Below are 144,179 nucleotides of genomic sequence, written 5' to 3' on the forward strand. Positions count from 1 at the left end.
TAGAAGACACGTCTCAGGGCATATTCATAAGAGGTTTCCAGAGAGGTTTAAGTAAAGAAGAAAGACCCACCCTGAATGTGGGCAGCATTATTCCATAGAATGGGGTCTTGGACTGAATTAAAGGGGAGAAATAAGCAAGCCAGCCAGGAACTAGCATTACCCTTTCCCGGCTTGCTCCTTGACACCACAGACCAAGCTCCTCTGAGACATGACAGCAGTAAGACTCTCCTTCCTTAAGTCAGATATTTGTGTCAGATGTTTGGTCTCACCAGCCAAGGTGTGAGCTGTGCTCTTACCACTGCCCTTTGGTTGCTGGTCTTTTGTTTTCACTATTGAGGTGTTACTTTATTTTCTTCTAGTGTTTCTGTGGGATTGTCTTTAAGTTCACCTTGGCTACTGAGAACATCTCCATCTTGGTGGTGGTGGTGGTGGTTTTCACTCCTCATATTCCTACTTGATTCTGCAGTTTCCACTTCCCTGCTGAAATAAATCTAAGCTTAAATATTGCTGCTTTTCCATTAAAGGTTTAACATTTTAGTGACTTTTTACATGTTAGAAAAAATAGCCTTTTTTTTCTTCAAAAATTCAGATAAAGGTAAATAATTTTCATTCTGGAAAGTGAATACCCATCTCCTTCTGCTGTATCTTTAATATTTTATCATATTTTACTTAATATCGAAGTTAAATAATGTGTGTGTGTGTGTATATACATGTACTACAGTGCATATATTAAGGTTAGAAGACAACGTACAGTAGTTAGCACTCTCCTCACACCACATGGAGATCAAACTCTAGTCATCGATCTTGGTAGCAAGCACCTTTACCCTCAGACCATGTCTCCAGCCCTTCTGATGGGTTGTTAATAGAGGTGTTCTGTTCACTAGGCCAGGAGGCGAGCTGAGTGGGAGGCTTAACACACCGCTGTCTTCACCCCACAATGTAACACGGTTTCTGCACTGTATCACCTTTATTTAGGTGAGTACTACTGCAGGGTTTTTGCCAGGGCTTCTCTATCAGCATCTCATAAGGAAGACACTATGTGTTTCCTCTCCCAGCTTATGGCTTTTCCACTATGTATTCTAAAATAGGGCAAGATGGGGGAGATGTTATCACACCACTAGGAATCTGTCAAGTCTCTTTGGTCTTCCTTGTGGGCTCCTGGGGGAAGGGGCAGTGGTTATAGTTTAATTTCAGATGTATAAGAAAATGTAGAGTACATTGAGAGACCTATGGCTCCAGTTGCATATGTAGCTGAAGATGTCAGTGTCTGGCATCAATGTGAGAAGAGGCCTTTGGTCCAGGGAGGGCATGTTTTCCCAATGTAGGGAATTGCCAAGGCATTGAGGTGGTGAGGGTGATTAGGAGTGCACCTTCGTGAAGACAAGTGGAAGGGGAGGGAGGATAGGAGCAGGGTGGGGGAAGAGGATAACATTTCAAATGTAAACACAGAGAGTGTCTAATAAAAAATGTAGAGTATGGTGGTCTATTCCCTTTGAGGGAAATTGCCTTTGAGAATTTCTCAACTGCTTGCTGCCTTACTTGAGAGCCAGTTTTCCTCTAGAGCACTGAACTTCCCAAGTACAGCATCTTGTGACCTGCACAGACAGGTGATTTGCACTTCCCATTGCTTTTCTCTCATCTAACTGCTTCATGGTAAGTTAAACAACAATGGGGAAAAAAGAATGAATGAATGAGTGGGTGGGTGGGTGACAGAGGGATGAGAAACATCTGTGTACAATCTTCCTTCCATGCTCTTGGTCCAATTTTTCAAAGATCCTTTTTTGGCATATGTATAGTTAGGTTATGATAGAATGGATAGATGGATGGATAGATGATAGATAAATGATATACAGATAGATAGAGATAGAGAGAGAGAGAAAAAGAGAGATAGATAGATAGATAGATAGATAGATAGATAGATAGATAGATAGGTAGGTAGGTAGGTAGGTAGATAGATAGATAGATAGATAGATAGATAGATAGATAGATAGATAGATAGATAATGGATAAATAGATGGTAGTAGATAGACAGATAGACATAGGTGATAGTAGATAGACATACATACATACTATATAGAATGATGGTTTGAATACGTATAACTCTATAGATTCATGTGTTTGAATGTTTAGGCCATGAGGAGTGGCACTATTAGGAGGTGTGGCCTTGTTGGAGTGGGTGTGACGTATTGGAGGAAGTGTGTCACTGTGGGGCAGGCTTTGAGGTCTCCTATGCTCAAGCTCTGCCTAGTGTGGAATCCAGTCTCCTTTCAGCTGCTTTCAGATCAAGATGGTGAGTTCTGGGCTCCTCTAGCACCCTGTCTGTCTGCAGGCTGTCATGCTTCCCATCGTGATGATAATGGACTTAACCACTGGAAAGTATAAGCCAGCTCCAAATCAAATGTTTTCTTTTTTAAGAGTTGCCTTGGTCTTCACAGCAAGGAGACCTAAACCAAGACAGACAGACAGACATGATACAGACAATGTGGTCATAGAGGAGAGATGCAATAGTGGAACAGGTGGAAGAGAAGTGATGTGACAATGGAAGCAGGGGTCACAGGAGATTTGAAGATCAACTTGAAATCAAAGAGGCCACCAGCCACGGAACAAAGGTGACTCCTAAATGTTGGAAAGGTGAGAAGTTGCCTCTTCTATAGTTTCCTGAAGTCCTGCTAGCTCCACATTTTGGGACTTCTGATCTCTGTAGCTAAGCAACATAACACATTTGAGTTGTTTCGAGCCTCCATTTTCAGAAAGTTTGTCCCAACAACGGTAGGAGTCAGGACCCCTCCCTTCCATTCTAATGCTGTTCATTCTCTCCAAGCTCCTGCTCAGCACATTTGGATTTCTTACTTGTTATGTAAGTCCAGCTGTCCCCTCAGACTATTTTTACACACACACACACACACACACATACATACACACACACACACACATGCACATACATGCATATAAACCCATGCACAGACACAGACACACATACACTCATATATACCCATGCATGCACGTATATATGCATAGGCACACTCTCATGCGCACACACACACACACACACACACACACCCCAATACCCCAGAAATTGTGTTGCGTGCATTTCCAATCTTTCCCTCGGTGTCTTAATTTGGACAGTGGTATCTTCCTTCCCTCAGCCGTCTTTGCTGTTTCCTTTCCCCAGCTTCTGCTCTGGTTTTATGGATACGGTATCCCTGCCAATGTCTCTGAGATGATCATTTCAGCTCACTGACCCATTTCCTCCAGGAGCAGCGTTTGCTCTAGTTGACCCTTCCATCTTTGGCTACCCGTTCTCACACAGAAGGAAGCAGAGTCATGCTCCAGGTGCTGGCTGGGCTCCCTGCTGCCTCCGGCTCTGTTTACTCAGCAGGCCGCTCCTCTTCCTGGGAAGGGTGGCATAAATGTCCTTGTGGATGAGTCACAGTAACCAGCAGCCTTCACTAGAGGGTGCCAGGGCATCTCTTCCCACACAGGGCCAGGCTGGCAAGGGCTTATCTTGTGGGACACCCAGCCTCCCCATTTCGCTCCATTTCTTAGCCAGACCCCTTCCTCATTTGGAGTCATGAGAACAGATTTCACACTCTGGACACCATGCCAACAAGAACATTATCCCTGGCTATTCTGGAAGCTAGGAAGCTTAACAGCAAGGGGGAAATAGACGTGATGTCTGCAGAAGGTACTCCTCCTGGCACAGACGACCTCTGTTTGCTGTGTCCTCACATGCTGGGAAGCAGTGGATGCTCCATGGCTTGTCTTTCAGAAAGACACTAATCCCTTGATGAGGACTCCACCCTGAAGTAATCACCTACCACAGCCTCCTACACCACACCGCCTTCTGGGTGAGTTTTCATTGCAGATGTTCAGCCTGTGTTCATTGGCTCTGCTCTGGTACAGCCCCTAAACTGTCGGCTTCTTGGCTCATGCCTGGTGGGGCTGGTGTAGGAGACAAGCAGAGCCTCCTCATGTCTGCTCTCTCCCGTGTCCATACCCCTAAATGAAGTCTCTGGCTCACCAAGGTTCTCACCATTGCCCAGGGCTTCCGGTCCTTCCTGATGCTTTGCTGAGTTACCACCGCTTAGGGGTGTCCTGATAGTGTCCTGTTTTCTTTCTGGAAGCCCACGAAAGGCAGGGCCATAAGTACCCACCTGCACTCAACCCCTTCTCCTCTGCTTCTCCCGTGACTTGGCTTTGGGTTAGTTCTGTGAGTTGCTAAGAAGAGGGGGAAAAGGAGGGAATGTTCGCCCTTCCCTCTGCACACTAGAGCCGAGGCAGTTCCCTCTCGCAAACATTCATCCTGGTAATTGTCATGTCCTTGCTGACAGGTCAGCATTCAGGAGTTCCCTAACGAAGGCAAAACAATCCCACAAGTTAACTGACTTGTCTAAGCCCCGGCATCTTTACCTAACACCACCTACAACCACTGGCTAACTTTTGCATGAGAAATATTAGCTGTAGACTCATCAAGAGCAGCAAATTGATATTGTCTTTGTCTATAGGATAAAGAAGTCTGAGCGCTTATACTTTTAGTTATGAGCCTAGCCTTGAATGGCAAAGCCACCTCTAGTATAAAACAAGACAAAACAAAACAGAAAACCCTAACTCAATAGTAGATTACACAAACCACACATGTAAGAACACAAAAGCAAAAATGATGTCTACATGCCAGATGGTAGGTATGGAGGATACGTTGCACTGAAATTTTAGGCTCTGCTTATCAGGTCTGAGTCTTATGTGGTTTCTATTCCCAGCAATGCCTCACAGTCCAAGATGAGCTTCTGTAGCTCCAACGATCACATCTACACTTCGGCCAGCAGTGGAGCACTGTTTCATTACAGCCTTGGCTCCTAATGTATTGCTCCATGTTATCCAGTACTGAGTGCAAGATTCGACATGAGTTGGTTCAGTGCTGAAAAGAAAAACTGGGCGTGGCTGCACGAGCCTTTTGTTCTAACACTGTGGTAGAGACAGGAAGATCAGAGGTTCAGTGTCATCCTCCCAAGCTCTACTACCCAAAGAGTCAGCAGGTGGGTGGAGCCTCTCAGAGGACAGCCATGCTAGACCCCTGTCTGCAAGCATAACAGAGCATCATTAGTAGTGTCGGGGATTGGTGCCTGCCCTTGGTCATCATAGTTACATAAGACACTGCCAAACAAACCAGAAAAGGATGCTTAGATGGCTCATTGGGTAAAGGTGCTTGCCACCAAACCTAATTTCAATCTTTGAGTTCCACGTGGTAGAAGGAAACAGACTCCAAAAAGTTGCCCTCTGACCTTTATATGTGTTTTTGTGGCATGTAAATGTCCCTCCTCTCAAAAAGTTAATAAATAAGTATAATTCAAAACACATAATTTGTTTCTTTTAAAAGTTTGTTTTACGTGTATGAGTGGTTTGCCTGCATGTGCATACATATTCAGACATACATGCATACATACATGTGTGTATATATACACACACACAGAGTACATAGACATACCTGTGTGTGTGTGTGTGTGTGTGTGTGTGTGTGTGTGTGTGTGATACCGCCAAAAGCAATAAGCAGAGACTTGGATCCTCAGCAAGAGGTGCTTTTAACCCATGAGCCACCTCTCTAGCCCCTACAAATATTTTTTAAAGGAGGAAGACATTCCATCCATTTGCCTGTGAAATTCATGATGTCTTTGTTTTTAATAGCTGGATAGTATTCCATTGTGTAGTTGTACCATATTTTTTCTACCATTCTTCAGTTAAGGGGCTCTAGATTATTTCTAATTTTTAGCTATTATGAGTAAGGCTGCTATGAACATAATTGACCAAGTGTCTTTGTGGGATGTTGGAGCATATTTTGGGTATATGCCCAGGAGTGGTATAGCTGGGTCTTGAGGTAGAACTATTCCTAGTTTTCTGAGAAACCGCCAAATTGATTTCCAAAGTCCAGACCCATCCAATGGACAGGCACCAATCCCCGACACTACTAATGATGCTCTGTTATGCTTGCAGACAGCAGTCTAGCATGGCTGTCCTCTGAGAGACTCCACCCAGCAGTTGACTCAGACAGATAGAGGCACCCACAGCCAAACAGTGGATGGAGCACAGGGACTCTTATGAAAGAGAAGGGGAAGGACTGAGTGCCCCAAAGGGGATAGGAACTCCACAGGAAGACTGCAACAGAGTCCAACAGCCCTAGACTCTTGGAGCTCTTAGAGACTGAACCACCAACCAAAGAGCATACACAGGTTGGACCTAGGCCTCCCAGTGCAAAATGCTGCTTGGTCTTCATGCTGCTCCCAAACAACCGGAGTAGGGGGCTATCCCATAAACTGTTGCCTGTCTGTGAGATATGTTCTTCTATGTGGGCTGCCTTGTCGGGCCTCGGTAGAAGAGGATGTGCCAGAGTGGGAGATACTCAAGGGGATCCCACACATTCAAAGAAGGGGAGGGAGTGGGGGAAAAGATTGTTGGAGGGAGTGACTGGGAGAAGGGACACTGGGTGGGATGTAAAGTGACAAAATGAGGAAGAAGCAGGGTAGTGGTGCACACCTTTAATCCCAGCACCCAAGAGGCAGAGGCAGGCAGATTACTGAGTTTGAGGACAACCAGGGCTACACAGAGAAACCCTATCTCAAACAAACAAACAAAGGGTGGGAGAAGAGGAATCCCAGAACAATGAGGGGACATATATGGCTGCCCCCCACACATATACCCCAACCTGTTACCCTCCTCGCACAAGCACCAAAGCCTCTCCAATCTTCCAACGGCCCCCCAGGATCTGTCCTGAGCTTCAGTTGAGCCGGGCTGAAGTGATAGAGCCAGTGAAACTTCCTGAGGAAGAGAACAGTTCCTGAGGACCCGTGCTCACCCTCACCCCTGACTTCCCTTAGGATCAGCTCTCCCAGAGAAGCCAGAGACCAAGAGCAACAGAGCCAGAAGTTGGCAGACATAGCTCCAGGTTCACTCCTCTGCAGAGCCTCTCGCACTTAACAGGTAGAGGTCAGAGGTCGCGTCCACACATGCCACCCTCCCTCTAGGCAGACCACCTTCCCATGTGCAGACTATGAGCATTCTGCTAAGAGGTGGACCAGAGTCCCACCTCTGGAATTAGGCAGCTGCCATTCTCCGGTAGGCAACCCTGACACCAGCTGCCCGTGGGTGAAACCGCTTCTACCTGGAGCTGCTGGGACATCCTATTGAAAGCAGCTCCTAGCTGTGAGGAGGCTCAAAGGTGACCATGTGGAAGGCTAGGGCTCCACAGAGCAAGGGCATCCAGTTTGAGGACCTCATTGGCATGATGGGCAAGCCCTCTATCTTGGAACCTCCATTTTCTCCTCTGCAAAACAAGCACAGCATAGTCACTGTGTTCCTACAAGAAGCACCCAGCTCCACCAGGGGATCCCTGCCTCAGGGCAAACACCCCTCCCCCCAACTCTGTGGTAAGATTCTTTTTAGTCTGGATGCATCAACTGGCTTGAATGTTTCCTCGTCACCCAGCAGGGGGCAGCAGACAGACCCAGTGGACAATAGTGAAGGGAGCCAAACTCTGCGGGTCAGAAGAGGCGGGGTCTAATTGTCCTGGGGAGCTGGCATGTTATCTGCTGTGGACGGGTCACCTGATGGTGTCACTAAAAGGATGGCCATGTCACACTGCTCTGCAGGAGCTCGACAGGGGATCTAGGTCAGTCATTCATTCTCCCTGCCCTGCCACAGCAGATGAAGATGAGGTTTATCTTCAGTACCACCTACCATGGTGCTCTCTGACTAGAAAGCTCAGGAGTGAGCATCCCTAATCAGAAGACCCCAAATCCACAATGGGCTAAAAATCAAAGCTAGCGGGGGGGGGGGTGGTGGTGGTGTGCACAGTCGTATGATTCTTTACTGCAGAATTAGGTGAGACAGGAGGATAGAGTACCAGGCCAACTTGTCTAAAAAGGGGGAATGCTGGGAGATGAGTCTGTGGGTAGAATGTTTCCATTCATACATGAGGACCTGAGTTCAGATACCCAGGCTTCATCTGTAATCCTCAAGCTCTCAAGAAGCCCCTGGGCAAACTAGCTTGGTGCGCTGTATGGATACTGAACAACAGAGATCCCGCTTCAAATGATGTCTTCTGGCTTATATAACACACATGAACACACACAATAAATAAATAAATAAATAAATAAATAAATAAATAAATAAATAAGCAACAAAACCAACCAACGGTCTAAAGTCAGAGCTGTTTTGAATACCGCCACGATGTGGCAAGTGGAAAATTCTGCACCATAAAACCATCACCTACTCAAAATTATCTACAATATTGTCCCACAGAAGTAAGCTCCTGGTTAGACTTGAGTTTCATTATTTACGTGGAAATTCGGTAAAATCTGGGAGACAGGGGTGGGGGGGATCCCCAAGCACTTCTAGTCCTGAGTATTTCCGGTGTTGCTTGCACCTTTCAGACTTCCCCAGGTAAAATGTAGGCCTGAAACTGAAAGTGGGGCTTCTTCCCATTCCCCACCCCCACCCTGGCTGCCTGCACTCCCTGGATTCCGGAAGTCCTTGGAAGTAGCAAAGCCCAAGCAAGGGCTGAGCCTCGAGAAAGCTCCGCAGAGAGGAGGAGGAGGGGTTGAAAGGAGAGAGTAGGACCCATGCCTGGCAGGCGCTAAGATTCCGGGCTTTGGGTCCCCTCTTGGTCCTGAATATCTTGATTACTGTCTCAGTGATCCCCAGCCTGGAGATCTGATTCACCGCCACCTTAGGAAGCTCAGTGTAGACGGGGCACAGTCCCGGTTCCAAGGAGACTACTGAGGCGTGCCTGCATCCAGTCAAGGGGCTTGGGTGATCATAAGGCAGGGAGATGTGAAGCCTGCGTGATAGCTCAACCCCTCCTTGGGGTCCATTTGGACATAAAATCCCTGAGTTATAGAAACCTGCCTCCCAGTGGCCAGTGCCCCTGTGCCCCTCAGAACAGCATTCTGGTGCATCTACCCAGTGGGAGGCAGCTCTAACTCAGGGCACACCCAGTGCTGGAAGGCAGCAAAGGTTCCAGCGCCCCCGGACCTCTGGGAATGAAGGAAACAGGCCTGGGCCTGGAGCAGTGGGTGTCAAGGTATCACTGGGCCCCTGCGTGGGCCTGATGGCTGTGGGAATCTGAGGGGATTATGCGGTGGTTTGGCAACGCTGAAAGGCAGACTCCACGCCCAGTAATCCTTTAGAGCAGAGAAGCCTTGTTTGCAAGTGAGCTCAGTTCCGAAGGGGGTGGACACATACAGCCTAGCTAGGGCTTCCTAAAGTTGCACGTGTTCCTGATTCCCCTGGGGTGACTGGTGGTGTGCTCTAAAGGAAAACAGGGTGAGGACCTGCATCAGCAGGGCTGACTGCCCAGGCAAGGATGAGCTGCCGGTGCCACCTTCCAGGAAAAGCCACCTGGTGACACAACCAGCCCCCTTGGAGCGAATCAAAGGAGGCATATGGGTGGCATCCAGCTACGGGGCTTCCAGACCAGGACCGCCTAGGGCTTCCTGGATAGGAGAGCTGGAGATAGGCCCTCGGTTGTAGGCCACCACAACCTTAGCCCCCTGCTTAGACCCTCCAGGGCCAATGGTTTCTATTCTTACATCAGCACCCACTCTTTGCAGGCTTTGGATGTGGTGCTGGGGCTCCCAGGGTGTTTGGAGAGGTCTGGAAGCCACAAAGGCCCCAATGCCCTGGAACAAGGTACTGCAAATGAACATGGATGAACACTGAGGGACAGACCCACAGACAGTGCATCTCCTGGACACCCACCAGTCCCTTTCACAGTGGTGAAACCTAGAAGGGCAACAACTGGCTAGGTTTGGCTGCCTCTTCCACCATGCCTTCAAATAGCAGCATAGTCCGTATGGTCTGTTACATCCCTGCATAACCCCGTCCCTTGGTTTAGTGGGTTTGCCTGACGGGATGGCAGGCCCCTGAGGACTCTCGGGGCCATGGGCAGGTGGGAAAGTAGAGAGCGTGCAAAGCAGCAGCAATTACAGGCCCCACCCTGAGATGGGGTACTTTGTGGTGGGAACCTGTCCAGGCAAAGGGCCTTATCCGAGAGATCAGGCAAATTACTGGGTAGCCATCCGAGTGGAGCCTAGGCACAGACGTGTGCGTAACAGACACCTCATTAGGCTAATTATGGGCTCCTGGGCCCACTGGTACCATGTGGACAGAGATAAACTCAAGGAGAGCCAAGAGAACAGCACCAAGGTGTTCCTCTCCTCGGAAGGCTAGTTTGCCTGAAGCTGTGGCCTACCACAGAAAGATGGGAGAAATGAAGGGGATTGGACCTCATCACTTTAGAAGTCTACAGATCCCACACCTGCCTGGATGTTCTGCTTCCTTCTCCTCCGTCTGTAACCCTTGTCCAAATACATTTAGGATTGCTGGGGTGATGCTGGCCACTGGACACGGTCCATTAAAAAAATGGTGATAGGGCTGGAGAGAAGGCAGTTAAGAGCACTGATTGCCTCCAGAGAACACTGGTTGGATTTCCTAGAAAAGATGGCTCAAAACCACCTGTAACTCTCCAGCTCGGAAAAAGATCAGGTGCCCTTGGTGGGCAACAGGCATGCACGTGGTACACAGACACACATGCCGGCAAAACACCCAAACGCAGAAAATATTTTAATTTTAAAAATGAAAACGGTGGCAAAGCTGATCATGCATGCACAAGGATCAGCCTTGTATTGCCCATACACTAGCTCCTCTAGAGCTCTAAACAGATACAATGACTTCATAAACCAAAGAACAGTGGCTCACGATGTTCAGTGATTTGCTAGCAGCTGTGGGAGCTAGAATATCAAGACTTGGCCTAAACTAGACGCAGGCCTGGGAACCACCCACCACACTAGAGCTGGTGGGAGGTGGCCCCGGGAACAGCTCGCTCCTCCCTTGAGAGAAGATGACCCTTGCCTCCTTTAACGTGGCTGAGCCTCTCTGGTTGTACTAGGGAGCAGAAGGGTCGGGTTCCTCCACTTCTGAGATCCAGTATGGATCTCCTCCGAGCTCAGTCTAAGAGTCCCGGCACACCTCTATGGGCTGTCCCTAATTGCTTTCTTAGGCTTCATGCTCAGGACACTACCTGCCAGAACCAAAAGGCAAGACCACAGGGGCCATTTACCACACATGTGAAGACCGGAAGGGACCCCTGTGTCACGCTGCCCTCCAAATGAGGTCCGAGGTCTCCACCAGAAACCCCTCCATGGTACTTGCCTCCCCTTCCCTCCTGAAATTTCTAAATTGGGTTGCAGGGGCTGACTGACCTGGTAAATAGTTCCCTTCCTAGAACTCTACCCTCCCCTGGACAGCACTCTCCAGGACAGGGGCATCTGGACAGGACTATGGACCCAGCTCTACTTCCAGGAAGGCCAAAGGCAGAGCCAAGACAAAGAGCCTTGTCAGAGGCCCAAGGCACTCTGGGTACCTAACTAAACCAACAAACAAAAACCAGATCTGAGGGGATTTTTTGTTTTGTTTTGTTTTTTTTAAAGACGGGGAGACATGTCAAGGTCATGCCCATCCCAAACTGCACCCTACAGGCTCAACTGACCTGGCCCACTGCTCCTTTCTTCATGAAAGAAAGAGAAAAGGCGTGGAGTTGGTTTATAGCATTAAATGTCAGTAGCAGCACCTGGTGCAATGGGAAACACTCTAGCTCCTTCCTGAGTTTGTGGAATCAGAACTGTGTTCAGCAAGCTGCACAAAGGATGCCGCGTATGGAACCCCCTGGCTCCTGCCTCCTTGGGGATCTCCATCCCCAAGGCCTGGCCCCACCACTGATGCCTTCCTTGTTTTCCTCCTGAGCCCTGCAACCCAAGGGCTTCTCCCACCAAGAGCAACGACAAAGCTCCCCAGTAACTCTTTTGTCTGTACACGCCAGCTACCTTGAATGTCCTCTGTCTAATGTCCCCCTCCAGAGTGCAGAGACCTAGGTATGTGGGGTAAACAGGCTCAGAATTAGGCTGTGCCTCCATTCCTTATTTTTCAAAGGTAGCAGAAGCTGTAGATGAAGCAGAATGGGAGACCACCATGCCGGCCCACCAGACCCAAAATGCCAGGCAGAGTTGGGGAGGCTTCTACAGTGCAGATCCAGATCTGCTTTCCCCAGGCCTGGGAGCCATGACCCTCTTTCCAATTTCACCTGATACCTGTGTGTAGGACACTAGGCCAGCTCCCACCAACTAAGCATGCTTCAGTGGGAGCCAAGCCATTCAAGTGCAAACACTACATGAGCTGCCCACTTGCCTGGAAGTCCTTCACTCTCTGTGTGCAGTGTCCCCTTGTAGATTTCCCCTTTGCTTCTGAAAATCAGAGATCTTGGTCCTTCCCCTCTGCCCAGGGCCACCTATGTTGGTCTCCTGTATCTTTGTGCCTCTTTCATTGGAATAATGCCTGTTTTCTGTCCCTGGGTCCCTCTGAGGGCTAGTTTACTCTATTTCCGACACTATAACAAAACAACTGAAACTGGATAGATGATAAAGAGTTGAGGATTCTCCACTTTATGAGTCACAGAATTTATGGAATGTCTCTGTATTGAGGGAATGTATCGTGATGACTTACAGCCTGTAGTCCAATTAACCCAACAGTGTCAGCTGTGAGTGGGAATCTAGTAGTTGCTCAGTCCCAAGAAGCTAGTTCTTTCAGCTGGTCTTCTGTAGAAGTAGCTTCCAACAGAAGTGCTGGCAAGTAAGTGCAAGCAGGTGAAGAAGAGCTAATCTTCCTTCTTCCAAAGTCCTAGGCCTCCAACAGAAGGTGTGGCCCAGGTTAAAGGTGTGCACCATCACGCCTGGATCTGGGACTAGCTTTGTCCCAGGCTGACCTTGACCTCGGAGATCTTGTCTCAGTCTCCTTGGATCAAAGATGTGGACTACCTTGCCTGGGCCTAAGCTTTTCAGGGCCACTATGCCTCAAGATCTCCATGCCAAACTTGTGTCTTCCAACCTCAAGATCTAGATCACAGGTGAGCCCTCCAGTTCTGGATTGTTGTTCATTCCAGATAGAGTCAAGTTGACAACCAGATGGCTGTCATATCCACCCCTCAGCTCTCAAGGCTAGGAAGTACAGGAGCATGGCCTTGGCATCCGGTGAAAGGCTAGCTTGCTGCATCATAACACGGTAGAACATCCTGTTGAGAAAAGAGGGACTAGCTTGGTCCCTCTCTTTGTAAGGCCACTAATTGGGGCCCCACCCTCATGACTTCATCTAGCCCTCATTAGCCTCTCTTCCGGAGAGCCCACCTCCAAACAACACTGTCAGGAATTTTTCCACTAGATCTGTCCTGGAGACTGCCCTTTGGACCGTGGTGGCAAGGACCGATCCCACACTTACTGACCACACTTACGCACCTTCTTTACTAACTCTCTCAGCCATGACCATAGGTCTAGGCTGAGGTTTCATGAGTCCTGGCCCCAGCTCTCCTCCTGATAAGCAGCACTGGCCAGTAAGTTAGTGAGCGTAGGTATTCTCACTAGAAGCCAGTGCTTCCCACATGACCCATGTGTTCCGTGAGTGTGTCCTGACCACCTATGAGGGTAGCACAAAGCTTCCACATGGGAGGCACTAGTGTACACAGATGCAAGAGGCCACTCTCACCACAAGAAGATAAATGCATGGCAGAGAACTAGGCATTTAGGACACGGGCCTCTGAGTCCCAGCACTCGGGATTCAGGGGTAGGACAATGAGAAATTGAAGACCATCCTTACCGACATAGAGTTCCAGGCTACGCTGTGCTACAGGAGACCCTGTCTCAAAAGCAAAAGCCAAAAACTTTTTTTAAAAAGTGTGATAGTTAATGAATATTATCATCTTAACAGGATCTAGAACCAGCTTGGAGACAAGCAGCCTGTGAGGGACTGGCTTCATTAGGTTAGTTTCCGGGGGTATTTTTGAGGGAATGCTTGAGGTTTGAAGAGCCCCTCTGAATGTGGGAGGTATGGTTCCACGGTCTGCGGGCTTGGCCTGCATAAAAAGGAAAAAGGAAGCTGAGCACAGACATCACTTTCTGCATCCTGATTGCAGATGCACTGAGACCAGCCACTTCCTGCTCTATTTCCCCATGACCAAGGGGCCCAAAACTGGGGACAAAAGTGCATGCTTCCTTACATTGTTCATGTTGAGGGTTTGGTCCCAGGTGGTGAAAATTTTGGCTTCATTAAAAAAACGTTGTGTGTGTGTGTGTGTGTGTGTGTGTGTGTGTGTGTGTGTGTGTGTCTATACATATATATATTATATGGGTATATGTTTTTGTTTTAATCCTAGGTGTGGGGATATGGGGCTGCTTCACAGCAGGTAACTATGATTTGACTAATGCTTTAGGAGGGGCATGGTTTTGCCAGCTGCAGATAGTTTCTCTTGAGTGTGTGATGTCTGGAATTCAGGGGCTCCAAAAGAAGGGGCTGGTTGGCCAGGTGATGGTTGCTTGCTGTTGGTTGCTATAGTTCTGTGCAAAGAGATGAGAAGAAATTAGGTTTCCTGTTAGCAAAGTTCAAACTTGCCCCAAGGAACTTAACTAGTCTAATGATATTGCCACCCCCTTTCCCCTTTATCCATGTTTCTCTCCTGCCTAGTGTTAGGGGGCTGAAAGGGTGGAAGAAGAGAGTTGGAAGAAAAAAGAACTCACAAAGTAGTCAAAAGTCCAGTTAAGTCCTGGTGGCAAAAAAATCTAACTAGCTCAACTGGTTAAACAAACAGCCACAGAAAGCTGTTGGTTGTTAGTAAGGAAAGGAAGAAGCCCCAGGCTCACTTATGGGGTCAAAGGCCTCTGCTGAGCAGGGAAAAAAGGTGAAGAGCAGCCAGCAAGGGAGTGTTCTGAGGGAGAAAGCTGCTACCTAGTGCAGTCTCTACCACATGCCAGGAGGCTGGGTGGAGTAAGAAAAGAGACATGGGGACAAACCAGTCCCCAGAGGGCAGCAGGGTCTTGTACATGGGTGCTCAAAATGGCTGTGTAGGATGGGTGGCAGTCTGAGCTGTGGGAACAGGTTATGGGTGAGATTTACAAATGATCCCTTCAGCTGTGCTACAAACAGACTTAAGGCACAGCTAGAACAGCTGTGCTGACCTGTAATCCCAGCATTTGGAAGGTAGAGGCCAGCCAGGGCCGCCTGAACCTCTGTTTCAAAAGGCCCAAAACAAAAACAAAAAGGCTCCTTTGACCAAGTCAGCCTGGGGTCTCCCTAGCCCAAGACCCAGAGTCTCAACCCAAATTCCTGACACCCCATTCCAACATATTTATTCAGAGGGATCTGAGTGCACAATTCTGAGCTGACTATATTCGGCGTCAAAGAGTTTGTGAATATTTCAGTCATTAAAATTACAACCATAGCTATGAGTTTTCCACTTAGCACTGCTTTCATTGTGTTCCATAAGTTTGGGTGTGTTGTGTCTTCATTTTCCCTAAATTCTAAAAAGTCTTTAATTTCTTTATTTCTTCCTTGATCAAGTTATCATTGAGTAGAGCATTGTTCAGCTTCCATGTATATATGAGCTTTTTGTTGTTTTTGTTGTTATTAAAGACTAGCTTAGTCCATGGTGATCTGATAGGATTTATGGTATTATTTCAATCTTCTTGTATCTGTTGAGGCATGTTTTGTGACTGAGTATATCGTCAATTTTGGAGAAAGTACTGTGAGGTGTTGAGAAGATATCTTCTTTTGTTTTAGGATACCACTCCTGGGCATATACCCCAAAGATGCTCCAACATATAACAAGGACACATGCTCCACCATGTTCATAGCAGCCTTATATATAATAGCCAGAAGCTGGAAAGAACCCAGATAGCCTTCAACAGAGGAATGGATACAGAATTGTGGTACATTTACACAATGGAGTACTACTCAGCTATTAAAAACAATGACTTCATGAAATTCCTAGGCAAATGGATGGAACTAGAAGCTGTCATCCTGAGTGTACTGGCTGGTTTTGTGTCAATTTGACACAAGCTGGAGTTATCACAGAGAAAGGAGCCTCAGTTGAGGAAATGCCTCCATGAGATTCAGCTGTAAGGCATTTTCTTAACTACTGATCAAGGGGGGAGGGCCCAGCCCATTGTGGGTGGTGCCATCCCTGGGCTGGTAGACCTGGGTTCTATAAGAAAGCAAGCTGAGCAAGCCATGGGAGGCAAGCCAGTAAGTAACATCCCTCCATGGCCTCTGCATCAGCTCCTGCATCCTGACCTGCTTGGGTTCCAGTCCTGACTTCCTCTGGTGATAAACAGCAATGTGGAAGTGTAAGCTGAATAAACCCTTTCCTCCCCAATTTGCTTCTTGGTCATGATGTTTGTGCAGGAATAGAAACCCTAAGACACTGTGAGGTAACCCAGTCACAAAAGAGCATACTCACTGATAAGTGGATATTAGCCCCAAAAGCTCAGAATACCCAAGAAACAATCCACAGACCTTATGAAGCTCAAAAAGAAGGAAAGCCAGAATGTGGATGTCTCAGTTATTTTTGGAAGGAAGAACAAAACACTCACGAGAGGAAATACAGGGACAAATAGAGGATCAGGTATTAAAGAAAAAAAATCATTCAGAGACTGCCATACCTGGGGATCCATCTCATATGCAGCCACCAAACCCATACTCTATTGCTGATGCCAAGATGTGCTTACTGGCAGGAGCCTGATATGGATGCCTCCTCAGAGGCTCTGCCAGAGTCACACAGATACAGTTGAGGATGCTTGCAGCTAACCATCAGACTGAACACGGAAACCTCAATGAAGGAGCTAGAGAAGTAGCTGAAAGGGTTTGCAATCCCATGGGAAGAACAACAATATCAACCACCCAAACCCTCCAGAGCTCCCAGGGGCTAAAACACCAAACAATGAGTTCGAATGGAGAGACCCATGGCCCTAGGTGCATATGCAACAGAGGATAGCATTTTCTGGCATCAATGGGAGGAAAGGCCTTTGGTCCAGGGGCTCCTTGTCCCAGTGTAGGGAAATGTTAAGGTGCTAAGGTGGGAGAGGGTGGTTGGGAGAGGGAGCACCTTCGTGGAAGCAAGGGGAGAGAAGGTAGGAGTGGGGAAAAGGGGATAACATTTGAAATGTAAATACAGAAGATATCTAATAAAAAAAGAAAAAAGTTACAACCATAAAGGCTAAGTTCTTCCTTAAGCTTTTAAATTCAACCCACCAATGTTTTGCTTGAAAGAGCTGCCAATGCTAGGGGAAAGGAAGACGCGTGGCTTTGTTTGGTCCATCCATGTATTTGTTAATGAAATTAAATTAATTGAGCTATATTGTTGTATTTAATATTTAGTTGCTCTGGATGCCTCCGAGTAGTCTCAGTAACAAAAACAATATAAACCAACAGTATAAATAGTATTATAAAAATCTACATTAAGCCAGGAGGTGGTGACACACACCTTTAATCCAGAGTACTCTTGAGTGAAAGGCTGGCCTAGACTACAGTGTGAGTTCCCAGACAGCCAGGGCTACACAGAGAAATCCTGTCTCAAGAAACAAACAAAAACAAAACTAACGAAAATTTAAAAAAAAAAAAAAATGGTGACCCAAGTTCTCTGAGTTTTCACTTTATATGAATTCAGATTTTGAGTTTAAAACCTCAACTCAAAGTTGCTTAATTAATACTTCTTTAAAGTGTGGTTCCAAAGCTGGCCTTTGGCTCTACTGAGCCAGACTGTCTTAAGACATCCTTGTTATCTTTAGCATGGTTAAATGAGGCTCTTTGCTCATTGCTGAAGAAACATTCTAGGACTTTGACATTAATTTCTCAAGGAGTATGAGTTACATTCTCAGCTGACACAGTATGTAAAACCCTAGCATCCCCACCCAGCCTCTAGCCAGAGGCTGAGCCATCTCTCAATGGCTCTGTCATTCTTCCTACATGGCAGGAGAGGGGTTACAAGGCATCCTGTCAGTCCACTACAGAAGTTTGCTACTCTCCTCAGAAATCCCTTCACTCCTGGACCATTTCCCAACCTTCCTGTCATCTGAGACAGCAGATAACGGTTAAAGTTCTCTGGACTTGTTCCCTCCTGGGACACCTGTCTGCAGCTGCTTTACATTGTTACACTGAGTCCTGGTCATTTGTCCCTAACAGGCAGCATCTTCACGGGTCATCTGGGTATCTGAGGGCTCAAGAGTACCCAGGGCAGGGCTGGAGAGATGGCTCAGCTGTTCAGAGCACTGACTGCTCTTCTGGAGGTTCTGAGATCAATCCCCAGCAACCACATGGTGGCTCACAACCATCTGTGATGGAAATCCGACGCCCTCTCTTTGTGCGTCTGAAGAGAGCTACAGTGTACTTATGAAATAATCAAACAAACAAACAAATAAAAAGAATACTCAGGGCAGATGTACAGCAGCAAGGACAGGATGGCAAGATGCCCCACAGTCTCTGCAGGCTCTGTGGGTCCTGTTCACCAGTCCTGTTGGAGACACATTCTAGTCGGCCCTGGTGCTTTGAGAAGCACCCTGTATCCACTCCGACACGCCTGCATGTTGGGCTGCAAGGCCTGAACGGTGAACTTCGGTCTCTTCTGGGGCTTGGGGATCAGTGGAATGTTCTATATGCCCAGGCGGATGAGAGTGTGAGGAAGGACACCTATGCATGCTGTGCAGGAACTGTGGGGTAGAAGAGCTGAAACTAGAGAGACAGGAGATGGTTAGCTCCCAAGGCAGATGCCCAGGCCACAAGACAGGAGAGCTGGGAAGGTGGAAGCAGGTTCAACACCCCAGGAAATCTTAGACCTGAGAATAGGAGGCTTGGGACCAGCTCCCTGCTCAGCTCTACCTGTTCTGGAACATGTGACCATGACATTGAGAGGGCCATGGCAATCAGTCACATAGGGACAACACCTGAAGCCCTTCCCCATGCAAACAGAGCAACCCTAACATCTCAGACTAAACCACTGGGAAAAATTTCCCCCTGGGTCCCACCCTGTTTGCAAAGTCCCTATCCCCATGAGATAAAGTGAGTTGTTTCACCAACGATTGGCTGAGAGGGGCCGTTTTACTGTGGGGAAGAGTTTTCTCTCCCAAAGCATTCATTGCTGGACCTCAGATCCATCTAGCAGGCCAGGCCTTACACCGCCTGCCTGCACCCATGCCCACCACAGCTCACCCACTACTGCAGCTACTAGCATACGTACTGTGACAGTAGTGGGGGGATCTGTGGCCATCCACTCTGCATAGGATTCCCTTCGGACAGCTGTAACACCTTGGCTGTTCTGGCCAGCCCAAAGCCACTGCAGTGGAACCTTTAGTTCTGGGCCATAGACCATCAGGTTTCGTTGTCTCCCCCGAGTGGCTTGCTGGAGGCGTCTGGCACCCCAGTGGCTACGAAGACAGTCAGCCTGACAGGCCAGGTCTCAGGACAATTCATATTAACAGCTCTTAAATGCCAAAAAGGAAGGTGAGGGGAATCCCTGAACAATGACCCTGAGATTAGGATGCTGGCTCTACTGCAAAACCCACAGTGAGGATCGTTTTCTATCCATTAGGATGGCGCTTCAGAAGGATGGGCCGAAGAAAGTACTGGAAAGCGTGAGGAGGCAGGACATTGTTCATGGGTTGGGAACTGGTCAGGTAAACACTGTCTGGGAAGTCTTCAAACAGAGTTACAACATGATCCAGTAAGTCTATGCCCAAGTATGTACATAAGGAGAGAAGTGTGCCCACACAAACTAGTGCCAGGAATTTTTCTCACAAGTTCATTCCGAATAGCCCCAGCAGAAAACAACCCAATACTTACCAGTTATTCTGTAGATTTTTTTTAAGGTATGTCCACACAAACATGACCACTGGGCCATAAAGGGGGATGAGGCTCTGAAGTGCTACAGCTGGATGAGCCCCAGAAGTGTGTTTCTCAGGAGACGCCAGACATTCAAGGCTACATTCTAGGATTTCACTGTAATACTCAGAAAGGCAAATCCAGGGATATAGACAGGGTGCTAACTGAAGCATGCATGGTTTCTTTCTGAGTATGTTCTATAGTGATGCCTGTGTCTGTGAAAACGCCGAAATGGGCAGAGATACATACATAAGATGGTTTGATTATTATGATGTTCTTTTAGTTTGCTCTCTATTAATGTGACAGAACATTCTGGCCAAGAGTGTCTTGGGGAGGAAAGGGTTTATTTGGCTCACAGTTCCATCCATCTTTAAGGGAAGCCAAGAAGTCAAGCAGGGACTTGGGAGAAGGAATTCAAGCAGGGAAAGACCTTGACAAAACAGAACACTGCCTCCTGGTTTGCTCAGCTATCTTTATTGTATAGCTCAAGTGCACCTGAGTAGGGATAGCACCACCCATAGTGGGCTCTGCCTGCCTACATCAATTAACAGTTAAGAAAATGCCCCCCTCACATGCCTAAGATCAACCCGATGGAGGCCATTCTTCAATTGAGTTTCCCCCTTCCATTTGTGTCAAGCTAACAAAGGCTAACCAGCGTGGACACACTGATTATACCTCCACTCCTTCCCCTCACCTACACTCAGGGGCTTCTCCTTTTTATAAAACTAAGCAGGGGACTGAGACAACCAGAGATAGATACCTGGATGAATAATTTAGGGAAAGGAAGTGGGAATTGAAGCCAGGGCTTTCACACATGCCTCTGCACTATATAGCCCCAGCCCAATATAAATATAAATACATATATGTGTGTGTATATATATATACGTGTGTGTGTGTGTGTGTTGTTATATCAATAGTAAGCAGTAACTTCTAGCTATCATTTGGCATTTTATTTTTTTATAACTCAAAAACTGTATTTTATAGACATATACAATGTATTTTGATCATATCCTCCCCTACAACTCCTCCCACATCCACCAACCTCCCCTACAATTTTTTTTTAATCCACAGAGTTCAATTAGTACTGCCCCTATGTATGTGGGTGTGAGCAGTTCACTGGAATAGTGCTACAGTTCACATCACCAGAATAAGAAGAACTCTCCTTCTATAGTAGCCATAGTCTGCCCATAGCTCTCCAACTAGGGGTGAAGCCTTGAGTGCCTCCCAACACACACACACACACACACACACACACACACACACACACACACATTGGGGAATATTGCCTGGCTTGATCTTGAGACTCCATTCTTTTTCCTTTCCTTTAACTTAATATATCTTCTGGTGTGTCCTTCCCTGCTGTGTTTTTTATTGTTATCTGGGGTTTGAACCAGGGCCTTCATGTTTGGCAAAGTTCTACCACGGAGCTACCTACATCTCCACTCCTGTCACTCCTTCAACAATGCACAGTATTTCATGGTGGAAAAGTTAGCTAGCATTCCCCTGTACCCTAGACTGTGGTGAGGCAGGGTCTTGAGGACATGACACCTCTCAGACCAGAAAGAGTCCACTCTCTGCAGAGGTGGATCCAAGTCCTTCTTTCATTTCCTAGGCTGTTGATTTCTTATGCTTGGGTGTAGGAACCCAGAAAGGGCTTCCTTATAAATCCACCGGGGTCTTTTCTCCAGCTCCTATAGAACTAATTTCATTCTCCTTCTCTGTCATTTCCAAGGCTTGCTGCCTCTGCCCGCTAACCTAGGCCTGGTCATGGAAGTATCTAACCTCTATACAATCCTATCTAGGCCTAGAATGTTTTTCAGCCTCCAAGACTTGCTGTTGAATAAGCTCACCTTCTCTGGCTCTTTCTGAACTCTGGCTGGCTGGTCATCTAAGCTGTTCTGGCTCAAAATTCCTCTCCATGCCAACTGATTCAAACTGGCTTCTCTCAGCTTCTCCTGAATTCTCTGCTTGGCCCCATACTGACTTTGGCAAACTGTTCTCATCTTCTGGCTCCTTCTGAGTCTTTGGCTCATTCTGTCTTCACCTGTGTCTAGCTTGTTCTCTGTAAAACTGCCCTCCCTCCTCCTCTCTCTGCCTGCTCTCTTCAGTAGCCTCTCTTTTCTATTCTTGTGAGAGTTGGGTGTATCCTAGTCGGTCAAATCTTTCTCTGCTTGGTCACTTTGTCTTCCTTTCAGTTGGACATCACTTTCAAACATGGGTACTTCTTTCTACAGACTAACTTTACCTTCATTTGTTTGGGATTAAAGGTGTGTGCTAAGGGTGTGTCTATATTCCAGCCAGAGTGCCTTGTTGCTGGATCCAAATCCTTCTATAATCTCCCATTTCCTTTTTATCTTTCTGAAAGCCACCCCTCCTCTATTACTAAGCGGTAAACCCAGTCTTTCAATGATCCCCCAGCCCTACTCCCAGACACACGTGCCACCATCATTCTGCTTTGTAGGCATACAGCTAAGGGCTTCATGATTCCCATGGTTGGACCCCACCATTTTGCACCACCATCGCAACCCTTCCCTCCATTGTAACAGTAAATAGAGTTCCTTATGCTCAAGCCTCCTATGATGTCTGCTCCCATCCTGCCCTCTAGTCCTCTCCATGTCAGGTTTTACTAGCTCAGATTTCTAAACCTAATTCCCCAGAGTTCACCTGTCAGATAAGGTCCCTCTCTGTCTAACTTCTTCAGTGGTACCACAACCACCCCACCTCTCTGCACTTAGCCTCATTCCTCCATGCCTCTGTTCCCACAACCTATCCACCTTAACCTCTGAGACCCTCTCTGTGCCCCACAACCAAATGCTGGCTCATCAATCCCCTTTCCTGTGCCACAAAAGGCCCCACTGAAATCTGGAATGTATTCCCTCCTGAGCAACCTACCACAATATGCCTCCGAGAGGGCAGGACCAGCCAGGGGCTTGAGGAGCATGCTGATGCAGAAATGGAGGAGGCAGGAGCAGAACAGAGGTTCTCTTAGCAAACTGTGAGTGCAGCTCATGCAGAAGCTGGCTCTGAGAACGGGATTTGGCCCTCCCATTTGAAACTCAAGCATGCTTATCTCAAAATATCCTCCAAACCCTGGTCCTGACCAGGCTAGCCACCGATTCTTCAACAAGAAAAAGGAGAGCAGCAACAGCTCAATAGTAAAGTAAAGGCATTTCTCTCTGAAGCAATTTCCAGCACAGGTTACTAATTATCTCATGACATGGAGACATTTGTGTTAAAGCATCTAATGGGTTCTGGAGAGGACAGGCAGGACTTTCTTTCTATCAGTAACTCCAATGTGAGAATTCTGGTCAGGCTTCCTTAGCCGCTTTCTAGGAGGAGGTTGTGTCACTACAAACATGTTCATCTTTATGATATTATTCCCCAAATGGTGCTGCTTTGTACCTGCTACATACACTAGTTCAAAAACACGGTTATGACAGATGGTTTCATACAGTACATTTGACAGATGTGCTGTACAAAGACTGCCTTATGTTTTCTATAAGGTTGAACGGGGTCCTTACAAAGCCTCATACTTGAACAGCATGCACACAGGTTAGGCTAATGTTATCTTCTGTACACAGTTTGGATTCGCTTTTATCAAGGTGGCATTACACAGCACCGCCCTCTAGGTCAGACTGCCATCTTCACAAAACCAGCTGTGCCTACTTATAAAACATTCATGACAGGAGTGCGTGTGGGGGGGGGTGTCTTGAATATAGGTGTTCCTTCAGAAAAGGAGGGACTGGGGAGGTCACTGGACCCTCATCTGAATACACAGCCTCTCTTCCCAGACAGCTGTATCTAATTCTGCCCTAGTCATACATTCATTGCCTTACAGTTTTCAGAAGGCTATAAACTGGGAAAAAAATAGCGGCAGGGCACTCCACCCACACAGCTATGGACAAGCTCTCATACATGTATCAGGGAGATAGATATACAGGAAGACTTTCCAGTGTAACTGCTTTTGGATCACCAAGGCGCCTGTCTGTAACCCTCACCCGCGTCCCTGCAAGTAAACACAGAAAAATCATTGCTTCCTTAGGATGAACTTCGAAAAACAAAGGGAGTGGCGGTCTGCCCTGAGTCAGGGAGATGTGGGGACCCCAAGTGGACCCATGATAGGGGTGGTTTCACTTTACAGTGAAGCTGAGCTCACCATGAACAAAGAGTAACCATGTAGTCTTGTCAGCATTTTGGCTGGTGAGCTCATTAAAGGGGAAGAAACTATGTGATTTGCCACCATTTTGGATAATATCATAAACAGGCCCACTGGGGGAAAGGCCTTTAACTGCTGAGCCATCTCTCCAGTCCATGTTTTGTTTTAATTCTGCACAGACTTTGTACACTTACTGGCTCATAAGGGGAACCTAAGAGTTTTCCCAGACATGTGATTCAAACACTGACTGAATAACCAATGGAATGAACTCTTTGAGATTTGTGGTGGCCCAGAGCTGAATTCTGTTAAAGCACACAGACTCAAGAGATAAACTACCAGGTGCCAGACAAGCTGCTGCCAGTGAGCATCTGCTTCAGCCAGGACAGGATCGGCTTCCCTGGACAGAAGGCTGGGGTGGGGTAGGCTTTGCTGACTCTTAATCCCTGTTCTTTCTGCCTGATGTCTCCATGCCTTTCTTCCACATTAGCATGTTTTGGTTCTTGCTCATGGCATCTTGGTAATCTGGTTTGTTAACTTACCTTTTAGTTACACCAGAGAGAGGTTGAAGAAAAGAATAGCTCAGTGCTACCATCCTCTGATGCCTTTCTCTTTTTTATGTTTGGGGCTCTCTAGACTTTAAGGACTTAAATCCAGTTCACATGTGGTGAATTTCAAACAAGTCACCATAAGTATAATCGATATATATATGTGTGTGTGTGTGTGTGTGTGTGTGAGACATATGCATGTATTATTATATATGAACATTCATGAGATCATGAAGATGCTAAGGCAGAGCAATTGTCTTTTCTGTTTCTCCTGGAGCAATATGTACCTTCCTCTCCCCTTCCATCTGCTAGAAACATTCAACCCTTCTGTCTGGCCAAGGACTTGCTACTTTCTCACTAGCTGAGGTGCACTGGGGTTCTACTCCCCTCTACATGACAGGACAGCTAACTTTAGTCTGCATCAATGCATATAGCATGACCCAAAACCATTATTTAGGTTTTGAGAAAAGAAGAAAAAATTCCTTTTCTTCTGTTACAAGTGCTTCTCACCTGGATCTACCTGTACAACAGAACTGGGGCCATCCCTTCGAAGGTAGAGATTCTCACCTTGGTCTGTCCTCCAGATAAGGTTAAAAGGATACTAATATATTTCCCATGGTTCCCACTGGCTTAGTTCCTGGATAACTGGCACAAATAGAACCCCCAAATGCTTAGGAAGAAAACTTTGGCCTTTTTTTCCCCTCAACCCACAAAACTATTTGGTAAAAAAGAGAGAACGTCCAGTAAAATTCTTTGTGTAGTTTTTAAAGTCGAAGGTCAACAATCAGAAGGACTGGCTAAAATGTATGTCTAATCAGAGTTTATTTAAAAATATACAGGCGCCTTGGTTTTTGAAATATTACACAGTAGTTAAAAGTATCAGGGTGGCGTCTTCTGTATGGTGTTCGATAACCATATTCAGACACCTGTACTGATGTTATTAGAAGAATTAGAGTCATTTAAATCCCAGAGGACTGTAGAATATCTGTCAAAATGTCCTGTAACTGTGGAGTATCTTGTTCAGGGAGGTCATGCAGACTTCACTTGTGTGGACCCTAACTAGCTTAACTAAGGTTTCTGTTGCTATGAAGAGATGCTATAACCATGGCAACTCTGATAAAGGAAGACATTTCATTGGGGCTGACTCACAGTTCATAATGGTGCTGGAGAGGTACCGGGGAGTTCTACATCTAGACAGGCAGGCAGCAGGAGAGAAAGCAACACTACTTGAAACCTTAAAGCCCACCTTCAGTGAGACACTTCCTCCAACCAGGCCACACCTACTCCAACAAGGCCACACCCACTCCAACAAGGCCACACCTACTCCAACAAGGTCACACCTCCCAATAGAGCCTCTAGGGGCCATTTTTCATTCAAACCACTACACTAACTGAAGCTGAAGCCATGGTCAAGCAAGGCCTTTGGCTTAGCCTCACGTAGATGGACAACTGATAAAGACTAGTAGAGCATCAGCTCCCAGAAAACTCACGTGACCCTTGGGGAACAGGTCTTCAACTGCCCTTCACAGGAAAGAAAACTATAAACAGGGTTAAAATGTTCAGTATGTGTGTGTGTATAATAGTTCAAAGGACTATACTACTATGACTATCACTAAAGATTCTCTACTTTAAAAAAAAAAAGAAAAAGAAAAAAAAAGGATTGCCCAAGTCTAAGACATGACCTTGGCTCATTTCAACACCAATTCTAACACACACTTCCCCTCTGGAAAATGTGTCCTTCTGCACATAACCAGATACCCTATCATCAAAATCACAGGCTGGGGGAAATGATTTTGGAGACCCCAGCAGTATCCACGGGACATTGCTGGACAGACCTATAAAAAAGATGACCCAGTGGAATCCAATTTCTCCTTTAAATTGCCCATTAGATACTGACTTCAGTTGACTTCTCGGACAAAGTGCCCAGGTCCTTGCTGCTGATACAAGAGTCTACTGTATCAAATGGCTGATTGCACAGTTACCTTACCCTCCTGCAGGGCTCTGCTACACGGTCCTGCCATCTGTAAGATTACATTTCACCTTACTAAACAAAACTTGGGTTAACCATGATGTTGAGAAATCGTCCTCATTAACTTTGTCTGTTAATGTTCCCCAAGGGTTGTAATAGAGGACAGCCTGTTGCTGACCTCAGAATTTAAGCTGGCTGATAAAACACTTCTCAAACTCTCAAGCCAAACAAGTGGCCTCCTCCATGGTGCACATCTTACAGTGGACAAAGATGACAAAAGGGGTTCTTCAGACCTGCTCTTTCCTCTAACAAGGGCAAAACTGCCTACTCCTATACTATCAGCCAGAATTACAGCAGTACTAATAATCTCTCTCTCTCTCTCTCATTACAGATGCCACCTCATTCACATAACATGCCCCTAGGATGTCATCACAGGATGTGTTTTATATTATGGATCTCGGTCATCTGCCAAGTATTTTTAAAGATTTATTTATTGATTGTATGTGAGAAAACTGTCAATGTCTTCAGACACACCAGAAGAGGGCATTACAGATGGTTGTGAACCACCATGTGGTAGCTGGGAATTGAACTCAGGTCCTCGGCAAGAGCAATCAGTGCTCTTAACCACTGAGCCATCTCTCCAGCCCTGTAAAGTTTTATTATGGTCCTTATATCAACCCTCCTGTGGTGTCTCTAATGGATGCCTCTTTTACATCAGCCCCCTTTCCAGGTTGGAAGCAATTGTGCTTTCAAAACCCTTAAGAGCAGTTAGGGTAACCTCTAAGAAGGGGAACAAAGTAACTAGTAGTTAGACAGATCCTTGATAAATATACAGACCAGACAGGGAGAGGAGTTACAACTAGGTAATAAAAGAATGCCAAACTTCCAAGATGGCTGGCTTCTTCCTCACCTAAAATGTAAGTCTGGCAGCTTAAAACAAAGACCCAGCAGATCCCTCCCTGTTCCCCTGCCTCCCTCCCCTGGCCAGTAAAGCCCTCTGCTAATGCCCTGATAAGTTTAAGGTCAGATTAGGTCATCACAACTGTGGGCCAATCAGCTATCTTGTTCAAATTGACCAATCCTAAATTAGGAGAAATAGACCCTTTTCCCCTTGAGACCCATGGTAATAATCACTACAGTGTTTTCCATTAACTGTGCTAACCACCACAGTTTCTCAGAATGGGATACTAACACAAAGAATGTAAGCTCTGCCATACCAAAGAAACTGAAGACCAGAGCAGTACAGTTCAAGGTCCACTTTGACTCCCTGGCTGTCAAACAGAACCAAACCTCCTGACCACTACCAACGGAAAGATGGACCCGTGCCCTCCCTTAGGAAAACGCTGTTTCCACACCTATGGTTCAAAACTGGTTTGCGATGGGACCCAAAGACCTAGAGGAGGAAAACCTTCTTCTTCTGCTGGGCTCTTGATTCCCTCCCATTCCGGCTCTCCCTTTTACTAACTTCTTTTCTCCTTACTGTACTCAGACTTACGTTTTTACCCTGTGTTATGAACTTTTTACAGTTCCTGCTGGACCACATTACCACAACCACATGGTATATACACAAAATGGACTGTGAAACTCAGAGCATCTCTCTAGCACCCCCCCCCCCCACTCCAAAGAACATCTTCCCTGCCATCAGAAAGTAGCCAGACAGGAAAACAACACCCCATTGCTTATCTGAAATAAAGGAAAATGCTCCCTCTCCCCCTCAAGAAAAAACAAGACCCTGAAGTTCCAGGAAACCTGCTATCAACAGGACTGGGAAAGCTGCTGACCCCCACCATATGCCCCAGAGCCCAGAAGCTGCAAAATCATGCAATTTATCTTGTCTCCCACTCCACCCACAGGTTTGAAAAGCAGTTTGTCCATAAGAATCCCCTGGGTCAGGGGAAATCATACCCTCTCCTCTCCCAACTTAAAGTTATAAAAGCTGAACTCAGACTCTGCACCATTCTGTGGGGCAGGGGCTTGGGTACCCACCTCCCAGACCCATTAGCTCTCTCCATGCAGGTAGATGTAAATAGTCTCTCTCTCTCTCTCTCTCTCTCTCTCTCTCTCTCTCTCTCTCTCTCTCTCTCTCAGATTTCCCCTGGTGTTTATTTCCTACATTTTTCTCAGAAAGCCTACCTCCAGGAACCACCTTGTTTGCTTGCTGTCTGTCAAGGTGAGCCCCTGGCAGAGGCACCTGGGCCAATTCCTACTACTGCTGAATTCCTCTCGTCGGGCGGGAGAGGCCAAGATGTGGTCTTCCAAGGGCTAGTTCCTGTGTTTCGGTGTAAGCTTGCTTATTCGTCTGCAGGGCAGGTGGCTGTGGGGAGGAACTTCGTGCAGACTTACCACCTGGAGCTGGCCCTAGCAGACCTTGAGCATAATTTCCGCAGGAGTTCTGCTTACCACCCTCGGGCCACACCAGCTGGAAGTCCCCAGCTCCTGCCTCGGCTTCCCCTTTTTCCCTTCTGTCCAGGAGGCAGAAGCAGCTGCTGTGCCATCCCAAAGCACGATGGGGTGGGTTCTGGGGGACAAGAATAATAATAGCCAAGGAAGAGTGTGGAAGGAAGCTGACCAGCCAAGTCACCCATCCAAGAGGCTGCGGTGACAACTCCGTAGAAGGGAGTCATTGAAGTAGAGCCTGCAGGAAGTGGGGCGCACACCCCAACATCCACATCAGAAAGTGTCCATCAAGTTCCCAGAGACCGGAGGAGACCTAATTCCTGAAAGTTGTTCCCTGGCCATCACAGGAGCACACAAGAGAAAGGGTGTTGGGGGAGGAAGGAATTTTTAAAAGAAAGAGCCTGTGGACCAGACCCCAGCCAGTTGAGGTTGTCCAAGGCCCCAGGCAGAGATAGAAGGCTGTGGTCTTGCTCCAGCCGGGGCTGAGGCCAGAGAGGCAGCCAGCCATGAAGTGGAATGTCCTCCTCTCCATGAAATGGAGGTGATAATTTACAACTCTTCCTCCCAGTGTGTAACAAGGTCTTGCTGGACACCCGACCCCTCCTCCCCTCACACACACATGACACACACCCAGAGGAACAAATCATCTCTGCTTCAGGAAACAGACCTTCAGAAAGTGTCGAGTAAGAAAGGGACCTTTGAAGAAATCGGCATGAGTCTTCACCGCACCTACATCAAAGCCCTGTGAGTCCCTACTGCTGAAACAAGGGCAGATGTTGGAGTGTCCGAAATGTCGCCTATTGGGCTCACTCCACTTGGAGGCCCTGGAACGAACGGATCATCCTTCTGAACCTGTCCTGGGAGTGAAGGCAGATCTGCCGTAGCCCCAGGAAAGCCTGAAACACAGGAAGAGCCTCATTACAGGTCATCTGCAGGCTTAGAGGACAGAGGAATGTGTGGTCAGGAAGCAGAGGACCCTGGGGGGAACTGTTTACAAGGAGTGGTAGGGTGAAGCTCAGGGACAGACTAGCCAAGTCATGGGGTGGGGGTGGAGCAGTTGGGGGTAAGTGAGCCTCAGTCCTCAATCCTCTTCCTAATGATGAGGGTGGTGTCTCTGGTCCCTCTCTCTGCAGGACTCCAGAGATGGCTCACCAGGGGGAAAGGCTCCTGCTTCCAAGACTTCTGAGTTCCCTCCTCCCAGGACCACAGCTGCCCTCCTCTGACCAACCCCTCTCCCCTCGTAGTACAAATGTAACTTAAAAACAAAACAACAGTGAGCTTGCAAAGGATGCTGCCCACGGTTATTATTGCCCAGACAACATCCTCTTAATCTAGAGTGGCTCTTGAGCAGGGTGGTGGGTACTCAGATGGATCAAGCGGGGAAGATGGGCACAGTGACATTCCCATCTCTACTCCCAAGAGGAGCTTTGGGAACCAAGGAAGAGGGGGCAAGAGTGGGCCCAAAGTACTCAGGGGATGCTCTGAGCCAGGCTCAGGATCTCCAGGGACCACTGTTCTAGGGAACCTGCCACTGTCCTGGGGGTGGGGTCTACCCACGAGAAAGCTAGCCTGGGGCCCAAGACACTATGCCGGCAGTTGTCGGCAGTGGTAGGCCTTGAGCACCCCTCCTCCTCATGAGTCTGGGTCTCCCAGCGCAGCAGGCACTATGAGCCCAGTCATGAATCACAGCCTCCAGGTTTCCAAAGAGAACACCCGAGGGACGGCAGCTCAGAATTCCAGGAATTTATGAGAGCCTTGGGGCGTTCTGGGAGGGCTTCCTGGCCTCGTTCCTCTGCCCTTTCTTTGGCTCTGACAGTCCCTGGGAGCCCCTGTAAGACTGAAGAGGGAAATACCCTCACTGGTTCCAAAGACTCACATACACAGCTCCCTCTGTCTCCTATGGCCCACGAACTGTTACCTACACAGACCCCTCCCAATCCACCTCGTGTAGCCCTCCATAGCCCCCTAAAGCTGCTTTACAGCCCTCCATAAGTTCACCTACAGACTCTGACCCCACTAGTCCTCACAACCAACTGCATCCCTGTAGTTCCCACAGCTAGAAAAGCCTCCTCAGCCTCTTGCTCCAGAGAAGGGCTCTGCCAATGGCAGGAGTCCTTACCTGTATCAGCAACCCAGTAAGAACTGAACAGGGACAAGGTACCACATAGAGGGGGCCATGGCCCTTCCTGGGGACCAAGGGAAGGATGGGAAGGACCTGAGGGGACTGACATACCACCCAGATGGTCTGGGTTTCAGAAGATGAATGAGACTTGGAAGCATGTGGTTATTTCAGCTTCAGGAAAACAGGAAAAGGGGGAGAGTAGTAAACAAGCTAATACCGAGTGAAGGCATGGAGAATGAATTCAGTAAATCCGATGTCCACTCAGGTGCTCCTCAGGGAGAAGGTGAAGGGACAGCAATCGGCAATGGGATAATAGAGAACACTGAGGGTTGAAGAGAGTCCTCAGATGGATCTGCCCAAGGGATGCAGGCGAAGGAAGGACCATAGAATATGTGTGAGCACAAAGCACTGGGGAAGGACTGCTTGACAGATTTCAAAGATGGTGTGGATGTGCATTTGTGACACCGATTGAGGACTCCGGGGCATCTGACTTCCTGTCTGTCGCAATGGATGTACAAAAGTCAAGAAGCACCGTCAAACCTCATTTTCTACACTGGGCCAAACCATCAGTTAAGTATGAGACAGGATAAAGATAAACTAAACCAAAGCACCCCTCATATATATCCTTCTTGGCACGATTACTAGAGAATGTAGTCTAGCAAAGTAAGAAAGAAAATTAAGCAAAAGGCATGGGTTTTGGACTCCTTACTTGATGACCCACTAAAGCAGAGGGAGGCCCAGGCCCAGCAGGGAGTATTCAGATTAGGGTAGAAGGAAGGAGTGGTAGGGGAGAAAGATGGTGGCAAAGGGGTAAGGGGTACTGCCATGCTACTGACGAGAAAGAGGGGGATTCAAAGCTATGAAGACAAAAATATATACAGAAAACAAAAGGTCATTGCTTTTAGCTACTAGGTGGGAAGGTAGTCATCTAATCTTTTTAAAACATGGGGTGGGGGGGACACACTGGCCTAAAGAGGCCAGAAAATAATGTTGCATTCATTAGAGGAGGTTGTGAGGTGCTGAGACCTGACCTCTGAGCCACTGACGAAGCGAGCGCTTGTCATGGCTCACTGATCTCTCCATCCTCTGTTTAGTTTGTGTGTTTACTCTTCAGAGACAGGTATTTCTCACTGTATTTCCAGAGTCAGCAGACAAGTCCTGAGTAGTGTGGACACCGCACCTGGCTTCCAATTTGCTCTTGATGTCAGAAATATCTTCCTTATATAGTATTAGGTCACATAGCTATACATAGTGTTAGTGCCTATATATAGTATATAGTATCAGTGTATAATATATAATATTGGTATAATATATAGTATTAGGTCACATAGATATATAAAGTATTAGTGTCTATATATAGTATATAGTATTAGTGTATAATACAGAGTTTTAGTGTCACATTAGGGTCCCTGGGGATTTTTAGCTGCATAGTCTGTCAGCTATTATATATAACATGCTTACCCTGAGTCCCTTCTGAACCACTGAAATCCATCTTTATGAGAGTTAGGAGAAAAGTGGGAATGGTGGCTCACCTATAATGCCAAGGCTGGGGCTAAGGGGCTAAGGGGGTGGAGATACCCTGGGAATCAGTGGTCAGATCCAGGCCACAGTGACTGAGGCCCTGTCTCCCAAACCAAGGTACAGAAAAGCATACCCACAAATCTGCCTTTAGTTTACAAAAAGCAAACAGCTGAGGAGGGCAAGGAAGAAAAGCAGGATCAACAAACGGGGGATGGGGGAGCACTGTATACCTTCAGAAGGTCTGTCATGGAGCAGAGAAACCCCAGTGAGCCCCAGGTCCAGGCCTGGGAAGCTGAAATGGAGAGTTAATTACCATATTCATCCTTTGAATCAGGAAGGACAATTTTTTTTTTTTTTTTTTTTTTTTTTAAGAATATGTCTTGGACCTGGAGAGATGGTTCAGCAACTGAGAGCATTTGCTGTTGTAAACTATCCAGTGTCGATTTCTGGCACATACTGTAATCCAGCACCTCTGGCCTCCGTGGGTACCTGCACTTACATGCATACTCCCACACAGATGCATATAATTAAAAATCATAAAAACAAGCCTTCATATAAAGGAGAATCACAAACAAAATACTTAAGTGCTATAAAGGTGTGGTATGCGTTTTGGGGTTCAGCTGTGGTTCTTCGTTCTCCACTGTCCTCCTCCAGGGAAGATGATGTCTAGACACCCACTGCACACCAGGCTGTAGGGATGACGGGGAACCAACAACCGGTAGAGTTTTGCAGGAACTCCCAGACTCCATCTGGCTGGGAATGAATACTGGAGTCAAGGCAGAGAAGGACTTCTCGAGGATCTTAATAATAATACAGCTTTTAGGTCGAAGACCTTCTCCAACTATCTTCAACAAAACAGCTCTCTGAGACAATCTTAGCTTGTTTATATTTCTTTATTCGGATGGGATTGTATGCATATGCTTTGTTTGGGGTGAACCAAGGGTTATACAGTTTGAGGGAAAGGAATGAAAATATTTAGGGTGGGCAAAGGTATTGAGATGCCTCATTGGCAAGGGAAGGCATTCCAGGAATCTCAGGTGCAGGGCTAGTTGACATTCCTCATGTAAGTGGAGGGGTTCGAGATTCCCCCAGGTAGAGAAGAGGAGGAGGCTCTGCTGACAAAGGAAGTCTGACATTTTGTACAGAGCTTAGGCTTTTTAGGAATATCAGACTTGGACCTTAGCAGCAAGGTTTTGAAATAGTAAGAGCCTCATCTTACTGGTATGTAGGGAGGGGTGGAGTAGGCAAAAAGATCACTATAAGATTTGCGGAGGGGCTTTTAAAGTTTTGTTCCTATGTGTAACTTTCACTAGCTTAAAGACTGACTGAAGCCCATGGGTGTGAGAGATGACTCAGCAGTTAACAGCACTGACTGCTCTTCTAGAGGTCCTGAGTTTAATTCCTAGCAACCCCATGGTGGCTCACAACCACCTGTAATGGGATCTGATGTCCTCTTCTGGTGTGTCTGAAGACAGCTACAGTGTACTATTATACATAAAATAAATAAATAAATCCTTTAAAAGTTTTCATTAAAAACAAAAACTGGAGCCCATAATGAAATTACCTCAAAGACTCTAAATGCCTTGCCTTAGCATGCTAAAATAAAACATTTGCTGCTTGGGCAGTTTAAAGCATTTCCACTGGTATCTTATCGATCAATTTTACAACCATCACCAAATGTAGATGGTACATTTACTCTTTCCTCCGAGTACATACATACAGGAAAACAAACCATCTCCATTGGTTACCCAAGGACTGGATACCAGCCTGGAAGAGCAGTGAGCATCCGTCACCCACCTTCAGTACCTGTGACCCCACCCACACCGCAGCATCCTTCTCTGGGCTCAGATCAATCTCCTTTCAGAGGCTTCCCAGCATGCTTCGGCCCCTTCTCCCTACTGGAGACAGCTCATTCTATTTTTACTCTATGTCACCGAATGGCTCGAGTCCAAGATGAACAGTGATCTGGGTGCCAGACTCCCTGGCAACATCCCTCCTTTGGAGCACTGCTCTGCTCTGTGCAGAGAGAACAGACTGGTCACTGTCATCCCCACACTGATGGTGTGATGGTTTGTATATGCCTGGCCAAGGGAGTGGCACTATTAGAAGGTGTGGCCCTGTTAGAGTAGGTATAGTAATTCTGGCATTATCAAAAAACCCAAGCCAGCTGGGTATGATGGGTACACATCACACCTGTAATCCTGACCCTGAAGAGGCTGAGGCAGGAGGATATAGAGTTCTAGGCTAGCCTGGGCTAACCAGACATCCTCACAAGACAACAAAACCAGACAAAGCTAGTATTGGTGAGGCTGCTGAGAAAAGGGCTGCCTTCTCAATCTGCATAGCCCACAGGAATGAATGTAAACCAGCTCAGGCATTACAGAAACAACCATGAGGAGCCAGGACGCACTAAGAAGTGGAAGTCCCCTGTGAGCTGGCAATCTCACTGCTGGGTGTGTGTGTAAAGGAAGTGAACTCGGTGTGTTGGGCAGATTCATACGTGACTGAAATTACTGGGGGAACACCCTTGTGGCATCAACAACTAGGCAGAAATACCCCCAAATAGGTTATAATAACTTTTTATTTAGCCCAAAGCCTAAACCAGTGAATCTCTGGCCTCTGTCAGCTGTGCAGCCTTGGGAAGACCACTTTACCTCTCTGATCTTTTCTGTGTTATAAATCAGAACTACTCATGCCTCCTGCTGACGGTGCTGACCAAGCAGCACCTGCCCCCTCGGTGTACAAATATATCCGTCAGCAGTGGAAGCGGAGAAGCTGAGCTGGCTGCTGCTCTAAGCATCCCGGCAGGTGTGGCAGTATGAGACAGACAACCCTCAACCAAGGCTGGTCTCGGTCTCCATCCACAACAATCGTGCAGGGCTGCACGCCGTTTCTCACCAGTGTCTGGGAATATAGGCCAGACCCTGATTGGCCTGAAGGCTTGGCACAGGTCCTGTTGTGCTGATGTGGTGTGTGGCCTCTGCCGCCTGGCTGGGAACTTCACCCTCCATACACCCTGGGCCAAGCCTACTTCCCAGGAGGTGATAAAAGCCTGAGCAGGCTCACTGTGGCTGCACAAGTCATGCTCAGTGTGTTCAAGACGAGAAGCTCATGCTGGTATCGGCACTGAGAGCCAAGCCCTGTCCAGGACTGCGAAGGTCACCACTGTGATAAAGGCGGGGCATACTTGCAGGGATGAGGTGGGGCACGATGGTGCTCACTTTCCAGTAATCTGGAATCTAACATGAAGGGAAGGCTATGAAGAACCACAGGCCAAATAAATACTTAGCTCTGGGGGACCTGGGGCCTTCCTAACCCTTCTGTTCTCTAAGTGCAGCCTGGTGGCGCTGCATTACTGGGTAGGTCAGGTGCAATCACAGGCAAAAGCACTAGAGAAAACTCCTGATGGTTTGGAAGAGATGATGGGGCCACAAGCCAAAGAACGTACCTGGATTCTAAAAGACCTTCAGAAGGGACCAATCACACTGACACCTTGACTACAACACAGGCAAACTCGGTTTAGACTTTTGACCTTCAGAGCTTTGGTGTCTGGAGAAGTTGGTTAAATGAGTCCGGGATGAGCCCTTTGAGGACTGCTAAAGCCTGCCAACCCTACTACTACTATCATGGCGTCAGTCCTTCACCATTGCTGGTGCAGGGCAGACAGATGTGGTCTTTACCTGATCCCGCTGCTTTGCATGTCAAGACCAGGGAGTGTCGGTCACAGTAAGTGGCACGGCTGAGATTCGACTGGAGAGACTGAGCCTTGTGTGTGTCCTCAGCACCAATCACATACCTAACTTGTCATTTAAGGTCCTAGCAGGTGAATGGCCGGCAGGTTACAAGAACTTCCAAGGGTCTGCATGAACATTTCCTATGAATCACCTAAAGCAGTCAGCCCGTCCCGTGTATGGCGACTCTCCAAGAACACAGCTCTCTCCATGGTGTTCCTGCCAATCAGTATTCTACCATCTGCTTGAATATCTCAAGCAACGGGGCGCTCAGAGTCTGCACACTGGTTCCAAGGGTGGGTGGCACTGTGGTTTGGATTTGGTTCCTTCTTAACAGAAAGGCATGCTGGAGTTAAACCACGGTGAGGGTAAGAGAGGCAGAAGCTTAACCCAGCTGTGATGTTTAGAGCAAAGTATACGGTTAGGAGCGGAGCCCCCGTGACCGAGTGGTTCATAGAGAATCCTGAGGTGATGCATGCGACCCACCCACGTGCCTCTATGTGCTGCCTTGGGACTCTGCTGCGAGGAAGGCTATTAGGTGTGGGCAACAGACCTTGTGTCTGTAGTTAAGACTGAGCCAAAACAAACCATTGTTCTTTATGGCTAACCCTGTGACACCGCATTCCCAAAAGCAGACGACAGGCAAGGACACATGGTAAGTCCACCCTTAAAGAGGCAGCTGTGGCTTGTGAACCTTGGCCACTCTGCTCTCTGGGATGATGGAAGCCTGTCACACTCCCATCTGAACACAGGCAGATATGGCGCCCCACCAAATTGTCACCAACTGCAGAGGGGCCTTTCTTCGCCTTTTCCCTGGATGACAGAAAACGTGATGTTTGGATGTCACATGTACTAATGAATTCCACTTCCAAGTATCAGTAAAGCTGACACTTATGTCTTAGACGATGCGCTTTGTTTCTTTTCCACTACTGGGGGCCCCTTCAAGGTCTCTGGGGCAGTCAACCCGGCTTCCCTCTTGGAACTCTCAGCAGTGATGTCACCAGTGATGGACAGTTCTTTTTCCTGTCAAGTATTTTTAAAGTCTCTAAGACCCTTTCCCTACACAACTGTTTACAGAAGCAGACCCACCCTACAGGTTACCGCTATCTTCGGAAGTTCCTACTCAGTAAGGGAACGCTGAAGAGGTAAACTACACTGTCCTGGGGCAAGACTCCAGCTGAGAACCAGCTGCAAATATCCTGTGCCAACACATGCTTCCGGATGATGTACTTATGGCTACACCATGTTTGGGTGCTTTCAGCTACATGCCTCTTCTAATCTTAGGAAAGTGTCTACCAGGGTCTAGGTACCTTCAGGAAACCATCCAACTGAAATGCCCTATTATTTAGAATTTCTTAGTGGGTTTTATTTCCAGATGCAGACTGAAATAGCTTACAGCAGGGATGCCACTATGTCCTCCAGGATCAAAGGGTGGATGGATATGGGCCTCAACCAGTCTTCTTCCCACTGCTCCCAACTCTCTACAAGTTACTGTTGATACCATGGGGGAAGAGACCCAGCCACATGCCTGACCCTACTGGCTGTTTTTTTCCACTGTTGGCATCCAGGAGCAGACATAGACAATTAGATTTGGCCTCTGGTGTTAACAAATACCAGATCTCTTGCCTCTTCCCTAGGCAATGAATGTTGGCCTGTAACCAACCGTAGAACTTCTGTGCCTAGAAATAGATGTTTTCTAGAATCCTAGACAAAGGGTGGCTGCATCCAAGGAGAGCATCCTCCAGGTGTCCTGTGGTGATATTAGTAGATAGTAGAGCCTAAGTCTTCAGGTCATGATGGCACAGTGGGAACCTGGAGCTCTCTCTCTCCTATCTCATGGGAATAGGTGAGTGGCATTGCTCCTCACTCACTCTTGGTATGACATTCTGCCTTATCATAGGCTTAACTGGCTATGGCTGACCCTATGAAACCATGACAACCCTTTCTCCAAGTTGATTATCTGTTACAGTGACAAGGGCTGTTACATCTGCCCACTGACCTCTAATTAATGAGCTCAAAGGAGCCCCACAAAACAGGAGAGAACGCCCAGAAGAGATGCCACCCTTGTTCAAAGCCCCAACTGAGATTCTGCCTCTCCAATCAGTGGCTGGAGTTTCTCCAGATTTTAGCTTCTGCTCCTTTAACAGAATCTCTGCAGACCATGCCCCTCAAGTGAATCACCTGGGCAAATCAACTAATGAATCATAAATTTTATTTCAAAATGTAAACGTCACTAAACATGCATACATGTTAAAACAATAAAATTTACAATTTCATTAATTTTTTTTCTTTTGCATAGGACATTACAATATAGAATCTATGCCTTACAAAATACATAACAAAGTTTTATCCGAGCAAGCCAAGGCCAGGTAGGGAACTGTACACTGTAATACTTCACTGTAGTGATGCAGGAAAGATGGAACATGGCCTTTGGAAGCATGTTGGGAGCTAGGTTTTAGAAAACAAAAGTTCCTATGGAAAAGGAAACTGGGAACTTGACGGAAATGGCCTTGGACCCTTGGGTTTTGCCTTGGGATTTTGGCAGAGGATCCCACAGAGGCTCCACCGATGGCTTTGGATGGGAAGCAGTTGCCTGGGCCTGTCCAACAAAACCATAGCAGGGATTTCCAGTCACCAAGGAGCGACAGGAGCTTTGACCCCACGATGCATAAGCAGGGGAGCCTTATAGTACTGTCCACGGGGTCCCCACACTGGGCACCCAGGGCCTCTCCAGTGTGCAATGGGGGGGGTGGTGGTGGTGCAGAAAGATCCTTCCACCCACATACTAGGGGAGACATTGTAAGTCAGGAATGCCACTGGAGCAGATGACCAGGCAGCGTCTGAGTCACAAGAGAAGTAGATCTAGCTACTCCTGGGGGAGGAATTCTCCTAAGTCTGGGCTCTCAGTACGGGGACAGGCAACCTGGCTTACAGGCATTCTGCGAGTGAGCACAAGAGAAAACCCGCCCTCACCCTGACCTGTTTCCTGCCCACCCCCAGGAATGCGGAGGAGGTGCATTCTCCACCATCCTGTTTGTTTCTAAATAAAAGTAGTGAAGTTTTAAAGCTGTGTGAGATGGGGGGGGGGGGGGGTAATTTAGACACTATAACTGGGCTGGGCTAGAGTCCTAGAGCAAGTTCACTAACCCTCCAGAGGTCAAGGGAACCACGCAAGCCTCCCTTCCCTGGTGGACTGGGGCCTCTCCCTCAGCAGTGCTCAGGTCTGTGTCCGCAGTAAGCCAGACTGTGTGAGCATCTATGGTAGGGTTCAAAATGCTCTGCACCGTGCCCAGGACAAACCTTCGAGGACTCAGGACCAAGAAAATTGGTAATAGGACCTGGCTCTTTCTAGTGCCATCCTGGTTTCAAAACAGTGAGCCAAACGTCTGGATTTTAACTTTGAAAGATACAGCCACCAAGATAGACAGATGGAAACTTTGGACAGGGGAAAAAAAAGTGGGTGACCTACAAAGCATTTCTTACTGATCACAACATGGCTACACATAACCCTCCAGCATTGTCTCTGACCAAATGACCTTTTGTGAAGGGGGGTGGAGGGGGACACAATCGGTAACACCTGTCAGAAGTCAAAATAGGTAGCCTCGTAAACAAAGCCACAGTCAGGAGCTGAGAATGAGGCCAAGCTATTGCTCAGGTTAGTCTCACGTGGACGGTGCCCCTGCTTGGTGGAGATCCCAGATGAAGCCTTTAGGAAATGCTGTGACCCTGTGCGGTCCACTGTAGCACCTGCTTCTGGCAAGACAAGGGCCAGTCTTCTGGACGAAGCTGGGCGGGGAGGCATTCCTCTTGAAAGGTAACCTCTGCATTCTGCCACATTTTTCTTGGGACCACAGAATGTCACCTTCCCTCATCCATCCCCACATCTAAACCATCCCCTCGCTGGGGTTGCCGGGATGCAGGATTTTGCACCGGAAGCTGCACCCTGGTGAATGCCACACCTGCCCCAAGGTTGGCCTTGGGACAAGGTTTCGATGGTGTGGGCTGAAGGTGGGGACCCTTTGCATCTCAGGTCCTGTGAGTAGGGGGCGTGGCAGGACACAGGGACGGCACCTCCAGGGCCACACTCCCATCGAGAGCATCACTGCCCATCCCTATGTAGCACCTATCGAGAGAGAACCGAAGGCCCTCTTTGGAAAGGGCTATTTTCTGTATGGCTGTAGGATTCAGTAGGCAACTGGGGAACCGACAGTGGCCCCGTAATATGGCTGATGCAAAGAGGGACTTTCTCATTTGGGACATGAGCTGAACTCCAGCCCCTTGGTGGCTGAAGTCCAGAGTTCCTCTCAGACACTGCTGTGGGGAACTCTCCCTTCACTCAGGCACTTTCATTGTGGGATCTCTGCTTCCCATCCCAAAAAGAAAGATTTGACTTTTCAGTATTATTCCTGAGCACCCTATGGGTTCCTCAGTCAAACTGAAACCAGAAAATATGGCCATAAACTGCAAAAACTCAAAAGATCCTGCCTGAGACCCGGGCCAGGAAGACAGTGCATCTTAGAAGGCATCCCTATTTATGATAAGATGGGAACCTAATGAGAAGCCACTGGAACTGAATCCAATCATATTCCTTCCTTCCTCCCACCCCTTGATGAGATGAACTGAAGCCCCAGATGATATAGGGGGTCTGAGAGGGCTGCCCTGGCCCCATGCTGAAGGACTACACCCTTCCATTAAAGGAGAACCACTTTGGGAATGAAGACACGTTCATTTGCCAAAAATAGCCAACGCCTGCATATTTCTGTTTTAAGGCAACGTTACCCTTCCATCTATCAGATGGAACAGCCCTGGGTCATTCAGAGGAAAAATTAAATTAAGTGCTCTCTTTGGAAACAGCCTATGCCCACCCACTTTCCCTCCCCCTCCCCCCAACCCGCTCTAAAACAAACCAGCTCTTTCTTTTATTCCAAGATGATGGGGCTTAGAGTCCTTTTATCCTTCCTATGTGCAGACAGTGGTGGAGTTAGAAAGGCCTCCGGCTGTGACTCGGTGGATAGGTAGGTCACAAGCTCCTCCCAAGGAGAGACCTTGGCTGGCCTTTGGGGCACACTGCTGCCTCTGTCAACAGAACTATGGATGTAGGTGCACCAAAGGACTTTGGAATAAAATTCCTGAATCTGGAATGTGTATTCCTGAGACATGAAATGTGTTCAGAATGTGGCTTTCTCTGCCTCACACAAATGACTTTGGGAGGGACTACACTTTGGAACTCAGCACGAAGATCGCCACACCCCAAGCACCCAGGGTTCCCCTTCAGTCAAAGTCCTGGCCACATATCCGGCTCTCTTCCCCAGATGAAATGCAAGCAGAGCTGTTACCAGCTTTGCACTGGACCAGGGCAGGGACCAAGCCCACCCACTGTGCCTGCTTTTGGCAGCAACAATGCCACAGCCTAACTCAGCACCTACTGTGCCACCAGAAACCACTGTATGCCATTAGCTTCTCATAGTTGACACAGATAGTTAGAAAGGGGTGCCCAACATCCACATGGGAGTCATATGACAACAGCCAGAAACTGAAGACTCGGCTGGGCGTGGTCTCTGGGTTTTCCCTGTGCTGCACCCCCACACTGTGTGAGGGTTGGGGTGGAGGCAGAACGACCACAACCAAGGCACACTGGGCCCAGGAAGCCCATCTACGACCCTCTGAGTCACAAGGGCCGATCCTCCACATCAAAATGAAGAGAGGTCTCTATAAGATAACCCATATCCATCCCAAACCCACCCACCACCCAATACATACTTGTACACACACACACACACACACACACACACACACACACACACACACACACACAATCCTGGGGCTTTGTGTTCCTAGGCCCCAGTTCTTGGGAGATGGGGAAGAAATGCCTGGGCCTCTGCAGGGTGGGAGTAGATGACACTCCAAGTATCTGCAAAGGAGCAACCAGAACATGGTCTTGCTAACGAGGCCCAGCACCTGAAGCCAATGTAGCCCAGGGCTGGGCTCCAGGAGAAACAGGCCAAGCCTGGCTCCGACTCCCATTGTCCGACCAGCAGGCCACCCACCCCTGCCCTAACCCACTCTGCATCCTAGCTGTGGTCTGGGTGCTTCCGGGCAGGGGAGGCAGAAGCAGGAGAGAAAAGTGGGTAATGCAACAGTGTGGAGCTGTGGGTTTGCTAAGTCTGTACCCAAGGTTCTGAGAAAACGATTCCCACAATCTTCATACGGGATCCCCAAGAGCAGCAGAATCCTTGTTTCTCCAACAGCATCTCCTCTAACACCTGCTGTGCTGCTCAGAGGAGTTAACTGACAATGCCTTTGTCACTGTCAGTCCTGTGGGAAGTGTGTGCGGCAGGACACACAGACTGAAGAGGCAGAGGGGCCATGGTGGTCCTGTCCAGTGGCCCGGGGCATGGGAGCTTAGGGAACTGGATAAAACAACACCAATTTTGGGGGGAAGCAGTTTCAGTACAACGTGCCCAGGGCACTATTTCCCAGTCTGAGAACATGGTGTGATAGTGAAGGTCCCAGGAGCCTTCTTGTAGGGCAGGTGGGGCCCAGCCGCCTCCAAGGGTTGCTGACAACAGTGATGTGCCAATCTAGGCAGGGTCTGCATCTGGCCTCCATTTCCCTCAGGGTTTCTGGAGGCAGGCAAGCAGGTCCAGCCTTAGAAGGCAGATGTCCTCCTCAGTTCCATAGGCAAGTGGTCTGTCATGGCTTACCACATCCCTGTGAGGTGGCCAGTCAGTCCTTCAGGCCTACCTGTGCTCTAAGCCAGGCCAAGGGGCAGAGGACCACAACTGAGTGGTAGGCAGGAGAGGGTCACAGGCCTTTGGAGGTCTGCTGTAAAAACACAGTATCAGTGACCACATCTGTTTCCAGCTGTCCTGTTCTGACCCAATGTAATCCTAAACCTCACAGAAAACTCCAGAGTGCAAATCTATGTACAAAGTAAGGCGGCAGAAAGGCATGCGTGCCCTCACTGACCTCGTGGACCGCGTTCATCCCTGAGAGAGGGGGGAGGGGGGGTTCAACACCGCTGAATCTCAACTTCGTGGATAGCTGTATTGTGCAATTTGTGGGTGGTGTTTTTGTTTTTTTGAGATTTTTTTTTTCTTTTTGTTAAAAATTTGACACCTGAGGTGAAGAAAACTGTTTTGCTGTGTACTTCTCAAGTTCGCTCAGCTTTCCTATTACCAAAGGGGCAAGGAGGCGCGGTCCGGGCGTGGGCGCTCAGGGTGAGCTGGCCGGGCTGATGGTGGGGCTGCTGGCATCCGAGCGGCTGTAGTCGCTGAGTGAGCCGGTCCGCGAGCCCCCGCCGCGCCGCTGCAGCATGCCCGGGTGGAAGTTGGCGTGGCGGCGTGCGTGCTTCGTCAGGTGGTCGCTCCGCATGAAGCGCTTCTCGCAGATGGGGCAGCTGAACTTCTTCTCGCCCGTGTGCGTGCGATAGTGCCGTGCCAGCTCGTCCGAGCGTGCAAACTTCTTGTTGCACTCCTGCCAGCTGCAGGCGAAAGGCCTCTCACCTGCGGGGGACAAAACAGAGGTTAAGTCGCGGCCACGCCCCACCACCGATCCAGACCACCATCCTCCAAGGCCTATTGTCCCATCCCGTGCCAAGCTCTCCACCCACACCTGAGATGGAAGCAGATGACAGGTCTGAGGAAGAAAGAACATGGCTGGATGCCACCAAAGCTCCCAGGCAGGGCCAGTGGTGCTCAAACTTCCAACAAGCTCTTGTAGACTCAAAACAGGATGACAGACAAGGCCCCTGAATACCCCAGAAGGCAAACCACAGTGGGACTAGAGGTAGTGGGGATTTGCTCAGTCTGAATGGACCAGGATGTACCCCTTGCTCAGATCAAGGCACACACTAGCATTTACCCAAACTCTTTATCACAGATGGGGTGGGGGGTAGAAAAGATTCATCAACTGCTCAGGGAGAAGCATTCTGGGGCACTCCAGAATGAAGTTCCTCTGGTACTGGGGGAGTCACAGTTAGTTGCCTTTCTCCCTATTTCTCCGATTCCTTGCCACACGAGTCCAGCAACAGAAACCCACAGCACCCTCATGTCCACCTTAAATATTAACAGACACTCAGGGTCACCTGACAGCCCAAGAAAACCAGTCACATGAAAAGGAAAGGGTGGGGCAACATAGCCACCAACTGTAGAGGGAGAAGCTAGCAGACAGCAACAGGGTATTACCCCAACTTCTAGTGAGAACGCTCAACAGAACCTGAAATGCCATGCACAGGACAAACAGAAATCATAAAAAGCAGTTTAGAAGACACACACGCACAGGCACACACTCACACACTCCACTGAGATATTAAAAATATTCTTATTAAATAATTTCAAAAGAGCTAGAAATATACTCGAAGAAAGAGCTATCTTTAAAAAATTTTTTTTTCTTAATTCTACAAAATATGTGAATGTCCACTGTCCTGTCACCCAGGTCCTTCAAAACCAAGCAACCTGGGACATGGCTACTATTTGGTTGCCCATGCTTTGGGACTCTATTTTCCAGGATGTGCTTCGAGAATATTCCTAGCTTTAAAACAAAACAAAAACAAAACAACCTCCCCCACCGTGAGGAGCTAAAAGCTGAAAGCTCCAGGAATCAGTACAGGGGTTAAAAACATGTAGGAAGAGATATAGACTAGTAAAATGTAAAAACAAAAAAATTGAAAAAAAAAAAAACATTGCTAAATGACAAATAGACTTGCCAGTGTGTGCAGTGTGGGGGAGTAAGATGGGGAAACTGGGCAGAGGTAGGGAGGCTATGTGCAGAAAAACATCCCCTTAGGAGAATTTATGCACAATTCCCGCAGCAAGTAAGAAAGGAGACCTCGCCACTTAATAGGTGGTATGCCAAAGAGGCACACTGGCTATCCCCACCAGAGCAAGGCAGGACAGATGCTGCGTGTGTGCGTCAGGCTGGACGTGTTGGAGAGCAGCATGAACTTGCATCTCATATACTCCAGCAAAAACCAATGAGGAAACCATGAGCCAAGAGCAAGGAGGAGGTTTGGAGGGGCAACTCTGTAAGGCCCAAAGGTGCACAGAGGTATAATCCTAGGAGCTCTGTGCAGAAAGCAGGAATAAGATATTAGATAAACTTAAGGACATGGGGAAGGTGGATTACTTAAAAAAAAAAAAAAAGTGACGACAAGCTACAGAAAATATAGGATCACTGCACACAGGACAGCAATGATCAAATCAAAAACACAGCAAAACACCAGATGGTTGTGCACAGCCAGTGAGAAGCCCAAAGGCTCTAGGTGCTTTTAGGATGTAAAACTGCTTCTCTTTCCCAACAGCACCAGGATCCCAGCATAGGCCTCAGCAGGTCTATCAAACTTGATAGTTCCAGTCACAGAAACCCAGTGTTAGGTTTCATCACAGAGCAGGATCAGTGCCACAGACAAACCCCCCACTGCCTATCAGAAAACCTGCCCTTCAAGAAAATGGTGGGAGATACACAGTAGGATTAAAATAATTTATATATTTTTACAGTACCCAACAGGACAACAGAGATCAGATCAGGGGAACAGTACTGAATTGAACACAGTTTTATTATAAGCTTTGTTCTGTTGCAGGTCTTTTAAAGAAAATAACGGTAAGGAGTAATGTGGTGTTGAAGGGCTTGCAAGAGATGGCTCAACAAGTAAAGGTACTTGCTTCGCCATGCCTGATGACTTGGGTTCCAGCCCCCAAACCCACATGGTAGAGGGAACCAATTCCTAATAATTATCTTCTGATCTTTACAGGTGCCTTGCCATTCCTGGGCATCACCATACCCCCTCACTCCCCAAAAAAGATGCTTAAATACAACTTAAAACTATTTAACCCAACCATGGTCAAAGAAATGGTAATGTTGAATATACATTGCTAACTGGTTCCAGGAGGGGAGTCTTGTCCAGAAAAGAGTGGAAAATGTCATACTCTACAAGGCCTATCGATCTTCAGCACCTTGGCGAGGCCTGGCATTACATGAGTCAGGTCAGACACATGATGGTATGACACCAGACAAGCTCCCAACTGCTTGCAGCGAGAGGAGCAATGAAAAAATACAGCCAAACCCTAACCCTCCCTCCCCCAAACCTGTGAGGTGGCCTAATTTGGAAGGAGAGAAAAACAAACCTTGTAGATATAATTAAGGTAAAAAATCTTGAGATGAAACTACGAGTTACAAGAGGGAAGTTTGGTGAGCGAGACATGGCAGTAAGAGCCGGGAAGGTCAGAGCTCTGAGTTGCCTGCTCCAGCCCTGGATACGAGAGAGAATCAGGGGAGTGGACTCTCTATTGGAACCTCCAGAAAGAACCACTCCTGCCAGTATCCTGCTCTTAGATTCCTGGTTTCATTCAGGAAATCTGAAAAGTAAATTTCGGCCGCTTTCAGCTATCCACTTTGTGGTCGTATGTTACGGCAGCTACAGGAAATGGATGTGCTAGCCTGCTCTCACAGAAGGGCCACGTGGTGATGCTGTACACAATCGGCTCTGGCACCAGGCCTGGCATGTTCCAATGTCTTATTCTTACTTGCTAGTCCCCAGCTCAGATTGGGGTGGGGGTGGAGTCAAAATCCACTGAACTCAGACTGAACTATGTCCTAGTGGTCCTGGATCCCTGTTCTTCTTGGGATCTTTCTGCTTGCATCCCTGGAAGCCTATGAGATGGTTACAGATGGGCCAAGTAATGTAAGGGCTTGAGGTAAGGGCAGGCTCTGAGGAGACAGCTTACTTACAGAGAGGAAGGTGGGAAGGTCTTCCCCCACTTCCACTGAGAACATGCTCAAGACAGGACCCTCAACATAGTCCTCACCCCAAGAGATGATCACCCCTCACCTGCTCTCTATGCCTGCATCAGACTCCCCCTCCCCCAATTAAGTCTACGGACAGAAATTACAGGAGCTCAAGCTGGGTGCTCACCCACAGTGGTAATATCCAAGGCTACTGAGGAGACTTGCAGGCACTAATAGGCAGAATGGAGGATGGGTGGGTGGGTGGGTGGGTGATATAACACTCCATACTTCAGAGCTTCTAGCAGTCTATGTCAGCCCCTGATAGGAATTGTATTTAGGAAACACAAACACACACACACACACACACACACACACACACAACACAACACAAAACAAAATCCAAGCACACATTCCAGTAGCTGCCCAGAGAAGTGAGGCCATCGATTAACCCATGGCCTCTGGAATTTTCCACTCACTGAACTCTTTATGAAGAGCAAAGGTAGGTAATGTTATTGTAGTTTACACAACTTTATCCCGTGGTCCTATGAAAGGGTTTCAGGTGCCTACAGGAGGTATACCCCAGCATCACTCTGAAGTACTGTTCTAAAGACTGGCCTCAGGGTGGGGAACCTGAACTGAAACAACATGGAACACACCACAGAGGCAAAGGAAGGCGGGGCAGGTAGCCCAGCACCCCAGCGAGTGACCTACCTCCCAGAGCAGAAGGTGTGGGGTGGGCTAAATCAACAGCCCCAATACCCCCTATGGAGGGCTGGAATCCAGCATCTGCGGCAAGGACAAGGTGTGGTCTAACTCAAAAGAAGGCACTGGCCCTCCCAAGCAGGTAGCTGAATTAGAGAAAACAGATCACCAGAGAAAGCTGGCCTTTTTGAAGAATCCCAAAGCTCGCCGCCCAACACCCCCTGGGGGGGGAGGGGCACCCTATTCTCAGAAGTTACAAGGGAACAGGGTGTTAAGTAGCCGATAGGGGTGCATACACGTGCCTGGGAGTGGGGGAGGTGACTGGAGGCACAGGGCAAGATGGGGATTAGGCTTTGAAAAGGGGGGCGCTGAGTACTGAATTTGAGACACTGCGACCAGGTGGGCGGAGAAATTGAGGAAGGGAGACTGAAGGCCAACCGCTGTAGGGGGCTGGGTCAAGGCTAGGCAGTGTTGGTGGCACGTGGTGTGTGTGTGGGAAGTGCCTAGAGGCACAAGAGGCAGAAGGTATACGCCAAGTGAAGGCTGGGGAGGAGCTACCAAATAGAGACCCTAAATGCACGGTGCGAAGTGGGGGAGGGGGCACTTGAGCCTTGTGGGAGGCGAGGAGGTACAGTGTGCCCTAGGGTTTAGCGGGAGGTGGGACTGGCCACGGGCACTTGGCGCGCCATAGACTCGGTTACATAAATGTTCCCTGGCGCCGCCGCGAGGCCGCTGGTAGCAGCAAGCAGCGCAAGGCGCGGGCTGAGCGTGATTGCCTCATCTTATCAGGGAACACAACGTCCCATACGCTCTTGCCCAAGCCGCAGGCTTGGGCGGGAACAGCATGTTCTCTGTGAAGCCGACTGGAGGAGGGGAAGCGACCGCAGAGGCTCTCCGCCCGCCAGAGCCCTCACTGGGATTGGGCGCGCACTGTCCCGCAGCAGAAGGGAGCAGATGCGTTCTAGCTCAGAGCCTGAGCTGGGTTCCCCGGCCCAAAGGGGGACGTCCCATTACCAGGCACCAGCCAGATAGCTAGCTACGCCTCACTGCCACTCACTCCTCCCCACCAGGCGGGTGTCTCCTGCCTTCAGCAGCACCTGCACAAACCACAATGCTTATCTGCCTTGTGCGGACCTCTCGGGAGTACCATGTGTTTTTAGAGACTTGGCTGCTGTCCCACCCCTGCTTCATGTATGCGGTGATGGTGGTGGAGAGGGGGGTAGAGCAACCTCCGGCTTGATCTCGGTTTAGGTTTACTGTACAAGCCCCAGCATCCAACTGGAAGCCTGCCTTGCTCTTTTATTGAGGGAGAAGAGAGGGACTGCAGAAGATGCTCCTCTAACCAGGAGATCCTGAAAATGCAGATAGGTCCATCGACCTTATGAAGTATCCCTTATTATAAGATCAGCCCTCTGTAGGCCTAGGGGATCTGTGTGGGAGTCAGGAGGCAAAGCAGAATGGTCAAAAGCATCTATGAGATCCTATACCTTGAAGGCTCCCAGTCTTGGCTACTCCATTCCAGAGTGGGCTGTCATTTATTAGTGGTCAGTTGTAGCTTCAACCTCGAGAATACCTTGAAGTAGTCTTCACTCCAGGAAGGCCCACTTGCCCTCCTAACACAGCTAGCTCAGCAAACAGCTAAGTACTTGGGTTGATCAGCTGGAGACCTCCAAGACAATTCATGTATATAGCCCTGAATCACACGTGAGCCATCAGGCTGCAGAAGAAGAGAGACTGCTGCTGAACCTCAGAACCCACCTTGAACTAATACGTGTCTTGGCAATTTCTGCAGTGGATGTAAGGAATGTTCCTGGAGTTGGTGTTTTAGTTGTGGTAATTTGGGTATGGAATAACTTCTTACTAAAACGACTCTGGAAAATTAAGCTGGAAAAGCCCTGTGAAGGGACCGTGTTTGAGGAGGTAACTGTGGCAGCTGATAACTAGTTGCTGGGGTGGGCTGGAGGTCAGAGCTAGACCCAAACACCCAGAGTGGCTGTCCCATCAAACATTGTACCTCACTAGCTCTATTTTTAAGATTTATACTATTTTTAAATATGTGTGTCTGCGTCTTGGTGGGCGTGTCTGTGCCTGTGAGTTGCAGGTGCCACCGGTGACCAGAAACTGGGAAGCAGGGAAGTCACAAAAGGTATTAAAACAGTTAGTGTAGGGGTTCACACTGCACCTCATGCATTACATACACTACAAATCAAGTCTACAGGGTCTCAGTGCAACCCATGGCCCTGCATAAATAGATACAACTTTTATGCACTGGTTCCAGTTTCTAAAATTAAGAGAAAGTCTAAGTTGTCAAAGATTTGGACGTGAAAGATGAAACCAGGAATAGAACTGTGTTATAGTAATACCTGGGTAGAAGTTCCTTCCATATAAATCAAAGTGCAGAAGCCATGAAAGAGAAGGCTGATCAGCGGACTACACGGGATGTCATGGACAAAGTCACTGTCAGCAAAGGTAAAAAGGTAAGTGACTGACAGAAAGCGTGCATGTGACGATCATTACCTTCAATATATAGGACTCATGGAGACTGGAAAGGCCAGCGGAAAGCTGGGGAAACACGGTTCATAAGGAAGATACAGTGGGTCTCTCAAACAACCCAACCCCCCCCCCATCAAATGTACTTTTTATTCACCAGATGGTCAGGCTACAAGGACACTGCCATTCTGCCCCTCTGCTCAGGACAACCATGAAAAGCTCCTCTCTGGGAGACTGGCAACGTTAGATTACAAAGGTGGCTGCAGTATCTGCCCATTAGGAGGGAGGACCAGCCCCCACCGTTGCATATCCTTGTGTCCTCTAAACCTTACAGTGCCTCACCTACAAATGTGTGCACACCTGCGCACTTACAGGATGCATCCACGCCTGACTGACTGATCAGCATAGCTGAAGCCCAGGAATAAGTAGCATTTTTCAATAGATGGTTAAGGAAACTATGGAACACATGGACCACAGAAAGCGGCTGTTCCTTGTGGTCTGCTATAGACAGGCCACCAAGTTTCACAGAAGTGAGGAAGACCGAGCCCAGAACAAACGCTCAAACCATTTTGGATAAACACTATGGAGTTGTGCCAGCACCTGCCTATCTGTGCAGAAGTGAGAAGGGTTCTCTTGAACAGACAAAAAGACAGGAAAGACTGAAAATAACCTAAGCCAAGTCAAGCTTCCCCCCACTCTTCAAATAATCCATGTTAACTAGAAAATGATCTAGTCATGATGGGGTTGGCAAGATGGTACAGTGGGCAAACGCTCTCACCATGCCAACCTGACAACATGAATCAGATTCTTGGATCCCGCAGTCAAAGGAGAACCCAGTGACAGGAGGGTCCCCCAAACTGCCCTCTAACACCCACATGCATGCTGTGGCCTGAACACTTCTGCATGTGTGCATGTACAGTGCACAAGACAAAAGACTAAAAATAGAAAATGCTACCCATGGGTGATGTAAACTTTAAAAACTAGGCATTGGGGGCTAAAAGAACAGCTCGGTGTACCACCTGCCCAGCACACAAGGCCCTGGATTGCATTTCCAGCACGCCAAAATATAAGAATCAAAAGCCAGACTTTAAATACTCACTTTTCAACTGGCAGTGGTACCTCATGCCTGTGATTCCAGCTTTGGGGGTGGGGAGGCTGAGATTGCCCTCGGTTGAGGCCAGCCTGGACTATCTGGTGCATTTCAGGCCAAGTTGGGCTCGTGTAAAACACTGTATCAGTAATAAATAATAGTAATTTATCTGCACATTCCTGGCCAACCTCCTATGTAGGCTCATTTGTATTCTAGTCTACAGCACTTGCCCCTCCCCAGCTCTCTGTTTTTAACTCTCGAGCTCTAGTGTGTGTGTGTGTGTGTGTGTGTGTGTGTGTGTGTGTGTGTGTGTGTGTCTATGCCTGACTGTAAGTGCAGGTGCCACTGGTGGCCGGAAACTCAGATGCTGCTGCCTAACACCTGTTCTGGGAAACCAACTTAGGTTCCCTGTTCTTAACCACTGAGCCATCTCTCTTAACATGACTGTCATTGAGGAGATTCTCTTAAAGCCATGGGGGGATGGGGGATGGAGGGATAGCACTGCTCAGATTATGAGAAACCCCCAAAGTGCAACAAAGTACAATTCCCAATTAGGGCAGCTGTTCTGAGGCAAGTCTCCAGGCTTTAGAGACCCTGAATCACCCAGCAAGTAGTTCTGTTCGAGGGCATCCCTGGATGATGGGCCCGACAGCCGATCCAGAACAGGTCGGGCTTAAAAGGTAACAGGTGACAAATATCTAACAGACCCAACAGAAGAACAGGAGCAGCAGCAGGAGGAACTGCCTGGACCCCCCCAAGACTATCTGGAACACCTGCCTGTGTGTAAGGGCAGGCGCTGGCAGCCTGGAGGCCAAGTTCTACCCACCGTCATCCCACATCCCGTCAAGGCAGGAGCTGGCTTCTTCATGTCAGCTACAGAATGGCAGGCACCAGGGCTGTAGCAAACACCCGGGAAACAGTTTACTCTTGGACCAGAAAGAAAAGGGCAACATGGGAGGGCAACAGGCACAAAAAGGAGCCTCAGAACTCCTCTGGCCAAGCGGGCTAGGTTGTGATGTCTGGGGCAGCACCGGCTATCAGCAGCCACTCGTGGAGACCCTGTGGCTACTCCCAGAGAGTCACCAGTTGCTCGGTACACACAAGCCCTGCACCTACCCAGGGATGAGTTTGGAGGACATACCTCCCGAGCAAAAGAAACTCTTGGGTGGCAGCAGGACGTCGGGACCGGGGGAGGCTGCGTTGTTGGCAGCTCTACCCCACGCCCCCAGGACCCTGTAAGCAGCTGAGAGAGAAGGGTGCCACTGGCATGTTTAGTAGTCAATGTGCCCCTTGCTCTTTCCGCTTCCTGTGCACCCCCACCCACCCTGCGTGCTTCCTAGATGCTTATGTCCTCTAATGGTAGGAACCATTCACTCGGGTCAGCTTCGCCTTCACATTATGCTGACTCTTCAGCCCCGAGACCTGAAGTGTGGAAGCCCATCTCAGATGATGAGTCAATGCCCATCAGAGCTGGGCCTCAAAGCCCAGATTTGGCCTAGAAATGAATTTGCCTATCCTTCCTTACCACGGCAGCGCTATCAATACGCATTACAGCTTGCCACCTGCACACTCGGGTCACGGGTGAAGAGAAGACCAGGGGAAACCAGTGCCCCCCCCCACCCGCTAACAGGGGGGCTGAGCAAAGGTAAACAGTCTGAGGTGCAAGGCTCTGAGCCTCACCAGATCCAGCCCTCAGCACCCTGTCACTTGAGGCTCTGCACGCTAGCAGCTACTTCAGAATCAGGTTGCAGCAGCTGACTAACTCCTGATTTCAAAGTCAGCCTGCAAGGTAGCACAATCCCGGGAAAGGGCTGCCAGTCACCAATGTTCTGGCTGAAAGAGATGACGGCTAGCATCTGGGGGCGGCTGAACCTGACCTGCCCCAACTGACACTGAGAGTTCTAAATTAACTGGGGGGGGGGTCCCATGAAATTGCCAGAAGAACACAATAAAACAATTTATCCAGAGTTGACTTCATAAAGCAAACACATCGGAACTGACTCTTTTTTTTTTTTTTTTTAAACCATGGGGCCTGACTATTTGGTTTTTTATTTGAAAGAAAGGGGGGGGGGTGCTGTCATTTCTAGAACTAGAACAGCTGAGAGAGGTAGGGATTCCTGCTTCACACCCTCAAGGCCAACCAGAAAAATCTCCCTTATGGGACCACAGGCCCACTGACCCAACAGATGTCTCCAGTTACTGGCAATTTACACTCAGCACTTTCTGGGAAAACCGCTGTGTTCAAAGGTCTGGTCTGAGAGCAGGCTTTCCTATATAACTTCCTTAGGCACAGGTACAGACAGTCCTTCAGCTCTGAGTTCTGTCTGCAGCTGCTCCCAAGGTTGGGGATTCTGCGCAGGAAGCTGTTTGAGAGACAAAGCCGGCCCGAATTCCAGGCCCAGCCCTGCCCAGTGCTTCTACACAGCCCCTTCCTCCTTGAACCCCTGTCTTGCTCTCCACCCTATTTCCTGTGCCCTTTGATACCCTGGCCTGGAGCAGGACCCTGAGGGAACTAATCCAAGAGACACCAAGCAGGAAAAGGCAAGAGCTACGCACTATACACCCAGGATTGGAAACACCTTGCTACTAGCTTTGGAAGAGATTCTATGACCCAGGTCTACCTAGGCCTGCTGGTGCTTAGGGAGGTTCGGCAACAGCAGGACAACTCCCAGAGCTGGAACTCTGTCCCAAATCCTGCCCCTCTCCAGCAAGACTCTGGTTGGGGGTGGCGTGCTGTGATTAGTGGCATCTACAGTTGCTTCATTCTTCTGGAGGGTTAGGATGAGGGTGTGTGGGGGTGAAAGCACAAGGAACTGGCTAATGTTTTCACAAGCAATGGATAGGGGTGTTTAAACACAGCAAAACTCCTGAAGCCACGTTTGGATGCAGGCAGACTGCATACTCTACGTATGTTCTCTATGAGCACAGCAATGAAATGAGCACAGCAATGGAACGTGGAATATTCTGGGGAAGATAAGCTGTATGTATGCTCGTCTCTTCTGAAATTCATGTATTTTCAACTGAACTGGTTCAGGCAGTCATAAAAATGTAAAAGCAGAAACACACACACAAACTTGAAATCTCCCGTTCCCAACCAGGGCTGTCTCCACCAAACCATCACCCCTGGACAAGGAAGCAGCACTAATTTGCACACGCTGGCACACTTGCCTAGAGAGGTCAAAAGGACCACATGCCAGACATTTCATAATAGTGTTTCCCCTCCTTTTACTAAAGGTTACAAAACACATCTGAAATTTTCCATTTCTATGACCCCCCTATAAAACAGCAATAATCAACACCCTTGGGTTCTGCCAGGGGGCTAGCTACCATCACAGACCTCTGTCCTGTTACTACTACAGATATATGCAAGGAGATAAATATCCACTGTAAACGCTTCCAGATGCAGGAGATCAAGGCTGTGTAGGGAGTGAGCTGAACCCAAACAGCAGACATTTCCATTTCTTCCCATGCGATGCTTAGGTCTCAGCACTGCTTTCCAAAGGGACAGGAGTGTATGTTCCTGGCTGGGCCTTCCCCAAGCTGCAGAGAGCCACATGGGGGCCTGCTTTGTCATTCTGAACTTAAGGGACCATATCCCATTTCAGAAGCCATCATCAACAATCCCTGTCTGGGTAGTCCATGGTAGCTTCTGCATACTTACAGGGAACTCAGATGGTGGCTTACAGCCCAAGAATGATGTGCTAGCTCTTGCTTCAGGGTTCCAAGATACCAAAGAAAGACAAGACACCTAGGTTTAATTATCTGACAGAACATACTCCTCTTTTGAGGCTGATCGAAAGAAATGGCGAGTTAGCCAAGCATGGCAGCACACACCTTTAATCTCAGTTCTTGGGAGGCAGAGACAAGAAGATCTCTTGAAGGCATACTGGTCTACGGTACAGGATGTTCCAGGCCAGCCAGGACTGTTAGACAGAAAAACCCTAAAAACAAAAACAAACAAACAGGAAGGAGGGGCAACTTGTACCCATCCACCATATGTAAACTGTTCTGAAATCTCAACAATAAGCTCCCAGCTTCAACAATAAGAGTATAATCTGAGGTTGGTCAACAGCTTAGGGGTGCTCAGCATCTTCTGACCTTATGACAAATGAGAACAGGGAGAGGACAGACTACACATGTTGGTGACAATGCCAGAACAGAAAGCTGCCAGTCTGCTCTCACACTAGGAAAGAGAAGCAGCCACCGTGGAGGGCCACTCACAGATCCCTATGGATTTATACAGCCTTATGCACAGCACCCTAATCTCACTTGTGGGCCTTCACCAAGGTGAAGTAACAATAGACTCCAGAGTCTACTCTAAGACCTGTACCCAGACCTTAAAACTACCATTCAAAACCATCACAAATGGAAACCTAGTTTCTACAGGGAGACACATGCTGGTGTATCCACACAATGGAATATTATTCAATGGTTAACAAAGAAGCTACTGGCCCACAATAAAATGGATAAACTATGAATTTTGTGCTAAGCTGAAGTAGCAGACATAAAAGGCTGCACTTTCCATGGCTTATCTCATCCTGCAAAACACAAACCTATAGACAGAAAACCCATCAAGGATCGGGGGATTCGGGACTGATGAGCTTCTATAAAGAGATCAACAGGGTGGTTTCTGCAGTGGTATTAGGAGAGTAAAGACTGCATTTGTCAGTTCTCACAGAACTGGGGGGGTGGGGGGGTGGGGATGACCTTAGTGCAGCCTTGATTTCAACCCAACACCATAGCAAACAAACAATAACAAAAAAACCCCAGCACTTGGAGCGGTACTCACAAACAAGGCATTTCAGGCTACACAAATAAACACCAACCAGGAAGTTGGGGAATCCCGAGCTGGAACTCTGAGTCACATGCCTTTGTGCAGGGTGGGACAGCAGCTGACCTAAGTTACTGGGAACACAGTGTTGTGACTGGAAACTCTTTGGAGTAGACAAAAGGACCTGCACGGCAGTCAGCAAAGCACCAACTCTAAGCACAGTGTAACAAGCTACACTAGGCGCACTACGGAAAGGGGACACAGGTGAGACCGCTGCTGGGGAGTGGAGGTAGAGGTTCACAGCAAGGGGCAGTCTAGTCCCATAGGCTGTCCCCAAAGAAGACCTAGATGTGGATTTGTGCTTAACCCAGCGTGTATGTGCAGGTACAAGAGAGAAATGGTGAATTTCATTAATGTGTTAAACAAAGCATAAAAGGCAAAAAACACACCACCCACCCCCAGCTCTACCCTCAGAGTGCCATAGTAGCAACCACAGCCCAGTCACAAGGAGCACACCCAGATCCTGGATTCTGATACCACCCTGCAGTGAGAGGAAACAGGGTCCTTTGGAGTTGATTTGTGGGCTGGGGCAGGAAAAGTCCGTAAACCTGAGCATCATGTAATGCCAGAAAGTCAGGAAACAGAAACTCAAAAAGAAGGGGAAAGTCAAAGGGGCACAGGAACAAGCCCTGTCCCTGGCCAGGGCCGGGACATTTACTAACAACATAAATAGCACAGAATCCACACAAACTGCATCCCCAGAGGCACCGAGTGGAAAGAGTCTTCCTTTCTGCTGTGTTTGCCTCCAAAAGCCACAAACCCAATCCAGCCACGAGAGAAAGATCAGACAGCTACAGGCTGAGGAACGCTCTACAGAACACCTGCCCACAGCAATGGAAGAAGAGTTTGTTCTGGGCTCACAGTTTGAGAGAACAACCGTTCATCATGGCGCAAGGCAGGAAGGCACTGAGCAGGTGGTCACGCTGTATTCTCAGGTAGCAGAGAGATGAACGCTGGTGCTTGTCTGCTTTTTACAGTCTGGGACCCCAGATCATCAGGTAGTATGTCACCCACACACAATAGGTGTGTCTTCCCTCTCGCATCCGCATCCGGAGAGGTGTCTCCTGGGTGACTCTACCCTACAGCACAAGATCAAGACAGTGAGCACTCTAGCGTGGGCTGGGGAGGGGTCATGAGGTCCCGCCCCTAGCTGGCAAGCTACGTGGCAATTGATGGTTTGTAACTGCTGTAGTGGTGGGACACTTTAAGGGTTTTGGGCACTGGTAAGTTGCCCATGCTCTGGTGGGTGAACGACCCCAAACCCATATGCAAGGAGGGCAGCATTTAACTGGATTCATTGACTTGGTTTTTTGTTTTTGTTTTGTTTTTTTAAACAAGAACATATAAGGGTTAAAGAAAGACAAGCTGAAGGAGTAAGGGGAAATGTGAGGTGGGATGGGGGCCTAATAATCAATCAAGATACATGTATTCGTGTATGAAACTGTCAAAGAACAAATAAAGGTATTTATTTAAAAAGAACTTCCAAAGCTAGGCATGACATTAAAGTGCACACGGTTAATCTCAGCCCCCAGGAGGTGGAGGCAGGTGGGATTCTGTGAGTTCGAGGCCAGCCCAGTCTACAGAGCAAGTTCCAGCCAGCCAGAGCTATATAGGGAGACTGTGTCTCAAAACAAAACCAAAACAAACACCCAACAAAATCCTACACCATGAAAAACAAGCCAAATGCCAGGTGGGACTCAGGGAAACATGATAGCTACAGTCCAATTAGTGAACGACAGTGATGTCCCTTGCCCTTTGTGATCATAACAACTGTCATGTGGCTCTACTTGGAGTAACAAACCTAATACTGCTGAGCTAGTGCAAACGGCTAAATCAGATTCAGTTGACAGAAAAAGATGAAGATGGATAAACTAATTTCTCCCGCTCAGCTATGTTGAGAGCAACCTATGGTGGCCACTTGTCAAGGAGATGCTCTCTAATTACTCATTTTTCCCACCTGGAGGGGAAGTGCACAGTAAACACCCAACAGTGTGTTTAAAAGAGGGACTGACATCAGTTTAAGGCAATGCCCAAGGAAGACTGCTCTTTGCAGATTCCCTTAGACCCGGCTTTGGGAACTGTTTCTGACCAACCAACACCAGGCACAGTTCCTTGGGGGAAAAAAAAAGTGAAGGGCATATTTTCTTCACTCTCTCTTCATGCTGGGGTTATGTTCCAATGCTTCTAATACAATAAAAGCAGGTGGCATCATGTCCCATGCTGTGACAATGGTCCAACCTGAATGCCAAAAGATTACTCAGTGTAAAGATGGAATGAGCCGGGCTTTGGTTACCCCCTGAGCTGCTACACCAGGCCTGGATTGTCCACACAGAGTCCTGGAACCAGAAGGAAGGAGACCTGGGACCTCAGGCCTGGTAGAAGAGAGCCGATTCGTCCAAATTGTCCTCTAACTACCAAGGGCATGCCTCCTCCCCCAAATAGTTTACTCACCATCTCTTTTCTTGCTCTCAGCTCTCCCTAGACCTCCTGGGCTAGAACTAAGGCCAACAGGAACTCTGGGAAAAGCTGGAAGCTTAGCTGGAGGCATAGGCTACCTTCTGATTTCTACTGACACAAATTAACAAACAAAGCAAAAGATAAAGGGCAAGGGTAACTAATACTTAGAAACTGGACCCTAAGACAGACAGACAGACACACACACAACATGGGGGGTGGAGGGGTGCAATGTAAACATAGGGTCCCTCTCCTCATGAATGGCTAGCTGGCTCAGGGTGTGGCAGCTTTCTCAACAGAGCCTAGGGAATAGCTCACAGGCTGGATGTGGCCACCCTAGTGCCCCCTCCAATTGGTTCTGAACCCCAAGGAGGGCAGAAGACTCCTCCCTGAGGCAAAGGAATGAAGGAAATGGCCTAAGAGACCGCCACCATCAGAGCAGCACCAGAAGACACCAGAGAATTCAGCTCTGGCCCTCTGGGCCAAAGGAAGGTGGAAAGCAGGGGGGAAAGTGACAAGAATGAGAAGCTTCCCAAGCTCCTGCTACAATCTGAGGAAGAGGGGACAGCAGGGGGAAGTGCGCATGAGCCGCAGAAGGCCGGGGCGGAAAGCAATGGAAGAAATTAGGTCAGAAATGAAAAGCCCGGTAGGGTTAGAACAAATGCTGAAGTAAATAGGGAGAAGACAGAAGAGGGGACAAATGGATGTGGAGAGGAAAGAAGGATGTGAAGGCCAACCCAAATAGACTCAGTCCCTGACAATGGAACCCCACTACCACCGCCACCCGGGCTGGCCAGATAACTCATGAAGAAAGTATGTAAGGACACCCTTCAGATGCTGGACATGGGGGAGGGAAGAGGAGGCGCAGTACAGGAAAGCCAACAGCAAGCATGTTTACAAATCTACAGCTCCCAGAGTTGGAGAGAGAGCTCAGTCATTAAGAGCACTCTCTGCTCTTACAAAAAATTAAAAATAAAAAGTACATTTTAAAAAAGTATTTGGCTGAAAAGATGGCTCAATGTTTCGAGTATTTTCTGAGAACCTGGATTAGGTTCCAGTGCTCACATATGGCTCAGTTTCAGGAGATCAAAACACCCTCTTCTGGTCCCCACCGGCGACCACAGGCACACATGTGGCATACACACACATGCAGACAAACATCCACAGACACAAAATGAAAAGTAAAACATTTGAGGGAGGGAGGGAGGGAGGAAAAAGAGAAGGGGAAGGAAGAGAAGAATCAGTCCAGAAGAGCCAAGCAGGGGAGACAGAAATGACCAGCAACAGAAGGGCTCTAGCCTTAACAATATGGGTTTCATAGTCCCAAGAAAACTCTCACAGCCAAATCTAAACTAGCAAGACCAGGATGAAGCCATTTCCCGTCCTCTAAGGCCCACTCCACACTCTCTTCAGCAGCAATGACGGCATGCCCCCCGCCCCCAGGATGCAGAGCAAATGAACCTCACCCTCCAGGAGACACACTATGAAGGCCATACCCAGCAGGTGCACAGACCCAGAAAGCATCTGGAAAACCAGTAACAGAAAACCATGCCAAAGACGATTAAATTGATTCCATGGAGGCATGGGGGGAGGCGCACACACACATGTGGTGAATGGGTGTCTTGCAACTCACATTCAGTCACCTACCAAAAAATCCCATTACCATAGGAGAAGAACAAAGATACCATGGGGGGGGGGGGGGGCACAGCCTCATCTGCCATCATGTAAGTCAAGAGATAAAGCCAGACTTTGTCTTAGTCAGGGTTTCTATTCCTGTACAAACATCATGACTAAGAAGCAAGTTGGGGAGGAAAGGGTTTATTCAACTCACACTTCAACAAGCTGTTCATCACCACAGAATATCAAGACTGGAACTCAAGCAGGCCTCCAGCTCTGCCATTTGTAGCACATACACACACCTTGTCTTCTAGGCTCCAGCTGCCTGTACTTCACTGCTGCTGCTGTTCTTAGTGGTCATCTTATGGCATGGGCATCTCCAAAACACTGCTGTCTTTCGCTGCAACTAGGCTTCACCAATAGCTTCTCATAGGCTCTCTTCATGGTGCCAAGCCTCAACTCCTTTGCATGACCCCTTCAGTACTGGGTCATCAACCGCAACTGAGGCTGCACTTTTACCAATGGCCTTCGATGGCCTCTCACAGTGTAGAGCCTCAGCTGCTCTTCATGACCCCTTCATTCCTTCAAAACCAGTACCACATGGGTGACTCTTACACATTGCCAAGTCCAGCCACAGCACGAGGTACAACCTTGGCTATCTCCGGAACACAGCCTCTTTGTGCTCTCAGAAAACACTTCCCAGAAGATTTCACCTCAGTGATGCTGGTTTCTTCTTAATCACCAGTAATTTCTTAGCTCCAGCTGACCAGCATCAATAGTCCCAGTACTACAAAGGTTTTGCTTTAGTAGTTCTAGTATCTCATTAATCACAGCTAATTCTTCAGCCCCAGCTGACCAAAACCACAGAATCTTCACAATCAAAATAGCAACAGCCCTGATAAGAGAGTCTTTAATCTTCCCTCTGAATTTCACAAGCCAGGCCTCCATCTTCTGCACTGTTTTCAACATTATCTTCCAAGCTCCTACTGAACATCCCACAGAGCTCATAATGTCCCAATGGCTCTTCTAGCTCAAAGTTCCAAAGTCCTTCCACAGTCCCCCCAAAACACGGTCAGGTTGTCACAGGAATACTTCCACTATGTTGGTACCAATTTTTCTTAGTCAGGGTTTCTATTCCTGTACAAACATCATGACCAAAAAGCAAGCTGGGAAGGAAAGGGTTTATTCAGCTTACATGTCCACATTACTGTTCATCACCAAAGGAAGTCAGGACTGGAACTCAAGCAGGTCAGGAAGCAGGAGCTGATGCAGAGGCCATGGAGGGATGTTATTTACTGGCTTGCTTCCCCTGGCTTGCTCAGCCTGCTTTCTTAACAGAACCCAAGACTACCAGCCCAGGGATGGCACCACCCACAATGGGCTGGGCCCTTTCCCCCTTGATCATTAATTGAGAATATGCCTCACAGCTGGATCTCATGGAGACATTTCCTCAAGGGAGGCTCCTTTCTCTGTGATAACTCCAGCTTGTGTCAACTTGACACACATCAGCCAGAACACTCTTCTTAGAGGCCAAATGCCAAAGGAAATGGCCATGGAGCTGGCAGTGCTGCCTTGGAGAGAGGTGGGGGGAGAAGACGGGGGGGGGGGGGGGACGACAATGAGGGATTCGTTTATTATAATAAAATGTATGCCATAACCTGCTACTTAAGCTTTATGGATTGCCAGATGTGCACACTCACCAATTTTTTTTTTCAAATAATAGTTTCCAAAGTCCCACTGCAAAGTGGAGCGACACAACATTCTCAGCATCCCAGGTGTTCCTTGGAGAATTAAGTCCTGGAGAGTGCTGGCCCCGCTGGGTCTCCAAAAGTGTGTGACTGCAAAACACTTCCCCTGCTCAGGGAGAGGCCTTCCCCTGCTCAGGGAGAGGGATCATCCTGAAGGCACTGGGAATGATTGCTTTACTGCTGGCTTCAGAAACATCATCAAAGGTGGTGGCAAGCCACCACCCTTTCTTACAGCTAGTTAGAAGTTAAGGCTGAGGGCCAGTGTATGCTTTTTAAAACTTCCTCTTTTCTATCGTGGGGCCCCATACATGTGAACAGAGCAGACGCTCACCCACAGGGCTACAGTTCTCCAGGTGCCTCCAACTTTGAGGTAAGGGGGATCAAGTTTTGGGTTTCTTCAGGTGTCACCGAGTGCTATCCTTTGTGAATAACACATGCTGAACTTTCATGTATAAAAGTTCGTGTATAAAACACACAAACAAAACACCTGGCACTTAAATACTTAGGGTAAAGTAATGGGGTGTTCCAGAAAATCTTTCAAAACAACTGGGAGGGAGAGATGGGGTGGTGCCTGTGGGATGTTCTTCACCATGGTAGTTTAGCAATCCCAAGCAACAGGCCCAACACACTGCCCACACTTCCTCCCTAGCAGGAAGGCCTGCTCCGAGGTTTTGCCCATCCTCCCCTCCCTGGGTGGGTCCATGCTGTGGCCCGAAGCCTTAGACCAGCACAATCACTGTCTTTTCACTAGGGTCTAGTGTGCTCTCCCTAACTGGGAAAGGGGTGCTGGGTGAACTCTAAGGCTGTGCTTGGTGAACACATGACAAGCTAGGGCAGCTGGGATTGAGGGTGAGGGGGTTACATCTGACCCCAGACTATAAACCTGGGTGCCATAGTCAGCAATCCTTAGGGGATGAGGCACAGCTGTGGGGGTACACCATTTTCCTGGCACTCACCTGGTTTTGACATAAAAGGAGAAAGAAATGAAACAGGCACCCTCCTGAGCTCAAAGCCCAGGAGAGCACCTTGGAGTACAGGGCCTAGGGCTTAGTGCAGGACCTAGGACTGGGGCGGCCTAGGCTCATGCCTACAGACAACCCCTCCTCCAACCCCTCCTCCACGGCTAGGCAGAAGCTGCCTCCCACAGGCTGATAGCTCACTGTGGGAACTGTGGCCACAACCCCTGCAGCCCCCCTTCCTAGCAAGCTATTCTTGGTCTGTGTCTCCCTTTGGGGGGAGGGATAAGGGTGGAAATGATCAGAAACTAAAGTTAGCAAACTACAAACAATTGAGGCCAGGAATCCGAGGTCAGCTGAGGACAACAGTTTGTTCTCTGCGGCCCTGAGGTGGTTTAGCAATAAAGGGAACTGAAAATGAAAACAGATCTGGAAGCCACCCAAACCCTGCTGGGACCAGGCAGGCTGAGGGTGGCCCCAGGTGGGCCAGGCCAGATGGCCAAGCAGACCCCTCACAAGGTATCCCACTTTGCAAGGAGATCCTCTCTACCCTGGCAGACACACTTAAGGGCACTTACAATTCTGGCTACAGAGATCTTAGGACAAGCCTTCCCAGGCCTGAGCTAGTCGGGACTTTTTTTTTGCTGGGTGGCCAGCACCTTCCTTGGCTATAAAGCCTACAATGACTGTACCTTACAACTAGGCTGACAAGTCCTTGTTCTGGGCCTGCTGGCCATTTTCCTTTCTAACATGACCCGCTGAATCTGCCTTGGGGACAAAGAAATCAAGCCAAAAGGGAATCTGAAGGGGTGCCAAGAGACTCGCTCACGCAGAAGGCTGGTGGAAGCCCAGCTCCTGGGCAGGTCATCGCCTCCCTGTCACCACCCTCTGCCCCTCCCTCTCGAAGGCCCACCCAGGGTCTGAGGAGGCCACAGGCTGAGAGGAGGTGCCAGTGGAACCCACGGACAGGCCAGCTGTGTCATGGCTACAGACAAGGCGGGGGAGGACAGTCTGGCCCTGTCCTGCTCCGTGCTGAAAAGCTTCCCTTCCCAACAACAGCTCCTGGTGACTACTCAGTAGGACCCACTGCTGTGTCCTGGACTTCCTCTATCAGGTGATGTCCACCACTGAGGACTTAGAAATGATATCCTTATCCATGTGATCAAAGAGACTGAATACAACCTTTTATCAAGTTTCTTTCAATCCATTTGTGAATGTGGAAAGGAACTAATCAACCTGAAGGCATACCAGGGGGCTGGAGAGATGGCTCAGTGGTTAAGAAAGAGTATTGCCTGCACTTCCAGAGGTCCTGAGTTCAATTCCCAGCAACCACATGGTGGCTCACAACCATCTGTAATGGGATCTGATGCCCTCTTCTGGTGTACGTGAAGGCAGAGTACTCATACATATAGAATAAATAAATAAGTAAGTAAGTAAATAAATAAATAAGTACACCTTTAAAAAAGAAAAAGAGATTCCCCAAGTATAGTGGTTCAGATTGAGAGGAAAGATACCAGAGTTCTCCCTGGGCATGAGGAAGGTACATGGGTGTACCATTTTCCTGGAAGCAGTCTTATTTTCATCTCAAAGGAGAAACAAACTCAAGAAATAGGAGTGTCCTAAGGGTGCATAATGGGGGACAGGGTGATTCTGCCTGTGGTTCCCTAGGCCACGCCACCAGGAGACAAAACATACAGACGTTACTTAGGCCAGACGGAGCCGGCAGGGCCCACTTTATTACTTTACCGTAGCTACTAAGTTTGCATCCCTAGCAGAAGCCTGAATTCAACAGCCTGGAGAGTGCACGTGGCAGAGCCACGCCCCTCTACAGGGTGGGGGTAGGGCAGGGGGCACAAGGGGCCCTTCCTGCAGACAGCAGAGAAGTGTGCAAACTGGTGGCAGAGCCCACTGTGAGCATTCTGTGAGCTGGACCCGTTCAGGTCTCTGTTGAGAAATACCTTCCTTCAACTGCAACACTTGAGAAGCCTTCTTTCAAGGTTGGATCGGAAAGCTTTGGGGGAGGGGGAGGCAGGGCCACGGGGTACACTGTTTCCTGGAAGCAGTTTTATTTCCCTTTAAAAGGAGAGAGACTACAGTTCCTGGGTGAAGGGTGAGTTTGGGTCCCTCTTGTTGCAAGCCTGCTTAAACAGGACTTCTGTTCACTGCCAAGTCCTCTCGGACATCTGACAAGAGCATACTTCCTTCTTTGCTGAGGTCTGGACGGCAGGAGTCCTCAGGCTCCTTACTGACCCTTGAAAGGCACATTTCTTAGCTGGCTCCTAGGAACCCACGCTGGAATTACTGAGGCTAGCAGTCACAAGGCAGCTTCGGGAGAGCGCAGCACTACAGATGGCCATGTTTGCCTGACCTGGGGCTTAAGGCAAGGAGGCAAAGAAACCGACTGCGGGAGCCGCCACTGAAAACCAGGCTAGGCTCGGGGGATGAGGAAGCACAAGGCTCTTGGTGTCTTGGTGTCATCTCTAACAAGGCACAGTAACACAAGTCAGGCTGTGGACACTCCCACAATCAAAAGAGCGGCAGAACAATTGGCTGGGAGACTAAGGCTCCAGTTCAATTCCCAGCACCATCAATGGTGAGATCTCAGCAACACTGATGACTGTGGGTGAAGCTTGATTTCCTTTCACATTCTCTCCAACAGCTTCCTGCTGCCTAAATGATTTTTAACGAGGGATAAGGGATGGCCCAGAGGTTAAGAGCACTGGCTGCTCTTCCATAGGTCCTGAGTTCAATTCCCAGCAACCACATGGTGCAAGTGTACATGCAGGCAGAACTCTACAAATAAACAAATCTTTAAAAAAAAAATTAACGAAAATGTTCAACTTTTGCCACCAGGAAGGTAAGTGAAGAAATGATGTTCAAGCCTCAAGTGGTATTTCAACAAGGTAGCTTCTTCCAAACAGCAGCAGCACACACCTTACATTTTCCCCAGAGCCCCAACAATGAGACTCCACTGTCAACTTGCGCTTGCTTTTCAGGCCTTGAAATTTGGAATCTCCTACTAGGTCCTGGAATGATTTAGTGGGGGATGTTCTTGCAAAGTTCTGGAGACAGAAGACTTCCCCACTTGGACAACCAGGGCCTGTCTTTTAGCATCTTCCGCTGTCACCACCATGTTCTCATAGGAGGACCATGGAAACTACTCCATCCCACAAGGACCTGGGCCAGTGGCCGCCAAGTCTGGGCTTTGGCTAAACTATGGGGGGTGGGTTCTCAGAACTCAGTGGACTTTACATTCACTGCTGACCTGAGCTACCTGAGGCCCTCCTTAAGAGAACCGACTCTGGGCCCGAGCAGCCTGGTATTCCTTGGGGTCTTTAGGCTGAACAGAGCCAGACCCTGTGTAGGCTGCAAGTACTACCAAGACCAAAGTGCAGGAAGCCTAGACTGCATTATGCAACAAACAGTTTTCTTCAAACACTTGGTGAGTGGACCCCAGGTTCACGTCCTTTACCATGAACCATGGCAAAAACTCTTTTGGGGAAACACATAATTTCTCCTGAATGTGAAATATCTTAGGGAGATACATTCAGACTTGCATCCTCACCTCCTCAGTGATACACACTGAGATCCATTCACAAATGTCTGCCTACCCAGCAATGACAGCTACTCTCATTCTACTAGGCCACAGACTATGTACCGACGTGTTGAGTGGGTACCTAGGAGCCCTGTGTCTCAAGGGTCTCTTCTGTTTTCTAGCCTCAAAGGATTCTATATCTGTCCAAGATTCCTGGGTCACAGATGCTTAATGTCCACAGAGCTCACCCCCTCCCCTGACCATTTCGTTTATATCATTAACAGCTTTAAGAGCAGAGGCTGCGCATTGTGTCTCTAGATCCCAGGATGGTGGACAGTCAGAGCGCCTGTCCCCAGGGTAAAGAGCACGCCATCTAGGAGATGGCCACGACCCAGCGAAGGCTGCTGTCACGGTCATCCAGCACTTTCAGAAGGCTGTTGGGACCTGTAGTTCGGTCAGGAATACATGGCTGATCACATTCTACCATCTACCTTCAGGTAGAGAGTCCAGGGAATACCGGATCAATCTGCTTTTCATGGATGCATGCCCAAGTTCAGACTGCCCGGGGAGGCACTGGTAGCTGTGACCCCACTCCTCAATGGACCACGTCTGCCTAGGAGAAAGAAACAGCCTTCAAGCAGCCCCCAAGGACTTGGGCCACTGGTGCAAGAGCACAGGTCTACCCACACCCACTTGCAGAGCCCTGCAGATGGTTCTTTCTCCAGCCATCAGCCTGTTTCCTCTTTAGTGGGTGGGTCCAGAAGAGGCACAACTCCAACACTTAAGCAGCCGAAACTCTAGGACTACGAGGGGGTAAGGTGATAATAAAGCAGGGGCCAGAACCTGGCAGGGGCCAGTATCAGCAGAGCATGAGACGCTCTACCGTTCCCCTGTGCCCCACTGCTATACCATACAGGATATAGGGTTCCGTGTGGGTGAAGGTGGCTGTGGGTCCATGTGGAGTTCTGGGAAAAGCATCACAGCCTAGACAGTGATGTAACATTGTAACATATTACAAATCCACTTTCCACTTCCTCTCCCCAGATGGGTGGCAGAAGCATTTCCCAAGGGGTCTGGTATTCCCCAAGATGAAGTAACAGGGCCGTGGTCCTGTAGAGTGGAAGGATGCAGGAAAAGTCCCATGAAGAGGAGCAACAGACCTGCAGAAGACACAGAATCTAGCCCTACCCCATCATCTATGCTGCCTGACTCCACAAACACTGCACACATTGGTCCAAATGTCTCCTTCAAAGGTCCACATTGAAATAAATCTTCACATGGAACGTGACGGTTCAAAGGACTGAAACCTCTGGCATAAATCAGTCTTCATGAGTGGGATACAAGAGTACACCAGAAAACCCTCAGACACTGAACCTGAAGCTGACTTGAACTTGGCCTTCCAGCCTCTAGGACTGTGATAAAGTCCTTCTTTTCACAAGACTTCTGGTCCATGGCACGTGACAGCAGCCCCCCCCCCCAAAAAAAAAAAAAAAAAAAAAAAAAAAACTCAGTCAACTGAGGGTCTGAATGAAAAGATGCAGGTCAGATGCAGATCGTGGAGGTTTGAGTAAGAATGGTCCCCACAGCTCATGTGTCTGAATGCTTAGTCATTAGGGGGCGGCACAATTTGAAAAGGATGAAGAGGTGTGGCTCTCTAGTAAGAACTAGGGGTGGGATCTGAGGTTTCAAAAGCCCACGTCAGGCCCAGAGTCTCCCTGCAGACCTCTCAACTACTTCAGGACTATGTCTGCCTCTATGCCTTCATGCTCCTCACTATAATGATAACGAACCAACCTCTGAAACTCTAAGTAAGCCCCCAATGAAATGTTTTCTTTTCTAAGAGTTGCTGAGGTCATGGTGTCTCTTCATAGCAACAGAACACTGACCAAGACACAGACTGAGCCCCAGACTCCTAACACATGCAGTTTTGTGGCCAGAGCGGGCAGCTTACACCCATGCAGTGACTGCCAGCCATACCTTGGCTGGCAGCAAAGGCTGCCTGGGCCGTTTATTTCCAAGTCATCAGTGAGAACAAGGCCAAGAGCTCTCTCTCTCCACCCTTGGGTGCATCTTTGGGGGGCTGCTGAATGTATTCTTTGAACATTTCTGTCTCAGCAAAATGGTCTGCTGTAATGTATTACTTTCTGCAAAAATGTGTGCGGGTGCGCACATGTACCCACACGTGTGCTTGCTATGCGTGTTACTGCTCTTGTCTGGAACATACAAACTGAGCTGGCAGCACTCCCTCTGTGTTCTGCTGTCAATGTACAATGTACGACTGGGGTTAGGGGTGGTGCGGGGCACCTGCTGCTTCACATGCTTCTGCTGTGAACTTCCGTTTGAACTTCATCCCATCCAAGTCATTCTGGCAAGAGAGGTGGGTGTCTGCCCTAGCTCCATGCTTGACTTGCCCTTCCCCGAGTCCTCCTTCACTAGCAAGAGAGCTCTAGTGTGGGTGGGTCCTGTCCCCAGCCTCCAGACACTAATATGCCCAGAGAATAAACAAGAAGCAGCCTCAAGGGTGAGAGAGAGCCACAGAGTGGAGCAAAGGCCAGGCTGTAAGTGTCCAGGGCATGATTGAGAATCATGCCGTTCCTTCTTGTGTTGAGGACCAATGACATCTTGGGAGCTGGTAACTGGGAAAAGCATGCAGATTCATACTCTACTAAAACTGCACTGAAACATGGTGGTGGCACCATTTCGCATTACCCATGCAGCACAGGGCTCTAGATGACAGGAGGGGGCTGAGAGATTGACTCCTTCGGGATGATGTTGGGCACTGATCACAAATGCCCGTAGCCACTTCTTCCCTTGGCCTCCCAAGTCATGGCGTCATCTGCCTGCCCCACCTTGGCCTTTCATGCAGCTGGGAGTCTGCTGCAGATCTCTCATCTCTCAGAAATTATCACTTAACCTCCACAGACCAGGATCACACACCACCAGGGTCAAGGCACTGTGCATGGCCAGTCTCCTGAGGGTCCCTGTAGACCTACAAATGCATGCCCTGTTGTAAATGGCTTACCACTCCCTCCACATTGTCACCCCCCTGGCCTTGTACTCTCAGGCTGCCTATCTCTGGGGCTGAACCTTATTTCTAACTCCGGCAAAACTCTCTTCCCTCAGTCCAGTCAGAAGCTGATGACAGCAATTCCCACAGTGCACTAGTTCAGTGGGTCTCACAAAAGTAGGAAGTCGTGGTATGCCCAGGTAGTTCCCAGGGTGCAAACAGAAGCCTTTCCCTCATAGGGCTGGTTCTGCTGAGGACACCTATTGATCCGTAGAGTGTCCACATCCCAACAGAGCTTCTAATTTCTCAAGCCCTTACATCTTCCAATTTGTTAAGCTTGTTTTGTGCTGTCACAGGCCCAAGGGACAGTGACCAGGCTCCCTCCCAGGCCTGCCTAGTGGCACAGCCTATTCCTACTTTAGCCTCCCCAAGCCCTGGACCCCAGGATGCCTCTTTCCTTGCAACCTACATGGCCTTAAACATACCTCCCCAGACCCTTTCTGAGCTGCTGGCATACAAGGGTGGGATAAGAGTGGCCACCAGGATGGCCACTGGGATGTACTGGCCATACCACACAGAATCCTATAGATGGCCTCAGAATACCTAGGGCCCTCTATGTAGAAATTGAAAGATATACAGGTAGCATCTTTACCCCTTCCTCCTGATGAAGGTGATAGATAACCTTGAACAGGAGAAGATACAGAATTGAACTGTGGCCCTATACTAGAGAAAGCTTGCACCAAGGGTGCCCTGAACCCAGTACAGAGGCCAGGCTCACAGGTGGACAGCAGGAGGCTCTGCAAGATGGAGGAGCAGTGACAGAAAGAAGGGAGGAGGGTGGCCTGGGGCTTCCCACTGCACAGGAAGCCAGGGTCTGGGAGAATATAGATCATGACGATATAGGGTGAGGAGCCAAGGTAAGGAAAGCCAGGTCCAGGATAGGCGAGGGTAATAAGGTCCCTCCCCCCAGGGTAAACTAGACTCTTGGGAGACAAGAATGGACAAGAAAAAAAAAAAAAAAAAACTTAAAAAAAAAAAAAAAAAAAACTAGAATCCCTTCCTGTGGGTTATCACTCGTCTTCTTTGGACCATGGAGCAAATATGATTTATATGGTTGGCAGTGTATGAAGCATGCATGTCAGGATGCGCAGGTGCACGTGAAGCAGAAGGCTACACAGGAGAGTGGCCAGTGCTACCGCAGAGTGAACACAGGAGGCGTAGCTGTCCTGGCCGCCTGCCTCACAATGGAAGTGGCACTTGGGCCTAAAGCACATGCTCAACAGATGAGGTCTATTCCTTTGGGCACATCAGAACCCAGTGTGGTAAGAAAGGGGCCACAATGTGGGGCCAGGAGGCCCCAGCAATCACACCCATGTTTTCTCAACCATGTCCACAACACACACTCACTGAAGGACTTTCAGTCTCAGGATATGATCTGGTGACATACTTCCCTTGCCCCTACCCCCCCACCGCGCTGCTTGCCTACGAGCACACAAAAGTCACTTGGGCATAGACCTGCTCCACTCCCACAACACTTGAGCCAGGCACCTCCCTCCTCCGGGAAGAGGGAGGCCCCTAGGAGGCTGGCCAAGAGGACTGGGGAAGGAGCCAGAAACGCCCTTGGGTATCCCAGTCCTCCGGACAGAAGAACCTGACAAGCCAGAGCCTTCCCAACATTCAGGGAACAAGAAGAACCCCATGTCACGTACCCAGCACTCCCCAGTCATACCCCACAAACACACTTCCGCATCGTGTTTTTTGTCAGAACCGCCCCTGACCCCTCTTTTCCACTTTATAATTCTGACCCTGCCCATCATCCCTCTCCCGAAGCCCAGGGCTTCTCCCAGGACAGAGGACGACGGACTCAAAAGGAACAGGAGGTGGAAAGCAGCAGCCTCACACCTCCACAGGTCACACCCAGCCCAGCCCGACACCATCCTGAATGTCCCTGAAGAATCATAGGCAGAAGAAGAGGGGCACTAAGAGGTTCCAGGCCGGGACCTTAGCCTCTACTTGGTTACCTAGGGTTTCTCTATCTCCACTCCCACCTATCTAGCCAGCTTCCCCTACATATCAAGAACGGGAGGGCGCTGCAATACCTTATAATACCATGGCCATGGTTTTGTATGAGAAGAGAACCAAGAAGAACAACAAAAGGTACCCTCCTCCACCCCCCCCCAAAAATCCATGGACTCCATTTTGTGTTAGTCAGCTACTCCTGGGAGTGTGCTTGATGCATCTAGTGACACTCCACCAGGGGAGGGGACCTTCTAATAATTTCCTTTCTCAGCAAGTATCAATTGCAATAACTTCATTAAGAGTGAAATTTGTATCCATTTGTATCCATGCTGGGATTTTGTCTGGTTTCAACCTGTGCAGGTCTTGTGAGTTCACTGGTGGGCAGGGAAGTAGGGAGGGTCTGGGAGAGATTGGGGGAGGGAAAAGACTATTACCAAGATAGATAAAATTTAAAAAATATAAAGTTAAATAAATAAATAAATAAATAAATAAATAAATAAATAAATAAGAGCCAGGCAAAGAGAGCTGGATTTATCCATCTATTATATGAGTACACTGTAGCTGTCTTCAGACACACCAGAAGAGGGCATCAGATCCCACCAGTTAGTTGTGAGCCACCATGTATGTGGCTGCTGGGACTTGAACTCAGGACCTTTGGAAGAGCAGTCAGAGCTCCTAAGTACTGAGCCATCCATCTCTCTAGCTCGAAAGCCAGGCCTTTTATACAGTACTTTACTTACTGACCACTGACCAGTACCAACCAAAGCAACATGTGGCTCACAGATCTGAGAGCAATGCAAGCCAGCTCTCATAGAGGAGAGGGGAACCAGCTACACACCACCAACCCACAGGCCGAGAGGCCCGGAAAAGAGACCATTCCCAAGCTCCTAAGGACGCTACATTGGCTAGTTCTATGTACCTGCAAGCTACCCACTCAGGCCCTTCTAGGAAGGCCTTCTAGATACACCTCTGGCGGGAGGTGAGGGTCATTCCGCTGTCCCATGTGGTATGACAGTAGAGCCAGAACGTGACTCTTAGCAGTTGAAGTAAAAGTTCCCAGGCCATTTCAGATATAAACTGTCTCCTACTAATGAAATGTTGGTTGAGATTCTAAGACCAGAGTGGAGCTCATGGGTAGATGTCTGGTCCTTACAGGGACAAATCAGCACCAGACTCCAATGGTCTGGACAGAAATCCCTACTGGTATTCATGTCTTCCCATTCTCTTTACTGCTAGAGACAAAGATGAAAGCAAGTCCTAGAACAGCACATGGCCTAGGTACACACAGTACACAGGCAGCTATGGGAGGCTTCCTGGATCAGAGTGCACCCTGTATGTGTATCTCTTTTAACAGCCCCCAAGCTTTGCTTTCCTACTTCCTCCATGGTCTTCAGGACATCCAAATGTGGTCAATAAACTGCCTTAACTCTGGTTCTCCCACAACGGTACCGAGTAGGCGCCTAAGCAGTAGGTCCTGTATAGGGGTCAGGACAGCCCCTAAAGGTGCTCAGAGCCCCACCCCAAAGGGAAGGGGGGAGGAGGGAGGAAGGGAAAGAAACTGTTCCAAAGACCACAGGAACAGGACACCAAAATGAAGCAAAGGGTATGGGCTACTGGCAGCCCAGAAGGCCAAGGCCACCTCATGTCCCCCAACAAATAGGCTCTCCATAGTGGCAGCCACTCCTAGGCATCCACTTGAGCAATCAGATACAAGGAGAAAGGCAGGCCATGTTCTTATTTATAATCAGTCAACACATTCACCTCAGACCACACAGGAAGCATTTTCATGCCAAATACACTGTGAGAAGACAGGAAAGAGGTAAGAAAGGGTGGTTCGCAGCTGAAGAGCCAACCTCAAAAATGCTTCCAGGCTTCCCTTTAGGAAACAATTGTTGCATTTGCAAATAGAGTTGCTGCCCCAACCCAAAGAAAATAAAACTCAGTATGGGGGAAACCTGGGAGAGCAGGGGGAGGGAGGCATGGGGGGGCGTTGGTGGCTAAAGCTGGCAAAAGCAATGACTTCTGAAAAGATGAATGCCTTCAGAAACCAGAGTACCCCACACCCCAGGGAGACCACAGATGGAGCAGCCTGACATCCGTGTACTGCCCGCAGCCCTGCTCCAGGAGTCCACAGAGACACTGGGCATGTTCTATAAACGGCGTTTCTGCACCATTAGGCTGGAGGTACAAAACCTGCCACGATACCTGGAGGGTCCTAGTTTCCCTGTAGAACAGGCTAACACCCTTGCTCAAAACTTCTGGAAAGTATAGCCCAGAGCACACCTGGACTCGGGACTGTTCCTCTTAAGGTGGAGACACTTTGCAAGACTGGCATTGCCACCTCCTCTGATGAAAATGCCCAAAACTTCAGACACGGTATGGGCTACTGACCTTCAACCCACCAAGCCTTATGCCTTGAGGTTTCTGTTCATCTGCTCCTGATAAATCAGTCCAACTAAACACAATTTGCTGAATTTGGGAGGTCTTGGTTACCTAGCAACAAATGAGTCATACCTGAGATGGGGCTGCCACTCCCTAATCTGAGCACAACTCAATACCAGCAAGGAGGTCTCCGTAGCAATCAGATGATACTTTTGGAAGCTTGCAGTTCTTACTGCGGTAGTTAGGTCTTTCAGAGAAGGTGGTGGGGAAGTTAAGAGCATGACAAGAAGCAAAAAACATCTAGGCAACCATGAGCCAAACTGCAGGATGTGGGGCTGAAGAGACACAGCAGTTAAAACCACTTGCTTCTCTAACTGGTGCAAGAAGTTCAGCTCCCAACACTGATAATGGTAGCTCACAATTGTCTGTAACTCCAGTTCTAGGGAGATCTGAAGCCCTCTTTTGGTCTTCAAAGGTACTGCACTCATGCAGTGAACTTACGAGCAAAATATACACATTAAAAACTCCAGGACAGGGAGCTGGAGAGAGATGGCTCAGGGGTTAAGAAGACTGACTGCTCATCCAGAGGTCCTGTGTTCAAATCCCATCAACTACATGGTGGCTCACAACCATCTGTAATGAGATCTAATGCTTGCTTCTGGTGTTGCTAAAGACAGCTACAGTGTCTTCACTTTAAATAATTAAAAACAAAACAAAACAAACAAACAAACAAAAAACCCTTCAGGATAACGGGAGGGGGGTTTCTCCTTTAGTCCTAGCACTCTGGAGGCAGAGGCAGATTTCTCTGAGTTCAAGACCATAAAAAAAAAAAAAAAAAAAAAAAAAGACCTTCAGTATACAGAAATTCTGTTTTATCAGACTACATCCACGAACGGACGGGGGAAGGGTATTGGGGGTACCTAGGCACAAACCCTCTTGGGTGTTTGAGGCAGAGTCATTTTCTCTCCTGCTCTTCAGAGGTCATCGTGACCAGACACACCGGAACTGAGGATGAGAATGCAGGGTGGTGTTCGGTCCACTCTACTTCAAGGTCAAGCCTCCTATTAACAAGCTGTATTATCTCTGTTCACACAATAAGCGTCATCAAATAGAATGTGTTCCTCAAAGCAAAATGGCGCAATGGCTAAGGGCACCCATTTGCCAAGCCTGGTGAGCTGAGTCGATTTCTGGAACCCACATGGAAGAGAGAACTGACTCCCCCAGGTTGTCCTCTGACCTTTACATGTTTGCTGTGAGGTGTGCACGTGTGCATGCACACATACACACAAGAGTAAACATAAAAGAAACTTTTAAAAAAATTTTTAAGATTTATTTATTATATGTAAGTATACTGTAGCTATCTTCAGACACACCAGAAGAGGGCATCAGATATCATTACAGATGGTTGTGAGCCACCATGTGGTTTCTCGGACTTGAACTCAGGACCTTTGGAAGAGCAGTCAAAGCTCTTATCCACTGAGCCATCTCTCCAACCCGTAAAAGCAGCTTTTAAAAAATGAAACATGGGGTGCGGGTGGGGGGAACAACAAGGAAACACCAAGGTTTTTTTTTTTAAACGGTACTAAAACACACCATCTATGAAGCCAAGCTTCACACGGCTGGCCAGGGACAGAGACAGCAACACCACTGGGCCTTACAGATGACACACAAAAGTCTCGAGTTCATGCTTTGAGGTCCTTTGCCACCCCTCAGCACAATGTTAAAAACTCTAGTTTTTCAACACTATGAAATAATTCTGAAAAACAAACAAGCAACCCAAATCCTCAATGCTGTAATCATCCTTGAAAAGATGGCCCTTCGTCATATTAGGAGGACCATGTCTAAGTTACACAGTGTAAGGTGGGACACCAGGCAGCCCTGTACTCGGAGGCTAGGCCAGGCCTCTTGCTGAGGGCCAGCTGCTCCCTAGTGAAAGCAGGCAGGGCTGGAATGTTTAGACTGAGGGCAAAGCCAGCCCTGATCTGAAACCAGTACAGCAGATCTGGACATTCCTTTGATGCTGGGTTAGGGGCCTGCCACACATGGTAACTCTAACAGGCTACTGCAGAGAGTTGCTTTCCTGGTAGGTCCACACTGAAAATGGAATCAACAGCCCATAAAACAATCCAGCCTCCTTGACACGCATAGACCACGAGACTGAGCCTGCACAACCACAAGGGGCATCTCAGTGGATAAGCCATCCACCAGGTGACTTAGAAAAATAAATGGATCAGCTTCCCTGCCTACTCACCAGGCTCCTTGTTGGGGCAAAGATATATAAGGTGACCAACAGTGAGACAGAGATATATAAGGTGACCAACAGTGAGACAGAGATATATAAGGTGACCAACAGTGAGACAGAGAAGAGACCCTGGCAAAACAGGAGACGCTGGGAACCTGCTGCTGGGTCCACTCATAGGATGGCCATTCCCACAGGGACATTCCCACCAGCCAGCCATGTGGACAGGAGAGCCCAGCCAGGTGCAGCTGACCCAGGCTGCCTGCAAGAACAGTTAGACTTTAACAGCAGACATAATCCTCACTGGCGTGGCTGAGGTGTAAAACCAGTTCACACCCTACACTCCTCTAGGAAGACTGGCTCTGGGCAGGAAGGTAGGTGCCCCCCCCCCGGGGGGTGCTCTGGAAGCTCCACTTATGGGCATCTGAGCACTCCAGGAGAAGAGAAGCAGCTCCCCAAAATTTTCCATGGCACTTAAATCAGCCTCAAAGCCAATAAATCCTGGTGTGGTGTTTACGTAAGCGCTCCCAGCCTCTGGCCCGCAGCCAGTACTCCGAAGCCTACGCTGTGCCAGCTGTCGGCAGTGGGGTGCCCTCTGTGCTGCCCCCACCCTGCCTCGCCAACCTAAAAGAAAAAGTCAATGAATCATAGAAATGTTCCTCCTATAAAAGGAATATAAAATGTTTATTAAGAAATTACGGGAACCAGGTCAGGCATTTTGCAATCTTAGTCATACTAGCTAATTAAAAAAAAAAAAAAATCAAAATAGAAACCCATCTTAGAAACTTGAGACAATGAAAGCTTCTCTAGCCAAGGAGCACTTGGAGCCCAGACTCAGCTTGGTTGTCAAGGCAACCCAGTATTTACCTCCAGTTCTGCTGTGTAGGAGGACCCTGACTGGGACCAGGAACAGCCAACCAAGCCACCTCCTCCCCAGCACAACACAGAATGGGTGCCAGGGTGTCCCCAGAGAGCGGAAGGAAGCCACAGCTTTCCTCATGGATATGCGCTGTCTCCCCAGCATAGCCACCTAGAGCACAAAGGAAGCACCTACTTTCTCCTTCCTTCCGCCCTCTGCGCCCCAGTTCCTTGAGAGGTGGAAACCACTGAAGGCAAGTTAGAACCAGCTTGAGTCCAAAGTACAAGGAGGAAAAGAAATGACGGGCGGATGTGCCCAGACTGCACCCTCAGCTGGACAGCCCATGCCCACACTCAGATCCTATCCAGGCTCCTAGTCTGTGAGGAGGCCTGAAGGGAGAGCAAATTCCCTCATGTTCAACTACAGGTCCCTCTGCATCCGGAGGCCAGTCCTGTCTGCACAGGTAACGCCGGGCACACTACCCCACCTTGCTCTGTCTGCTCTTGCAGGATATCAGGCTTTCTGAAGGGTTTGTGGCACCACAGCAACCAACATCCCTGCTGCAGCCTGTACACCTACAGGACATCTTACAGCTAGCTGGCTTCCATCCAAGGGAGCAACTGTCCTGGAGGTGGCTGAATGGCTCATATATATGTACATGTACACACAAAGGCACATATGCATACATGTACATATGGACACGTATCCATACACATCCACATAAACTCTTACAAGCTGAGTTCCAAGGGTAACTAGACAAATGAGTTCAAACACTGGATCATAATTCGGGCCAAGAGCCAGATGTGGGAGTAAAGACCTATAATTCTAGCTCTTCGAGAGGCTGGGGCAGGAGAGCCCCAAGTTCCAACACAGCCTAGGCAACTTGATTAAACGACTGACGGAGGAAAACAGCTGGGGCTCGGTGGAAAAAGTACTTGCCTGGCATATATAAAACAGGGGATTTGATCTCTAGTAAAGGAATACTACTTATTAGGATGACAAAGTAGAAGAATGGGGACAGAAAAATAAAGGCTGCAGTTCTCCAAAAGCTAGAGTGTGAACTTAAGAGTGATACAATTATCCAAAGCAAAAACGGGACAAGCCACGTCAGAACCTAGTCTTGCTGGCCTGGTAGTTCGGGAAAACCAGCTTTCTGGTGGCTGGCATGGTATATCCATGCCAGTGCGGGTGCCACCCTGACTGTTCTCTTAAGATGACAGTTCAAAATCCCTGTGTGTCCCAGGTGTTGTCATGGGCTGATAGTCAAAAAAAAGAAAAAAAAATCTTCTGGAGAACCTCTGAGAACCTAAGACAATTTGGGGCTCCCAAAGTGTTGGAGGTCACTCAGCAAGCCTGATAGGAGAGGAGCATGGGAGAAACTAAGCAAGCTAAGGTGGTGGTGGGGTGGGATGCTGAGTGCAAGGAGACTGGAGAGGCATGGGCCAAAACAATGAAGAGCCTAAGAACTAGACACCATCGTCAACACATCTTCATGTGACTGGCCACTACATAATTAACTTAAGCTCACTATCCTTGTTCAAACAACATGTCTGGGGCTTGCGGTTGGAAAAAAGCCCAGGTTCACCCCTGGTACCCACCTTCAGGTCTTAGGCCCTCATGAAACAAGAGCCAGAAAGTGCTTTGAGTAGCTCTACAGCCAATAGCCAAGAGAGTGGCCTAACCTTTCCCACAACTCCAGGCCCATCTTCTGAGCACACACCTTTGTCCTTCCAACAGCACCCAGGAGTTTGGTCTGAGCCCAAGTCTCCTCCCTGTCCTCTTTCCCGTCTTTGCACAACCCTCTTTCCTACTTCCCAAGCCAGTGTGTGTGTGTGTGTGTGTGTGTGTGTGTGTGTGTGTGTGTGTGTGTGTGTGTGTGTGTGTGTGTGTGTGTAGCAGGTCCTTTTAGTGTGCATGTGCATGCATGGGGTACAGTACACATGGGCATCTGTGGAGACCCAAGGTTGATACTTTTTTGAGACAGTCTCTCATTGGTTCAGCTAGGCTGGCCAGCCAATGAGCTGCAGAAGTTCTCCCCGCTTCACCCCCCCACCACCCCCAGCAAGGAAGGGTTGGGCTTACAGGTCCAGACTCTCCCCATGGCTTGCTTAGGGTGGCAGCTGTATCCCCAATCCCTTTCTCTTTTTTACAGTTAAGAACAATATTCCTGCCCTTAAGTTATTGCAGGCCTGACACATACTCTTGTGTGGCTAAAAAAAAAAAAAAAAAAAAAAAAAAAAAAGACTCTTAGGATTCCCTAATGCTACCCGCACACCTAGAGAACTTGCCAGAAGACGTGTCCTTGCAGAGGCTGGACCCTTCCCAGCAAGGATCCCAGTCCCCATAAAAAGAGCTCTACCTTGGGATTCCACATGAAACCCAAGGACTCCTCAGTCCCCATAAACCTGAGAACTGCCTCTGTTCAAAGGTTCTCCTCACACCGGAGAAGGACTAAATACCCATAAAGGTTAACTACTGGCTCTTCGAAAAGCAAAGAAGGGGCCCTGTTTTAGCTCTCAACTTGATGTATGCTATCAACATAGTTGGGGCAAGGTGACCCTCTGTGAAGTCTCTGGCTGCTGCCAAACTTAATTCCACAGGAGATCAACCAGTGCCAAAGTGCCACCTTGAGTCCCCTTAAGACCCAGGAAAGGCATTGAGGCATTGACCCTTTGGCAAGTGGCTTTTAAAAACAAAAACATGGGGATCAAAGAGTCTCATTCTGTAAGTCTTCTATACTGAGCCACACACCCAAGACCTGAAAAGTGTCTTTTAATTTGGGTCCCTATTCTTGCTCTTCCATGAAGCACCCTGGGTCTGGCTCCAAGGAGATAAGCCTGCCCTGCCCCCCCCCACCCCTATGGCAGAAGTACAAGGACATTTAATCTAGGGTTTCAAGCCTCAGGGCTTTTCTAAGCAGGTCACCTTGGGACAGACTGGCCAATGGCCACGGAGTGTGGCCAAGTTCCTGGTTAGCAAGTGTTTTTGTGTTCTGAAAAAAATGAGAACAATAAACAGATGCCCACCCCCACCCCCGAGGGTGAAAAATTCTCTGGAAGTATGTTCTTCGTTTGGTTTGTTTGTAACAATGCTGCAAAGGAGGGGCTTGTCTAGACCAGGATACCATGCCACGGTCCACCAAATGTGCATGTATAACATACATACACATGTGCACACACCAACGCACACTGCTCATACCCAGCCCTTCATCGGGAGTAATGCTGAGGGACAGAAGACACAATACCCAGGCACAAGTCAGAGGAGTTGGGCATAGACACCAGCACCCAGGAGAAGCCTAAGTTCAGGGCAAGCCCAAGCTAAATAACAAGACCCTATCAACACAGGTAGGTAGGTAGGTAGGTAGGCAGGCAGGCAGGCAGGCAGATAGACAGACAGATAGATAGATCTAGACAAATAAAAAGAAAAAAAAATCAAATCGAATTGGGACAGATTAGGCAGATGGATACCTCTTTACCACACAGTCCTATTTCCAAGTAAGGGAACCCTGTACCTCTCTCAAGAGCAAGACTCATAAAAAGCTCATCCACAGTTGTCAGGGCTGTAGGTGGACCCTAAAATATAACTCAGAAGTAGAAAGCAGAGTATTCATATAGGCAGCATACTCTAGCTCTGAGTGCCTGGCACAGACACTACATTTACGTGTGTCTCAGGGTTTCTATTGTGATAAAATACCACAAACAAGGCAGCTTTTAGAAGAGTGAGTTGATTTGGGGTTTATATTTCCAGAGGATTGGGTTCTATGGTGGTAAGGACAGAAGGTAGCAGACATGGTGGCTGAAGCTGGAAGTTGAGCGCTGAAGGCTCAAACCACAAACAGGAAGCCAAGACAGCAAACTCAAAATGGTGCCTGTCTTTTTAACTCTCAAGGCCCACCCCCACAAGCTTCCCTAGCAAGGCCATACCCCCCTAAGCCTCTTCAAAGGGCACTAACTGGGGACCAAGTATTCAAATGCCAAAGAGTATGGGGGACATTTATCGTTCAGATTTTCACAACATGTGTATATGTATGTGTGTTTACATGTATAGAGACAAAAACATTCAAGGGATAAAGGCAGAGCCTTTGCTTGAAGATCATTATTCTGGCTTCCAACAAGTACCTTATACCCAATCCATTCCTGCTAGAAAGACTCAACAGCTGAGGTTCGGGTCCCCATTACACTGGCCTATGACAATGGCTGCATCCTTCTACACTCTGTGCCCAGGGTCTGGGTGGCAGCTGCTTTGTCACCCCAATCCTGCTCATAGGGCACAGCCAACTTCTAAACTAACCAAGCCTTGATTTTCTACTTTGAAGAGAAGCCGATTTCTTGAGGGAAAAAAAAAATCCCATTTTAAGGTTATAAAACAAAAGCAAGCAAACAAAGCCCATAGACTCTGTGGGCGGCGGGGGTGTTCTGTTTTCTTGAAAGTAGGTAGAGTCTCACCAGGTCCTTATAGGTGCTGGTGATAACAACCTTCCAGACACAAGAGCAAGCCAAGTGAGGGTATGGAAGGTCTGGCCAAGATTGATACCAATTCCCCTTTGAGCTGGCTATAAATGCACCCAGAAGCACTTTCATGAGTAATGCTCTAGTATATTTGCTTGGGGAGGGCAATGCCTAACGTTCCTTCAGGATACTCTGCTGACTTCAAAAGCCATCAAAGGCAGAGACCCCCAAATCTCTCATACTTGTTCAGTCAAGGAAGATAGAAGATGATAAAGAAACCAATTGGGGGGGGGGGGCTGGAGAGATGGCTCACTGGTTAAGAGCACTGACTGTTTTTAAGAAACACATGTCCCTGTACAATAGGGACTCAACAAGTATCATCTTAACGGTGTGATCCAGCAAGGGAACAAGTTGACATCTTTTCTCTGGAGTGGTTAAGAGCACTTGTAGCTCTCACAGAAGACCTGGGTTCAGCTCCCAGAACACACATGATGGCACACAACTAGTAACTCTAGTTCCAAAGGATCTGGTGCCCTCTTCTGACCTCCTTAGACACTAGGCACGCACATGATATACAACATACACACGAGCAAAACATTCGTACACCTGAGATAAATATATCTAAAAAAATTTAAGTGTCAATTTCTCAAATGACCCAAAGACACACTGTTCTAGACTCATGGAAGCCAGGGATGACGTGCACTGCCTAGACAGATGTATGTTAGACAGATCCTGAGTGGGAATTTGGGAAATTACAGAAACCGAATATAGACAGCACATATAATATTTAGAGTCTGGGAAGGAAAGAGATGGAGTAAGGGAGCAGAGCATGGCCCAGTATCAACTGCTCAGCCCCCACCCTAAGCACTTGCAACAGCCATACAAATGTGGGAGACTCGTGCCTTGATTACCTGTGACACACAGAATGCCGGCCAAGAGCAAATGGCCAAGGAGCACATGGTAGGTAGCATGTGTGCTGTGCCTCAGAAGCAAACACAGCCCACTGCAAGCCCTTGACGCACCCTCACCTGCAGTGTGTAGAGTTGTTTAAGTTTTTTTTTTTTTAATTTATAATGAGTACACTGTAGCCCTCTTCAGACACACCAGAAGAGGGCATTAGATCCCATGACACAGGGTTGTGAGCCACCATGTGGTTGCTGGGAATTGAACGCAGCACCATTGGAAGAGCGGTCAGTGCTCTGAACCACTGAGCCATCTCTCCAGCCCAGTGTGTGCATTTCTCAACGCATCTGAACCTTAAATTCCTTATGTGAAAGGAGTTATTTCACTAGTCCTGTCAGATATACTCCTGAAATCCCAGCTACCCAGGCAGCTGACCAAAAGCTGAATGTCACCCTTGGCCACAGGGAAGATCTTGCCTTGACATAAACTAAGAAATTATGGGGGATGCAGCTTAGTGACAGAATATTTACCGAGCATACCTACTTAGGTTTGATCCCAGTACCATGAACGCAAACCCTATATCCTAGACTCCTCCTGAAAAGGTACAGGGATGCCTAACAGCAAGCATGTAGTTTGGGAGTGTCAGAGATGTAGTTGAGAGTATACCTGAATCATTCTAGATCGGTGGTTCTCAATCTGTAAGCCGTGACTCCCAGGTCACACATCTGATACCTTACCTATCAGATGTTTACATTACAATTCATAACAGTGGCAAAAATACAGTCATGAAGTGGCAAGGAAAGAGTTTTATGGTTGGGGGACACCACAGACATGAGGAACCGTATTAAAGGGTTGTAGCAGTAGGAAGGTTGAGAACCCCTGTTCTAGATCTTCTCATGAACCACTTGAAGTACCTTATTAAAGTACAAGCTTTGTACACTTTAATGCACCGCTATCTGAAAACCTCTGTGAGGAATGCTGGATTATGCAAGGTCTCTGAGGAAGGCTGAGGACTGCTGGATGCAAGGATGGGGTGCCTCTCCACAGACACACACACCTCAATGTGCTCTTTGGGTATGTGTTTTTTTTTTTTTTTTTTTTTTTTTTTTTAATACATCTTTTTAAAAAAAAAAAAAAGAAGCTAACTCAATTCAGACACACTATTACCTTACTGTTTCCTTATTTATTATTTATTATATATAAGTACACTGTAGCTGTCTTTATAGCTGTCTTCAGGCACACCAGAAGAGGGCATCAGATCTCATTGCAGATGGTTATGAGCCACCATGTGGTTGCTGGGATTTGAACTCAGGACCTCTGGAAGAGCAAACAGTGCTCTTAACCACTGAGCCATCTCTCTCCAGCCCTGGGTATGTGTTTAAATGCACACACATGCACAGGTGTGTGTTTCCTCATCTGTGACAGCTTTGGGATCTAAATTCACCTTGTCCCTTTGCTTTGCTGCTACCAAGAACCAAATAACTGCAGGGTAAAAGTTATGTAGCTAGCAGGAACAGGTCCTGAGAATGGAAAGGCAGTCACGAGTTCATTTTGATGCCCACCAGGAAGTCCTTCTCTGAAGCACCTAGCACCCTGTACCAGATCCCAAGGCCTCTTCTGGAGTGACCTCTAGCTTATGACTTACTCTTGCCTGTCAGCACATCCCAACCCCTGGTCAGGCAAGTGGTCTGTCTCTGTGCAGGGAAGCACACTTGACTGTCACAGGGACCGAACACTGGGTGAGCCTGGAAAAGCCAGGGCTAAGGAAACCAGGGGGAGCAGGCAGGCACAGAGAAGCCTGGTCCAAACTGCCCCAATATGCGTCTAAATTCTAAAGCTCTACAGCAGCAAAAGGAGAAGTAGAGATAAGAACTCTTTTGAAAGGCAGTAGTGACAAATCGGTCTCCTCCTCCACCCAGGGGGACCAAGAAGTGCAGCTGGTTCCTTGTCTTTCAGGCCAACAGCCCCCACATGTACTATAATCAGCTCACAGACAGTGCGAGCAATGTCACCCAGTCATTAGAGAATCACCAGCTCCCCTGCATCCCGCCACCTACAAGCTAGAAGCAGCAGAACGGAAGCCTGTCGTACAACCTGTGCTTTCAATGGGAGACGGGGGTCACCAAGGCCATGGCCTGGCCCTAGGACCAACCATTCCACCACAAAGAACAGTACTGTCTCCTTTAAGTAAACACATGGAGCATAGGCAGATCCTACTCATGCTCTTCTTAAATGTCAATGGGGCCACACAAGTATGCACACGTATGCAGAATCCAGAAAAAAAAGATGCACAGCACGGGTAGCAATGGGTATCTTGGAGGCAGTTCTCCGTGTTCAGGAGAGACCACTTACAGCACAGTTGAGATAGGGCTAGAAGCCATTGGAATACCACGCTCTTGGACAAAGGGCTACTCATCAAGGATCAAGGAAGTCCTTCCCAAGCCATCCTCTGCTCTGATAAACTGCCTTCTGGGCAGCTATGTCAGAGTGCCTACCTGTGAGCAGAGAAGCCAGCGGTGTATTGGAAATGAGGCTCTAAGGTCAGTGTGCACACTGGGAAAAGGAGGCCCAGGAATCCCATTAAGAATCAAATCCCTGCTTGGGGGGAGTGCACGAAAGATTTCCAGGCTAGCCCCTCTGAAATGAATGGAGCAGGAAATGGCTGAGGGTAATCTTTCTACTTCCCACTCCCTGCCTCAAACAAGAGCAGGTGACCACAAACCTCACTCCCTCCTGGCTTCGGGGAAGGACTATGCACAGCACTTCACAGACCTTCCTCAAGGTTCCCTGAGAGCCACAATGCACCCCAGCCCAGGCAGCATACAAGGAGGTATTTCGGTTCTAGGTGCTAGAAAGGTACGGGCACAAAGCCACTTTGAAAATAATTCTTTATGGGAACAAGGAGAGAGGAGGGCTCCATTCAGAGGATAGAAAATCGAGTGACCCACCATCCCACTGCAGGCCAACAGCCATGCAAGACTCCCCAGATGTGGGGGAGGGGGGTCTTGCTCCTCAAAGGAGTAGGCTTCTGAAAATCCTCACACATTTTCACCTCAAAGTCCCCCCCCAAGCCTCCAAAACAACTGCTCCTCCAAAAGTAAGGTCAGCAAACTCCCCAAATACGGGTCAAGAGGTTTCCAATTAAATAAACAAGTGGCTTGGGTTGTTGCATTTCTTTGTTCTGTCCCTTTGCTTTAACGCTGACTACTGAAATGTAGGCAATGGGCCACCAGACTACGAGGGAGGGGGGAGGGGTCATCACTTTGCAGCTAAGCGGGAAGGGGCAGCTCTCTGCAAACAGCTCTTTAGGTAGAGGACATCCATACCAGAGGAAAGCCCTAGCTGGGGACCCTTGGCCTTCCCAAGCGCACTAAACACACAGAGAGAGCATCCTACTCCCATCTTTCCAGGTGGCCAGGGCACAAACCACCAAACCACAGCGAGGCTTGGTAAAGTTACCCGCTACCTTACTAGCTAAAGTGGTGATAATAATCACTCCTGTCATGCAACTATTATTCTCGAGGGGGGAGGTGTATTCTGGTGGAGTAGATGTGGCAAGGCCTCAGTTAGCCACTGCCCTACTCTGATCCATCCACGAACCAAATCGCCCCAGGGCCAGAGCTTGTGCCAGAAGTCCGGAGAAGACTAAGACACTCCCTGGGACCACCTTGATTCTCCCTTCTGTGCCCTATGTCTCTTAAGAACACGAGTTATTTAAGCGCTGCAAGGTCTGGCAACGGCTTCCCGGATCAGAGGCAGAACCAGACTCCACCCAGGGGCAGGCATTTGAAATGGGCAGCTCTCATCATCAGACTCACCTGGGTACCAAACAAGATGCAGCCTAGACATCTCCAGGTGCCCCTAACCCCGCTCTCAAGAGGGCCTGGAACCTTCTTACAACCACCCGTGAGGTTCAGCCTCCCTCTATCTCAGCACATACGGAGGGCGGCACTGATTACCTACTTTTAAGACAGACCGTACAGCTCACTATTGGCACTTAAAAAAAAAAAAAAAAAAAAAAAAAAAAAAAGAGGAGGAGGAGGAGGCCGACTCTATCCTTTTCTACCTGCTCCGAGTTTCCAGGCGCTCCGAAGAGAATGGCTCCCTTTCCATTACGAAGATGCGGTCCCCAGCGCCCCCAAACGTTTTCTAAACGCCAACTGAGACAGAAAGGAGGAGCGAGCCAACAAGGAAAAACATCTTGGACCCAACCCGCCCACGACGTCCAGCCCCTCCCCTCAGGCAAGCCCTCTCTGTGTTTCACCAGATCCGCTACCGGGTGCTGCAAGTGGGATATTCCGCACCAAGATCTCTCAATCCGATAGTAGTCCGCCGAACACTCCCGCCCCAACTTGGCACTCTTGGTCCATCAGGTTCTGAACCCAAACTCTCCGCTCCTCCCCCACGGCCACACCCACCCCGGCAGCGGCTTTTCCTTACAGAACTGGGAACCCTACACAAACCCCACCCACCTCCTGGGCTCACACACCATTAATTTCGACTCCGAATGCCGGGAGATGACAGTCTTTACTCAACCCCATCACCTGCCACGTGGTTTCAGCGACCACAGCAAAGGGCTGAGACTGCCCCCGCCCCCCATGGGAAAAGTTCTGAGACTCTTCCCCAACCCCCCTCCCGCTCGCTCCATTACAAATACAAAGGCAGAAAGGCCTTGAGCTCTAGTCTCCACGGGTCTTGAGCTTCTCGGTCTGCCACTTAACTGCCAGCAACAACAACAACAACAAAAAATAAAAATAAAAAAAGGAACAGTCCCTGGTAACAAAGTAACGGAATTGAGTATTTTCCCTGTGAACTTGCCTCCAAGCTGTAAAAAGAGTTAACTGTTACGAAAGAGTTTCCCTGAGCTCAAAGAAGGGGGAAAAAAAACCCAAAAACCTAAGTGTTCATGTTAATACCAAAAATGGAGGGAGGGGGAAGGTAGGAACTCCACATACAAATCAACTACCAAGAGTCGCGCGGTAAGCGGTGCCCGGAAACCACAGAAGCGAGTGACCCCATGCCACCGCAGGTTTCAGGCTCAGGCCAGCCACCCGAGTACAGGTGCCACCTGCCTGCACCTAGCCCAGGAGCAGGTCAGAGTTGGATCAGAAAGGGCAGCGAACGGAGGATGCCTTTCTAGAGAAGCGCAGACCCCTGCGACCGGGCGCGCCCCCGTCGGCCGGATGGGCTGGGGCTCCCACAAAGAGCCGCGGGGTGGGGAGCGAAGACTGGGACCGCCCCCCGCGTCGGCCAGCGCCGCCGCTGGGTCGGGTTGCGACAAATTAAACCTTAGAGCCCTGGAAAAATTACAGGAAGAAGAGAACGAAGAATGTGCCGAGTGGCTGAAGGGAGCCCTGTCCCCGCGTGAACTTCGCCCGCCCCGGCCGGCCCCTCCCTCGCCAGAGCGCGCCCGGAGGCCTGGGGAAGGGGTGGCAAGACTCCAGCTCTGGGAGCACCTACGCCCCAAAAGGGAGCGCCGCCCGTACCCCCCCCAACCACCTCCAGCGCACCTGCCCGCGCCGCCCGCAGCCCGGATGACGACATCTACCCCCGCGGCCCCGCCCCAAGAACCCGGGAGGGGGCGTGCCCGATGGGGGCGCGGTCGCCGAGAGGGCGCCGGCTCCCAGCGCCACGGCCAGCGTCACGCGAGGCCGGAGCGCCAGGACAGGGGCGCGGCCGCGATCGCTCTCAGCCCATGGCTCCCCGCCCCCGGCTCCCTCTTGCGCTGGGCCCGGAGCTCTGGGGGCGTGGCCGTTCCCAAGCAGTCCCTAGTCCGCGCGTTCGCGGCGTCCCGGTCGCCCCACTGACCTGTGTGAGTTCTCAGGTGCGCCTTGAGGTGCGAAGATTTCCCGTAAACTTTCTCGCAGCCCGCGTAGTGGCACTTGTGCTTCCTCTGCGGGGACTCGAGGTCCGCGCGGCTCCGGCCCCGCCGACCCCTTTGTCTAAGGCCAGGCTCGCCGCTCCCCGCGGGGCCCGGCTCTGGCTCCAATGCCGCCTCGGACTCGCTCCACGCGGGGCTGGGGGGCGCGGCCGGCGCGCCAGCTTGTCCCGGGGAGGCGGGCTCTGGGCCGGGCGGCGGCGCAGGGGGCGCAGGCGGCAGGCGGCAGGGGGTCCTCGCCTTGCGCGCAGCGGCCCCTTCTCTGCGTTCCGCGGGGGCGGGGGCCGGCGCCTGCTGGTTGAGGTCCGCTAGGATCCGAGCCACCACGAAGAGCGAGGCGCTGTCCTTGCCGTCGCGGCGCTCATCAACGCGGGGCAGTGTGGGGGCGGCGGCGGCCGCGCCCTCGGGCCGGGGTTCAGGTCCTTCCCGCGGCTCGTGCACGACTGCGCGGCTGGACATGGACACGAGGCACTCGGCGGCAAAGTGGTCTACATAGGCGGCGGCTGCCATGCTGCGGGCTCGGGCGCGCGGTGCTCTCGCAGGAGTCGTCAGCGGCGCATCCGCACCCACGGCCTCCGGAGAGCGGCGGGGGGCGGGGGCGCGGCGCGCCCTCTTCTCCGGCTGGGCTGGGCTAGGCTGGGCGCGTAGCCGCTTCTGCCGTCACCCGCGCGGCTCCGCGTCCGTCTGGCCGGGCGCTGGAGGGTGAGCGCATAGGGGGCTCCAGTGAGGAGGGTCCGCGTGCGGCGTCAGAGCTGGCCTGTCTTAGGGACGTCGAGCGGCGGCGACGTTAGGCACGACCCCTGCAAGTTGCGGTCGCAATTCCACCGTGCATTGTGGCAGGCGGGACAGCCTCCGTGCGCGCCGCAGCTCGGTGTGGGCGGACCGGCCCCGGGGGTGGGCGGGGCCGGGGCCACATCTGGACCCGACGTCAGCCCCCAGCCACATCCTGGCGGCGCAGGTTACAGGCGGCAGCGGCCGCAGGGAGCAGCGCGCACGAAGGGGGCGGGGATCCTGGAGCGCGCACCGTCTCTCCGGTGCGGTCGCGCGCTCGCGTCTCAGGAGGGGCGTGGCCAGTGGCAGACGCGAACTCCATTGGCTCTTGAGTACTTTATCCGGCCAATCCGGGCCTCTAAGAGGGCCCTACTGGCCGCGGGACCTGCGCGCGCCAGTGGGCGTGCCTCCTGGGCCTGCAAGAGGAGGGGCGGAAATCGGAGCCGGGCGCAGGGCGCGCAGACGCATGACGTCCGAGGGTGGCGGGCCGCTGTGTAGCGGCGCAGGGCTGGGGCGCGTGCCTCCCGCAGCGGGAACCTCGCCGGGCCTTTCCTTGCCAGAGCTTTTGTGAGCAGGCAGCAGTAGGTGGCACGAGCATGGCAACGCTGGGGAGGGCACCCTGTGGTCGCTCCGCCCGCTGGGAGTGCGGGCTAGGTGGTGGCGTATCCGTCCCGGCGGGACCTAAGCAGCCGACCTCGCCTATGGGCGGGACATTACCGAGCTTCACCCCACCGCAGCGGAGTTGTCGGGTGGCCGGGCTTGCATTGCAGTCTCCAGCCACCTCCTCACCCTCCTCCTACTGAGCTCCGGTCCTCGACGCAACCTTGGCAGGAGCCTTGTCACTACTCGGGCCGCCCCGCCCCCGCGCGGCCGCACTGCCCTTGAGCCTATGCTAACCTGGCTGATGCGGGGCCCACCACTGCCAGTGCTGAGAGAGTGAGCTACGTGCTGGGGCTGCGGTCGCGGCTGTTCAGGGAACGCGGGGCCCCTTCCTCCCCCTTCCTGCCCCAGGCCTGCTGCCAACTTCTCCAGGCCGCCCCTCTCCCACCGCGGTCGTGGAGGCTTCAAACACCACCAGCTGCGAGGACCCCGCCCAGGGCGCCCCACCCATCCACTGTCTGGGCCTCTGAAGGAAATGCTCCGCTGCGCCCTGCTGGGGCCTTCCAACTAGGCCACCTTGCTCTAAAGTCTAGACACATATTCATGTTCTTTCTGAACACTGGGCCATCATCAGAGAGACCATAGCTTCCTACTGTCTTTGAACCAGTCTTAACACACTCTGGCCGCAACTGGCCCCTGACCTATAAGGATAGGATCAGCAACCTCTGCTTTTCATGGTGGATGATCCCTTGAAATAAGACTGCCACCGGCAGATCAGGGAGACAGACTGCCTGTTGGTCGACCCCGGTGGGCTAAAGAAGGGTCAGCCACCTCACTAGGGGAAAATTAAGAACCATGGCTCTGATTTCAAGTTCCTCCCCAAATTAAATGGGAGCCTAACATAGGAAAAAAAAGACTTTGATTTCTGAAACTGAGCAATTTGGTATTATTTGTTGTGAAACTTTGGTTAACGTTTGAACGCCCCTGAGTGTGAGCACACACCCCGAATTTCCTCACTGTTGGGCTGCCGTCCTGTGGAGAAGCTAGATCAAGGCTTTGTAGGAGGGTCTCTCAACTTGGCAGAAAATAGTCATCTTTGTACCAGGCAGATTGAGTTGATGTCATTTAAGAGACTGTCCTAACCAAGGGGTGACTCAAAAATGCTCCTTCGTTCCCACCACATGCCACAGACAGTCATTTCGTTGGGAAAGAGAGCTGGCCCCCACACTGCCTTTCCGGCCATGCATTCCTTCTTGTGGCTCTGCAGCCAGGGAGATCCTGCAGTCATTTTAGCGGGGTCCTCATGGGCTCTGCCTACACTGGAACAAGCTGGACATTCATATTCACTGAACTCCTACATTATAGGCTTCTGTGATAGCCTGGGTCGATGGACACTTCTGACATGCCCTATCCAAGCTTTCTTCCTGATGGCCTCCCAAAGGGTTGTCCCCATTCAGATTTTATGTACAAAAGGGGTTACCTTGAATGATTTCTCACCAATTCACTTACCAAGTATGTAATGATTGGGGTCTCAAACTTGGCCTTTCTTGTCCCAAGCCCAGATGGTAACATCCTAGGGGTGTCTCTGCGCTCCACTGAATATCTCCTGGCTCTGAGTCCATGTTTCTGTGTTGGTAGGATCCTGACAGCAATGGTATAGGTAGGTAAGAGTCGGGATATTTCCTTTTAGCTGGAAAGAAGAGGAAAAACCAGAACAAAGCAGATCAAGTGGGAGCAAGTGAGCCATAAGGGGACTAATGATAGGTGAGGTTTTTTAGGTGAAGGTGTAGTTGTTCCATGTGGAGCCTCTGAAACAACCTCAGCTATAAGATAACAATCTCAACTATGAGACAGAAACGCACATGGACAAGAGTAGGAGAAATAGCAGCAGACAGTAAAGCTGAAACGTGCCCATAGACCCAAGAAAACGGAAGCCTGAAATAGGAAGGAGAGTTCCCCCACAAAGTTCACAAATGGTGCCGGTGGCACTGGGTGCCTCTGGGCGTGGGAGGGAAAGGGACTTGAAATAAGGATGAGTGATTGAACTAGAGTCTGTTCAGAGGTGTTCAAGTTGTCTGCCAGCTCTGTGTAGCCTCACCACTGCCCCTTCCTCTTCCTGAGGAGAGACTGTATCTATCTAAAGGAGACAGATGATGAGGCCCTAAACAGTGGCAGAGGCAGTGGTGCTTATGTGCCTACTGACATCTACAAACCCCTTTCAGGGATTCCATGGCACAGGGAGCCAGGAGCCTAGAAGAGGCTTTTGGGCTGAGCAAGCCAGCCCACGGGGAATGATCCATACATTCCGACATCCATAGCTGCTCAAGTGTCCAATTAGCATACTACCCAGAAGGCCACAGTGAAAGGTACCACTTGACCCAGAACTTCTGATCCATCTCTGTCCTTCACAGGCAAATAAGAGTGGGCAGCTGAGCTGACATGTCAGGAAACCCCGCATCAGGAAATACAAAGCCACAATAGGTTGGTTTTTTTGTTTTTTTTTTTTTTTTTTGTTAAGTAAGTTGTAGGAAATAAGCCATATAGAAAGAAGTAAACATCAACAAAAACACCAATAATATCTACAGGGAAATGTAAAAGGATGCCACAATCTGTGAAGGGAAAATATGTGTGAAGAAATATTTAGGAGTAAAAGTATCAAAGCAAGTGGCAAGCATATAAATGACCAAGTCTTCAGTAGAAAGACTGAGAGAGAACATTAACTAGGAAGAATCCACAAAAGCAGAAAATGGAGAGAAGAAAATTAAAGAATCAACCAGAAAGTGTTTTGGTCAGTTACTAGGAACCCTGGCATAGTAGCTAGAGAAAACGCACTGATAAACTAGTCCAAGGGAAGTCTAAATTAGTCCAATGGAAGTCTTGACAATCCCAGGCCATGTGTTGGGAAGGCCATGGGGATTAAAGGCATGAAAGAAGATCTCCGTACTGTATCTTACCACTCTTGAATTTCTGAGCATTGGGGGATGATGTTAACTGTAGTTACTTACAAACTGGAGGCAGAGAGATGGGCTTCTAACAGCTGGAGTAGCTGCTAGGATCAAAGAAACAGATTAGGGAGTGCTAAAGAAAACTACAGTAGCTGTCACGGACCTAAACAGTGAACCAAACATAAGCATCCATCAGTAGAGGTGGATACATTCTAAGAAATGTCTTTTGGGGCAGTGATGGTGCTGTAAGCGCTGCGGAGTGTGTCCATGCAAGACCAGGAGCTATGTCTTGGTAACCCCAAGGGTTATGGAATGCTTTGACAATGAAGAGACAGAGAGCTTGAATTCATACTCTTCACCGTAGTTTGGATTATTGTGGCCCAAAGGCAATGTGTTACCATGTGCACTGTTGAATTATTGTGAAGCCAGAGATAGAGCCTAATGAAACATGTCATTGGGGAGATAGAGACCCTAGCCCTTTCACGTTTGTCCTCGCTCACTGCTGCCATTGGTCTGGGACTAAAATCTCTAAAACTGTGAGCCAACGTAGCTATTTCTTGCTTTAAAAAGGTTTCCACACTATTTTACAACGATCCTTAAGTAGGAATAGACACCAAGTTGTAAGAGGTATAGGTATCAGATGTGCCTTGCTATGCTTCTGGATGACTGGCTGTACAGTAGGTCTGTTTGCACTAATATCCTCATAAGGAATTCATTTCTCTGTGATCATTACCATACTTGGCATATTGGAGGTAATAGGAATATATTAGGGATTTCCTTTAAGGATCATGGTGGTGTGTGTTGCCTTTGTTACATAGCCTGACTGTAATTTTACATGCAAAAGGTTTTTTTTTTTTAACTTAAAAAAAAGATTTATTTCATGTATGTGAGTACACTGTCACTGTCTTCAGACACACCAGAAGAGAGCATCAGATCCCATTACAGATGGTTGTGAGCCACCATGTGGTTGCTGGGAATTGAACTCAGGACCTCTGGAAGAGCAGACAGTGCTCTTAACAGTTTGATGTACATCTCTCCAGCTCCGATGTACATTTTTAAAAGGTCCTTTCCCTTAGTGGGGAAATGTATCATTTTCATGATAGGAGCTACCTGAGCTCATGAGTCACCAAAATAAAGAGGATTAAAAAAAGGACCGCGTAATCCAAAAAACTGAACATAGGATAGAGGGGAGAGGAAGTTCTAGCCAAGAGCTGCCCTGATGTTTGCCCAAGAGTTTCGAGTAACAGCATCCTCCATCAGTTAGAAGGGGCTGGCTGTGCTGCAGACCTTTGTTTCTGACACACTGCACATCCATCATGAGGTGGCTGCAATCAGCAGGTGGATGGTACAGCCCCTTTCTTCAGTGTGCTGGTTGCCATGGCAGAGGGAAAGGGAGAATGTTAACCTTGAAACGTTACTTACCCCCTCTCCCTGCACAAAATACATCTTCTCCTCTCTGGGTGGCCTGACCTAATCTCAAGGGCCTTTTAAATCTGGATCTATAAGCAGAAAGAATGGAAGGAATTCACTGAAAAACATTGTATGGTATTCAGGTTAAAGCCCAGAACTTCTGTAGGATGCTCTGATTTCTTCACAGAGCCCATGTGGCTCCTTTTGGTCTAGAGGCTTATAACCTAAAAGTAAGCCGTTAGTACCCACAGCCCTCACTGTATTAGGTGGTATTAAGAGACGGTGGAACCTTTAACAGGTAGGGCCTAAGTGTGGGAAGGAAGGTCATTGAGAGCACCAACCTAAAAAGGGATGAATGCTAGTTTCTGGGAATATGTGAGTGGTACAAAAATGGGTTGTTATGGAGCTAGAGAGAATGGATGGTTTAGTGATTAAGAGAACATGCTGCTCTGACAGAAGACTCAGTTTCCCTTCTCAACAATCACATGGTAGCTCACAATTATCCATAGCTCCAGTTCCATGGGATCTGACCCCTCCTTCTTTTGACCTCCAAGGGCTGTAGGCATGCACTTAGTGCACACACATACATACAGGGGAAACACATAAATAAAACAAATACATCTCTTAAAAAATACAAGGGAAGGGGAGTGGGGAGGGGGAAACATTTGAAATGTAAATACAGAGAATATCCAATAAAAAATTTAAAATAATGCAATTAAAATATTTTCTTAAAAATACAAACAAAACAGGTTGTTATAAAAAGAGCTAAATTAAATTTCAGATGGCTCCAACTTCTCTTTTCTCCTACACTGAGAAAGAGCTGAGTATCCTTACCAGTGCCCAAACTCATGGGACCATACAATCTTGCACTTTCAAAAGTGTAAAGTAAATAAACCTCTTTTCTTTAAGACAGAGCAGCCTCTGGTATTTGCTTATAGCAACAATGAAAGAACTCACACTCCTCTGTATATAACTGTCAATGTACAGCAATACATAGGGACAGAGTAACACCACATTATAGCCCAATTAGGGGGACAGGCAGCCAGCCAGTAGTATCCATAATGACCTTTAGGTTTGCAGGGCAAATACTGTTCTCCCTATAAGGGAAATTCTTTCTTCAGTTACTCTTAGGCCCCTTGCCTTACTCCCAGGGTTTCTCCTTTGTTCCTCAGCTTCTCATGAAGTAGACGTTGGGGACTATGTCCTTCTGGGGACTGAGCAGATCCCTAAAGCCTATGTGCATAAGCTTCCTATGTGCATAAGCTTAAAGCAAGGGCTATTTTGAGTCCCAGTCTTGCAAGGACTCAAAATGGAGTGAATGTCTTATCTGTGTTAGAAACCAGTTGTGGGGCAGGTCATAAAAGAGACCAACATTCCATCTAGAGTGTTTTGACATGATAAAATTTTACTATAGATCTAGAGGGTATGCTCAGAGAAGTGAGCTCCCTGAGACAGGAAGTATGCTTGGGTTTTACTTTAACTCAGGTGGTAACTCCATCTTTCCCTCAGTGGCTGGGGTTTGACTTTAGCCTTTCTGAATTATCTAGTTTTAAAAGATTTGCTGCTTCCTATGCACTGGTGGCACACACCTTTAATCCCAGACCTTGGTTGACTAGTCTCTGGGAGCCAGCCTAGTCTACAGAGTAAGTTCCAGGACAGTCACAGCTGCATGGAGAAACCCTGTCTCAAAAAGCCCAACCTGGGCTACAAAGCAAAGTCATGTCTCAACCAACAATTCATATATATTTTTTTTTAAATATTTATTTAAAAATTATTTATTTTTCTTTTAAATATACCATGCATGTGCCTGGAGCCTGAGGTGACTAGAAAATACCATTCAACCCCTAGAATTGGAGTTATGAGCCACCATATTGGTGCTGGGAACCAAACCCTAGTCCTCTGCAAGATCTTAACCTCTAAACCATCTCTCCAGCCCTGGCTATGGTATTTTATAACCCCACCCTGGATAGACTGGGACCACATCCTCCCAAAAGAAAAGGTCACGGTGTCTCTGAAGGCAAGAGTGAGCATGAAAGTAACCACAGTTTCCCGGGCCACTGGCCTAACTTAAGAAGACTGCAAACACTGGCAGAAACTTTGGGGTTCGAAACCATTAGCAAATGTAATGGATGGAAAACTTAGCTTCCATGGAAGTGTCTTCGCCCTGGTGGTAATAAGCTAAGGGATCATAATCTAATCGATTTCTTGAAGGACATTAAGGTGTGTGCATGGAAAATGAGCCACACCCTCACCTGCCTAAGGAGAAATCAGCAGACAACACCCTTAACTGAAATCCAGAAGTAGCAGTACTGTGTCAGGCAGTACTGTAGAAACAAGCACCCCACTGTGGCTGATCTAGTGTTTTCGCTTTTCAGATGTAATTGATGTCCCTAATCAGCTGCCGTTAGGCTAAAGAGATAACAGGAGAGGATGTGAACCAGCTGGTCACCTGAGCTTATTCAGTCTGGATCCTGAGGATAAAGGACAGAGAATCTACCAGTCGTGGGGGTTAAAAATGGAAGTATGGGAGCCTAAAGGTCACAGGGGAGGGGTCAGCCCAGAATAGAGTTCAGACACAAGTTTGAGACTAGAGGTCAGAGAGGTCACAGGCTGGGAGGTGGAGAGACCAGAAGCCTGACAGCAATTGAGAAGTAAGGAAGTTTCTGGGCTGAGAGGTTGAGGAGCTCACAACAGGACGTGAGGGTGGCCTCCTGGTTGCTAAAAGTGGCCCCTGGCTCACAGTTGATTAGGAAAGAGACCTCAGCCCCAACTCCAAACAGCAGATTCCTACAGGGCCACCTGGGCCTAGACCTGCACCTCATTCCGGAAGGAAGCCACTCAGGCAGTTGTTGACCCTGAGCCCCAAGCACAAAACAGTGGGCCTACTGTGAGAGGAGAAAGAAAGTTTCTTCCTAAGACCCTGAGTGATTCCTTAAGCAGCGGTGAGAATGCATATCCAGCGCTGGGTGAGCTGAGAGAGCATTCTGCTAGAAGCTTACGCCCTTTGCACACTGAGCGCCCCCAGTGTGGGCCATTGCCACGCTGCATTGCCAGCTGCCAACTGAAAACAACTTTTTAAAATGACATCAGTACTGAACACCTCCAGGCTTTCTTGTCTTTATTCCCTAAGCAATACAGCACGCCAGCTCGTTGCTCCACACCCCCTTGCCCTAGGTGTACAAAAGTCACCCCTGCCATCCTTAAATGGACACTTGCATCGCCTTGGACTTTTCGTTTGTTTCATTTTGCTTTAGTTTATCCCGGACAGGGTATCTCTGTGTAGCCCTGGCTGTCCTGGAACTCAATTTGTGGACCAGGCTGGCCTCAAACTCAGACCCACTGCCTCTGCCTCCTGAGTGCTGAGATTAAAGGCGCACACCATCAGGCCTGTCCACCTTGAGCTTTTTTTATACAAGTGCCCCAGTAGAGACAGAGGACGATTTATAACTTGATGCAGGGAAAAGCTAAAAAAATCGAAGGCCCCTTCCACAAGGCCCGGACCACGAATTCCCTGTACCTTTGCAATTAGGTGGGACCTGAGCCGCTGGGCTCCAGACATTTACATATGAGAGCAGCTGCCCCCACCTCTGCACTGGGACTTTGAGGAAAGAGCATCTTTGACTCTGTTGGCATATAGCAACTTTCCGAGGGACGGGCCTTCTTTGGTTCACAATTTGGTCTTTTGGCTGCACCTTTGAGCCTGTGGCAAGCAGCACCTTGCGGCAGGAGCAGATGGTGGAACCAACTCTGAAATTCATGGCTTGGGTCTAAATCTCTCCAGTGACCTAAATACCTCACTCATTTTAAAAGTTCTCCCTTTCCTGTTACCACCATGCTAGGTAAAGAACCTTGCAGCATCCAATGATTTGGGGATGTATTCAATAGGCAAACCACAGCAGCCTCTGTGATTCATGTTCTTCCTCGCCATTCATAAACTTGCAGGAGAAAGCTGGGCCTAGAGACCTTGTTCCTAGCATTCTGGACTGTCACTGTGTTTGATCTATAGTTTGGGGACTGAGGGAGGGTCTTTAATTAGCCTACATTAACGGTGCCAGGAGTAAGAGTTTTACTTCATACAAGAAAGTGTACTTTGGTCAGAAGGCAAGATGCCAGCACTCAGCACCATCTTCTCCCTCTTTGCAGGGTACCTAGGATCTATCTCCCTAGGCTCAGGATCTGTAGTGGTTAGGTCTCAGAAGCCCTGGACGAGTGGCTGAGTTGCTTATTAACATATTAAAGCCAACCCAACGCTGGCCAGCTCTCTCAACATCCTTCCAAACCTGTGGCTCCTCCCAGGTTACTTTCCCCAACGTGATCCCCATGGAACTAGCAGTCTGGGCATCTTGGTCTGGGACACCTCTTAGTCTGCGACTTCTTTCATGGTTCCATTTAATCTGCCAGCCATACTCAGCCTCTCTTTCCTCTGCCTACTTTCTCTCTTATATGTACAGTAAAAAGAAAAACAAAAAAAAAATATTTTAAGCATAGTCATGTTCCCCTCTGTTTTCTTATTTCTTTTATTCAGGATGGTGGTGGTGATATAGTTTGGTTTTTCTTTTCTTTTTAATTTATTTTTTCTTTTTTGTTATGAGTACACTGTAGCCATCTTCAGACACACCAGAAAAGGGCATCAGATCCCATTACAGATGGTTGTGAGCCACCATGTGGTTGCTGGGACTTGAACTCAGGACCTCTGGAAGAGCAGTCAGTGCTCTTAATCTCTGAGCCATTTCTCCAGCCCCCCCCCCTAGTTTGGTTTTTCAAGACAGGTTTCATTGTGTAGCCCTGACTGTCCTGGAACTCTCTGTAGACCAGGCTGGCCTGAAACTCAGAGATCGCCTGCCTCTGCCTCCTGAGTGCTTGGTTTAAAGGTGTGCTCCACCACTGACCCTTTCTTCTCTTTCCCTCCTTCTCCTCTCTCTCTCTCTCTCTCTCTCTCTCTCTCTCTCTCTCTCTCTCTCTCTCTCCACTTAGGAACTTGGGACAGAGGTAGCTGAGTTTGCCAGGATATTTCATAACACCTGTGACAGGCACCTCAGCTAACATGTTATGCCTGGGGCTCATTCATTAGTTTTGGAGTGTCCCACAACCTCTTCCTTCCTCTGCCTCTTGTCAAATTGCTTCCAGAGATACTAAAGAATTGCCCACTGGGCACTCCAAAGGTGTTCCCACGCCCAAATCTAGCCATTCAGAACTACACGGTTGGGAGAACTAGACTGTAGTCAACCTAGTCTCCGTGGTTAACACTGGGTGACACTGAGGGTGTCTGCTGTAGTATGACAGGAGCATTCGAGATGACTTGGCTCCATTGCTGATGAGCAGATGGCCCCCACTCCCAAGCCTGGCACTGACATCAATACCCTCTCCCCACCCAATACACACAACCTTTTAGTCACCATGTAAGGGAGCTTGATCTCGGTGACAATGCTTCCTTCTTGTGTGTGTCCCTTCCTCTTCCATTCCTTGGTCATCTGACACTCATGACATGTAATTCTCTCCCTTGGGTGGGTGCCCAGGGTTGCTGCATTTTATGCTTTTGACTCCAATTCTTGCCAAGCCCAAGGTCAGCAATATTGAGCCCAGCACATGTGCTGATCTGACACACAAGTGCCCTCCTTCCCAGCTCACTGGGTGAGAAAACTGGCCAAAGAGACTTCTGGGAAGCTACACGCTACACACAGCAAGAACCAGAGCCTAGACTGGATCTAGACTCCTTTCCTCATCATGGAACCTCTTCTCCTGTTCTTTTTTTTTTTTTTTTAATAGTACAGAATAGAGTTTATTCAGGTCATAGGAGAGTTAAGAGGGTGGTAGAGGCAGAGAGAGAGGGGGGAGAGGAATAGAGGCCAGCCATGAGCACATGGAGAGAGAGGGGGGAAGGGAAGGGAAGAGGAGGGGTAGGGTTGGGAAAGCAAGAGAGCCAGGAGTCAAGAGAGGCCAAGAGCTCTTCTCCCATTCTTAAAGAAACTGGTTACATGATGTGAATATATATCATCAAACAGTATCCATAGGGCTCTCTGAAGATCTGATGAGCAACCCTATTCTTGGAGGACCCTTAGATTGCTACAGGCTCTGTCCCTTGATCCCTGCAGTGGCAACTAGGACTATGCACCTGGTTCTAGTGGCCAGTTCAGCTGGGCAGACACAAAATGGAGCAGTTGTCCTTGTCAGAGCAAAAGTGAGTAGCTGCTGGCCTTATCTAAAGTCATGTAAACTCAGCACATGGAATGGTTGTGAGCCCTTGCAGCCTGGGCAAGGCATCTTATCTGGTAGCACGGGGATTGGATAACTCCATCCTTCAGGTACTCCACAAAGCCTGTAGCAAAGTGGCAGTACCTTGGGGGACTTAGCCTTAGCCGCTATCAGGCCTAATTTTATCATGAAATAAGCTGCTATAAAATATTTCCAAACTAAGGTACTAGTGAGATTGAATCTCTGGCAGTTGGTAACAGGCTTTTTGTCTGGTCTGAGGTAAGAAGCTTCTTTCATATGTAAAAACAGTGGGCTGCATAATCACTGGCCATTGATAGGCTAAGAGGGAAAGTTGTGAGCTACCCAGGCAGGGAAAGGGGAAGAGAGGAGGTTGGGAGAAACAATCCGGAATCAGATTTAATTGAGTGTCCAGCATCCAGTCATTTTACCTGCCAAGGACTTGAAGAGAGGTGGTCTCAGAGCCACTGATCTGTGGAGATGAAGAAGAGCTAGGCTCTGGACTGCCCCTCCCTGGGATGGGGGGGGGGAGTAAACAGGACCTCTCAAATTACGTCCTTCTCAGCACCTTGTTTAATTTGAAATACCTGTAAAAACTCAAGAGCGGAAAGAAGTACCAATAACCCCCACTATGTGCGGACAGGAAGTGTCCCTCTATGTGCTGAGCTCCACCCCACGCTACCTTACACACAGGGACTGCTGATGCTAATTGCATGCGGGTCATCACTGTATAACCAACCTGTATAACGCCCAGGGGCCAGTGCCCTGAGATCACAACAATCACTAGCTCCTTACTTGATGTGGACTTGGAAAAGACTAAACTGGAGGAGGGATGGGAGGGTGGAGGGGGGGTGTCTTGGGAGCCTGTAGTTGTGACATTGGCTGGGACCATTGTGGCCTAAGGCCTGTTTGGACTGGAAAACCTCCCTCCAAAATGGCTGTCATAGCAACAGGTAGCGGATTCCCTCCTGACATCAAAGGATTAGAGACATGTTCCATCTTGTGACAGCCAAACAGAGGACAGCACTCAGGTTCAAGATGGTAACATCAAATGGTCAAGGTCATCCAACTAGGACCAGCTGCACCATTCATCAACTAAGAAGCACTCTGTAGAAGTGACTGGTTTCAGTCTACTGGCACCTTGGCCTTGGACTTCTCAGTCTTCTGAGGCTACAGAACCGGTGAGGCCTGGACATCTGGTGTTTAAACCACAGGATCTGTCACCTAAGTCCTCCTACTACAGGAAGATAGTCCTACCAGGGAGGGAAACCCATTTTGATGAACCAATGGGTCACATGCTATGCTAGGACTTCTGATGAAATTCCACTCTGATTCCAAGTTTGTTTTAGTTTTGCCTCCTGTTGGGTGTGATGAAAACCACCCTAACAGAATTAACTTCAGGAGAAAGAGTTTATTGGATTCAATTCCAGGTTTCAGTTTATCATGCAGGGACATCAAGGTGTCAGGAACTTGAAGCAGTTAGTCTACTGTACAGAACAGAGTTTGCATGTGGATGCCTGCTTAGTGTGTTCAGCTGTTGTCTGCTTTCATTCAGAGAAAAGCCCAGCCCTTGAAATAGTGCTCACTGCCCATGTTCACGGTAAATCTTCCAACTTCAGGTAACAGGTCAACCTCATCTAGACAACTCTTCATTGAGATGCTTTTTTTTTTTCTAGATTATTCTAGATTATGTCAAAATGATGATCAAAACTAATTCACAAAGTTTAAGCCCAGTTTAGTAGATACAAACATTTAGCTTTATGCTTGCCTACTATGTTCATAACTCTGGGTTCAATTTCTCTCTCTCTCTCTCTCTCTCTCTCTCTCTCTCTCTCTCTCTCTCTCACACACACACACACACACACACACACACACACACACACACACACAGAGTTTTGGACTGTAAGTAACAGGACACAGTCTACCAGGATCTCCCACTGGACTGCAAGTAACAGAACATGGTCAACCATCTAGTAAGGAGCCATGATCTCCCATTATCAGATTTCTGGAGGTGGTTCTCCTTGGACTAGGAAGTAAGTTAGAAGCTTCTAGACGCCCCTCATCGCTGCTCTACTATTCAGAGACTAGCTTTCTTCTCAGGAGGTACATGCCATGGCTCTGGCTCAGGGTCTGCAATGAGAAACAGAAACCAGCCATGTGGTAGAAGCAGATGACCTGCCCTCACCCCAAGCAACAGATTTCCCAAAGAGTTCGGCTTCCTGTTTGCTGTGGTGAGCACTTGCCACACCAGAGTGGCAAGGGTTAGAGTTGAGCACGAGCCTGGGAGAATGTCCACAGGCTCTCCCACATCAGCCAACCCCAGGGCATCCAGTTACACTCCCTACTGCCTTACCCAGGCTGAGGGACAATGCACTATTGAGAGAACTCCCGTAAGTACCAGGTAGGTAACTCTTGAAGGTTTGACTAGATACCTTCCTGGCAGGGTGCTTTAGTGAGGAAGAACAGAGGCTTAAGGGCTCCGCTGCCAGCCTGAGATGCCAAGGTTCTCCTGAGAATGTGGCCAGACTGTTTGTCTCTCACTGTGAGCTTAAATGAAGGGGCTGGCCCCTTTTCAGGGGTAGATGAAAGATGTCCCTGAAACAACTGACCTTGACCTTTCCTCCTTCAACAGGAGGACTCTTTTCCTGGTTATACTGAGTTTCCCCCAGGCACACATAGGCCAGCAACCCTGTTCTGGGTGTGGCATTGAGGCCTTGGTCAGGCCCGTGGTGACCTGGTCTTCCCTTTCCTGTAATCCTCCAGCCTGCTCACCTCCAGCTTCTCCTTGGGTCTCTCCTATATTACCTTTTGGCTTCTGGTACACTCTGGTAGAGGCTATGGTCTAATTCACCAGAGGCCTGCGCTCAGCCTGGCTCCCTATCTGCACAATGAGTTTGTTCCAATGTCCTGTCCTGTTTGGTGGCACCCAGGCTTGGTGCAGGCTGTTGCTCAGCAGCTTTGCTTGGGTTTTGCAAGGATTCCTTCTGTTCCTCAGGAGGATTGTTATACGGGCTAAATATGACGGTAAGAGGGATCCAGGCGGAGATCTTATGGAGAGAACAGGGGCTTCCCCTTGGGATTAGGAAGGTTTGCTGTTTCCTGTAGGAGCAGGCTTCTGCTCTGAGGACAAGTAGCATCCAGCTGTTTCCAGGTTGAAAGCACAGCTCCCAGTCCCTTACCTTTGCCATCCCTGGCAAGGACACACACCTGTCCCGTCCCTCTACACAGTTTATGTCTTTGTCAAGGCCTCAGGAGAGATCCACGATTATACTGTGTACTGTGACTAGCATAGCCCGAGGCCCCTTCAGGTTGTCTGAAGCACAGGACATGGTTAAATATGTCTCCTACAAGTCAGAGTGGCTGCCTGGTAGTCTTGTGGAACATGTAACCTAAAGCGACTGAGGTTCCTGGGCGTTGGCTGATGGTAGAGCCCAAGCATGGCTTCTGGGTCTTATCAGTAACAAAATGCAGATTGCCAGGCTAGGGGAGTGTTCGCAGAGGGGTGGCACTCAGCTAGGGCTTCTGAGGAAGGTGAAATGCGAGCAGGGGTCTCATAGATAACAAGTTGATAAAGGTCAAGGGAATTTGGGTGTGTTGGAGCCAGTGACCAGAATAGCCTAGGACCAATAAGGTGCTCTCGGGTGTGGGAAGCTCAGGAGAGCAGCACCCAAGAGGAAAGCAATGTCTACCAAGGGATTTGGCAAGGGCAGAGGGGCCAGGTGCTTGCCCGCTGAGGGAGACAGTTGGGGAGGAGGAGAGCAGGTTGAGATACTTGGGTAAGGAAAGAGGCAATTGGCCTTGGTAGTTTGCCTAGGGTCTGAACCTCTGGAACCTTGGTTTTCTCGCTGATGCCCGTTAGTGCCCGAGCCTGAACCCATGTGAAAAACCCGGAAGCATTCACTGTGAGAAAGTGATGCCTTGGCATGGCCTAGCAGACCTTAAAATGCAGTTTTCTTAACTCTCTGAAGCTTACAAACACTATTCGCCACTGGTGACCTTGGAAGACCTCAACATTACTTAGCCAGGGCCTATTCTCCAGACCCCGGGGGGCAAGCCAAGATTCCTCCATCATCACTGAGTTCCGGGTGACCCCATGATCACGGAGTTTGAGCCTTAGTGAACGCAGTGGGTAAACGGCGGGAACCCTGGACAACAGCGGGCTGAGAGCAGGTGCTGGCAGCTGCTACAGGCCTTACAATGTGGCTTTGTCACTGGGGTGGCTTTGGAGCCAGGGAACGACCTGTGGTAGGGAACAATTCCCGAGGCTGTGCTAGTACGGGCTGCCAGATCACAACAAAGCCTCCGAGAGCCGTTGGGCAATCGCTTTTGTCATGCAAATGAGGGCGGAGCAAAGCCGCCCCCTCTGCCTGCTTGCTAACCTTTTTGTGATTCAGATGAAGCCAGCCCGCTTTCCTGGGTCCCCAGAGCTAGTTTAGCCTCTCCTATTGTCCTCCCCAGGGCCTGCTGCCACGCTGCTCCGCTGACTCCCTGTGAAACCACAGTCTTACTAGAAGGTGACAGGACCTGGGAAAGAAATGAGACCGGAAGATGGCACCGTGAATAGTGCAGGTGGCTAGATCAAGGACACTGTCTTGTAGGCTAGGGGACTGTGTAGCTAGATGGGAAGGCAGAGAGACTGGGGGTCCTGAGGAGGGCTCCTAGGCAGGCAAAGCCTGAATGGGATTGGAATAAGGAGGACACGGTTCCCTCTGCCAGTGCCTTCTGGCCTGCGCATGTCGGCCAACGCATCCACAGGGCAGTTGCAGGTTCTTTCCTTGTTCCACCGCACTGACCTGGACAATGAACCACAAGTTCCCAAATTGCTGTGGGCCTGCATGTACTTGTCTGTGAGAGAGGACAGGAACGACCCCTGTTTTTAGGGCCACAGTGCGATGAAATAAAACAATGCAGACAAAACATGGAGCTCGTGGTTTGCTCGTCCTCGCCACACGGCGCGCGCACGCTCATTTCGCAGTGGCGTTACTTCTAGGAATGTATCCTACAAATGTTCTCACATGTGCAAAGTGGCATATGTCTGAGGTCATTCTCTGCAGATTGGTTTGGAACAGCCAGAGATTGGAAAGGGCCCAAGGGCGCATCTCCAGGGTGGGTTCAATGGATGCCGTTTGTGTCCCCATGTGATAGACCGTGGGCAAACAAGAGCCTGGCACTCTGTCCCCCGTGGACCTGGGAGGTGAGCACAGGTTAGCTATCTGTGAAAAGCCAGAAGCGAACACTCAAGGGTCTTGGAGGCTTGCTCTTTTTCAGCAGGGGGGAGGGCAGCCTAGGAAGAGGTGTGATATGGTGTAAGCTCTCCTCCCCTCAGTACAGATGTCTTCTCTGCTGCAGAAATAGGCTGCCTTGGGTGCCTTGGGCACATAGCACTGCAGGATGGAATAACAGGACTGGTCACCATGACAACAACAGGCAGTTGTAATTTTCAGCCAGTGGAGTACCCAGAGTACAGGAAGAGGCTGCAAACCAATCCTAGTAGGGCTGCCTTTGTTAGCACCCCTGTCTCTGAGGCACAAGGACTTCTTGGCCTCAGTCTCCCACCTACGGAAAGACACCATGGCAGATCTTCACAGTGCTACCTGGAGCAAGAAGTGGAGAAAAGCCGGGAACTCAGAGCTGCCAACTTCCTGTGACTAATCCAAGTGGCTGCCTCTGTCCTCTTTTTTTGGAGGGGGTAGGGAGCATCCAATTCCCTTCATCAGAGCTTCATCCCACTTACAGCCCTGAATTTCTCTTATCAAAGCACCTAGTGGATAAACAAGTAATGACAGGAGACTAGGGCAGGCAGGTGGACTTCATTTGGACAGGTGGGTTGCTAGTAGGGTCAGCTTGGCTGTCGCCTGCAGGTGTGTGAGTGTAGGTTCGAGGCACAGCTGGTGCTGCCTACCTGCTTTCCAATCCCCCGTCACTCCCCCTGTCCCCACCCTTCCTTCCAGTCTTGAAAACTGCTTGATTCTGAAGTCACTGTAGCCTCCCTCTGTGGAAGGGAAAAAGGGTCTCTAGAAAGCAAACTGGAGCAATGACATTGACCCATGGCATTGAGCGGGCATCACTGTGACCCTCAGGCAGTTATGACGGTCGGTCATGGTGCTCAGCACCAATAAACTGGTTCTGTGGAGGAAGGCAGATGAGATCTCACGAGATCTCACTCTGGGTGTAGCTACCCCAGCCCAGTGCGTATCTCCTCTGCTGCAAAGATTTGAGGGCGAGATCTAGACTCCTTTGCTGAGATTATCTGTGAGATTGTCCGTGTACATCAACATAGACTTGGGAAATGAGAAAGGCGATCTAAGCCTCAGGGTAAACAAGAGTCCTGGGAAGGTGCTGCCGGTATTTTCCATTCTTCCCCATAGAAATGCCCCCCTGCTCTTCCTGCTGCTGGTTCTCTGGTGCTGTTTGGAGGAGACAGGGTAAGAGAGCAAAGCATGGTGGGTGGGCCAGGCTGGATTAGGCAGTAGCTTTCTTGTCCACAGTGACATCCAGCCTGGTCATGACAACCTGGTGCAGTCAGTCTACCTACTCACCCTCACATAAGCACTGGGAAGCTAAAAGCTAAATATTTGGAGAGGCTGAGCTGGGGGCTGGGTTACCGATTTATCTGGGCCTCAGTGATTAAGCTGTGTCCCAGGTAACTCATGCTGTACGGCTAGCCATGAATACTTGCAAAACTTCCAGAAACCTAAAATACCAGTAGCATTAAACTGGGGTGCATGCAAAACCCTCGGGCGTTCTCAGGGGACAGAACCTCTGACAGACAGCACCGCAGAGAGTCCTTTTTAGTTTGGTGCCCACTCGGTGGTAGGTGGCTCCCTGAGTTTGGGACCCGCTCGCCGGTGGGACTGCTCCTTAGCATGGGTGTGCATTCGTTTGCACTTGCCTGTGACATCAGATCTTTCCTGGACTGGCTGAGTCTGTCTTCTGTGCAGAAACTGGGCCCAGGGGCACTGCAAGGCTTCTAAGGAGCCTAAGATCATCTCCCCACACAGGCAGAGCCAGCCCCTTTTCCTGTCACCTTCCTTGGGGTGCTGGGATGTGGGCATCATCTATCCCTCTATGACATGAAAAGGTGGCGGCTGCCCAAGTGTTGCCTAGGTGTAGTCCCTTTTCACTACACAACAATTAACACCCCTCTCCCTACTCTTGAGCAACCTAAAACCTTCCCAAGAAGACTGCAGAAATACTGAGAGAATTACACACGTGCCGTTTAGAATCTAGTGCTATTCAATGGAGTCTGTATTTAAAAAAAAAAAAGACGCTTCTGGGGCTGGAGAGAAGAAGCTCAACAGTTAAGAGCACTTGCTGCTTTTGCAGAATCCTCAGGTTCAACTCCCAGCATCCATACGGCTGCTCACAATCATCTGTAGGTCCAGTTCCAGGGATCTATCTGATCTGATGCCCTCTTCTGGCCCCCACAGACAGCTGGTACACTCATGATACACAGACATACACGCCGACAAAAATGCTCATATACAAAATAAATAAGTACGTAATAAGATATTCTTTTTAATTCAGATAAGCACACGTCTTTATACTAGTCACAAAATTTTGTTCCAAAACTCACAAATAAAATTCCTTGTATAAAAAAGTTTACAGACAGGCTGGGGAGATGGCTCAGTGGTTAAGTCAGTGGCTCACTGACTGATTGCTCTTTCAGAGGTCCTGAGTTCAACTCCCAGTAACCGCATGGTGGCTCACAACCATCTGTAATGAGATCTGATGCCCTCTTCTGGTGTGTCTGAAGACGATACAGTGTAATTATATATAATTACTAAATAAATAAGCAATCAAATAAATACATCTTTTTAAAAAAGCTTGACAACTTTCAAAATCCTTAAAGAAAACAAACAAACACCAACCATAATCTCTTCTCCTCCTCCAACAACAACAACAAATCAAAATACTAAATAACTACAGTTACGTTCTGGGGATTGTGAATAAAACTTAAAATTATCTAGCTTTGGTAACCATAAAAGACAGACCAAAATTCCCTCCCTCCACCTGCCTCCCTTCCCTCTCCCTCTCTCAAAAAAGAGATGGTGGCTCATTGATGGCAAGGGGCAGCTGCAGGAAGCAGCACCTATAGCCAGCTTCATACACAGAACTCCACCTCACAGCAGAGGAACTCCTCTAGCAATGAACTACACAGATGATCCCTGTGATGGTTGTTTCTGCTTGGGCCAGGGAGTGCTAGTATTAGGTGTGTAGCCTTGTTGGAATAGGTGAGTCTCTGTGAGTGTGGACTTTAATACCTTAGACCTAGCTGCCTGCACAGGGATATTCTGCTAGCAGCCTTCAGATGAAGATGTAGAACTCTCAGCTCCTCCTGCACCATGCCTGCCTGGATGCTGTCATGTTGCTACCTCAATGATAATTGACTGAACCTGTAAGCCAGCCCCAATTAAACATCCTTTACAAGACTTGACTTGGTTATGGTGTCTGTTCACAGCAATAAAACACTAACAAAGACAATCCCTGAGAACATAGTTTTAAGATTAGTTTTTTTTTTTTTTTTAAGCTTAAGCACTGCCTCTCCTGGTGGCTTCAGGGATGTCTGGACCTTGCTGGGTCTCAGTGGCTCTGACCAAGATTGGTGCAGTAGGCTTGAGCCTTGCTCATTGGACACTCAAAGCCCCTGTACAAACAGCCAGAGTAGTAGGCAGTTCATTTCTTCTTGGCTTCTCTCTCCTGCATACACAGAATCCCCTGGGCTGGATTCTGCCACTGGCTAGAGTGTCAGGAGGAATAAGTGGCTGGAGGGTCCCTTAGTCACTGCTGCCACAGAGTCTCAGAAGCATAATAGCAAGAAGGCCCAGAAATAGACACATTGCTCCTGGGCCTCCCTGAGCAGAGACACGTGGAGAGGAGATGTGAGGCTTGTAGGCACCCAGATCACGTGGCCTGGACATACAGTGGCTGATCCTTGTCGACACAGAACTTGTCCTGTTGCTTGCCTTCCTGTCTCCTGGGTGCCTGTCATCAGCTAAGGAAACAGGCTTGGTGTGCCTGCTCCACACTGCCTCTCTCTCAGCCTCCTAGCTTCATTCACCAGCCAAGACCATACTACAGGATGAATACCAGGGATCCCTGATTTGTAGGTTCAGCTGGGGGTGTCTGCGTGATTTGAATTCACAGAACTGAGGTAGTTAAAAACCTGAAGTCAAGAGTAGAAAGGGTCTTTTGCATTTCATACAACCCAATGCAAAAAGAAACACAAACATATGTGGGCATTTCTAAATTAAGTTTGATGTACTGCTGTGCCTTCAAATAGAAGAAGCTAAACAGCCCCTCCTCTAGAATACTTTCTTAAACATCCATCAAAGAACTTTTTTTTTTTTTTTTTTGGTGAGACTCCTGGAGGCCTCGGTGTGCTGGGATCTCTAGCCTGGAGAAATCTCCCAGGAGTGCTGACCATTCAAGCCGAGTTATATGACGTTGTAGAATCCCTGATGAAGCTTCCCAGTAGGCAGCCAGGCAAATGGGCTATCCTATATACACCTAACAGCTACCCCTAGGAGGCTGGGTGGTGGGGTGGGGGTGGGGACGATACAGTCTGGTCTTGAGGAGGAGGGCTGTTGTTTGTTAGATCCAGGTGGCGCTACTGGAATCATCCGGGCAAGAATTCTGCTCCTTTATACCCAATGGTCCCTTTGAAGACAACGCTCAGTCGAACGGAGCCAGGGAGAATGCGGGATGGGTACCTCCATCTGCTGAGGAAAACCTGAGCAGGTGCGTTTTGCACAGGGTGGCCTGGCTGGTGACCAGCATCTCCATTCCCTCCCCCATCCCTTCGTAAACTAGATGGGAGAGTGTGGTTCTAGCACTGTGTTCAGGAAGCCCAGGTACTTCGGGTTTCTCCCTGCCAGGGTCTAAGGAAACCCCTTTACCAATCTGACTGTCCAGCAATACAGCCAGCCAGCCCAGCCGTACTATGGATGATTACTGGCAGTTTTTATGAAAAAAAAAAAAAAAATTGGGGGGGGGTGTTGGAGTCTCACTGTGTTACTCCCGGTTGGCCTTGAATTCAGAGATCCTTCTGCCTCTGCCTCCCCTGTGCTGAGATTAAAGGCCTGTGCCCAGCTGGCCATGAGTTAAAAACTTTAAATGTGGGGGCTGGTGAGATGGCTCAGGGGTTAAGAACACCGACTGCTCTTCTAGAGGTCCTGAGTTCAAATCCCAGCAACCACATGGTGGCTCACAACCATCTGTAGTGGGATCTGATGCCCTCTTCTGGTGTGTCTGAAGGCAGCTGAAGTATACTTATTTATAAATAATAAATAAATATTTTAAAAAAACTTTAAATGGATAAAAACAGAGTCACCAATGTAATTTTTCCAGTATCTTTCACCAATCTTCTATCAAACCTTTATTAACTCATGTATAAAAGATGTTTTAACATTATAAAAACACTCATAAAAATGAAAACATGAATCACTATGAAAACTTATCTGTCTTTTTTTTGTTTTCTCATCCCTCCCATTAGGCTGGGGAAGCCTGGAGAACCCCCAAGATAGTTCTGTCATGGCTGAGCGGCCAGGGAAATGGACCTTGTGTGTTGTGCAGACCGTGCTAGCTAGCTGATGCACTGTTGTTAAACTGTTTTCCATATATAAGCCCTAGGGGTGTTGGGTGTTCCCTGAAGAATCCTGGATGCCACCCATGGGCTTCCTGGAGAGCGCCTGACCCAGGCCCTAGAGGAGTTGGCAGGGCACATTCTCCCTCTCTAGCCTGGCATCCCAGGCTTCCAGGACTGGTACTGTTGGCCAGCCAGGGCTAACCCAGACACTGACGTGTGTTTGAAGCCAGCTGCCACACAAAGCTGCATTGTGGACCTTTGGCTGGCAGGCAAATCACGTGACCACAGAGGGTGGGTGGCAGCCAGATGGGCGTGTCCCATTGCCTTCCTCTGGGCTGGATTCTGCATCTTTTCTTCTGACCCACACAGTAGAAGCTCGGCTAGTTAAGGGACCATGGGGAATGAGAAAATATTCCTAAGGAGATGTCTCTTCCACTGTGCGCCCAGCAACTGGGCCTGGCCTTACCCAGACCCTTATCCCTTTGTCTCTGTAACAGCCTTCTTATACCACAGGACCTTCCTTGACTATCACATTTTTCCCCGTAAGAAGAGCAGGGCTCTGAGGACAGTGGGGCAGCTCCCTCACTTTTTTTGTCCCTTTCTTTGGACCAGTTGCTTCTGACTTCCTGCCTCAGTTTGGGCCACTGTGGCTGGAGAAGGGGAGTCACCCCTAAAGTCAGGGTTTCAACTTACCCCGAAGTGCAGTTTCACATCTGAGTAAAAGAGCAAGAACATCCTGCCCAAGTCACTGACTCCTTCCTTGAACTTCAGGCATGAGTGGGTCTCACCAGCAAATCCATACAAAGACACTCCCTCCCTCCACCACGACCAAGCAAAGAAATGGGAGCTTTCTCCTAAGCGGAGTCTGTGCATAGCATCCAGACTCATTCCTTTCCCTTCCAGACACCAGACAGCATGCGGAAGGGATCCAAGGTGAAGTACTATAGCTCAAATGTGGAGTACCTCCCCAAAGGTCTGATTCCCAGCTGGATGCTCTGCTTGGTTGTGGGACCTTTAAGAAATGAGATCTACTAGGAGGAAGTTGGGTCACTGGGGATGTATCTTTGAGGCCCCAGGCCCCTTCCTGTCCCTATTTTGCCAGGCACCATGAAGACAGCCCCTTCATTCTACCCTTATACTTCCTGCTTCATGTTCTGTGTGCCACAGGCTCAAAGGCCAAGTAACCATGGGCTGACACCTCAAAAGATGTGAACTCAGACTGAGCTCTCCCCTTTTAAGTGTGCTACCTCAGACAGTTCTGCCACCATTGCTGGAAGCTGGCTGAGTGTCCTGATTGGCCTACTTGCCTTTCTAGTCACAGTGCCTCAAGCTTAAGGACGCTACAAAATGATGCATCTTTTCTGTGTGCTAAGAAGGGGACTGGTGGCCAAGGTTCTCAGACTGCCTCAAGATTATGGTGACTGTCAGGAGATCCCCACGGTAGAGGGTTGGTAGTTCTTAGCCCCACCCTTGACCCGGAGTGAGGGGCAGACGAAGAGTCAAGATTTGCTCATTAGTGGTCAGCCATGTATTTCACCATGTTTACACAAGGAGGCCTGTGAAATGGGTCACAGGGACAGTTGGGAGGACTCCCTTTGCTGAGGCTCCTGGAGGGTGGATGGTCTGAGGAAGAGATCTGGAGGCTAACTGTCCCTCCCATATATCCTGCCCTTGGCATCTCTCCTATCTAACCCTTCATCACCCAACCCAGCAGTCCTCAGGGCTGAGGATCTAACTCAGTCATAAAGCAGTCTCCTGGCTCATATGAGGCTCTGGGTTCAATAAAACTAAATCAAGTCAAATAACAGAAAATTTACAAATGAACCCAGTGAATGCAAGTGAAGTGCTTTCTTCCCCCCTGAACTCTGTGGGCTTTTCAATACATGTTTCAACCCAAGGAAGAAGTCTTAGGAAGTCACTGATTTGTAACCCATGGGTCCAAAGCACAGGTGACAAGAAGGTGTCATATCTGACATATGAGATGGGACTAAGTCCTCAACCTGCAGGATGGGCTGCTCTTGGTTTGTGGGATACCTGCAAAAAATATCTACAGGGTTGCTCGGTGTGCAGAGCAGGGCCACTGAGTGAGTAGTGGGTTCTTCCGTAGCCTCTGCCTGGCCTGGCAGGAATCTGGGGTCTGCTCTCTGTAGTTCTGCCTGAGGCAGACCAAGCTGTTCACCAGGCCTCCTGCTCCTGGCTGAAGAAACAGCTCCGGTGTGAGCCTGGGTGGTCATCATCTCACTCTCCAGCCTTTACGCTCGTCCCATATACCCATGGCAATGTATCTTGTCAAGGTGGGCATTGCTCCACCCCATGATCCCCATGTGGTGCCATGCTCTGGTTAGTTCTTATTCTCAACTTGACACAGCCGAGAGTCAACTGGAGAGAAGAAGTCTCAATTAAGGGTGTGCCCAGGTCATATTGGCCTATAGTCATTCATATCTGTTAGAAACAATCTTGATTGTATAAGTAGGGTCAACCCATAGAGGGCAGAGCTATTCCTTAGGCAAGTGGTTCTTGGCTGTATAAAAAAGCTAGCTAAGAGCCAGTCCTGAGGGCATGGTGGAGAGATGTCCTCCTCCTCTTCCCCTTTCTTCACCACAGATAGGTAGGAGAGTCCGCCTCAAGGTAATGAGAGTAGAGAATGTTTCTGTGCTTTACTGGCTGCAGCACTTGGGAGAGCAGGCCTTTTACCTCGCCTGAGCCACAGGGTAGAGCTGGCCCTGGTGAGGGGCTTACAGGTGAGCCATCCCTGAGGACAGGAGAGCAGGAGACCTGGCCCTGCCCCTTGCTAGCTGTGGCACTGCATGAGCCAGGACAGGAGAGCTCTGTGGTGTGGATGCAAGAGAGCTGGTAGGCTGACCTGGTCAGACATCTCTTAGGCACATATCCAGGGCTTTGAGTTGGCATACCCCAACATCTGCCCCATCAATGAACTGTTGGGGTGCATAAAGGGGCTGGTTCTACAGATCCAAAGCTATAGGATCTCCACAACACAGGGCAACTGTCAGATATCCAAGAGGAGACCCAGTGAGGTTCCAGTATTGATCGTGTAGCAAAAGCAATAGACCTCATACCAGACCAGAGACTCCTTCATTGCAACGAACATTTGCAAGCAAGGTGTGAACGCAAGGACACACTGTGGGACACACCATGGGACAAACTGTGACACTATACAAATTCCACATTGAATTTTTTCTCTGTTATTGGAGATGTTGCAAGGGTGGAGGGCGGGTACAAGGGGAGGGGAACAGGGTTGCATGATGCAAAATTCACAACCAACCAATAAAAAGTTAAAAAAAAAAAAAAAGCTGGGCTGGAGAGATGGCTCAGTGGTTAAGAGCACTGACTGCTCTTTCAGAGGTCCTGAGTTCAAATCCCATCAGCTACATGGTGTCTCACAACCATAATGGGATCTGATGTCTCTGAAGACAGCTACAGTGTCCTCGTATAAAAATAAATTAATTAATTTTAGAAAAAAAAAAAAAAGCTACCTAAGAGCCAGAGAGCAAGCCAGTGAGCAGCATTTTTCCATGAGTTCTGTTTAAGTTCTTGTCCTGATTTCCCTCAGTACTGGCTGTTTGTTACCTGGAAGTATAAGATGAGATAAACCCTTGTCTCTCCCAAGTTTTAGTCATGGTGTTGGTCACAGCAACAGAAAGCTACCCAGGACATATACTTCCCCTTTCTCACAGATGTCTCTGCCTGTGAGTAGGGATCAGGTCTAGCTGGCCCCTGCCACATCCCCATTTCTGGGAAGCTGGGAGCCCGAATCCCGTCAGTAAGCATAGTACAGTGGAAGTCTCCCAACAGCATTACCTCTCTGATAAAGCAGATCTGCAGGAAGCAATGATCTAGAATGTTCCTTTTAATTTTTGCATGTCAGAATGTCACATCCTTAACTAGCCTTTAGTGAGACTGATGCCCGAGGACATCTGGGACTAGAAAACTTCCACAGAGCCTGGAACCTGGTGCTATACTGTCTACTGTGATGAGATTGTATGTCTGTACTGCTGTGTCTAGCTTAAACTTGATTCTCCATATTTGTATCCCAACACATTCTACCTACCCCACCCCCTGCAAAGCCTACTCCGACCCTCCGTGCTCTGGCCTTTAGTCAGGGTCCTGAAGGGCAGAGGTCATCCCTCCTAAATGGCTGTGCCCTGCCCTCTCTTGTCTGACCCTGTGTCTGGTAGACAGGCCAGATGCCCATCTAGTAGCATGTGGTAGAATTGTTTGAAACAATGCCCTTTTTGTGAAACCCCTGTTGTGAGCCTGCTTATATTGTTTATGTAATATCTTTAAGTCCACATGGTATTAGATATCTGAACTAGGAAAACATTTCTCCCTCCCCAGAGGTTAATTAACAGCTTCTATTACAGGCCTGTAACCTCGAACACACAATTCTAAAATCTAAGTATTTCTGAAAAGCAAGACATTCTGCCTGAGTTGGTAGTAAACTCATTTGGTGGCAAACTCTGACTGGGTCAGACATTGTGAAAAGACTGAACAGGCATTTTCATTTGTCACCACAGAAATGTGAACATTCTTAGTGACAGTGTCTTGAGTCCTGCTGAAGAGTTATCCAATCCGGGGCATGTGCATAGACTCGGTGCCTAGACTTCAACTGTTCTGAAATCAGAAATTTAGCTCCAGCCCCCTTTACACCCCTGCACCCCAACCCTCCTCAAGGCTTCCACCAAGGGCAACAGAATTGGACAGCAAGAGTTTTTTTGTTTTGTTTTGTTTTTCTTCTTCCATACTCTTTGTTTTGTCCTGGCTGCTAAGGAGAAAGAATTTAAATAATTAAATTTATTCACAGCAAATAGCATGTGTCCAAAAGTTCTTACTACAGTGTGTTATTCTGCTTTTTTTTTTTTTTTTGTAACTTGTCTTTGAGAATTCTGTTTGACCCAGTTTTTTTTTTTTTTTACTTGCTCTCTTGTATTTGAACCTGCTTTAGAGCATTACTTTTTTTTTTTTTTTTTTTAATGAAAGGAGTCACACTTACTATAAATGAGTGAATCCAGAAGGATTTCAGGGACAACTGGGACAGATGGTCCCCAACGTCCCTTCTGCCAACCTGCCTCCTAGGAGTGGGGGGAGGGGCCTGTGTAACCAAGGATTGATTCTCTGCTTGTCCCCAGTGTGCCCAGGGGAAATGAGGGCACTCACCAGAGGCCACCGTTCTCAGTGGCTTCTGAGTCAACTCAAGCACTCCTCACCAGCGGCAATCCAGATGCAGATACGGCCAATTCTGGTCACCCAAGAGACAATGTACTTTATTGATCCTCTGTGTTGACAAGCTTCTTTGATTTTTCTCAGCAGACCCACACTCTGTTAGGGAGACACCAAAATAAACATTTGCACACGGTAGGTTAATTATCTCAAACTTGTAGTGATAGATATATGAACAATAAATACAGCACATGCTTACTGACTAAATCGGAAAGTGCTAACTATTGAAAATGGAGAAAATGAAAATGCTGAATATGGGGTGGGTGTGGGAGCAGTGTGGGGGAAGGGGATAATATTTCAAATGTAAATACAGAGAGTATCTAATAAAAAATGAAAAAAAAAAAGAAAATAGAGAGTATGGCTGAATTTTTTTTTTTAGTAAGAAACTTTTAAATTTTACTATTTTAAAAATATTTTAATGTATGGGTTTAGGTTTATGCATGTGCATGTGTGTTTGTGGACTATATGTGTTCTTGGTGCCCACAGAAGCCAGAAAAGGGTGTTGTAGCTTTGTGAACAATTATGTAGGTGATGGGAATCAAACTCAGGTCCTCTGGAAGAGCAGCTAGTGCTCTTAACCACTGAGCCATCTCCAGCCCCATGTGCCTGATTCTTTGTGTGTGTGTGTGTGTGTGTGTGTGTGTGCACGCACACACACAATTTATCAGGGTAACATTCGGTTATAAATAAGTATAGCTTTTAATACTTTGGTGCATTAAAATTGGAGAACGTAATAAAAAATATGTGAAATTTAATCCAACTTAATTTCTGAGGCTGTCTCGTCTCTGTCCTCAGGTAACATTTCCAAGAAACAACTGAAGTTTTGGCTACATAACACCAAATTGGCAGATACTTCCATTCCCAAAGGGTCTGTAGGAGACCATGTTTGCATGTAGCCAAGGAGACAGAATAGAGTTCAGGAGTCAGGGAAGCTGAGGAAGGATCCAGGCACAAAAAGCTCATGTCTGCAGGGGAACCTCTTTGGCCTTTGGATGTGTGCTGCGTCCCTATGTAGGTTGCGTCTCCTCAGGGATGGGCAAGTCAAAGCAGTCAAAGCCAAGATCAGGGAGCCAGAGGGTAGGGGCCAGTGTGACTATCAGGTCTCATGAGGGCCTGAGAAAGCTCTTGTTCCATCCTGCCAGGATCCTCATCTGCTATGGTGTCTACCTAAGATGACTTCCCCAAGTACACGCATTGAAGGCTTGAGCCCCAAAGTAGCAGTGTTCCAAGGAGGGCTTCTGGGAAATGAGGTGTTGACCTCAGCAATGGCTTTGTCATTTGATGGGCCAGGGGATTGCCAGCTAAAGGAAGTGGGCACTTTGGAAAACATGCTTGGGGGTTGTATCCTCTAGGGTCCCTCTTCTTCATGGTAAGCAAGAGGTGGGTGGCTTTGATCCAGCATCTGTTCTACCTGGAAGCCTAGCTTCATCTCAGGCTCAAAGAGATGGGCTCAGTCACCATGCACTGAAACCTTGGAAACTGTAAACCTAAAGAAAATCTATCCTTAAAAAACAAAACTATTAAAGGCACACGCCTTTAATCCTAAAGCTTGGGAGGCTGAGGCAGGCATATCTCTGAGTTCAAGGCCAACCTGGATGAGAAAACAAGTCAGCAAGTTCCAGGACAGCCAAAGTTACCGACAGAGAAACTCAGTCTCAGGGAAAAACAATTTTTTTTTCCTTTTAATTTTAAGTGGGCTGCAGATTTGGTTTAGTGGTTAAGAACACTTAACCACAGTGGTTAAGGGTCAGGGTTCAATTCCTAGCACCCACATGGTGGCTTACAATTGTTTGTAACTCTAATTCCAGGTCGTAGACACTTTTTTCTGGTCTCTGCTGATGCCAGGTGTGTGCACAGTACACATACAAACATACAGGCAAAACACTCATCCATATAAAATAACAAGCAAATCTGAAAAAAAAAGCTTGTAAGAGATAAATTATTTGTATTGGTGTGTATGGTGGGGGATGGGCTTTCACGTAGCACACAGTTCATGTGGCCAGGCTTGCATGATGAGCCATTTTGCTGATCCAGCCTCCTTTAATTTCATCATCGAACACCAAATTGGTTCAAGGGAGACTGCAGAAGTAAATAACCATTAGGACTTGACAGAGTTTGAAGGCAGACCTCCCAAGGTTTCTGTGCTGTGCAGACGAAGTCCAACCAGAAAACACAGGACAGTGTGAGGGGTACAGGAGGAATCCAGCCCCTCAGCGATGTTGAGACTCTCAGAGTCAGCATTTGGCCAGAATTGGTGGATATTTAGAAAGGTGGGGAAATGTTCCCAGACCCCAAAGGAAAAGTATTAATAGATTCAGATCAAGAGATAGCAGGTGCAGCCAGGAGGTGGTGGCACACCTTTGATCCCAGCTGGCAGATCTCTGTGAGTTCAAGGCCAGCTTGGTCTACAGAGCGAGTTCCAGGGCTACACCGAGAAACCGAAGGCAAAAAAACAAAACAAAACAAACAAACAAAAAAAAAGCCAAAAACAAAAAACCATCACTTAAAGAAAATGGACTATTAATATTCAAGAATTTAAACAAACAGAATGGCGGAGAAGCATCAAAAGGACAAACAAAGCTGAAAAAGTGCAACATCTGAAGGGGAGATTTTCGCTGATTGAGGCTTCTGACCTGAATGTACCTGTTCCATCCCGTCTCCCCCCTCCCCCCTCACCACTGAAGAGCATGTGGTCCCTGGAAGGCACAGGAGCTACCCACAGAGAGGACCAGGCAGGTGGCAGGTGGCAGATGAGGCCAGAGTGAGGTAGTTGTGTACTACGGATTAGATATGGTTTGCTAGATGTATGGTTTGTTTCCCTACACTGGGCCACAGAGTACTGGAAATTTGGACTTCTGTGTGGTAATGTGTGGTAATCGGTAGATGGGCCCTTTAAGGGTAATACCTAGCAGAAGTCCTTAAGTCACTGGGGGACGCTTCTTAGCATCTCAGCTAGTTCCTTAGACAGAGTGGTTGTAAAACTCGAAGACCAGCCCCTCCTTGCTGCCTGGCTTCCTGTCTTCCCTGTGTGCTCCTTTATCTGCTACGTAGTTGCCCTAGGAGTGCCTGCTGTCCTCAGAGGCTGAACTGAACATGCTACCAAATGTTGAGATTTCTGTCTCTAAAACTATGGACTACAGATCAGTGGTATCTCAGTGAGTAAAGGCACCTGCAGGCCAGATTGACAACCTAAGTTACGTCCCTGGGACCCCGGTAAACGGAGGAAACGGAATCCAGCAAATTGTCCTCTGACCTCCACTCATGCACTGAGGCATACGCATGCCTATACAGGCATGCACATAGGGACATACACACAGAACAAACAGATAAATATAAATGTTAATTGAAAAAAAAAAAAAAAAAGTCGTGGTTGTCTTAGGGTTTCATTGCTGTGAAGAGACACCATAGCAACCACAGCTCTTATAAAGAAAAACATTTGACTGGAGCCGTCTTCCAGTTTCAGAGGCTCAGTCCATTGCCATCATCACGTTCATAAGCACGGCATGGCAGTGCGCAGGCAGACATGGTGCTAGAGAAGGACCTGGGAGTTCTACATCTCGATCCAAAAGCAGCTGAAGCCGACTGTGTGCCACGCTGGGCATATCTTTGAGCATAGGAGACCTCAAAGCCCATCCCCCACGGTGACACACTTCCTCTAGCAAGGACACACCCACCCCACACCTCCTAATAGTGCCGCTCCCTGCAGACCAAGCTTTCAAAGACATAAGTCTGGCGGGGGAGGGGGGCATTCTTATTCCAACCACCACATAGGGCTAAGTAAGCTTTTTTTCTCTGTATACTTTCCAGCCCCAGGTATTCTGTTGAAGCAAAAGTAGATAAATACAATCATGAAACCATTTAATTCAAGTGCCTCTCTTACTTAGTTACTTACTTTCTTACTTTTCCTTTAGTGTTTGTAGTTATTTTTCTATTGCTGTAATAAAACACCATGACCAAGGCAACTTATAGAAGAAAGCACCAAGTTGGGTTTATGGTCTCGGAGGGGTAAGAGGCCATCCTGGCCTGGAGGCTTGGTGGCAGGATCAAGAAGCTGAGCGCTCACATCTCAACTATGAGCACAAGGCAGAGAGGACACACTGGAGGTGATGTGAGTCTTTTAACTCTCAAAGCCTGCCTTGAGTGACCACCTCCTCCAGCAAGGCTGTACCTCTAAGCCTCCCCATCCAAACAGCACTATCAACTGGAGACAAATTGGTCAGATAGCTGAGCCTATGGTGGACATCCTCATTCAAACCACTCCGCTGATACACAGCCTGGCTCCAGAGGCTCCTCCGAATCCTAGACAGGCTCAATGAATGCAGAAAGAGCCCGTGAGAAATCACAGCCTTCTCTCTATGGAGCACAGGTGAGAAGTGGGTTACTTCCCTGCCATCCCCTGCCAAGCCAAGCGGGTAAAACAATGTCGGTGAATGCGACCAGTGAACAGGAATCTCGCATTCTGTCCAGAAGGGCCAGGGCACTAAGACTGTGGGATGGACTTTTGTTGTTGAATCTTTTCCTGTGTCTGCACACAAACTGGCCTCAATGATAGGAGCAGAACTGTTATACCATACAGTGATGGAAAGCATAGCAGAAAAGAAACCCTGTCTTTCTTTAGGCGCTTTTCGGATGGGGAGGAGGAGCACAGTTCCCAATGGCTATAAGCTTATGTGGAATTTTTGCTACTACTACTATTGCTATTGTGTACAGGGTCTCATGTATCCCACTTTGACCTTGAATTCACCTTGTCACTAAGGGTGACCTTTAACTTCTGATTCTCTCACCTCCACCTCCCAAGAGCTGGACTCACACCATCATTCACCACCACACCTGGTTTGTTGTGTGCAAATTCAAGATGCTTGAGCAATGAGATGTCTCCAAACAGACTCAAATAGGCTTTGTGAACTGAGCTGAAGGTCAGACCAACACTCAGGACCTAGATAGACATACAGAGCAAGCTTCGCCACCATAGATCTGAACAGCACTGTAAAGTCTTCGAAACTGAACTCACATTGGAACCACAGCTCACAGATGGTAGGTCTAAACTTCTTCCCTGAGCCTAATGGGTCAGTTGGCTGTTGAACAGAAATATTGGGTCTGTCAAGAGGGTTCATCGGGTGGAGGTACATACAGCAAACATGATGACCTGAGTTTGATTCTTACATAGTGGAAGGAGAGATCAGTTACTGAAAGTTGTCATCTGATTTACACACACACACACACACACACACACACACACACCAAATAAATAATGAATAAATAAAATATAATGAAAAATTTAAGAATCAGTCTTTTCAAGTCTGAAGGAGATAAAGGGTTTCAGTATTCAACGTGCCTACACCAGAGCCTTGGGCACCCTATGTTTGACTAACAAAAATCTCAATCTGAAAACAACCCTGAAAGGACACAGGTATCACTGTTGGAGACTTTGAAAATTAAGATGATGAGAAGACATTGTAATAAGGACCCAGAAGATTCATTGTTGATAGACCTGGTCTTAAAAAAATTTTCCATGACATTTTTTAGATGGAAAGAAATGATACCAGATGCAGGCTTAAACATTCAGAATAAGAAAGGTAAATGTTTGGGTTAGTGTAACAGACACTTTGTGACACAGGCTGGCCTCTGACTTAGAGCAATCCATCTGCCTCAGCTTCTTATGTGCTAGGATTGATTACAGGGCACACCTGCTTTCTTCTTTAAAAGCTGTGTGACTCTTTAACATAGAAAATACAAATTTTTTTCAAAGTATACGATACTTTTAGCAATTATGAAATAAAAGGAGAAGTAAAATAAAGACATATCTGGGACTATAGGATCTTAAGCTGCTCCTTGATGTGGAACAAAGATCATTCTGCACATAGCAAAAGGCTAAGAAAGTGGATGTGGATGTGATTTGTAGCATAGCACTTAACACACACACACACACACACACACACACACACACACAGCAGTGCAGTGACACCTTGGACAAAACCCCCAGCGGTTAAGTCAAATTAGGTGAAAAATATTCTAGCAACTCAAACAATGGAGAGCAAACTAAAAATAAACTGAGTTAAATATTTAACACTATTAAATGGGGCTGGAGAGATGGCTCAGAGGTTAAGAGCACTGGCTGCTCTTCCAGAGGTCATGAGTTCAATTCCTAGCAACCACATGGTGGCTCACAACCATCTATAGGGGGATCTGATGCCCTCTTCAGGAAGGTGGGTGTATGTGCAGCAGAGCACTCATATATTAAGTAAATAAAACTTTAAAAAACTATATTAAATGTAAATGGCTTTAAGACACAAATTGAAAGAAAAATGAAAATTTTATGAAAAACCAATTATATGCTGTCTATAAGAAACCCTGTGTGTGTGTGTGTGTGTGTGTGTGTGTGTGTGTGTGTGTGTAATTATATAGACATAAGGATAAGAATGATATATCTACAAATAAGGCAGAGCCTGGTTGAGAAAAGCAGAGCTCATGGCAATGACGAGGTAGAAAGTTCTTGGAGATCCAGGAGCCTGATGTGAATCTACCCGAAAATAGAGCCTCAATGGAAACAAAGCTTAGAGACCCAAAAGAAGAAGTGGGTAAATACACAAATCATAATCTTCAGTGCCAACTTCCCTCCCTTGGCAGTCAGTACAACAGTAACCAGACAACTTCGAGGCTAGAGAAGAGCTGCCCCCTCCCCTACCAATGGAATCCAGCTAACACTGACAGAGTGCTTCCTCCAACAACAGCAGAACAAATCCTTTCCTGTGTCCACGGAACATTCACCATCAACTCAGCCACCAGGAAGAATGAAACAGCCCCAAGTGAGTTGTTTGACAATAACAGAGTTAAGCAAGAAATTAATGGCAAAGAACTGACTGGGATCAGTGAGCACTTTTACATAGTTTATGAAACAGAAGGAAATCTTAAGAGACATCAGACATGAAAACACTTTTAGATTTTGTATGTGTGTGTGTGTGTGTGTGTGTGTGTGTGTGTGTGTGTGTTGGCCTGGATGTAAACTGAGGTCATCAAGATTGGTGACAAGCACTTGTCTTCAGTCCCGCCCTCAATGGCATACACACACACACACACACACACACACACACACACACACACAGTTTACTTATTGAAACATAGCCTCACTAAATCACTTTGGATGGCCTGGAACTCACTATGTAATTTGAAATATAAGTAAATAAAATAATTAATAAAAAGAAAAAACCAAACAACACCCCCCCTCAAAAAAAAAAAAAAAAAAAAAAAAAAAAAAAACCCAAACATACCAGGATGGCAGAGGTCTGTCTGCCTCTAGAAGATATTTTTAAGTAAGTGAGATAAAAAAACACAATATATCCATATTTAGAGTGTATGGTTAAAGAATCAGAAATTTTAGTACTACATCATTTTTTAAAATAAATTTATATCAAAATCTAGGCTTTGACTCTACCAGACAAAGGAAAGCAAAGTACACAAGATGAAGAAAATGGAGATTTAGAAAAGGACTTTAAAATGTGGCCTTGTCATCTACAGAAATGCTCAGCTAGACACAGATGAAAGGAATTAGCCAGGCATGGCAGGCAGTTCACACCTATAGTCCCAGCACTGGGAATGCTGAGGAACAAGCATCACCAAGAGTTCAAGGCCAGCCTGGGCTACAATGTGAGCTCCTTGCTATCCTGGGCTATAGAGTGAAATACTATTCAAAACAAAATCAAACAAAAACAAATGGGGGAAGAAAAGAACAAAAAATGCCATCTTTACAGAAAGTAACAACGGGAATCCATATCATGTAAAATGAATCAGACTCTGGAAGACAAATGTCACAGGTTTTATCTCATTGTGGGTTCTAGATACATAAAATCTCATCTATAGCACCTGAAAGTTGACCTAGGGGATGGGATGGGGGGTGGGGTGCAGCGGGAACAAGAATGGGAAGCTCGGGTAGAGGGTGAGTATGTTCAAAGGGCATGCTACATGCATGTGAAGATATTTCACAACATCCACCACTGTGTACAATAGATATGTTCTGACAGAAAAGAAACCTATGGGCAATAGCACACCTAATGGTCAACAACTGGAAGGACCCCGAGATGGGGACAAGACAAAGAGGCCCACTTTCCCCACACATGTGTACACAGATATCTATGCATGCAGATCCTGCAACAAAAAGTTAAGACATCTTCATGTGCAGGAAGTGGACAGTCTACAAAAGCATCTTATCATCATTGTCGTCATTATCATCATCATCCTCATCATCAAGAGTCTTCTAGGTGACATTCTGTGGCTTCAGAAAGTTCATTTTTACTGCGCAGAAGTTCACGGAGATGCGTGGAGTTTGAGACTGGGGGGGGGTTTGAGTGTCTTCATTAACCTCACTGTGTGAGTTAATTAAGATAAAATGATTTTACAAAATGAATGAATGAATGAATGAATAAATAAATAAATGTATGCTCCATGAGAGTGTAAGGATGAAAGTCACCTATGTAAAAATCAACAGTGTTTTTACATATTAGCAACATGCAATTTGAAAACAAAATTTTAGAAATTGCCACATATAATAGTTCCTTATAAATTGAACATTTTTTATAAATATGAAAGAACATATTCAGGATGTTCAGGACATATATGTTATAGATAACAAGACACTGATTAAGGAAATAAGGCCTTTAAAAACCAGAAAACACCCCATATTCATAGATCAACAAGCACAATATAGTTCATATGTCAGTTTTTCTTAAGCTGATTTGTAGATTCAACCAGTTGCTATCACAGTCCTAACCCTACTTTGACTCCTTTCTTGTTCTTGTAGAGATAGACAAGAAAGCCCCACAAACTCCATATGCAATTAAAACAAAACAAAACAAGAGGTTTTATCAAAAGAATCTTGCAAGAGAAAAATTAAATAAAATTCCCAACTTCACATTATGTGTTTTTTAAAATACACCAACTTCACACTACCCACTTAAAGACTTACAGTTTGGACATCCAAGAGACAGGCGTAGCCGGGCCGGCAGACTAGTGCAAGCCTGCTGTAATAACACACTGGATATGGAGGCTAGCCTGAGCTACCTAGTTGTTCTCAGCAAACCTGAGCATAATGAGATCCCACAAAAGCAAAACTTCTGTACTGTTAGCGATCTTCTCCCCCTCTAGTTTCTGGAAACTAAATGTGCTTTGGTTCTCACAGAACTGCCTATTCCAAGCATTTTTCCTGAAGGTTTGCCCACATTTCCCCACACACACTTATTGCCTTCCTCAGTTTTGATGGAATAGTGGTTCACTTCACGGCATACGTCATCGTATTTATCTGGCTCCTTGTTGGGCATCTGAGTCATTCGCACTTCAGCTATTTGGTGAATACCGCAATTGGGGGACATTCTCCACAGTCCTAGTTTTTTGAGTGTTTATCATGTAATCAGAAAGGAAAAACATGTTGTATTCTACTTATTGTTTTTTCTTTATCCATCGAGATGACCATGTGCTATTTGTCCTTCATTGTATCATGATAGTGTGTTATACTGGATTGGATTTCATATGTTCAACTAATGAAATTACATTTTGGTCATGCTTTTTCAAGATGAAAACTTTGATATATTTCCATCCTTGATTTGTTAGCATTCTATCAAGGTTTTCTACATCTATAATCATAAGGGATATTTAAAATTATTTTATTTCTAATTGGTGTATGTGGTGTGTGCGTGTGTGTGTGAGCATGCATGTGCATGTGTGCATGTGTGTGTGTGTGTGTGTGTGTGTAGACCAGAGGAGGGCATCAGATGCCCCTAAACTAAACTAGGTCAACTGTGAACTGCTTGACTAGACTGTTGGGAACTGAACTATTGCTGTCCTCTGCAAGAGTGTGTGCTCCTAGTTGCTGAGCCATCACTCCAGCATCCATAAATTATATGAATCTATAGCTGTCTTGTGATGTCTTTAATTTTCAAATCAAACCAACACCAGAATCACAGAACAAACCACTTTGAATTCCACCTTTACCATTTTCCCGGATGAATCTGAAAGGTTTTGATGTTTCTGGAGACTTGGTGAAGCTCAGCCATCTGACTTTGTGCTTCTTCATGTGAACACTCTTAGTTTTTAGCTGAGTCTCTTACTTGGTTTTATGTATGCTAATTTAGACTCTATGTCATCTTGGGCCAACTTCATAACATTGCATCTTCCACAAACTGCCCTACTTCATCTGAATGACCCAGTCTGGTAGCATATCATTGCTCATTTGTACAATATTGGAAATCAGTTCTTCCATTATAATTCTTGGAAATTCCTTCATTTTTCCTTTGTCAGCCTTTAAAAAGAGCTAACTTTTGGTTTCTTGGTTTGTGTGTGTGTGTTGATTTCAATTCTCTGTTTTATCTCTGCTTTCTATTGTTTTCTTTCTCTGCTTAATTTATGTTTGAATTTTTGCTACCTTTTGAGTTTCTTAGAGTAGAAATTTTGTCTTTGGGTTGAGGTTATTTTTTTCCCCTGTATGTACATGTCTGTGTTGAGAATATGTGAGTGCACATATCTGTTTACCTGTGTGTGGGTACATATGTGTGCGCGTAAAGAACAGAAGTTGATACTAAGTATCTTCCTTAATTACTTTCCACCTTACATGTTGAGGCATAGTCTTACTTGCCCATGTGGCTAGTCTAGGTAGCCAACTTGCTCTTGGGATCCCTCTGCCTACTAAGGCTGGGATTACAGGTGAGCCACTATGCCCTCCTGTCCATCAGGCATTTTCATAGGTACTAAGGATCCAGAACTCTGATCCTCACTCACTCTTGCATAGCAAACTCTCTAGTCGTGGAGCTCCATGTCCTCCTCCTTTTTCTGTTTTAAGAAAATATATTTATTAATACTTTAAGAATTTCATATAATGTATTCGGATCACATTCCTTCCCAGGTTCTCCAAGGTTTATGTTTTCTTCAACACTTACATTTGCAATGGTAGATGTTCTTCTAAATGGCAGTGACTCAGAGGGGCATTTTGGGTATCTAGTGTCTTTCCCCAATTTTGGTATGAACCCAAAACTGGTCTAAGTCTGTGGAAACCTTTTCTTTCTTTTCTTGAAATGGTATATTCTGTATGGAAACAAACTAATAATGTCCATCAGAAACAGTGGACAGTAAAGAGTCAAATGTGTATTTTTAAAGTGCTGTGAACAAAAAGCAACTTTTTATTTTCATTTGGTTGTGGTTACATGTACCTTTAACCCTGACACTCAGGAAGCAGGGGCAGGTGGATCTCTGTGGGTTTGGTGGTGGTTTGGGGGGGGGGGTGTGCTGCTCTGCACATGTGGAAGTCAGAAGACAAACTGCAGGCAATGGTTTAATCCTAGCTGGGGAAGTATTGCTCCTGAGCCACAACCCCAGCCCATTCTAGTACTTTTTAATGCTAACTACACTGTACTGCCCACTAATCATATTTATAAATAACTTTTAAATGGAACCCCCAGGAGGTAAACTGTCAAAATATACAGACATATGTATCATGGGAGCACTGATCTTGGCAGTCTGAATTCATTAATATTGGATGAACTAGTCTTCAGAAAGAGACATGTTATTGGATACAAGGAGGGGAATTACATGCAATTAAAACTGTCCTTATTTGTTTGCTTGCTTTATTTGTTTGTTTGTTTATTTTTGAGTCAAGGACTCTAGACATAGTCTTGAAATTTACTCTGTAGATTAGGTGGGCTTCAAACTCACAGAGATCTGTCTGCCTCTACTTCTTGAGTGCTGAGATAAAAGGTGTGCATCCCACATCCAGCTAAAAGTGTCCTTAAAGAAAAAAAAAAAAAAAAAAAAAAAAAGATATGGCCAGAGTAAGACATGATGCTCATCTAGCATACTGAAGCAACAGCAGGAAAATCTAAAGTTCCAGAACAGACAAGCTCTCAGATACGCTCCCTAGTGATACCCAGCCTAAAGCAAGCAAGCAAGCAAGCAAGCAACAACAACAACAACAACAAAACTCAAAACTATCTGGCACAGACTGGAACATTTTTCCAGAAAACAGAAAATCCCTATGTTTAGTTCTACCTACAAATGTGACTGTGTTTACATCCAGGGTCTTGAGCAAGTCACTGAATTTGAGTGGGTCTCTAGAGCAGAGTCTGAGATGGAAGGATTTGTGCTCTTACAAGCAGCAAAAGTGTGAGTACTCACGTGTCTCTTGCACCCTACACCACCCCGCCTCCATGTGTGTTCTGAGCCCCTTGGAGCTTGCATCTTGCATCAAGCCGAGGAAAGGTTGTGTGAGCACATAGGGAGAAGCCATCCACAGCCAGGAGATAGATCTTCACCATTACCCATTGCCCAGCCATACCCGCACTCTTCCCAGTCTGTAGATAGGTAAGAGTCTGTTCTTTAAGTATCAAGCCTAAGGCACTTTGCTCTGATGAACTGAAAAGAGGAAGACAACATTTTAATCTACATGCTCACAATTGCCCAGACTGGAGAGGCTCAGAATTTCTGGAGACTGCGCCCTGCAGTTTGCCTGAGCAGGAGACACTGAGACAGTGTTTCATCCCTAAGATGCAGAAGGCATGAGATTTCTATATATGTTTACTAAAACAGATACACAAGGGATCAGCGAAGAAGTCTCAAGACAATGTAGAGGGCTGGAAATCACAAGAACCAGTGTGTCTGACCACGAAGGAATGAAAAGAGAAATTGGTCACACCGAGACATGGGCAGAGTCTCCAGATCTGTGAAAATTAAAGAAATCTCGAGACGCCACAGGGAGATGAGGGGGGAGGGGCCAAGCTGGAAACTTGGTGAATGGAGCAGCAGTGGTGGAGACACAGCCTGCACAGACCACAGGGACCAGTCGAAGGGCTTCCGGGGAAGCATGTGGTTTGAAATACTTTATTTTAAGAGAGAGGTGACAGGGTGGGATATAGCCCAGCCACACCCCAGTGGTGCTTTGTGAGATGCTGAGGGGTGTGGGCCAAGGCAAGAATCAGACAGAAGCTCAGAGCAAATAGAACAAGAAAAATGCTGTGCAGTGTGTGTGTGTGTGTGTGTGTGTGTATGCATGCATTTGTATATGAGTGCATGTGTGTGTATGTGTGGTATATATGTGCATGCGTGCATATGTGCTCTGTGTGTCTTGTGTGTATCAAAGATATCAGAACACCATTCTCCTTGAGCCCCAGGGATTTTCCCAGACTGTAGTTTCTGACAGACAGTAGATTGATGCTTTGAGTGTGCTCCATGCTATCCAGACGCCTGGAGAGGCAGTGGAAATGTTGTTGTTGATACCAGGAGAGGAGGCTAACTTAACGGGTGCTGAGCAGCTGGGACCTGAGGGCGTGGAGCTTAGCTAAGTCTCCTCTGCCTCCCTCTTGGATCTGACTCCCTCTGGGTAGGGGCAGGTTGGAGCTGCTATGTTCTGACCTCACAGTGAAATCTGAATAATTGATGCCCTAGTCTAATGTTTCACCCAATTGTCATAAAGCAGAAACACAAGCCCAGTGTATGGAGGCTGCAGACAAAGGGCTGTTTTCATCGCTCGCTTTCCCCCAGCCTCAGGTCTGCGTGGTTCTCTCTCCAGCACATGATCTGTGACAATTATCCTGTGTTCTCCCACCCTTCCCCAGGGAACCAGGGGAGGAATTATTAGGGAGGTGGCTCCCCAAGGGCACAGGGGGAGGTCTGGAACCTCCTGCAGTGTGGCATGTGGACTGTGTGCCCAGCTGTTGCTTGACACCCACTTGGCACAGCCTTCCCTCTGCCAGGGCTGCCTGCAGGGCCTCTGAACACAGGGCTCTCACCCAAACAAGCAGCCAGATGGGTCCCCAGTGGCTTGTGAGCAGGCTCCCTGTGCAGGAGGTAGGACATGAGGGTGGGAGGGCCCCCTAGGAACTCCCTGAGCCCCAGGCAGATGGAAAGCCCAGCAATGCTAGCATAGCTTGCACGGGCAATGCGGGCAGGGTTCATTTCTAACTCTCAGAGCAAAAGAGAACACAGGAAATAAACTTCAAACATGGTTCGGGAAGCAAAGGACAGGTGACAATTCAACCTCATTTGGCTCTGCAGGAAGAATTATGACAAGATATGTAAACCACAGCAGGACAGCTGGTATCAACCTGGCTACTCTGGAGCTACATAGACTGGTGCGGACAGAGAGAGCAGCTCAGTGTTTGGTGTAAGGTTCCCAAGCCAGTCTCATAGATTTGGGAAATCAAAGGAATCTTTGGAGTTTGAGTCGAACACTCCCAAGTCACCAGCAGCACTGTGTCCTTTTTGTCGGTTTGGCTGGTTTGGTGGAGTCCAGGTAGCATGAAGCAGGTGAGAGACGCTGAGTAGGACCATGCTGCTGCTCTCTAGTGATTTTCTAAGAAAGGGGGATGTAAGAGGAGGAAAGCAGGGATGGAGAGATGGCTCAGCAGGTAAGAGCACTGACTGATCTTCCAGAGGTCCTGAGTTCAAATCCCAACAATCACGTGGTGGCTCACAACCATCTGTAATGGGATCTGATGCCCTCTTCTAGTGTGTCTGAAGACAGCTACAGTGTTCTCATATAAATAAACCAAATAGGTTTGTCACTGATGGGTTCCTATTCATGACACTGCTGGGAGGTGATGGAAACCACCTCAGTGAAATAAGTGGGCCACTGGGAATATGGTCTCAGAAGATGAACCTTTACCCAGATCCCTCTCTGCACACTCCGGCAGCTGTGAAATTCTGTCTGCCACGAGGCCGCAGCAGGGGAGCCAAGTGGCCATGGACCGGTACCTTTAAACTGTGAGCCCAAATGAATCTCTCCTCCTCTAACATGTTTCTCCCGGGGATTTGTAGCAGCAGTGAAAAAAATCTAGTGTAGGAGACAGGCGGTTTTGTTTGTTTTGGTGTGTGTGTGTGTGTGTGTGTTTCATGGATAATTGTTAGAAAACACATATAAGCCTGGGGGGGGGGAGTGCTAGTGGCACACTCCTTTAATCCTACCACTTGGGAGGCAGTGGCAGGTAGATCTCTGAGTTCAAGGCCAGCCTAAAGTACAGAACAGCCAGGGCTGCACAGAGAAACCTTGTCTTGAGAAATTAAAAATAAACAGACAAATAAAGTAAAACAAGTTATCTTACATCACTTTTAAGTACATAGACCAGAAGTGTTAAGATTTACAATGCTGTGTGACCATCACTTCTGTCTTGGTTAGCGTTACTGATAAATCACCATGACCTGGGGCTAGGGAGATGGCTCAGTGGTTAAGAGCACTGACTGCTCTTCCAGAGGTCCTGAGTTCAATTCCCAGCAACCACATGGTGGCTCACAACCATCTGTAATGGGATCTGATGTCCTCTTCTGGTGTGTCTGAAAACAGCGACAGGACCCACATACATTAAATAAATAAATCTTTTAAAAAAGGAAAGAAACACCATGACCAAAGCAACCAACACTTTCACAGCACTGTTTATCACCAGAGGAGGTAAGGATTAGGAACTCAAACAGGGCAGGAACCTGGAATCAGGAACTGATGTGGAAGATAGAGCTGTGCTTCTTACTGGCTAGCTCCTTATGGCTTGCTCAGCCTGCTTTTGTACAGAACCCAGAATCACTAGCCCAGGGGTGGTACCATCTGCAACAGCCTGGGCCTTCACCAACAATCACTAATTAAGAAAATGTCCAACGGGCTTGCCTAGAGCCAAATCTTATGGAGGTCTTTTCTTTCACCAAGGTTCCCTCCTCTCAGAAGACTGATGATTGTGTCAAGGTGACCTAAAACTTGACATCTAAACCACAGAAGTCTTTTCATCTTGCAAAACTGAAGCTCAGCCTGGTTAAGCAACAAACTTTCCGGCTTTCCTTCCTGATGGCAGTAGACACTTTGGATGAGTAGAGAGAATCATTTGGGTATGTCCTCTGTAACTGGCCGGCTTCACTCAGGATATCCACGGGTTCCTCTGTAGTTGCAGCCTGTGTCACAGGGGAGGGAGGAGTTTCATGCTGCAGATTTTGCAGGCCCGGGCAGCACCAAGAACAAGAGCGTACGCTGGGACCCAGGAAGAATGGAAGTGTGTATGGGGAAAGAACCATCCGTATAGGCAACCCCTCCCTGAGGTGGAACTTCGTGTTCAGGCAGGGAGGCAGCATTGCTCCCACGTTCTAGGATGACTCTTGGGGTAGCTGGGAAGGGACAGCCCAAACTACATGCTGAGAGATGTCAGGACTGTGAGGAGGAAAGCAAGGAGGTGTGAGGCCCAAGCCCAGGCTGATGGCTGCAGTCTTTACTAATGTCACAGAGATGAAGCGTAGTCAAGAAGCTCGGCATGACTGCCTTTTACGGGCCTGCTGTAGGGACTTCCATAGCGACTGGGAGGATGTCAGGGTGGCCATAGAGTAGTTGACAGGTGGTGGCACTTTATGATCAGAAGCAAGGTGGCTGCATTGATCTCAGTGAGTGGCCCGCTGGATAAGAGCTGGGGCCACCATCTAGAGAGGTGGGCTGGTGGCAAGTCAGCTTAGGCATCACCCTATTCCAAAAATTAACACTCTGGATGGACATGAAGGAGAGTAGAAGCAACCCTTTCCCAATACCCTAAGTCCTGACTCCTCTCATCCCGCCGATTCTCAGGCGGAGGATCCAGGTTGAAAGAGAGATGCATTCTGAGGCCAGATGGACCACTCCCTGGAGAGTGTGTGAAGGGTGATTCTAGGCCTCCAGCAAGGAACCCCAACCATTTCCATTTCCTTGGGTGTCCATGCACAGGGGCCTAGAGTGCAACCAGAGCCCTCCAGGATTGGGCCGGTCTGAACCGACTCGGTGTAGAGATGGCAGGGTCCCCATCTTTTCTATTAGAGAAGGCCACGTGGAAGCCTGGTATCCCTGCTCCATGAGGCAGTCCTGGGAGCAGTATGTGTCCTGTACCCCATAGCAGCTGCTCTCGAGTATCCCACTTACCATTTCTGTAAGGCGAGGCTTCTGGTTGGATAAGATAAGACTAACCGTCCCACCCTCCCTTTCAGTTTTGGGAGGTGAAGGAGACTACAAAAGGAAGGCTGTGTCTCAGTTACAGCTGCTCGGGACCCATGGCAGCAGGGGCCAAGCCAGGCTTTAGAAAAGAGCTGAAGCAGTTGGAGCCACATAGACCTCCACGGAACTGCAAGAGGCTTGAGTTTGAAGCCTGTGCGTTGCGGTGTGCAGCCTGATCTTCAGGGCAGATGGTGTTCCCCAGGCTGTGGGCAGAAGCTACTTTGTAGATAGCATTCACACAGCCTGGGTTTTCACCCAAAATAGCTTGCTCTCCACACCCTGAGCAGGGTGACCAGCTGCTCCCCCTGAGCAGGTTCCTGGCCGAGGTGCAGCTCCACCTGGTCCGTGAGCAAGTGGCCCCAGGCTCCTCTACCTGCAGAGGCAGGCCATGTTGGATGCCCGGGGGCTTTTGTGGAAACTACCCTTGTGAGGTGGCAGTCAGGGCCAAGGAGGGAGGAGTCTTGGAGAACAGGATGTAAAGAATTAGCCTGCCCAAGCCTGGAGCTCAGTTACAACCACCTGGCTCCCAGGGCTCAGGAACCAAGGCCACCCATTCCCTAGCAGGATGGTTTAAACTGTGTGTGTCTATCTGTGTGTGTGTGTGTGTCTGTCTCTCTGTGTGTGTGAGATTTACTTATTTTTTAAAATTACCAGTAGCAGCCTTCTGCAGAGGCCTCCTGAAATTTTACCTTTCCCTCCAAGTCCAAATTTAGCCTTGACTTCCAGGCCTCTTACCATCTGGGCCTGCCAGGCCTCTGCCAAATAGATCACCTGCCACAGAGTGAAGAACCCACCGCTCTGCCTTCCATACGGGGGTGGCTGCTTCCTGCACTAGAAAGCCCACTGTTCCTACAACCCACAGCCACTAGGTTTAGGAGAGTCGTCACTGACGTAGACTTTGAGGCTACACCTACCACTCTCATGTCCCCACCAGGGCCATATGCCATTTCACACTCCATACTGGCTATTCAGGGTGAGAGTATCTGTTTCACTTGGCACTGGTAGTCTTTGAAACCAAAACCAAGAAGGTTGGAGCTGGGATTAAAACTCGGACCTCCTAGAAGCCTCCCAGGAAGGCCAGGCCACCCAGGGAGAGCCTTATGTTCCTTTGTCCCCAGCCAACCTGGATTACATTTGGGCCTCATAATCAAGCTTCGAAACCCAGGAGGTCAGCGTGTTGGTATTCGTGGTTCAGTGCCAGACAGTAGCCTGGGGAAGCAGAGACATGGCCTATAGGTCTCTACTTCTCACAGCTGGCAAAGATGGAGGGAGCCAGGAGGAGGTTGGGCAGGGTGTCCAGAGGTTTTCCCCCATAGTCTAGTGTAGTTTGTCTTTTATCTCTTGACTACTAAAAATGCCAAATCTAGATATAAGGGATCAATCATCACAGGCAGGGTAGCGGGGTGGTGCATGTTCAGTTCTGTGATGTTGGGGTCTCTAGCCCTTCTTCTAGAACCTTCTTGCTTACTTTTGTCCCATAGCCCTGTGGCTGGAATTAAATACTGGCTTGGCTCATGGTTTACCTTAGTCATCTGTCCACTAACTGGTTTTCATTTTCTACCTCTGCAATAAACTGTCAGCGTGACTCTCAACCTTGGCCAAGCCATGAGTCCATTTTCTAAGGACTGTCAGATACAGGAGACACAAGGAAGAAAGAAGACTATTTTAGGTTCACAGTCTGGGAAGTTCAAGGTCATGTGACCACGGCTGGAGATGGCCTCCTGCTGCCTCCTAAACTTCTGGAAGCCGAAAGATAAAGTATGCATGCACAGGACAGAGGGGTCTAACCTCCACTATGGCTAATGCATTCCCATGAGAGATCTGCCTTGGTGATTCCTTCACATAGGGGAACTAAGGTTCCAAGTCATGCTCAAGCCATAGAATAACCAAGACGTAAGAACTGGCCATTGCAGGCTGGAGAGATGGCTTAACCATTAAGAGTTAAGGACCTATGCTCATGTCCCAGCACCTGTGTAGGATGACTTATAGACACCTGTAATTCCAACTCCAGGGAATCCAGCTTCCTCTTCTACCCTCCCTATGTGTACCTATGTGTACATACATATCCATACATATATACATGCTAAAAGTAAGTAAATAAAAAAAAATACCACCACCACCATCAACAACAACACAAACAATCAAACAACAACAACAACAACAAACACCAAGAAAACAACAACTGAAGTTTTCAACCTAACTGTGCTCCTGAGTGTTGACTGGCTACAGTTGCTCAAATTTTCTCCCCTAGAATCACAGGAATCCCCTTCATCTCATTAATTCTGTGACAGTCTGGGTTATGTAGGGGAACAGAACTTGAGTGACTGAGCACATGTTACAAAAGAAATGCATTATCTTGTTTTACAGGACACATGCTTGGTAGCCTAGCAATGACTTTCTGCACCCTGGACAGACTGAGAACTGTGAGCTACTTAGTCCCTAAGGCCAGAAACTTCAACGATCCCATCTGGCACTGAAGGTATGGTGGAATCCTGGAGCTCTGATCCTGGAGTTCATGTTGGAAGGTCAAAGAAGCTGGGTTGAACAGCTAAGGACGGTGGCAGCAGAGGCAGCGACAAAAGGATGCACTTGCTAGCAGGGCACAAGGCAGGCACAGGAGAGATCTCTCACTTCTCTATGTCTGCACAGCTAGCTAATGGTGGGTTTTACCACTCTGAGGAAGAGGGCTTCTCTGTCTCAGCCAATGGGCCCAGGAAATACCCTTGAAGACCTACCCAGAGGTGTATCTCTTAGTTGTTCCCAGATCCAGTCAAATTGACAACAACCACCATTACATGACAACAATTACACTACAACACCCTCTTTCCCAGCTCACCCTTCTTTTTAACAGCTTGTTCCTGATGAAAATCCCCAAGCAGGAAAACCAGTGCAGCCTAAAGGTGTCTTACCAATGACAGTCTTTTTTAGAAGACGACAGGTCATCTTCCCCATATTCCCTGGAGCTTAGAGGACAGAGCTGACAGAACTTACATATTTCACGAGCGAGTTGCTGTGTGCTCTATTGTGTCTTGAGATCCTACAGGCTGCACATCCCATGGGTTAACTGGCGTGACAATTGCTATTGTGTGTGTGTTTGGCAGTTGGATCGGTTTAGACAGTCTAGGATGTGCTCATTTGCCTGTCTGGTGCATGTTAGTCCTCCTCATTGTCCTTCCTTGTGGCCATCATGGTCTTTCTTACTGTATGGCAGCCTCAGGACAGTCTTGGCATAACCAGAAGGGTCTATGAGCCTGGGGAGCGAAGAAAGTGAGCATGGTCATGAAGGGTAGAAGTGATACTTCCTCAACTCATAACCTACTGTCTGGGTCCGGGCTGCAGTGATTGCGCACGTGTCTGATACATGTGACTTGTGACTGGGTAATGTTCTCTGCTCTCCTCTGAGCCCATGGGCTCCTGTGCATTTGTGACAAATGGGCACAGTAGTGGCCAGAGGATGACTAGTAACCAGGCAGCATCCCTGGAAGCCAGGAGCCCCAGGGTTACAATAGCAACAGGAGTAACAGGGACTCCTTACCAAACTGTTTGGGATTCTCTCAGCCTTTCCCTCAGCATGGTTTCAGCCTTGGCTTATAAAGACTCTAGACTCTTAGTAAAGAAGAATTCATCTGCTTCTTAACTTTTCATGTTTAAAAACAAAAAAGCTGGGTGTGGTGGGACATGCCTTTGATCCCAGCACTCAGGAGGCAGACAGAGGCAGGTGCGTCTCTGTGAACCTGAGGCCAGTCTGGTCTAAAAAGTTAGTTTCAGGACAGGCAGGACTATAGAGAGTCTCAGAAGAAACAAATGTAAAAAAAAAATTAGTATAACTATTAACTGTTCAAGGCCACATTCCTAGTATAACACAGACTGCAACTATTCACCAAACGAAGCTCAACATTGCTACAATTTACTGTGTAGTCCTGTCAAAACCTGGTTCTAGGCAGGTGGGGCCTGAGTTACCCCTTGTGAAGCAGCTGCTGTCCAAATTCAGTTTGTCAGTTGAGGATGTGCAACCTCCACCAGCTCCTACATCTCATATCAACTTGGAAGCTTCTCTTTGAAATGGGAACCTTCAGGCCTATGGCTCTGGTTCTTTCTTCGTTCCTGTGGTGGGGAAAGGTCTGGAAGGATGAGTCCTTTTCTCCAGCCTCTACCACAGCTCCCTGTCAACAGACTTAAGAAATATATAGAGTACATTGTTGTAAACTGTAGCATCTGTCTTATTAATTTTTTTTTCTCTCATTGCCAGTGAAAAAAAATACTCTGACAAAAAGCAACCTATGGCTTTATTCTGGCTCACAGTTTAAGGGTGCTGTCTTAATTAGGGCTTTACTGCTGTGAACAGACACTGTGACCAAGACAAGTGTTATAAAGGACAACATTTAATTGGGGCTGGCTTACACGTTCAGAGGTTCAGTCCAGTATCATCAAGGTGGGAGAATGGCAGCATCCAGGCAGGCGTGGTACAGCAGGAGCTGAGAGTTCTACATCTTCATCTGAAAGCTGCTAAGAGAATACTGACTTCTAGGCAGCTAGGATGAGGGTGTTAAGCCCACTCTCATAGTGACATACATACTCCAACAAGGCCATACCTACTCCAACAAGGCCATACCTTCTAATAGTGCGACTCCCTGGGCCGAGCATATATATAAACCATAAGAGGTAGAGTATTTGGTAGTAGTGAAACCAAGGAGGCAGGAACTTGAAGCAGCTGGTCATATCATATCCACAACTGAGAACGGAGAGTGATGAATGTATGCATCTCCTTCTCCAAATATCAGTTCAGGATCCCAGCGATCCACAGTGGGTCCATCTCAGTCAATGCAATCAAGATAACCCCTCTTGGGCTGGAGAGATGGCTCCATGGTTAAGAGCACAGACTGCTCTTCCAGAGGTCCTGAGTTCAAATCCCAGCAACCACATGGTGACTCACAACCATCTGTAATGGGATCTGGAGCCCTTTTCTGGTGTGTCCGAAGACAGCTACAGTGTATTTATATATAATAAATGTTAAGAAAAAAAAGATAGCCCCTCTCTGGCATGCCAAAAGGCCTATCTACTAGATGACTTTATATTAATTATATCAGTCGGACAATGTTACTGGTCGCATCCTCCTTCTGTGCCACAGGACACCAAGACTTCTTTCTCTTATCTAGCACGATTTTATTACATAACTTCCCTTCCCAGATTCTGATACCCCCATTCCACAGTCTGTTTCTTTGAGATTGCAGAACATTAAAAAGTGAGCATGAGTGGCATCTGCATCTCTATGTCAGGCTGATTTCATTTATTATAATGACCTCCATGTTGCATGTGTGTATGTGTGAGTCTGTGTGTGTGTGTGTGTGTGTGTGTGTGTGTGTGTGTGTGTGAGAGAGAGAGAGAGAGAGAGAGAGAGAGAGAGAGAGAGAGTCTGTGTGTATGTCTATGTCTGTGTGAGTTTATGCATGCATTCGTGTGTCTGTTTATCTGTATGGTTGTATTGATATCTGCATGTCTGTCTGTGTCTACGTGCTTGGACCTTTGGCTAGTAATTTAGTGTTTGGGGTATCCCTGGCAAAGACCTGTGCACCCAGGATAAAGGATAATGAATTATGCTCTACTTTATAGCCATTCTCTTTGTCTCTGTCTCGAACCCCAAACACCTGTCTTGAAACACACACTTCTACAGCAAAGCAAACAGCTTTTCCTAGACCCCTGAAGTCTCTAGTGCCCTTTTGATGGTAACACCCCCACAAACCTGCCTTGGCATGTCTGCTGGGAGACGCTTAGCTGCAGCAGGTGTGGTCCCTGATACATAGAGAGCCCCTCAAAGACACACAGTGAAGGGACCCTGCACTTATATGCCCCCAGCTCTGGATCAGGTAGGGTGCCAAAGGGTGTTCAGTTCAGCCCAGCTAAGTTTACCTCAGAGATCAGAACAGAACGACAAAGAGCCCAGGCCCTTTAAAGAAACACGACCGTTCTCGACAGAGGTGGGTTTTCAGGGAACTTGGAACAGATGCCACCCTGTAAACCCTTTTCTTGTAGCAAAAACCTGCCAGCTGCACCTGTCTGACAATAAGAGGGAGGTGGAGCCCCGGAGCCCAGCTGCAGTAATGGTCTTGCATGTTTTTCTCTTCTTGTGGTTTCGTGGGGTTAGGCAAGGTTTCATTTCTCAGCACAACTGAAGAAAGCACCTCTCAGTATTGTCTGTGGAGGGGCCTGGCCAGGGCACTGTTCCTTGTACTCCTTGGGCTTTGACTGAGCCCATGGGTTGATGCAGCTATGCGGGACTCCGGTATTTCCCAGGAGCATCTGGAGAAGAAAAAGGCTGTCCAGGGAGTGTTCTAATAAGATTAGGACCCAACCGAAGGCTGATGCTGGCACTACACAGGGCCCGTGGCAATGTTATCACCTACTGCGTGCACAGGCATTTCAAATGGGTAGGCCCACAGGGCCAACACCCCCTTCTCCACTGGAGTGTCACAATGTCCTAGCTTCCTGGAAGTCAGCCTGTTCCAGTTCCACTTCTTAGCTTCCTTATTCCCACCCTACAGCCAGGGTTGACTCTCTGTCCCTATTTCTGGGGTCACTCAGGAAGTCCCAGGCAGAGGGCAGGTGATCACCCAGTGACTTCAGGAAGTCACTCTAGGGTGGGAGCAAACAACAGAGTAAGGCAGGACTCTCTCTGATCCTGCAAGGCCATAGTGACACTGTCGAAGGTCTACTAGAAGACTTCTGTGAGAACTGGCCTGGATTTCACACCCAGAAGTGACCACGAGTGTCCCCATGTACTTCATGGTGCTGTCAACCCAACGGGTTGCCCCAACAGCACCTCCAGGCCCAAGAATCTTGTTTCCCATTACTCCCTGCTTTGCCTACCTTTAGTAATAGATCAACATTCTGCTCACAGACACGACATATAGTCCCAGTGTCTGGGAGCTTGGCCTCTGCTCTTTGAAACGTCTTCAGAGCTTGAAGAGACCTGTGATGCTCACCATGGCCAGCTGGAGAATGTACTGCTTTTCTGGCACAGATATCTTCTTACTTCTCGACGGGGGGGGGGGGGGGGGGGGGGAGCAGGCTTTTGTAGCTATTGCATCATAAGGAAGACCCAGAGATGTGCTAAGACAGCTGAAGTGGTCTTATTGTAAGCAGAGGGGCCTGATTATCAGAGGTGGCCTCTCTGTTCTCACAGCCACGGCTACATGGGCCATGGAAGCCCTAGCAGAGCAGGTGGAGGATGGGATAAGCATCTTCTGGCTCTCCCAGTCTCCTGTGCTCAGCAGTCTTGAGGATGAGACTACCCTCATCAGGAATGGCTTACCCACAAGTTGCGTCCCCCTCTGCCTCTGTGTCAGCCATTTCTCCTGGCTCAGGGTCTGAAGGGGGCACGGGAGAAGGCAGAGGAGCTACTCTACCAGGTAAACTTCCTATTACCTGGTAAAGAATGAGCTTGACATCTTTGCAGCCAGTTATTTGTAGCAGGGTGGCTGTCCCATGCTTGCCGATGGGCAATTATTTTCCATTCTATCGGACATTCCATTCCTGCATTTCAACTCAGGATATCCAGAAACATCTCTTCCCATGATTCCCACCCCAGGGCTCAGTCCAGGACAGAGAGGAGCCACTGGCTGGACACTCCCGTGTGTGGGAGTGTGTTATCTCTGTGCGTGCGTATGTGTGTGTATGTGGGCTTGTGCAGGTTAGGCCCACACTGACAGCACCGGGTCTCCCTGCCCTTTTGCACCTTCTCTCTCCATGCCAGAGTACCCTCCTCTAGTTGCTCCAGTCAGAGTCTGTCCCCTAAATTTGAAGCTAAATAAGATATGCCTGTGTCTTGGTAAGATGCCCACGGAAGGAAACGCAAGAAGCTGGTAAGGGAGAGGCACTGGAAAGCTTTGGTGCTGATCAGATGGGTAACCAGACCAGGGCTGGTTCCCCCCCCCCCCCCACCTCTGGACTGGCTCTTCAGTTTCCTGGCTAATATGGGTCCTTACTTAAGAGTAGGAGGGAGCTATGTGTGGGAAAAAGGAGAACGAACAGAAACCTCAGTGGGTTTCAGTTCAACCAGCATTTGCGGAACACTAGTTTTGGGCTTCTCGGGGTGCTTGGCCCTGGGGGAGCTGCCAAAAGTAGGCGGAGCAAGCTTCCTCCTCATCTGATCTGCAAAAATGACGTGGGGAAAGGCTGTGCACAGGTACACAGAGGACTGATCCCCAGAGACCAGTCCCCAGCAGGCCAGCTGGGGGAGGAGGGCAAGGAGGGACTCCTTTGAGGCCATTCAGGGAACAGTGACTTCGATAGGCTGCCTGTATGTGGCTGGTTGTATGGCTAGAACTCAGGTGGGGGAGGGGATGGGGTAGATAATGCAGCGAATGAGCCTTGTAAGGTGCCCAGTCAATGCACAATAAGTGAGGGGTTCTGGAAGATAGGGGGAGAGATATCTTTATGATGAGATTGCCAGGAACTCCTACAAGTCAGATAGGGTCATTCTGCAAGCCCTACAGCCATCTTTCAATTGGCGCAGGGGATGTCAGAGCTCAAGAGAGCTCAAGTCACAGGGCTCAGGGCATAATGAAAACCTGGAGGAGCAGGGATTGGAGAAAAGATCATTCAGAAACTGCCTCACCTGGGGATTCATCCCATATGCAGCCACTAAACCCATGCACTATTGCTGATGCCAAGTAGTACTTACTGGCAGGAATCTGATATGGATGCCTCCTTAGAGGCTCTGCCAGAGCCATACTGATACAGAGGAGGATGCTTGCAGCTAACCATCAGACTGAACATGGGGAAGAGAAAGGACTGAAGTAGCTTAAAGGGACTGCAACCCCATGGGAAGAACAACATTATCAACTCACCAAATCCACCACAGCTCCCAGGGAATAAAACACCAACCAGTGAGTCGTTATGGAGAGACCCATGGCTCCAGGTGCATATACAGCAAAGAATATCATTCTATGGGATCAATGAGAGGAGAGGATTTTGAACCAGTGAAGGCTTGATTTCCCAGTGTAGGGGAATGCTGAGGTGGGAGAGGGAGGTTGGGAGAGGGAGCACCTTCACGGAGGCAATGGGAGGGGGGAAGAGGAATGGGATTGGTGGAAAGGGGATAACACCTGAATTGTAAATATGAGAATATCCAATTTAAAACAAAGAAAAAAGAAAAGAAAAGAAAACCTGAAAAAGAAAGCCACCTTTGCAGGCAGAAAACCAGCATCTGGTTTCTCCTGGTACTTACTGTAGAACAAATTCTTGCCCTTTCCTAGGTCTTCATACTCAGATTATCCACAGCAGAAGAGGTTCTGCTGAAAACAGGCAAGCCTGGTTTAGGTCTTCTGCAAGTAATGGGCTCTAATGGTCACTGGATTTAGGTAAAGAACCTGGGACAAGGAAACCCTGCTAGACTTCCAAGGAGCCCCAGGGCAGGGTGTAGTGGCTTCTGGTAATGGGAGCCTGATGCTCCTGAAATCCAGGGTCTAGTGCCTTCTTTGCAGAGCCTCAGCCAACCCCATACAGCTCCTTTCTATGCAGGGCTCAGCTCAGACCCTTCTCAGAAATGCCTGTCCCAAGTCTCCCCAAGATTACATTGTTATAAAATGGTTAGGAACTCCTAGATGAGACCTGCACTTCTCATAGGGCATTCGGTTGGCCTGTCTTGGGTCCATCAAACATCTGGTCATATCTCAGTGTGGAGATTGAGCAGTACAGGAAGCAGCTCCATGCATCTGTGAGCACTTTAGTGGGGCAGAAATAGGGAGGGTACATGCACGTGAGTGTAGGGGTGCATGTACTCATGTGGATATATGTGAGGCCCAAACAGAACTTTACATGTGTTTTGTTTTGCCTTATTACCCTGAGGTAGGGTCTCTCAATGAACAAGAAGCCCATCTTTTTTGGCTGCTAGGTGCGCTGACTAGGAGGTTCTTAGTCTAGTCCTGTCTTCACACCCCCATGTGGGGCTTATAAGCACTCACAGATATGACTACTTCTCAGTGAGTGCTGTGGGTTCAAACTCCAAGCTCAGTTTGAGTTCTTTTCAGAGACCTCTGGTCATGTGACACTAAGATTCTTGACAGAGTCCCAGAAAAGAATCGCAGGACAAATATGAAACAGCTCCAGTTTATTTTTATGTTTAATAATTTACTAATTTTAATTTCATGTGTATTTTGCCTGAATGTATGTCTAGGTGAGGGTGTTAGAATCCGTGGGACTGGAGTTACAGACAGCTCTGAGCTGCCGTGTGGGTGCTGGGAATTGAACCCGGATTCCCTGGAAGAGCAAGCAGCCAGTGTTCTTAACTGCTGAGCCATCTCTCCAGCCCCAAACCCCCAGTTTTATTTTATTAAGAAAAGGTTTTAAACACTGACATTAGTTGAATAGAGGGGAGGGTCTCTGAGCTCATGGGGGGAGGTGTCTCCGAGGTCAGCAGATTACTGAAGATATGGCTGCTGATAGGTTGTTAATCCTATTGTCATGTCCTACCCCAGGGGTTGTTGTCAGGAGTTTAGCAGTTTAGGGAAGTTACAAGATAGGATGTCAACAATCAGGCAGGGCTGACCCTCTATGGAAGCACCCTCTGTGTCTTGTGGACAAAGCAGGGTCAGGGAAAGGGTAGTACATGCCAAAGTGTGGGCTGTCCAACAGTCACATTGTGGTGGCCTTTGAAGTTACATTGCTGAAAGGGTTTCTAAGTGACTGTCTGACTCTATTCCCCCCCTTACCCCCTCCCCAAGATCACAGGGTAGCATCTGAGATACACAGGGTATGATTCCAGGCTGGCCAGGGAAAACCACAGGTCATGAGACTTGCACAGAGGGGAGCTGAGACATTTTCATGCCTGCGTATAGATGCCCAGAAATTGTAGGTTAGAGTCTGGGGAAGGAGACGATCATATTTGAAGATCATATAGTGCTCAAGCGTGGTCTGTTGTCATTAAAAACATTTTTTTTGAAACATAAAAGGGATATTGTTTCTATGGAGATAATCTTATATTAACATGTGTTATTAGTTATATTGGATTTTTCAACTCTTAGCAGGTAGAAGACTTCAAGGAGACCCTGGTGGGAGGGTTACTTTCCTTTTGCATACATCCTCATCTCCCCCACCTTTCTTTCCTGCCTCAGAAATGTCTGCATCTGACCCCAGCAAAGTACAGGTGGTACTCAAGGTGCTGCTATGCCCACATTAACTCATGCACACAGACACCATAGGTATGTGCATATAAATACCCACAGGCACACATTGTTTGCATATCCATATACACACTCATACAGAAACTGACTTATTTAGCAAAAAGGGCACCCAAGTATGTCTTCCAAAATCAGCAGTGTTTGAATGTGGTGTCTACAGGACAGCTGCCAATGCAGGGCAGGGTGAGTTTCTTGATTTTTGTCTGATGTCCAAGAG

At 48.2% G+C, this 144,179-nt stretch overlaps 1 protein-coding gene across 1 annotated transcript; it reads right to left on the reverse strand.

Moving 5' to 3' along the window:
- Window positions 1-41,074: 41,074 nt before the first annotated feature.
- On the reverse strand, window positions 41,075-89,015 carry KLF13 (KLF transcription factor 13). The gene is made up of 2 exons (XM_080914578.1): window positions 87,991-89,015; window positions 41,075-43,682 (listed from the first exon to the last, which is right to left on the reverse strand). The coding sequence occupies exons 1-2, from the start codon at window positions 88,568-88,570 to the stop codon at window positions 43,393-43,395; spliced, it is 870 nt and encodes a 289-aa protein (XP_080770704.1). The 5' UTR covers window positions 88,571-89,015; the 3' UTR covers window positions 41,075-43,392.
- Window positions 89,016-144,179: the final 55,164 nt, after the last annotated feature.

This window comes from Micromys minutus, assembly GCF_963924665.1.
Source record: "Micromys minutus genome assembly, chromosome: 3".
Lineage (NCBI taxonomy): Eukaryota > Metazoa > Chordata > Mammalia > Rodentia > Muridae > Micromys > Micromys minutus.

Excerpts from the sequence above, each read along its gene's own strand:
- KLF13 (XM_080914578.1), bottom strand. The coding sequence starts at position 88,570 with ATGGCAGCCGCCGCCTATGTAGACCACTTTGCCGCCGAGTGCCTCGTG. Across the intron at positions 43,683-87,990 it reads GCACCTGAGAACTCACACAG|GTGAGAGGCCTTTCGCCTGC; the intron begins GTCAGTGGGGCG and ends TGTCCCCCGCAG.